Genomic DNA, 106,272 nt, shown 5'->3' on the forward strand with positions numbered 1-106,272 from the left:
TCTATCTAAAAAAAAATAAAAAACACATGACCTAACCCCTCAGGTGAACACCATAAAAAAAAAAAACTTTTAACCCTTGCTTTGTTACTGGAAAAAATGGATTAAAATAGAAAATCTGCCAAAAAGTTAAATTCTGAAACTTCATCTATGTTGAGGAAGAGTTGATACGCATGCATATATATATATATATACATATATGCATGCAAACACAAACTGTATAGTTAGTTTATGGGTGGAATTGGGAACGTGTAGTGTAGTTTAGGATTGTATATTTGTAGTGCTGTGTATTTACTGTATATTGTGTGCCCCCTTATAAGGTAGGGGCTTGTGCCCCCTTACATAATCATCTGTGCCCTCTTATAGTATAGGGGCTGTGCCCCCTTACATCCCCCTTCATAACATATATGCCCCCTGATGTATTAATGTATACATGTGTATGGATGTGCCCCAAGCATACATACATATTGTGTGCGTCAGGCGTTAATAAATACAGTAATATTTGTACCCTTTGTGTAGCGTGTACTTGTTAGCGGTGGTGAGTCAGTTAGGCGCAGGCAGCTAGCGTAGTGATTAGTGTAAAGTATAGCGAAAGTATTATGTTATTGTTATATAAAGGTATAAATAGGCGGAGTCATCACTAGACGGCTCCTCCTATTTATGAATACTAATTATCGATATTCGCATAATATTGGTGATTAATATTCTCCCTTTACAATCTACATATTCCTTTAATTCTTGTGGAACACCTAAAGGGTTACCAAAGTTTGTACAATCAGTTTTGAATAAAGAAAAAAAGGATTGGTTGGTCCAGCTTGTATTCGTGGTAATCCAAAGCTTTATTCAATATTCAGTAAAATCCAGGTACAGGAATGCAGGTCTACATGTTTCAGGCACAATAAAATCCTAGCCCTTACTCATGACATTTTCCAGTACACTGCAGAAAGTTTTTATAGAGAGGAGGGAGGGACTGACTTTCTCACCTGAGGTAATCAGGCTGAGGTTCAACCACTCCCATCCCATCCACAAATCAACACTCAATTAAAAGCATACCATAAATGTATGTGATTTATAAAAACATAAAAAGAAATAGCAATGACATATTCAGAAAAAAATATAGTAATGATGACGGAACTAGGTGAGGAAAATGAAAAAGGAGGAATACTATATGATCAATAGTTTGAAGATCAATATTGTAGGATGAGGTCAAGTTTTTTATTCAGACCATGGGGTTGGCGACTTTCTAACTGGAAAATCCAGTAGGATTCTCTATTCAGAAGTTTGCGTTTTCTGTCACCACCTCTTAAAGGTTTTTTGACTTTTTCGATACCTTGTGCTGACATATATGAGACATCCCCACCATGCACTGTGGCAAAGTGGAGACTTGCCGCAGATACATTGCGGTTTGCATGGTGCGGTATGTCTGATATATGTTTTCTAATGCGCGTTTTTATGGCATTTGTTGTACATCCTATATATTGCAGCTTGCATTTGGTGCATGTTATGCAGTAAATGGCAAAAGTGGTGTTACAATTGAGAAAGGAGTGAATCTTAAAAGTCTGGCCATTAACAGTAGATTCAAAATTCTGGCTGATTTTCATGTATTTGCAACAAATACAAATGGAATGACCACATTTGTAGTTCCCCTTTGTGGATAACCAAGTGCTCTGAGTAGAGCGAAATTTATCATTTCTAAAAAGGGAGGGACTTACTGAGCTAGCTATGGTAGGTGCTTTTTTAGCTGCACATTTTACGCCTTTTTGTGCCATTGCTGCCCATGCCTTGTCGCAGGCCAGAACCGGAAAGTGTTTTTTTTACAATATTACAAATTTGGGTGTATTCTTTGCTATATTGTGTTACAAAGATATATTTTTTCTTTCATGGTTCAATGTCTCTCTGATATCGTGACTGTGTTTTTTCACATTAGTAGTTAATAATGAATTTCTGTCAATGTTTGATACCTCTCTATTGCATTTGTCCAACATTTTTTGTGAATAAGCCCTATGTGTCAATCTTTTAGTAATGTTTTCTGCCTCTGTTTTGTAGGTTGACTCGTCACTGCAATTCCTTCTGGCTCTGATTAATTCTCCCTTAGGTATATTCCTGATGGTATGTGTGGGATGGCATGATTGTGCATGCAGTAATGTATTGCCAGCTGTTTGCTTTCTGTGTGTGCTGGTGTATATGGAGGCTGTGGCGGAGTCCCCCCTGAGTCTGAGATCTAAAAATTCGATGTTATTCGTACTGTGTTGAACGGTAAATTGGATACCATTTACACAGGAATTCAGATAATCCGTGAACAGTTTTGAATACATTGAGGGGTGTAGTTTCTAAAATGGGGGCATTTATGAAGTGACTTCAGACCTGAACTAATCCTTAAAAAGTGGGTTTTGGAAATTTTCTGAAAAATTTCAAGATTTGCTTCTAAACTTCTAAGCCTTCTAACGTCTCAAAAAAAGAAAATGTAATTTACAAAAAGATCCAAACATGAAGTAGACATATGGGAAGAGACATTTAAATTTAGAAAATTGTGAATTTTTCTAACTTTTTGGTAAATTTGGTATTTTTGGGATAAACAAAAATGAAATATTTTAACTCAAATTTACCACTGTCATGAAGTACAATATGTGACGAGAAAACAATCTCAGAATGGCTTGGATAAGTAAAAGTGTTTTATGGTACTTTCACACTTGCGTTAAACTTTTCCGGTATTGAGTTCCGTCCTAGGGGCTCAATACCGGACAAAAACTGATCAGTTTTATCCTAATGTGTTCTGAATAGAGAGCAATCCGTTCAGTATGCATCGGGATGTCTTCAGTTCAGTCACTGTACGTTTTTTGGACTGAGAAAATACTGCAGCATACGGATCCGTCTACAAATGGTATATGTTTGCATACAGATGGCTGGATCCGCCAGGCACTTCCGGCGATGGAACTGCCTGTCGGAATCCAATAAGGCAAGATTTTCAAAAAATGGCCTGGTCCTTAAGGTGAAAAATGGCAGGGTCATTAAGGGGTTAAAGGACATGTACACCTTTTGTGGACAATTTTTTTTTCAATTGGTCTTTATTACAAATATTGAGCCGTTCTGTCACAAAGGGTTAACAGTTTTCTAGCTGTGTGACTGGTACTTTTTACTTTTGCTTTTTGCTTGTCATCTAATAAACCTTATTTCTAAATAAGCCTCTATTGTTATGTCTGTATGTTATGCCATTCTTTTATTATTTCTACACTAGAAGTTATGAATGAATTGCCAGCAGTCTGCAGTAAGGGTACAGAGGGGTGGTAACCAGTTGGTGGTGTGTACCTGCACAGACTGTCACGAGGGTGTCAAGACCCACGCCTGACTCCGTTATACCCGGGTTCAGGAAGTCGCAGCGGCTGGCTGCGCGCTCTATGTAAGATAGGGCTGTTTCCTTATGGTAGCTTTCTGGGTTTGCTTTGCAACCCTTTTTGGCTCACTCAGGGATCCGTAGCTCCTTCTCCTCAGCTGTTCCTTGTCCAGCACTCCCAACCTCCTTATATTCCCCTCTCACACTTCTCTGGTTGCCACATATAGAGCTTCCTGCCTGGACTTCTATACTGACCCACTGGAGCTGTGTTGCTCTGGTTGTTGGTCCAGAACGTTTCCCTCCGGATCCCTGTTGGACCTTTGTGGTCTGCTGTGGTTGCCCACCTGGGTTTATGTGTTTGTCTGTATTGTCTGTCCTCTCCCTGGTGTTTCCCTCTTAGTGTCAGTGGTGCGGACTAGCGATTCACTATCTAGGGCTCATTTTAGGGAAAGCCAGGGTTTAGGCACGTGATCGCCGCACGGGTGAGGAACCCGTCTAGGGACGTCAGGGCAGTCAGGTGCCAGCCGCAAGGTGAGTCAGGGGTCACCACCTTTCCCTCTCCCTTGGGCAGGGCTTTCCCTTTTCCCTCCCTGTGTGTGACGCCGGTCATTACATTATATCTGGTCCTTATTTTGTGTAGGTAAAAGAAAAATAATTTTTTACCTACTTAGAATCCAGTATGGATCCAATTGCTGCTCTGTCCAAACAATTTCATGGCCTGTCTTTGGAGGTGGCAGGATTGAAGGCGTTGGTCCTCCAGAAACAGCAGCAATTATAACTGACCGCAAGCCCAGCGGTTGCTACTGGTAACCAGGTTGTTGCAGAACCCAAGGTCCCTCTCCCTGACAGATTTTCTGGGGGAAGGGACAAGTTTTTGACATTCCGTGAGGCCTGTAAATTATATTTTAAACTGCGCCCTTACTCCTCTAGTAATGAAAAACAGCGGGTGGGGGTTGTTATTTCCCTGCTGCAGGGGGACCCGCAGTCCTGGGCATTCACTTTACCCACTGATTCCCAGGCTCTTCGGTCAGTGGATGAGTTTTTCGGGGCCTTGGGTCTCATATATGACGACCCTGACCGAGTCGCACTGGCTGAATCAAGATTACGGAGACTCCTACAAGGAGAGCGGCCGGTAGAGGAGTATTGCTCTGACTTCCGTAGGTGGGCTACGGATACCCAATGGAACGACCCAGCTCTCAGGAGTCAGTTCTGCTGTGGGTTATCCGAAAGGGTTAAGGATGCGCTTGCATTATATGAGACCCCCTTTTCCCTTGATGCGGTTATGTCCCTTTCTATCCAAATAGATAGATGCCTTAGGGACAGGTTGAAAAAACCGGAGCAATTGGTAACCCCTCCCAAGCAGCAGTTAGTCTGTACGGACTTAGACGAGCCTATGCAGCTAGGAGGAACCACTCGTCAGGTCCGTCCTCCTGAGGTTCGCCGTAGGCGTGGGGTTTGTTTTTTTTTGTGAGGAGAGGGGTCATTTCATTAATGTCTGTACTTCTTTCCTCAGAAACAAAAGACCGTCGGAAAACTACTAACCCCAGGCTGTGTGGAGGATGTCAGCCGGGGGGTATATGTTTCCTCCATACGTACATCGCAATTTGTGTTGCCAGCGGTTATTGTTTTTGGTGGTAAGACGGAGACTATTTCTTTCTTTCTAGACAGTGGAGCAGGGGTAAATTTGATAGATGCCCATTTTGCCCGCACTATGGGTTTGTCTCTCTGTACCCTATTCCCATATTCGCTATTGATTCTGCTCCTCTGTCTCAGAGAAACCTCCCCACATTGTTCATAATTTACACCTTCGTAGGGGACCACCATAACGAGATGCTTTAATAACGAGAATGCTCGTCCTAAATCACCAGCACTTAGCGCTAGAGGACGAGCATTCTCGTCCTGCGATCCTTCTCTTCCCCCACGTGCGGTGCCGTGATCAGCGGCAGAGATCCGGCTTTTACTGACAGCCGGATCCTTGCTGCATCCACCAGCATCGGTGATGATGCCGATGGATTAACCCCTCATATGCCGCGGTCAGCGCTGATCGCGGCATATGGGAGGCTTGGGGCCTGGCATGTACAGAGGCCCAGCCCCCAGGCTGGGTCTCCTAGGCAACTGTTAGCGTCTTACAGTGTAAGACGCTAACAGTTCAATACAGCACAATACAGATGTATCGTGCTGCATTTAAACAGGGATCAGACCCTGTAATGTTGAAGTCCCAGAGTGGGACAAATAATAAAGTTAAAAAAAAAGTTTATGAAATTTACGTTTTGCAAAAATAAATGTAAGTTTCAAGTAAAAAAAAAAAAGCGTCCTTTTCCAAAAATAAAGTACAAAAATTGTAAAAGATAGGGAAAAGACATATAGACATATTGGGTATTGTCTTGTCCGTATCGACCAGCTCTATAAAAATATCACATGACCTAACCCCTCAGATGAACACAGTAAAAAATAAATAAAGACTGTGCTAAATAAGCAATTTTTTGTCACCTTACATCACAAAAAGTACAACAGCAAGCGATCAAAAAGGTGTACGGCCATGAAAATAGTACCAATCTAACCGTCACCTCATCCCGCAAAAAATGAGCACCTACCTAAGACAATCGCCCAAAAAATAACAAAACTATGGCTCAGAATATGGAGACACTAAAACATCATTTTTTTAAGCTGTTATTGTGTAGAACTTTTTACATAAATAAATAAAAAAGTATACATATTGGGTATCGCCGCGTCCGTATCGACCGTCTCTATAAAAATATTACATGACCTAACCCCTTAGGTGAACACCTTAAAAAATAAAAAACTGTGCTAAATAAATGTCACCTTGCATCACAAAAAGTGTAATAGCAAGCAATCAAAAAGTCATATGCACCCCAAAATAGTGCCAATCAAACAGTCATCTCATCCCGCAAAAATCATACCCTACCCAAGATAATCACCCAAAAACTTTTAAAAAAACTATTGCTCTTAGACTATGGAAACACTAAAACATGAGTTTTTTTTGTTTCAAAAATGAAATAAGTGTGTAAAACTTGCATAAATAAAAAAAATTGTATACATATTAGGTATCGCCACGTACGTGACAACCTGCTCTATAAAAATGCCACATGATCTAACCTGTCAGATGAATGTTGTAAATAACAAAACAAAATAAAATAAAAAAAAAAAAAAAAACGGTGCCCCCCCCACGCCACTGTTGCAGGATGGCCGTAAACATGGAAATGGGAAAAATTTGGGGTTAAATCAACATCTTATTGGAAAACATATGTATTTTTTCACTTTCACATCACTGTGTAATAAATTCAATGAAACACTTGGGTCCAAATGCACACTACACCACTACATAAAATTCCTTCCACTGTATTGTTACCTCATATTTTCTGCAAGTGGAACATAGTACCGAAAAAAACATTCCAGCTAAACTGCCCTCCAAAAGCCAACCAGTGCTCCTTCTTTTCTGAGCCCAGCCATATGCCCATATAGCAGGTTACAACCAAATATGGGGTAGTGCTGTATTGAGGAGGAAATATGTAACAAACTGTGGGGTGCGTTTTTTCTCCTATTACCCCTTGTGAATTTTGTCTGGCAGAATTAGGAATGCCAGTCTGTGTATATTCAGAACATTACTGTTCAGTGTGTTTTTGACATGCCCTTTAGATGGGGTCAAAATTGGTGACAGGGTCGTCTTAAAGGAAAAGTCTTAAAATTTCGTCTTAAAATTTCCCTTGTCGGTTAAAACCAGATAGTGACACATCTCCCTTGTTTCTAATTTGCTTTTGTTTAATTGCAATATTTTTTTTGTCTATTATCTGAACAGCAGCCATCTTGCCTGAGCTATTCTTAACAGCATTTAGAAAGCATTAAGAAAATAGCTTTACAGCAGCCCCATGATCCAAAGACAGAATGGACAGGAGCGGACTCCATTGACTTCTATGGGAGAGTATGCTCTTTGAACTGTGCACAGGTGATCCCGTTATCTATACACAGAGGTGGTATCATTACAGCAAAAATTTGAATGACAGACAGAGGCGGCTCTAGACTTTGTGAGGCCTTAGGCGAAACTCGAACATGAGGCCCTCACGAAGATTGTTGGGATGCCCCGGCTAAGTCCTTAAGAAATAAGCTGTCTCAACCACTGCACGGAGCGGTGGTGTGGTCAACACTCCCCCTCCATGTACCTCTATGGAAGATTCAGAGATACAGAAGTGATATATCTTAGGCTCTCCCATAGATACATGGAGGAGGAGTGTTGACCACCGCTCCGGGCACAAGGAGAGCCGGAGTACCATACAGAAGATCATGGGGGATCCCATTGGCCGGACCCCCCGATCCGACACTTATTTCCTATGCTTTGGCTAGGGGATTTATTTTCCTAATCCGGGAGTACACCTTTAATATGCAGTGACATCACAGTAAAGGATTAATATGCAAAGGGACAACACAGTACACGGCTTATATTCACAGTGCATATTAACACTTTGCATTAACCCTGGCCCCGCACACCGCATTTTGCTGTACTTGCTATACAGCAGCATATACCTGTCAGATCCAGTGTCCCCAGGTGACGTCTCCTCCGATGTAGATCTTTTCTGTCCTCATCTTCTCCATTTGGTCCGTACAACTTCTCTCAGCCGCTCCTCGTCTCTGCAGAGTGTGACACACAGACATCTTAGCTTCCTCACATTTCTATCATCATCCCCCAACCTAGAGCCCCCAGGGTTATCCTGCTGCTAACTGTGCCCCCCAATACCCCCAAATACTATCCTGAAGAAATAATTGTGCCCCTGTAGTAATAGTACTCCTCATAGTCCCACCAATAGTATTTCCCTGCTAGAATGCCCTCATTAGTAATACTGCCCCCATTATGTATTTTGCCCCCCACACTGCCCCATTAAGTAATATGCCCTCCACTAAGTAATGCCTCCCCACACACTGCCTCACATTATGTAATTTGCCCCCACACTGCCCCACATTAAGTAATTTGCCCCCCCCACACTGCCTCACATTATGAAATTTGCCCCCCACATTAAGTAATTTGCCCCCACACTGCCTCCATTAAGTAATTTTCCCCCACACTGCCTCACATTATGTAATTTGCCCCCACACAGCCACATTAAGTAATTTGCCCCCCACACTGCCCCACATTATGTAATTGCACCCACACTGCCTCCATTAAGTAATTTGCCCCACACCCTGCCTCACATTATGTAATTTGCCCCTCACACTGCCTCCATTAAGTAATTTGCCCCCACACTGCCTCACATTATGTAATTTGCCCCTCACACTGCCTCCATTAAGTAATTTGCCCCACACACTGCCTCACATTATGTAATTTGCCCCTCACACTGCCTCCATTATGTAATTTGCCCCTCACACTGCCTCCATTAAGTAATTTGCCCCCCACACTGCCTCACATTATGTAATTTGCCCCCACACTGCCTCCATTAAGTAATTTGCCCCACATTATGTAATTTGCCCCTCACACTGCCTCCATTAAGTAATTTGCCCCACACACTGCCTCACATTATGTAATTTGCCCCCCACACTGCCCCATTAAAGGGGTTCTTCACTTTCATTTAACTGATGATCTATCCTCTGGATAGATCATCAGCTTCTGATCGGCCGGGGTCCGACACCCGGGACCCCCGCCGATCAGCTGTTTGAGAGGGCAGCGGCGCTCCAGCAGCACCGCAGCCTTCTCACTGTTTACCGCCGGGCCGCCCGCCCACTGACGTCACGACTTGTATCAACTAGAGTGGGCTCGGCTAAGCTCCATTTAAGTGAACAGAGCTTAGCCGCGCCCACTCTAGTTGATACAAGTCGTGACGTCAGTGGGCGGGCGGCCCGGCGATAAACAGTGAGAAGGCCGCGGCGCTGCTGGAGCGCCGCTGCCTTCTCAAACAGCTGATCGGCGGGGGTCCCGGGTGTTGGACCCCGGCCGATCAGAAGCTGATGATCTATCTAGAGGATAGATCATCAGTTAGATGAAAGTGAAGAACCCCTTTAAGTAATTTGTCTGCCACACTGCCTCCCATTAGGTAATTTCCCCCCCACCTTGTACTTGTTCCACTGATCTGCTAGGCTGCTGCGCGGGCATGAGTTTAGTCACTTCAGAGCGCAACTCTGTCCTGCGGCGCGTAATCCAGCAAGACCTGTGACCTCCTGCGGCAGGTCTCGCGAGATTGCGTTCTGAAGTGACTAAATTCATGACCGTGCAGCAGCCTAGCAGATCAGCGGAACAAGTACAGGGAGGGAATAGTATTCAGGGCACTGGACAAAACATTCGGGGCTTTGACCTAAGGACGTCCTGTACTTGCCGCGGCCTAATGGAAGAGCCGCCTCTGATGACAGATAAGCAGGTAACTGCAAAGTGATCTGTACAGACCAAGAAGTGGCGCAATTAGACTTATTGGTCAGTGCGAAAACAGCAGTAATTTATGGTTTGGGAAAACATATACTAAACATAAAAATGTTCAACTACACGTTGCTCCTACAGGCAGTGGGTAAACTGTGAAAGCTCAAGAGTCAGCGTCACATCCTAGCCATGATATTGGAACTGGTCAGAAAACCAGAGAAGGCAGTTCTGGACTCCATGTTAGTAGTCTCGTAGATGTTGTGCATGAGCCCTGACAGGAAGGGGTAATCTCAGGGAGGGGTCTAGATATGCAGCAGGCAATGGCCGACCACGCAGCCAGCAGGATAAGATAACAGGTTTCTGGAGCGCACCGATAGCCAGGCTGGTGAGTGCCTTCTGCCTGCACTATTGGGACAGAGCTGGTAACCCCGGAGAACCCGCGCTTCACCCCCGTCACGCCTGTCTGCCGTGACTGCTCGCACGCTCGCAGGATGTGGGGGAAGGGCCAGTGAGGTGAGGCGGGACCGTTAGATGGGAAAAGTTATGGACTGCAGGTATTGCCGGAGCGGTATCGGATGTGGTGTGACTGACTCGCCTGGTTGTGAGTACTGTGTTGCAGTATGTAGTCAGCTGCATGAGACATGTCTACAGCCACCATAAGAAAGTTCGAGCTTCCAGCAGTGGACGGAAATGTCTGCCCGGGGAGCATGAACCCCCAGAAAGCTGAGGGCCGTCCGCGGGCCATAGGACTAACAGGCGAGATGCAGGGTCCCACTTCACAAGCGGAAGCCTCCATGCATTTGTAGCATTTTGTATTTCCTACCTGTGGCTCTTTTTCAAACTTATTTTGAAGTCTTGCCCATAGCAACCAATCAGATTTCACAGCTGTGGAAAATGAAAGGTGGAATCTGATTGGTTTTATTGGCACCTAGGCCAGTTTTAATGCGTTCTTGAGACCTTTGGTGAAATTTTGCGACGTTTGATGGGCTTCGCCACTTTCAAAAGTGGAGTGTAAAGTAGGTCAGCATTACAGATAAGGCTACTTTCACACTGCCGTTTCTGGGTCCGCCTGTGAGATCCGTTTCAGGGCTCACACAAGCGGCCCAAAACGGATCAGTTCAGCCCCAATGCATTCTGAATGGATAAGGATCCGTTCAGAATGCATCACTTTGGCTGTGTTTAGTCTCCCTTACACTTTTGAGCGTTTTGGTGTCCGCCCGACGATGCGGAGCCAAACGGATCCGTCCTGACTTAGAATGTAAGTCAATGGGGACGGATCCGTTTTCACTGACACAATATGGTGCAATTGAAATCAAATCCGTCCCCAATTTCAATGTAAGTCAGGACGGATCAGTTTTGAACGGATACAAGCGTTTGCATTATTGGTGCAGATCCCTCTGTGGAGATACAAGACTGATCTGCACCGAACGCAGGTTTGAAAGCCCAAGAACACTTTTATGTGTCATATATGATGTGACTTTTTAAAAAGTTGCATCTCCACTGCAGGCTCCCTCTGGTGTATCTTCCCTGACAGAGGCTAAACCAGTGGGCGCAGCAGTTGCAGAGAAAACGTAGCCTTTAGGTGTAATGGCAACACCCCTGTTGCACCTAGTCCTAGTGGCTCATTTGCATATAATAAAGCAGAATTGTTCTCAGTAATGCGGACACGTATTAACATGGGGCCAACACAGATAACTTCAGCTGCCAAGAGCACATGTAACAGGTCAGACAGTTATATAGGTACAAGTCTGTCATCGGATGCCCTGTAAATGTGGTTGTGTCTCTTCTTTGCTCCTTCTGTTGCTCATATACAGTTTTATGTTTTTCTACAGCTCCAGTCTGGGGATGCCATAAGAAGAAATGAATGGCACATTTCTTCACTGACCTCTGTACTGTAAGGAAGGAATTAACTGCCCGTATCTCTTTATTACCTTCCTTATCTGCACTTCATCCCTCAATCGTTCCCTGGATGAAACCGTGCCCTTTCTGGTACCAGGAGAGCTAACAATCAGACAATCAACACAAGGTAGATTGAAAAATAGCTCTGTTTATTTTTGGCATTGCACTCGTGTGTGTGTGTATGTGTGTGTGTGTATGTGTATGTGTATGTATGTATGTATGTATGTATATATATATATATATATATATATATATATATATATATATATATATATATATATATATGGTATGAAAGTAAGAGGAAGTTGTCTTTCGCTCCAATGAGAAGTAGACACGAGCAGAAATGTACAAATTTGGCAGTTACATACAGGTCTGAGCTAGGGTTGGACGATATCAAAAATATTCCCACGATAACGATATTAAGAAATTTATCGCGATAACGATATATATCGCGATAAATGCCCATTTAGAAGAAAAAAAACACTTGGGGCAACAAGGAGGCGTCACACTGTATGGGGGCAGCCACAAGGAGGCGTCACACTGTATGGGGGCAGCCACAAGGAGGCGTCACACTGTATGGGGGCAGCCACAAGGAGGCGTCACACTGTATGGGGGCAGCCACAAGGAGGCGTTAATTGTTATACTTTTATATGTAATTTTTCACCATTTGGGGTATCTATAACTAGTTGATTGACTGTAACAACAAAAACATTACAGGGTTAATTCTGTACCAGAACAAGTGGCTTATAGTAGGGATGTCCCAATACCATTTTTTTTATTTTATTTTTATTTTTTATTAGAACGAATACCAATACTTTTATTCAAGTACTCACCGATACCAATTATAACAATTCTATAAATAACACATTTATTTTGTGACCACTGACCAACCAAAAGTCCAAAAAACAGCCCCCAGCCTCTGATCAGCCCACCATGTGCCTCCCAGCCTCTCCCTCTGGTAACTCCCCCCCCCCCCCCCAGTATTAATCACTGGTGGCAGTGGCCACAGGGTCCCCCTCCCATCATTGGTGGCAGTGGGCAGTTCCGATTGGAGTCCCAGCAGTGTAATGCTGGGGCTCCGATCGGTTACCATGGCAGCCAGGATGCTACTGAAGTCTTGGCTGCCATGGTATGTTAGTGAGCAGCATTATACTCACGTGCGCCATGGCAGCTGGGCGCTCCTTCTTTTGTCTGTGCGGCGAATTGCTAATGCTTATAGCAAGTGAGTATAATGATGCTCACTAACATACCATGGCAGCCAAGACTTCAGTAGCGTCCTGGCTGCCATGGTAACCGATCGGAGCCCCGGCATTACACTGCTGGGACTCCGATCGGAACTGCCCACTGCCACCAATGATGGGCGGGGGGGTGAGTTACCAGAGGGAGAGGCTGGGAGGCACATGGTGGGCTGATCAGAGGGGGACGATCCTGTGGCCTCAAATGATTAATACTGGGGGGGCGGGGGAGCGCACTGCCCACTGCGATGAAACCTTTCCTGTATTCTGACGTGTCATCGAGGTTGTAGTTGACACCAGTAGATGGTGTACATCTGAAGCAAATCTTATCTAAAAGTGCTGCAGGTTACAGTCCCAAGGCCCATATTTTTTTCCGCCAGGTCTCAGACATGACCATAGATGGGGGAAATGGACATTTTAGGAGGAACTCTGGCTCCTTTTAAGCCCTTCAGCATTGCTATACCTATGGTTGAAAGGAAGTTGATTGATTAATTACTTTCCCATGCTGTGTAGCTTTTTACACAACTGCCCTCCTTTAGGCTAAGTGCACACAATCAGGATTGCGTGCAGATTTTCCGCGCGGATGTAGGTCATGTACAGTCATGGCCAAAAGTTTTGAGAATTACATAAATGGTGGAAATTAGAAAAGTTGCTGCTTAAGTTTTTATAATTTCAATTTGCATATACTCCAGAATGTTATGAATAGTGATCAGATGAATTGCATAGTCCTTCTTTGCCATGAAAATTAACTTAATCCCAAAAAAACTTTCCCCTGCATTTCATTGCTGTCATTAAAGGACCTGCTGAGATCATTTAAGTAATCGTCTTGTTAACTCAGGTGAGAATGTTGACGAGCACAAGGCTGGAGATCATTATGTCAGGCTGATTGGGTTAAAATGGCAGACTTGACCTGTTAAAAGGAGGGTGATGCTTGAAATCATTGTTCTTCTATTGTTAACCACGGTGACCTGCAAAGAAACGCGTGCAGCCATCATTGCGTTGCTTAAAAATGGCTTCACAGGCAAGGATCTTGTGGGTACTAAGATTGGACCTCAATCAACAATTTATAGGATCATCAAGAACTAAAAGGAAAGAGGTTCAATTCTTGTTAAGAAGGCTTCATGGCGTCCAAGAAAGTCCAGCAAGCGCCAGGATCGTCTCCTAAAGAGGATTCAGCTGCGGGATCGGAGTGCCACAGAGCTTGCTCAGGAATGGCAGCAGGCAGGTGTGAGCGCATCTGCACGCACAGTGAGGCGAAGACTTTTGGAAGACGGCCTGGTGTCAAGAAGGGCAGCAAAGAAGCCACTTCTCTCCAAAAAAAACATCAGGGACACATTGATCTTCTGCAGAAAATATGGTGACTGGACTGCTGAGGACTGGTGCAAAGTCATATTCTCTGATGAAGCCTCTTTCCGATTGTTTGGGGCATCAGGAAAAAGGCTTGTCCGGAGAAGAAAAGGTGAGCGCTACCATCAGTCCTGTGTCATGCCAACAGTAAAGCATCCTGAGACCATTCATGTGTGGGGTTGCTTCTCATCCAAGGGAGTGGGCTCACTCACAATTTTGCCCAAAAACACAGCCATGAATAAAGAATGGTACCAAAACACCCTCCAACAGCAACTTCTTCCAACAACAGTTTGGTGAAGAACAATGCATTTTCCAGCACGATGGAGCACCGTGCCATAAGGCAAAAGTGATAAGTGGCTCGGGGACCAAAACGTTGACATTATGGGCCCACGGCCTGGAAACTCCCCAGATCTTAATCCCATTGAAAACTTGTGGACAAACAAAAACCCACTAACTCTGACAAACTCCAAGAAGTGATTATGAAAGAATGGGTTGCTATCAGTCAGGAATTGGCCCAGAAGTTGATTGAGAGCATGCCCAGTCGAATTGCAGAGGTCCTGAAAAAGAAGGGCCAACACTGCAAATACTGAACTCTTTGCATAAATGCCATGTAATTGTCGATAAAAGCCTTTGAAACGTATGAAGTGCGTGTAATTATATTTCACGACATCACTGAAACAAAGATCTAAAAGCAGTTTAGCAGCAAACTTTGTGAAAACTAATATTTGTCATTCTCAAAACTTTTGGCCACGACTGTACATTGTATTCTATGAGAACTTCAAGTTCTCATGCAGACAATGCAGATTTTTTTTTTTTTCCGTGTGGATTTGGACCTGCAGTGTGGATTTTAAGATCCGCAACATGTCGGTTTATTTTATTTTTCCTGACCAGATTTTCTCCATTCATTTGAATGGGGAGAGTAAAATCCGCACCAGTTGATGCGGATTGTCCGCATGGATTTCCCTGCGAACACCTGCGGATTTCAGTACGGATTCTCCACACATAAATCCTGTGTATTTACCCTTAAGGTGGCCATACACATTAGATCAGGTATCCTCAAACTGCGGCCCTCCAGCTATTGCAAAACTATAACTCCCAAGATACCTGAACAGCCTACATGTATCAGCCTACAGCAGGGCATTGTGGGAGTTGTAGTTCTACAACAGCTGGAGGGCCACAGTTTGAGATTGCCTGCATTAGATTAACGTTGGCGGTTAGATTAAATTCAATTTCCATTACGCCCCATGACAGCACCTGTGAGAGATCTTCCGGACAGGAAACAGATCTTTAAATAGGGTTTTTCCATACTCCATCCTCAGTTTCTTCCTGTTTCCTCTCCTTAGGACAGGGGGATGGATCTTTCCCGGATAGGTCTAGGGTCTATCTCAGATACCTATTGGAGGTCCCTGACTGTGTAAGTCTCCACTAGGAGCCACTGTAAAGTCTGGTATTTCTCTGTCTTATTTTTCTGCCATGGGGGGATGACTGCCACCTCGTTCCCTTCATGCCTGCGGCCGGGCGAAGTTCTGGAGGGAGGAGAAAGGCGTCGTCTCCCTGGCTCACTGATTCGGCGTGCTCCCACAGGTCCTGTTTCCGGCGCGCATTCAGCAGACGTGTGCGTTCCACACAAGACAGGAGGGGCTGAATACATGGAGAGTGGTGCGCGGCCCGTTAAAAGGGGAACGCCGTCCAGCCGACTTGGAAGGCAAAGTTGATACAGCCTGGTCCAGTACAGCCAGACTTTCCTTCCAGATTCCCATCTATTGTGTCCGTTGACATGCAGGAGGAAGGGGAGGCACAGCAGCGCATGGAGAAACACGCAGAAGCTGTCATGGTACACCTGGGTGGGGTAAGAGGGATTGTACCGCACAGTCTCCCTTTTGGGAGATTATTTTTAAGTATTCTCTAGTAACCTGTTTTTGGGGCTATGTGTTGATACAGGTTAAAGAGGCCCCCAGGAAGGCTACCCACAAGTCAAAAGGGAGAGAATGTGGGGTATGCAAAAAGTTGAGCCGGTATTACCCAAAAGCTTTTTGCCAACCCTGCCTGGACAAATTGGTAGCGGAACAATCCCCATCTTTGCTCCAGAATCTGGTCAGGATGGCAGTCCGGTCCTCTGTGGAACAATCTATAAAAAAATCGCTTTCTGGTTCTTCTAGGCAGAGGAAGGCTCAAGAAACAGATTTAGACTTCTCAGAATCGGAGGAAGAGGGAGTAGTAGAACGCCCAGATTCTTCCTCTGAGGACCTTACGCGAATGCCCCTGTTTAAAGTGGAAGGCACGGACCTTCTTTTAAAAGCTGTAAGGGCCCTCATGGAGATAGAGGATGAAAAGGAGTCAAAAATCGAGACAAATTAATGTTTGACAGTCTGAAGCCAAGGAAGGCTAGAGTATTCCTGTCCAAGATTGTATTAAAGAGGGAATGGAACAAGCCGGATAAAAACTTTTTTTTGTTCCCAGATCAGTTAAAAGAAAGTACCCCTTAAAAGGATCAGGATGTCGCAGAGTGGCAGGAGGTTCCGAGAGTAGATGCTCCAGTGGTGAAAGTTAAAGGGGTTCTGCACTTTCAATTAACTGATGATCTATCCTCTGGATAGATCATCAGCTTCTGATCGGCGGGGGTCCGACAGCCGGGACCCCCGCCGATCAGCTGTTTGAGAAGGCAGCGGCGCTCCAGCAGCACCGCAGCCTTCTCACTGTTTACCGCCAGGCCGCCTGCCCACTGACGTCACGACTTGTATTAACTAGAGTGGGCGCGGCTAAGCTCTGTTCACTTGACCAGAGAAGAGTCATATTTTCAAGCTCTGACTCATCTCAGGTTAATCTGCATATGTATCAAATCGTTTTTTTTTTTTACACAATAAAAGCACACAGAGCTATGGGGACTGGGTATTGCGGATGTGCTAGTGGCCATCTAGCAACCCATGTCCTCAGGTCTATACCCAAAATCCCGGTGACAGGTTCCCTTTAAGTACATTGGTAAAGGATATTTATAAAAGAAGGCTATCATCTAGAATTCAAAAGACCCCCAACCAGAAAGGTTAAGAATTGCAGCCTTAAATCAACACTCTTCAAAACAGACGGCATTATTAGGAGAAATAAGAAGCCTAATGGAAACATCAGTTCTAGACCCAGTTCCAACAGCAGAAATTGAAGAGGGGTCTTATTCGACACTTTCTAGTCCCCAAACCAAATGGGTCCTATCGGACTATAATAAATCTAAAAGACCTGAATCTATATCGAACATAGCAAAAATTTCATATGGAATCGATATCATCAACAATTCTTCTTTTGTTTCCCAATTGTTTCATGGCGTCAATAGATATCAAGGACGCCTATTACCATGTACCCATACACCCCTTATCTCAGGGTGGCAGTACAGGTGAGTCAGTTGTCCACCTTCAGTTCAGAGCCCTCCCTTTTTAGAATATCGCAGACACCAATAATTTTTACAAAATTCATGAGGGAGGTGATAGCACATATAAGGTGGTCAGATATTATAATTATTCCTTATCTAGACGAGCTGCTAGTGGTGGTGCAGTCTCCAGGTTCCCTTTTTATTTTATTTATTTATTTATTTATTCTTTTTATTGAGCATAAAAATACACAAGTCATATAAAGTACACACAACGGTATGCACTATACAGACATCACAAACATAGTCCGTACATGTCAAGTTGGTCAGTTATATCACCATAGACACAGTTCAATATGCATAATTATGATTTCAGACAGAGCTTTCAGATAAAGACAGAAGTTTACAGTCGTCTTGATGCATCAGCTAGTGCATTAGAAAGATCCTGTCTAGAATACATCGATTGCGGCGAGGAACACCATCTTTCCCATACTTTAGTAAATTTTGAGGTGCATCCCCTTTTTTTTTTTTTTTTTATATACAATATTTTCATACGGAATAACGGCATTAACTAAATCTTTCCACTGATTCAATGTAGGGCCTCTCTCCCCCATCCACCGAATCGCTACAGCTTTTCGTGCTAAGAATAAAGTTTCCCTCAAAAATATTCTCTCATAATGTCCCCACACCTCCTTATCCAAAATCCCAAAGAGACATATTTTGGGACCCAAAGGTACAGGACGTCCCAAAATAATAGTTAAAAAGTCAGTAACCTTCGTCCAAAACCTCTGAATGTGTGAGCACGACCATATCAGATGCCAAAAATCAGCACCGTCTATGGCCCACCTATGACGGCGCGAGTGTGTAAGTACTCCCATTTTACATAGACGCAGAGGAGATAAGTACCCTTGGTGTATTATACATAGCTGTATGAACTTATTATTAATGGCCGGAGATACCAACACAGGGGATTCTAATAAATCTTCAATGTCCTCAACAGCGAGGTCAGGTATCAAAGTTTGCCATTTTGGTATGATCTGCAGTGGGGCTAGTTTACACTTGGCATTCAGCAGGTGAGTGTATAACCCTGAAATAAATCCTTTGGGGCCCTGAGATCGGATCACCCCGATCATAGGAAATTTAGCTATCTGGATCTGAGACGCACCAAAATGTGTCTTTAAAGCATGGCGTATCTGCAGGAACTTATGGAATGAACTCCTGGGTAAATCATGTTTACTACATAATGTGTCATAGGTACAAAAATTACCACCCTCATACACATCCCCCAACAGATGCACATTATGCGATTTCCAGAACTGAATTCCGGGGAGTAATGTTAAAGACGGGAACATGGGGTTATCCCCATATAGCAAGTTCTACCAGGAGTACAGATATTCTAAATTCCCTACTGGGGTTATCCCTACAACAAATGGTTGAGGAGCCAACCCGGAGGGAGGCTGTGCCGGCATACATACATAATTCCTCTGGGTAGCCATCTTATATGCTTCTGGCCTATGTAAAAAACTGTGAACTCTCATCTTCATGAAGCCTGGGTCGCCTATGATATAGATGGACACTTTTATTACCACTACTCTTTGAGGCCAGCAATAAAAGGTCATAAAGGCTATACCAGGCCCAGCTCATCCTATAAGATAAGATCAGCTCGCTGTCAAGCCTGGCTGGAGCGTGACGTCATTAATTTCCAGGTCTGGTTTGAGGAGAGCTAATAGACCTTAATTAGCTCTGGGCATAAAACCAGTCCACTTTCATATTTCATTTATGAATCAACTTATGCCCTTTCTGACACCAGATCCAGGCTCTACAGAGTATTGTGGTTAATTGGGTATCAAATATGACTAGAGGATGTGATTCCTTAGCTGACCTATGGGTGGTAGAAGAACTACAGGTCCCAGCATTACCGTGTGTGGTCTCATTCTGTAGGTAAATAAATAAGGATCGCAAATATGTATTCTGTATAACAATATGCCGATGTATCAAGGAGATACGGGCTTAAGTATAATCCTCATTGTAGGAACTGAACTTTGATGGGGTCATAAAACACTTGGGGGCAATCCCTAGGATTGACAGTCACTCTGCTGCCATTGGCTGACAGGAGTAAGTCTCCTGCCCATGGCAGAGTTCATAAAAATCCATGCACAAGGACAGAGGAGAGAGACCCATGGAACATCACCAGACACTTAATTGGACATTGACAGCATATCCCTGTATCAGAAGAACTTTGAGGGTCTCCCCTGATACATACTGAAAGGGGTTTGCAAGGATTCAAAAAGGACATATGAACGACCATCTGAAACCCTCCAGAGAAACTAAGTATTCTTTCATCTTTTTCCCTTTCATTTGAACTGTCGTGATTATTTATATTGTTATTATTATTCTGTAGATTTATAGTCATTGTCATTAGACTTGTCTGCACTGCTTTTTACCGCTTATTAAAGATTATAAAATCTAAGTGGCCAAGTCTTCCATATTCTAAGCTGCTGAACAACGTACCTTGCCTTTGAAGAGACGTTACCAGGTAGTTAGTTACATTGCATTTAGGAATTGTAGCTGGGGGTGATTGACTGCGGTTGGTCAGTAAGTGATATCCGGTTCATCCACTGATCTGTGTGATAGTGAATGACCCAGATAGTCGGCTCGTGGACCGGGAACCCACGTGGTGGCAGTTACCGAAGTGTAGTGGGGGGGTGTTAGCCGAGTGGTAATACCCCGGTCACGTGAGGTCTCTGTGTGTGCGCAGACTCCGTCACAGACCACTACGTCACAGCTGTGGGATCCGGAGCGGTCGGATCCATAGTTCGTGACAGAGGCCATTTTGGATTTGATATTCACAAATGGGGATTCGGTATATGATGTCATTGTAGGCGAAACCTTGGGATCTAGTGATCACCAGTCAGTGTGGTTTAATATAAGAACTGTGAAAGAGTCCCACCACACAAAAACAAAAGTTTTAGATTTTAGAAAAACAGACTTTTCAAAAATGAAATTAGTCATAAATGAGTCCTTATCAGACTGGAACGGATTACATGGAGTCCAGGAGAAATGGGACTACTTAAAAGGTGCATTATTGAAGGCAACAGAAAATTGCATTAGACTTGTCAGTAAAAGCAAAAAAAGGAAGAGACCACTGTGGTACTCAGCAGAAGTGGCCCAAATCATTAAAAATAAAAAGCTAGCATTTTGTAATTATAAAAAAAACCCAGAGCAATGAAGATAAGGAAATCTACAAGATTTAGGCAGAAAGAGGCCAAGCAAGTTATAAGAACTTCTAAAGCTCAGGCAGAAGAAAAACTAGCTCAGTCTATGAAAAAAGGGGATAAGACATTCTTCAGATATATAAATGAAAAAAGGAAATTAAAACAAGGAATAACTAAATTAAAAACAAAGGACGGAAGGTATGTAGAAGAGAATAAAGGGCTAGCCGACTGCCTTAATGAATACTTCTGTTCAGTTTTTACAAAAGAAAAAGTAGAAGGACCTCCACTAGAAAGGATGACTATTAAATCGTTTGATGCATGGGTCTTTACAGAGGAAGATGTTCTAAGTTTGCTGTCTAAAGTGAAGACAAATAAGTCACAGGGGCCTGATTATTAAAAGAGCTTAGTGGTGAGCTGGCAAAACCGTTAACAGATTTATTTAACCAATCATTAGTAACAGGAGTCGTCCCGGAAGATTGGAAATTGGCAAATGTCGTGCCCATTCACAAGAAAGGTAGTAGGGAGGAATCGAGCAACTATAGACCAGTGAGTCTGACATCAATAGTAGGCAAATTAATGGAAACCCTACTAAAGGATAGGATTGTGGAACATCTAAAATCCCATGGATTGCAAGATGAAAAACAACATGGGTTTACTTCAAGGAGATCATGTCAAACAAATCTTATAGATTTTTTTGACTGGGTGACTAAAATAATAGACGGTGGAGGTGCAGTAGACATCGCATATCTAGTTTTTAGTAAGGCTTTTGACACTGTCCCACATAGAAGACTTATCAATAAACTGCAGTCATTGAGCATGGACTCCCATATTGTTGAGTGGATTAGGCAGTGGCTGAGTGACAGACAACAGAGGGTTGTAGTCAATGGAGAACATTCAAAACAAGGTCATGTTACCAGTGGGATTCCACAGGGATCTGTACTGGGACCAATTTTGTTTAATATCTTCATAAGTGATATTGCAAAAGGCCTCGATGGTAAGGTTTGTCTTTTTGCTGATGACACAAAGATATGTAACAGGGTTGATGTTCCTGGAGGGAAACGCCAAATGGAAAAGGATTTAGGAAAACTAGAAGAATGGTCAGAACTCTGGCAACTGAAATTTAATGTGGATAAGTGCAAGATAATGCAATTTAAAAACCCAAGGGCAGAATATAGAATATTTGACACAGTCCTGACCTCAGTATCTGAGGAAAGGGATTTAGGAGTAATTATTTCAGAAGACTTAAAGGTGGGAAGTCAATGTAATAAAGCAGCACGAAATGCCAGCAGAATGCTTGGATGTATAGGGAGAGGTATAAGCAGTAGAAAGAGTGAAGTGCTTATGCCGCTGTACAGAACACTGGTGAGACCTCACTTGGAGTATTGTGCGCAGTACTGGAGGCCATATCTCCAGAAGGATATAGATACTCTAGAGAGAGTTCAGAGAAGAGCTACTAAAATAGTACATGGATTGCAGGATAAAACTTACCAGGAAAGGTTAAAAGACCTTAATATGTATAGCTTGGAAGAAAGAAGAGACAGAGGGGATATGATAGAAACTTTTAAATACATAAAGGGAATCAACTCGGTAAAGGAGGAGAGCATATTTAAAAGAAGAAAAACTACTACAAGAGGACACAGTTTTAAATTAGAGGGGCAAAGGTTTAAAAGTAATATAAGGAAGTATTACTTTACTGAGAGAGTAGTGGATGCATGGAATAGCCTTCCTGCAGAAGTGGTAGCTGCAAATACAGTGAAGGAGTTTAAGCATGCATGGGATAGGCATAAGGCTATCCTTCATATAAGATAGGGCCAGGGACTATTCATGGGATTCAGATATATTGGGCAGACTAGATGGGCCAAATGGTTCTCATCTGCCGACACATTCTATGTTTCTATCCTTCTATCCCAAAGAGGGACTTCTGGTATATTATCCGAATAGTTATGGAGGGATTTACATGCTTTCCACACCTGAACACCTAGTCTATGGATTGGCAGCAGTTGTCTAGGAAACAGGCTCTGCTTCTCCAGAACAGGCCACAGTGACTTAATATTCAGAAACTCAGCTAAAAGGTACTCCGACCTGGGCGATTGGACATCTATATGTAACCAGGCTCTCAGATATCGTAGCTGACCTGCCAAATAATATATATATATATATATATAGATCCGGCAAGGACATACCCCCACATCCCCTCTGTTGGCACAACGTATCTACTGATAGCTTGTGTCTATTAGACCCCCACAAAAAAGGTGCCATCATAGATTTGTACTGGAGAAAAACCTTTTTTGGGATAATAAACTGTGCATGCTCCATAACATACAAGAATTCCAGCAGAGGTTCAATGTTGGAGACATGGAAGGACCTCGCATCCTTTGAGATAGTGATCCCCAAATACTTGAAGCTGGTCACTATAGGTAGGCCACCATTAAGAATCTGCTCACACTCCATGTCATACAATGGGAAAAGAATAGACTTAGACCAGTTAATTAGGAGGCCTGAAAAGCGGCTGAACCCGTCAATCAGCGCTACTGCTCTAGGGAGGGTGGTATCTACATCATACTGTTGTGGAATCATATATCTAGTATCAAATGTATACTTGCTTGTATTATATCTAACAGTTTGCTTAACAAAATGGCCCCTGAAGTAGCAGCCAGCTCCCTTAATAATCCCTTACTAATCACTTTATGATATTGAAATTGCTGACATAATGCTGACTTTTGCTAAAGTATGGAGTGATAATGTGACACGTTATCATGGGACTTAGTAATGTGACAATTAGATCAAATTAGCCGAGTGAGTCATAAAGTTCCCCTTTTTCTGCTATAAAAAAAATCATGTAATCTGAATAATAAACGGAACATCTAGCATTGACTTCTCTGTGACAGTCTGTGTGTGATCTCTCGTGGCGTACGTATGAAGAGTACCATGTCGTCTGCGTACAAGCCTACCCTATCTTCCCCCTGACCCAAACTCACTCCCTTAAATACTGCATCCTCTCTAATGCGTATAGCCAGAGGCTCTATGGCCAATGCGAATAGCAGAGGGGAGAGTGGGCAGCCCTGCCGTGTGCCTCTACCTAGCTGAAAGCTACTGGAGGATAATCCATTCACTAAGATATTGGACTTCGGCTCTTTATATAATATGGAAATCCATTTAATGAAATTAGGGCCAAACCCAAATTGCTCTAGAGTGGTAAGGAGATATGGCCACTCAATAGAGTCGAAGGCCTTGGCCGCATCAAGTGAGGCCATCGCCCTCCTCTGGTGTTTAGCTAAACGTACCTGCGCGATCACCTGCACACTTAGAATATTATCCAATATGGATCTCCCAGGTAGGGATCGACCGATATTGATTTTTTAGGGCCGATACCGATACCGATAATTTGTGAACTTTCAGGCCGATAGCCGATAATTTATACCGATATTCTGGGAATTTTCATTTTTGAAAAAAAATTTAAAATTCCCACAAATCTGCTGAAAATTTATGTTTATTGTTAATGTGTATTTTTATTTTTTTTGTAAATCTTTCTTTTTTATTAATATTTAATATTTTGGTGTTTTTATTTTTATTACTTTTTTTTTTTTTTTTTTTTTTTTTTTTTTTTTTTTTTTTTTTTTTTAAACTAACTTTTAGCCCCCTTAGGGACTAGAACCCTTGTCCTATTCACCCTGATAGATCTCTATCAGGGTGAATAGGAGCTCACACTGTCCCTGCTGCTGTGTGCTTTGTGCACACAGCAGCATGGAGCTTATCATAGCAGCCAGGGCTTCAATAGCGTCCTGGCTGCCATGGTAACCGATCGGAGCCCCAGCATTACACTGCTGGGGCTCCGATCGGAGGAGCAGGGGAGAGGGAATCCTGTGGGGGGCGCACTGCGACTGGGGTGGGGGGGAGGGGGGGCGCACCACTGCTTAATACTGGGGGGGAGGGGGGGCGCACTGCGCCACCAATGCTTAATACTGGGGGGGCTTGGGGGGAGGCGCACTGCGCCACCAATGTCTGATACTGGGGGGCTTGGGGGGGCGCACTGCGCCACCAATGTCTGATACTGGGGAGCTTGGGGGGGCGCACTGCGCCACCAATGTCTGATACTGGGGAGCTTGGGGGGGCGCACTGCGCCACCAATGTCTGATACTGGGGGGCGCACTGCGCCACCAATGAAGCTTAATCTCTAATTTATTCATATACAGGAGGCGGGAGCTGGCTGCAGGATCACATAGCCGGCTCCCGACCTCTATGAGCAGTAGCTGCGATCCGCGGCACCTGAGGAGTTAACTACCGCAGATCGCAGCTACAGCTCATAGAGGCCGGGAGCCGGCTATGTGATTTTGCAGCTCCCGCCTCCTGTATATGAATTAATGTGAGATTAAGCTTCATTGGTGGCGCAGTGGCCATAGCTCCTCCCCGCCTCTTGTCCCCTGTCCTCCCATTGGCTGGAGCGGCAGCAACAGCACAGGGGGAGGAGACACTGCTCCTTCTCAACTGTGCTGCTGCTGAGGGAACACGGAGAGCGCTGTCAGCAGCGCGATCTGTGTTCCCAGGACGTTATCGGAATATCGGCAAAATAAATGCCGATACCGATAACGTTCAAAATCCTGAATATCGGCCGATAATATCGGTAAATCCGATAATCGGTCGATCCCTACTCCCAGGCATAAATCCTGACTGATCTGGATGAATCAATGGAGTAACCACTCCACTCAACCTCAATGCCAAAATCTTCGCTAAAATTTTATAATCCAGATTCAGCAGGGAGATCGGTCTTTAAGAGCCACATTCCACCGGATCCTTCCCGGGTTTCAACAAGATAACTATAGATGCCTCCTAAAGGGAAGATGGCAACCGCCCTTGGCGAAAGGATTCAATGAACATGTGTAGCAGAGGTTGAGACATAGAAGCAGCATACTTGAAGTATACTTCCACAGGCAGCCCATCCGGGCCAGGGGACTTCCTTCTTGCAAGTGCTGATATAGCATCTGAGACCTCCTGAGCTGTTATCTGGGCTTCCAGTACATTCCTTGACTCCTGTGATAGTTTGGGGATTTCAATGTCTGCTAAGTAATCTGTCACCTCGTCTATTGTATATTCTGCCCTCCTGGCATATAGCAGCTGGTAGTACTCTCTGAATCTGTTGACAATGGCATCAGGTTCAGTTAGTAGATCACCACCTGCACTCTTTATCCTAAGAATCGCTGGGGAGGCCTGATTCTGACGAATAATATGAGCTGACAACTTACTATACTGGTTCCCCATTTCAAAGTAGAATTGTTTGGTAAAAAATAATCTACGCTGAGCCTTCTCCTTCAGAAGAGTCAAATATTGACTCCCTTTCATAAGCCAGTTTTGTTTGTTCTGATCTGTGGGATCATCAATATATACCCTCTCCATAGCAGAACAATCTAAGGCCATCTCTTCTAACCTAGCTGAGGCTTTTTTCACAAAAGATATTGAGGACTTCAAACACCCTCTCAAATATGCTTTTAGTGTATCCCATTTCAGCAGGGGATCCACATTGTCATCATGTACCTCTGTAAATACTGCCAGCTGATCCGGTATACGGTCATTGGATGAAAAGAGGGTGAGCCAAAAGGGTTGTATCTTCATTGATCGACCGACCTTTCTACGTCCGGACAAAAAGGTTAAGAGTATTGGTGAATGGTCAGATACCCCTCTCACCCCAAACACAATCTGGTAGTCAATTGAACACACTTCAGAATTCCCCATAATATAATCTATTCTTGACAGACTATTATGACTGGCAGAGGGGCAAGAGTAAACGTTATCATTAGGATGCTTAAGTCGCCACATGTCTATCCACCCAACCTCTGCCATCAATTTAGCTAAAGGGGATCCATATCCATCATCACTGCTCAGGGTCCCCCCTGGGTGAAACCTATTCAAAATATTAGACATAGTCATATTATAATCACCCATACATATCACCCTTGCCGAAGGATAAGAAACAGCAAAGCTAATAGCCTGATGGAGTATTTGCAGAGATAATGGAGGAGGTATATACACTCCTATCAATACATATAGAATACCTTGTATATGTGCCGCCACAAATATATACCGACCAGCTGGGTCGACCTGCAGCTGCTCAAGTTCCCACCTCAATGACTTATGAATCATTAAGGACACCCCTCTGGACATATTTGTATAACAGGAATGCTGTGCCCATTGCTGCCACGGTTTTCTCAGCCGCCTGACCGTGTCCAGTGTCAGATGGGTCTCCTGCAAACATAATATGTGTGGGTTAAATTTGCTTATCTCAGAAAACACCATAGCTCTTTTCCTAGTGCTCCCTAGACCCCGGGTGTTCCACGACATTATTCTCATGTCCGCCATTTAAGCACGTATAACATAATGATTCGGATACAACACATATCCCCACAAATCCCATCCTCCTTGTTAGGTATCTTAGCAATGGTGTGTCTTGGTGGACTTGTTGACGCATTATTAACATAGTACGGACCAATGAACATGTAAAAAACTACACAAAACAGTACCCAAAAACAGGGCTTGGAATACGTTGCATTCCGAACAGGCATTTTTCAGCCCTGTGATGATTGAGTGAGTAAGGTCAAACACCCCCGTGGCAACTCTTAAACGGGGAGTACTAATGGTATAACTTTACCAATCGCAGTAATGTTTGTAGCTGTAACATGTACAGAAAACACATACCCCAACTTTCCCTCAGGTATATACGATATGCATATACGCGCAACTTAAATTCTTCATACTAGTAATAAGAGCACGTCATCATTATCAACGTCTAGATCCCGTCGAGGCATCCCCCCTCCACCTATCCACACGTGCACCCTTCATCAGGCACGTCGTGGACCTACAACAGAGGATCATAAAACTCTGACATCTAGAGAAGGGAGGCCTCCCGGTACACCCAACAGGACCCTTCACTTACATCATCCCAAGCTTTCCCATGAACTGGTAAACGAACACACTGAGCGAACCATAAACATCACCCCCAGACAGGTCACTACCCATGGCAACAAAGCATGTGTGAAGAGATATTGCAACCCAGCATTAAGGATATACAACCCATTAGTATCACGTCCTCCTCCCGTCACTGCAGCATATCACACATGTCCCATGGACAGAGTCATCTTTGTTTTCTGGCAGGACGGGGTCTGCTTTCCAACCAAGTGACTACCTCTGCCGGTGAACCAAAGAAACGGCTCCTTTCCCCATCGGTGATTCTCAGGCGGGCTGGGTACGCCATAGAGTATGGTATGTCCAGCTCCCGGAGGCGTTTCTTCACTGCCACAAATGTGGCCCTGCGTTTCTGTAGCTCGGCGGAAAAATCTGGGAAGATCATGACCGTGGCATTTTCAAAGCAGATATTCTGTTTCCGCCTTGCCAGTTGAAGAACGTGATCTCGGTCATTAGAGTTCAGTAGTTGCGCCAGTAACGGGCATGGAGGGGCCCCCGGTGGTGGTGCTTTGGCGGGAACTCTATGGGCTCTCTCTACAATAAACGCGCTGGAAAAAGTGGCGTCAGGAAAGGTGGACTTCAGCCATGATGTAACAAAAGCACCGGGGTCAGTACCTTCTGCTCTTTCTGGAAGTCCGACTATGCGCAGATTATTCTGGCGAGTGCGGTTCTCATGGTCATCACATTTCTGCTGCCAAAATTCAACCTTCCTTTCCAGGTCTGAAATTTGCGCCGATATCTGATCCACTGTATCCTCCACCGCGGAGATTCTCTGCTCCGACTCCTTAATGTGCTCGCGCATGTTCTGCATATCTGCCCTCAGCAGGCCTATGTCCACTTTCACCTCTTCCATCTTTCCGGACAGAGAGGACTGGCAGGAGGTGATGGCCAGCAATAGCTGTTCTGTCACTTGTTTAAGTGAGGGCTCACTCTGAGTCGCTTCCACTAGCGATTCCTCAGAGGCCGATGATGCGCGTGACTGCGCTCCCGCTCCGCCGCCATCTTGATTATCCAGGCGGGTAAACTCTGAGTTTTTCTGCGGCGGTCAGAGCCTTGTTTCTGGACATTTTCGGTGCACGGGATCTACCCGATCCCCTACTTCTCGGTGTTGGAAATGTTGGCGTTCGGTAAGTTCAGGATAAACGGAAAGTTAGGGTATAAGGTCCGGAGCTACCGCTAACTACGTCTGCCCATGCCAGATTCCGGCCACGCCCCCCTCCCTTTTAACTCAAGTTCAGGAAGTATTGAAGACATTAAAGGGAACCTGTCACCGGGATTTTGTGTATAGAGCTGAGGACATGGGTTGCTAGATGGCCGCTAGCACACATCCGCAATACCCAGTCCCCATAGTTCTGTGTGCTTTTATTGTGTAAAAAAAAAAAAACGATTTGATACATATGCAAATTAACCTGAGATGAGTCCTGTCACTGACTCATCTCACGTACAGGACTCATCTCAGGTTAATTTGCATATGTATCAAATCTTTTTTTTTTTTTTACACACTAAAAACACACAGAGCTATGGGGTCTGGGTATTGTGGATGTGCTAGCGGCCATCTACCAACCCATATCCTCAGCTCTATACACAGGACAATCCTCTAATCGCAGTCGATGCCAGCCCTCAGGGGTGGGGGGCTCACTCAGTTTTGGGGTTTTCCCAGGCACATTGGTCAGTATTTCAAAGCCAACAATCTCAAAACTGCAGAGAACTAAGTGCGATATAAAGGAATGCGTTCCCTCCCTAAAAAAAAAAACAGGCATGTAAGGATTCTCTCAGACAGTGCGACAGCGGTGGCCTACATACACAGGCAGGGGGGACAAGGTCTCCTCAATTACTACATTTGTCATTCAAGATCTTCCAGTCGCTAGAAGGGGAAGTCTGTTTTCTTTTAGCAGTACATCTAAGGGTATTTTCACACTTGCTTTGCTGGATTCCGGCAGGCAGTTCCGTCACCGGAACTGCCTGCCGAATTCGGCAATCTGTATGCAATACCGGATCTGCCTCTCTGGTTGTGATCTGGAAAAACTGATCCGGTATTTCTTTTTCACATTTTAAAGGTCTGCTCATACACAGACCGCAAAACCGGATCCGTTTTGCCAGAACACTTGGATCCGGCATTAATGCATTTCAATGGAAAATAATGCCGGATCCGGCATTTCGGCAAGTGTTTTGGAATTTTGGATGGAGAAAATACCGCAGCATGCGGCGATATTTTCTCCATCCAAAAACTGTACAGTGACTGAACTGAAGATATCCTGATGCATACTGAATGGATTCCTCTCCATTCAGAATGCATTAGGATAAAACTGATTAGATTTTTTCCAGTGTTGAGCCCCTAGGACAGAACTCAATACCGGAAAAGTTTAGCGCAAGTGTAAAAGTACCCTAAAAAGGTCAGAGAACTCTCAGGCAGACTTCCTGAGCAGGCACAAGGTCAATTAGGGCCAGTGGTGCCAGTACATCTCTGGGGATAACCGATAGGCCTGTTTGCTTCCCAAAAAAACAAGAAATGCTAAACGTTTTTTTTTTCCATCAACCCAACAGATCAGACCCAGGGAATCGATGCACTGTCACAACCTTGGGGCAAGGATCTAGTTTACGCATTTCCGCCTCACGCTTTTGCCCAGAGTGATCCAGGAAAATAAGAAGTCAGGAGGCAGCTGTAATTTTAATAGCCCTTTTTGGCTGAAAAAAGTATGGTTTACTTGGTAAAGGAAGCTGTCTCATTCCGACCCCTGGATACTTCCAGAGGGGGAGGATTTGTTGTTTCAGGGGCCCCTTCATCATCCCGACATAGGGAACCTACACTTAACAGCATGGATATTGAAAGGAAATTCCTTAAAGCCAGGGTTTTTTCATACCATGTAGTAGAAACGCTACTGGCCAGTAGGAAAAAAGTTACCACTGACATTTATTTAAGAGTCTGGAAAACCTTTTTATTAGGTTTGCGGGCTTTGATCTGGATCTGTCAGCTCCACCACAGAGCCCCCTGATCTTAAGCTTTTTACAGGAAGGCCTCACTAAGAAATTGCGACCTAGTACACATAAAGTTCTGATTTCTGCCCGTAGTGTATTGTTCGACTGTACTTTGGGACCTCATCCATGGATCAAACAATTCATAAAGGCGTCAATTAGATTAAATCCCTCCTCTAAACCCAGATAGTCTCCCTGGGATTTAAATATTGTCCTTTCCATGCTCACACAAAGTCCCTTTGAACCATCTCCTTGAAAATGCTGTCTTACAAGACATCCTTTCTTGTAGTCATTACTTCAGCCAGGCAGGTAGGGGAGATTTCAGCCTTATCTGCTTCCCCTCCTTATACCTTGATCTTGGAGGACAGAATTGTGTTGAGACCGGACCCTGCCTTTCTACCTAAGATGGTTTCCAATTTCTACAGGTCACAAGAAATCCTTTTGATAGAATCCCAAAGGAAAAATTCCATACACCTAGATGTAAGGAGATGTGTGTGGAAATACTTAGACTTAAAGGGGTTGTCCCATTTCATTAATTGCTGTTAATCAGTTTCCCCAAGTGTCCTTGAATAATCTTCTAAATAACTTCTATTTCCTAAATAACTTCTATTTCCTAACTTGCACGGTTCTCCTGAAAAATGCCTTCATCTGCGCCTCTGTTGTCTACCTGTATCCCATGGATACGGCCAGATACTTGCGGGGCTTGTATGTGCCGCGCCTGCGCACAATGTCCGACCTTCTCCCCAGCCGGCCGCTCGAGAACGCGCACGCATGCCTCCCCAGCTTGTAAAACAGCCGTGTCCTGCATGCGGGAGATAGTGTCAGGGAGAGCGACGGTCTGCCTGCCACGCTGATGTCCTGCAGATTCTAGAGGAGGAAGGAGGGCCCTGGAAGATCACAGGGCAGAGGTTAGTGATTCATATGGTCTCCTATTAGTCACGGGCCGACTCCTTCTGGGTGCCGGAGCACACGGCGTCCTCGGTTGCTATGACGCCGTGCGCTCCCTCCTGCCGCCGGAATACAGTGATACATCTTATAGATCATAGCAGTGTATTACTGTTTTCCGGCAGCAGGAGGGAGCGCATGGCGTCATAGCAACCGAGGACGCCGTGTGCTCCGGCGCCCAGAAGGAGTCCAGGCAGCCCTCCACAGATGCCCCCACCCCCTAAGTGCCCTCCACAGATGCCCCCACCCCCCCATGTAAGCTGGGTAATAGGTCAGTGATAATATCAGACACTGGGAAAGCTGGGTAATAAGTCAGTGATAATATCTGATACCGGGAAAGCTGGGTAATAAGTCAGTGATAATATCTGATACCGGGAAAGCTGGGTAATAAGTCAGTGATAATATCTGATACCGGGAAAGCTGGGTAATAAGTCAGTGATAATATCTGATACCGGGAAAGCTGGGTAATAAGTCAGTGATAATATCAGACATCGGGAAAGCTGGGTAATAAGTCAGTGAATATATCTATCTATCTATCTAGCACAGATCATATGGCTACTAGCTAACATGCATTTGGGCTGTAGTGATTTATTGTTTTTGCTGCACAGAACGGGTTTGTAACACAGGTTTTATGTGTAAGTGTATTAGAATGCAGTACAGCCACAAGTTACTACATTAGTTCACTAGCATTGGTCAGTGGTCACTGAGTGATTCCCCAGCAGGGGGATGGGCTTTACATACTCTGTCGGCTGCCATGTGGATGACTCATCCACATTAACAGCAGCAAGGACTGAGCTCTCAGGGTGAGTCATGAGGAGGCGTGGCCGCCCTTCACTCAACTGCCTGAGCCAAACCAGGAAGTTATCAGGACATTTACTGCTGGTAAGATTGAAACAGCAAAGTGGGACAACCCCTTTAACGAAAGAGTGGTGCAGTTCCAGGGACCAAACAAGGGTCTAAAAGTTACTAACCATACGATTGATCGATGGATAATGAGAACTATAAGTCTAGCCTACTTTTCAGCAGACCTTCAGGGTACTCGGCCCACTCCACATGGGCTATAGCGGCTTCCTGGGCAGTAAAAGGCTGTGCCACAATTGACCAAATTTGTAGAGCAGCTACCTGGAGCTCTCCAAGCACGTTTTATAAACATAGTGTCAGAGTCGTTCTTTTTAGGCAGAAATTGATTAATCAATCGGCCGATAAATCACAGACAGATGCAAATGATGTGTCTGAGGAGATCTGGTTAGACCACCCCTAAGGTCTTTATTCTATACACTTTTCATTATAGGAGTTACAAGAGAATTCAGGGTGGTTACAGTGCTATAATTGGGCAATACAAATTACATAATTTCACGTGATATATATTGGCAATAAGAACACTTATATAACTGGGTAATAAAGCAAACTGATAAGACTCTGATTCAGATTCCCACAATTCACTTGGACACATCCCAGCCATCTGGTCCATCAATAGCCACACTTCTTGGAATGTCAAGAACACAGGATCACAAGACACATTTCACAATTGTCATGAAATAGTTTTAAACAATGATGTAAAAACTCCCTTTTTCCTGTAGCCAATTTGGATACTATACTCCCCCCTCCTCCTAACAGACTGATGTCTTCACTTAATTCCAGATGACCTTAATCCTAGTCTTTTGTTACAGTGGAATATATGATAAAGCTAACCTTTTTCTAAATACTGAAGCTAGCATACTAAAGTGCATGATTCTAACAAGGATATAAATGTATCTGCTTAACATCAATTGATTACCCTAACAATTCCCCTCTTTTTATCACTATTCCACTGTCTATACAGAGTCCCCTAACTTGCTAAGACAAATAAGAGAATCATCTTTCCTACACAAAGTGCAAGAATACCGATTTTTGCAGATTGTGGGATGTCCTGCATCCATCCAGATGATTTTCTTACATAACAACCTGTTCTCACTGTATCATCGAACTCTACTGTACAAACAGTAAAATACTGAACCCTGAACACTTCTTATTGCTGCTCAACTACAGGAGTGCTGGAATATATACAGTTGGTTTTATTTTTTATTTTATTTTAAATCTTTTGATTACAATAAGTACAATAGTCCTTGGGCAAAACAGAACTTGGAACTCGAGTCACAATGGTAGGTTCTGTATTGGAGTTAGCAGATGCTGATAATGGAGACATCGTGACCATAACTTGAGTATCCTTTGTTTTTATTGCGGTAGTAGTTGCTGTAGTTTTTTCTGAAAAACATTTAGATTGTCTTGTTAATTTGTAAAAGGAAACTACAATCTTTATAATGATAAAGACAACAAGCATAAGGAAGCATCCTTGCAATAGCATGTGAAAAATTCCTTACAACCATCCTCCTATTCCTCGGAACCAATTATGTGGGTTCAGCCATGATGGCTATTCAGGCCACCCCATATCTGGAGGTGCCTGATGAGCTTCTCGGTACCCTTCCTTCAACCTTTTAGCTCATTGAAAATCATGTGATATTTGAAACATTCCTTGTGGGTCTATATAATGGCAACAGGAAGGACCTACTATTTGACATAATCCTCCTTGTGCAGCAGTAAAATAATCCAGAACAATTGCATGTTGATTTTCAACAATGATCACCTGTTTTAAGATATATTGAATTCACTTCTACTGCATCAAAAAGATAATCCGTTATATTATCAAATAGTTCACCAATATCCTCAATTTGCTTAGCATCTTTTAGGACTCCAGGAGCTGCATAATATGTGCTGAAATAGGGGAGATACATCCCTACCTTCTCCCAAGTTGAATTTTGTAGGGTGTTTGAATGGAGGCCTCTCGGGCATAGTTGGCATTACTGGTGTTTCAACATCCCGTTTTACCAACATATGACCAGGGAGATGTTAATAAGGGATGTCATTTGCCTCCCGTGGCTCTAGTCTAGCCAGAGTACATGTATCCCTAGCCCCTCGAGGGAGCCACTTAAATGCTCTAGTTCCACACATCAGTGTGTGTGTGTGTGTATGTATATGTATATGTATGTATATGTATGTATGTATATATATATATATATATATATATATATATATATATATATATATATATATTCTCAGCTAATTGAAATTGATTCTTCCGAATCAAAGCATCAACAATAGAAATCCGCATTGTAGTGCCATCATACATACACCAAGAGTCTGAGCTATCATCATTGCTGACTGTAAAATAATATATAAAAGGGCTACAATATTTACTTGTGATACTTGATCTTTTAGGATCTATGCTCATTCCTAAACTTCCATCGCCTTTTAAGTCTCTCTCCGTCTCACCATACCCTGGTTCATAAGCACCTAGTGTTGTGCTTTGGCCCCTTTGCCCCGATGGAAAATGCCCTGTGTAATTCCATCCAGAATCGTGGATCTCCCTATCAAGGTGATGTCTAAATTTCTTAGTCTTTTCATTTACTACAGTAGTTTCCCTGGAGAAACTCATCTTAACCTCATCAGGAACTTCTCCTACCTCCAATATGCTGGCGGGCGTAGACCCATCATTTTTAGAATCCTACTCATACCAGGTCCCTATCTTCTCTGAAATATTCACCTGCCACCATGGATATTTTATCCAACCTGCAACAGGGAGTGATACTGCAGTGTCCCAATGAGGAGGTTCTAAACTGAGGGGAGGCAAGTCCCAACATGGTATATCTAGTATTTACCCTTCGGTGAGAGGATTAGCTATGTATGGCATAGATGTGGACGATATGGGTGAATGACTGCAAATCCAACAATCAGATAGATCTCTCATTTGTGCAACAATTTTATGATACTTAATAAACTTATTGTCCCATCCCAAGATTTAGATTTGATCAACTTTTTGCAGTGTGAAGCGTGGATCCAAGCAGTTTTTTTTTTTTTTTTCCAGTTTCACAGAAGTAGGTGTAGTTAACTGGACTTGGAATGGCCCATCAACCCGAGGATCTAATGCCTTTCTCACATGCCTTTTGACTGTAACCCAGTCTCCAGGATTTAATGCAGGCATTCTCAAACTGCGGCCCTCCAGCTGTTGTAAAACTACAACTCCCACAATGCCCTGCTGTAGGCTGATACCTGTAGGCTGTTCGGGCATTCTGGGAGTTGTAGTTTTGCAACAGATGGAGGGCCGCAGTTTGAGGAGGCCTGATTTAATGCATGAGTCCCTTCCAAAGAAGATGTATCTGGAATGGAACTAAAAACACGATTATGAGTTTGTTGTAACCTCCTGCATAATGCTCCCACATACTGTGTCATATCAGAATGAAGAGCCTGAAGCTGTTGGGGGGGGGGGGGGGGGGTATAGGCCTGTTTTTGGAGCTGTGCCAAACAATATTCCATATGGACTCAACTTGGTTTTCCTATTCGGGGTCACTATAACTGAATATAATTCTATGGGCAAACATTCAGTCCATGGCTTTTTGGATCTTTGACTTTAGGGTTCCGTTCAGGCTTTCCACTTTGCCGCTACTTTGTGGTTTGTGTGGCGTATGGAACACTTGCTCTATACCTAGTGCATGAAGTATCTCTTGTAATACCTCTGAAGTGAAATGAGTACCTCTATCGCTTTCAATTACTTCTGCACACCACTTCAGATAACCGTTTCTTAGCAACAATTTTTGCTTTTGCGTGGGCCAGGCTTCTGGCCACCCTGAAAAGAGGTCTAAACATACCAGAACATACTCATATGTGCCTACCCTGGGAAGTTGAATGAAGTCAATCTGCAGTCTCTGGAACGGGTATAATGGCTTTGGGGTGCACCTTGGGGGCACCTTAACAGTCCTCCCTATGTTATGGCAAGCACAGACCATGCACCCCTGGACAAATTTAGCAGCATTGTTGAACCTCTGTGCCACCCATCCTTGTTTTTTTTTTTTTAAACTCGCTTTATTGGAAAATGATAAGCAAGTTATGTAACAGTACATTCAAGGATTCTTACATTGAACAGTCGTACAGTGTTGCATAGAGAATATTGCCATAGCATGCAGTTCTTGTCATTACAAAGAGCAATAAACAGTATTCAGTATCCACAATACATCATTTGTCTGACGTCATTAGGCCATGCATTACAGGTCATATTATGATTTACGGCATGCAAGTGAAACGCTTCAACAGAACCTGATAACTTTCATTCAGGCGGGAACACCCCTCAATCCATCGAATGCAGATGGGCCGTCGTAGCAGTCAGATGGGAAGCACAACATGGACCCCATATTTTCTCTAATTTTTGAGGGCAACCCCTGCGAGAGTACATAATCCTCTCGAAGGGAATAATGTTATTGACCAAAGTCTTCCATTGTCCAACCGTAGGAGGTCTGTCCGCCATCCATCTAATTGCAATGGCTTTCCTGGCCAAAAATAGGGTTTCCCTAATGAGGGTGAGAGTGTAACGTGATCGTGACTCATCTTCCACTATACCCAGAAGGCAAGATTTAGGACAAACAATTAGTGAGTCCGGAATCAGGGACGAGACCACATCCACCACTCCTTTCCAAAACAATTGTATGTGACTACAATCCCATATTAGATGCCAGAAGTCCGCATTCGCCAGTGAGCACCTATGGCACTCCGTGTTCTGCCTCCTACCCATTTTAAAAAGCCTGGTTGGGGTCAAATAACATCTATTTAAAATGAAGAGCTGTGTCAATCTGTTATTGAGAGATGGGGATACAGCCACCGGAGCCTCCAGAGCTTCTCCCCATTCCTCATCCGTCAAAGTAGGTATATTCCCTCTCCATTTACATTCCGCACCTAATGGAGAAGCTGAAATTTTGAGACCAAGTAAGTGTGTATAAATGGCGGATATCAATCCCTTCGGGCCTTGGGTCCTGAAGACCCCTATCAGGGGATAAACTGACACCCATCCTTGGTTTACCAGACTTACTATTGCTTCTTTGGACTGGTGGGTGGGGCCATGAGAGTGCACAAATCATAGGATACAATACTCTGGGGTGGCATAATTTTGCATTTACAGTATACAAACCCTCCTGATTCTTTTTGGCCCCTCTTCTTTCCCACTCTTTTTTTTTTTTTTTTTTTTTTTTTTTTCTGTTTCAGATGCTTGCTCCTGAAGTTTCTGGAGCATTTCCAGGTCCATCTCCCCTGCCTGTGGTACTATGTCCACCAGGTGGCCAGTTATAGGGAGAGGTAGCAGGTATATTAGACGCTGTTATCAAAACAGCGTCTAATATACCTGTTAGGGGTTAAAAAAAATCACATCTCCAGCCTGCCAGCGAACGATCGCCGCTGGCAGGCTGGAGATCCACTCGCTTACCTTCCGTTCCTGTGAGCGCGCGCGTTCACAGGAAATCTCGGCTATCGCGAGATGATGCACGGATGCGTCCAGGAGGAGTAAATCAACCACTTTCCGGACGCATCCGCGCGTTAGGCGGTCCGGAGGTGGTTAAGATGGTTTCTTTATGTATAGTATGTTTTGTAAGGAAATTATGTCTGTATCCACACACGTTCACATGTATTAATTCAGCCTTATATGCTTGTATTAAAGTATACAGAGTTCTTCTTTAAAGGAAATATTTTATACTCTTATAACAACAAGGTCTAGTAACACAAGCTATCAGGAAATGGCTGTCTGAAGCTCAAAACCGCATGGCTAAAAAGAGATATGCATGCTTTAGCAAAAGAATGCCACATTTGTGATGAAGGTACCTGAAGAGAGAATTGCTGAATGCATGGCATCATAGCTGCAGAAACATATATATGCATATATACCTTTTACACATATATCTAACATGTGCATTAGACATATATTTTACGTTTACTGCAATACGGGTTATATATATAAGCATCTTGTATATTGACGTTCACCTTTGGTTTAGATAAGTGAAAGACGTTTTATCAGGTAAATGTTGGTACAAAATAAACAAAGATAATTCCGCGAAATATTTGAACAAAGCTAAAATCGACAAAGATTGTGGTTAGATATCTGAATTCTAAGAATTATAAATGCGTCACATATGTACCTTGTTTCTAGGAAATTATCATGACTTTTTAACTTTGGTTGTATAAAGGTGAAATTGATCAATTCGTTACCTGATTGGATTAAAGGGGTTGTCCGGGATTAGGGACCATTGTTTAATAGCATTGCACATACACACACTTTACATACATCCATGTCCTACCTTTTCAGCATGTTTCTAAGTACCCTTTTTACCAAAAACCTTTATGGCAGGAAGTAACTGATTTCTTTCAGTCAGTGACGTACCGGGTCCCTTGCAGAGGAGGAAAGCTTCCTCTTCCGCTGCTCCGGGAGCCCGGTGACGTCACTGACAGCCTAATTAATTATTCAAAAGTCTAGGAGGGGCAGTAACTCTCCTGGCCAAGATTGCGCTAAGCTCCGCCCCTCCAGTCCGGTGACGTCAAAGTGAAATAAAGTGCCTCCCCTAAAATGCTCCACTCCTTTCTGCCCCCATTGTCCCATATATAACAAATGCCGCCGCCCCCCCATGCGTCCGCTCCTTGTGGTGCAGATATTGATGGCAGCGGCTCAGGAACGGAGCCGCTGCCATCAGCAGAGAGCGTTCGCTGTAACTGTAACAGCTAACACTCTGTAACAGGTGCGCGGCATCCAGATCCATGTGGTTGAGAAGGAGGGAGCTCCCTCTCTCTACCATCGCGCCCCTGCTGCTGCGATTGCAGCGGCATATCGTTGCCATGGCAACCGGACGCCTAACAAAGGCGTCCTGGTTGCTATGGACCTAAGGCTAATCAGACCCTGATTAGCCTTAGTCAGGGCTCCAGATGGCGACCGAAATGCGCCACCAATGAAGAAAACTGACCTGTAATACAAATACAGGAGGCGGGTGCTGGAATCAAATAGCCTGCACCCGACCTCTGTGACAGGGAGCTGCGATCAGCTGCAGTTGAGTTAACCTTTCAGGTGCGGTACCTGAGTGGTTAACTGTCGCTGATCAGCTCCCTGTCACAAAGGTCGGGTGTCGGCTATTTGATTCCGGCACCCGCCTCCTGTATTTGTATAAGAAACGTTGGTGGTACAGTGCGCCCCCCCCCCCCCCCACCAGTATAAATAACATTAGTGGCACAGTGCGCCCCCCTCCCCCAGTATAATAAACATTGGTGGCTCAGTGAGAAGTGCCAATGAGGGTTAAAAATAATAAAAAAAATTAACTCACCTCCTCCAGTTGATCGCGTAGCTGCCGGTCTCCTGTTCATTCTTCAGGACCTGTGGTGACGTCACTGAGCTCATCACATGGTCCATTACCATGGTGATGGATCATGTGATGTATCATGTGGTGAGCACAGTGATGTCACCACAGGTCCTTTGCCAGGTCCCGAAGAAAGTACAGGAGACGATCAATTGGAGGAGGTGAGTTAATTTTTATTTTTATTTTTTTTAACCCTCATTGGCACTGCTCACTGTGCCACCAATGTTCATTATATTGAGGGGGGGGGGGGCGCACTGCGCCACCAATGTTTATTATATTGAGGGGGGGCGCACTGCGCCACCAATGCTTATTATTTTGAGGGGGGGGCACACTGCGCCACCAATGTTTATTATATTGAGGGGGGGGCACACTGCGCCACCAATGTTTATTATATTGAGGGGGGGGGGCGCACTGCGCCACCAATGTTTATTATATTGAGGGGCGGCGCACTGCGCCACCAATGCTTATTATATTGAGGGGCGGCGCACTGCGCCAACAATGTTTATTATATTGAGGTGGGGGCGCACTGCGCCAACAATGTTTATTATATTGAAGGGGGGTGCACTGCGCCACCAATGCTTATTATATTGAAGGGGGGTGCACTGCGCCACCAATGCTTATTATATTGAAGGGGGGCGCACTGCGCCACCAATGCTTATTATATTGAAGGGGGGCGCACTGCGCCACCAATGCTTATTATATTGAGGGGGGGGCGCACTGCGCCACCAATGCTTATTATATTGAGGGGGGGCGCACTGCGCCACCAATGCTTATTATATTGAGGGGGGGGCGCACTGCGCCACCAATGCTTATTATATTGAGGGGGGCACACTGTGCCACCAATGCTTATTATATTGAGGGGGGCGCACTGCGCCACCAATGCTTATTATATTGAGGGGGGGCGCACCCCTTTACAAAATTTGAATTAGAAATAAAATAAAAATTGTCTTTTATCCGTTCATTTATTACATTAAAAAAATTAAATGAATAAAAAAACCTACACATATTTGGTATTGCCTTGTCCGTAACAACCGGCTCCATAAATATATCACATTACACACCATGTCCGAAAAGCACCTTAAAAAAATATCATAAAAACTGTTTAAAAAAAAAAAGCCTTTTTTTTACCTAACATCACATAAAGTGCAACAACAAGCGTTTATAAAGGCGCATGTCCCCCAAAATAGTACTAATCAAACCGTCACCTCAACCCGCAAAAAATGAATCCCTAAGGCTACTTTCACACTAGCGTTCGGAGCGGGTCCGTCTGATGTTTCATCAGACGGATCTGCTCCTATAATGCAGACGTTTGCATCCGTCTGCATTATAACTTAGAAAATTTTCTAAGTGTGAAAGTAGCCTGAGCGGATCCGTTCAGACTTTACATTGAAAGTCAATGGGGGACGGATCCGCTTGAAGATTGAGCCATATGGTGTCATCTTCAAGCGGATCCGTCCCCATTGACTTCCATTATAAGTCTGGACGGATCCGCTCGCCTCCGCACGGCCAGGCTGCAAGCAGCATTCAGGTGTCCGCTCACTGAGCGCTGGCAGGCGGATGCATTCTGAGCGGATCCGCCTTCACTGAGAATGCATTAGGGCCAGACGGCTGCGTTCAGGGCTGCTTGTGAGCCCCTTCAAACGGAGCTCACGAGCGGACACCTGAACGCAGGTGTGAAAGGAGCCTAACTAAGACAATCGGTCAAAAAAAAAAAAGGTGGCTCTCAGACTATGGACACACTAAAACAATATTTTTTTGTTTCAAAGCTGCTATAATTGTGTAAAGCTCTGTCATGTTTTTAGGGATCTATATGTGAGCGTGGCCCTTATAGTGTGACGCTGTCAGCGATGTTTATGGATAGATGTGGGAGCGTGGCCCTTATAGTGTGACGCTGTCAGCGATGTTTACTGATAGATGTGTGAGCGTGGCCCTTATAGTGTGACGCTGTCAGCGATGTTTATGGATAGATGTGTGAGCGTGGCCCTTATAGTGTGACGCTGTCAGCGATGTTTATGGATAGATGTGTGAGCGTGGCCCTTATAGTGTGACGCTGTCAGCGATGTTTGTGGATAGATGTGAGAGCGTGGCCCTTATAGTTTGTTGCAGTCTGCTATCCCTAAGGTTGTATACCATGAGTAACTAGCACAAGCATAAAAATGATCTACCATTGTGGAAAGATGTGTGTTAGTTCACTGTCTGCAAACACTGAGCACATGACGTGCAAGAGACAGAGCAAGGAGCAGTTTATGGGGGAGGAATATGAAAGAGGGGGGCAGATCTATGGAGGAGGCGGAATATGTATGAGGGGGGCGGGTGCAGGGAGGTGATCTTACACTGTAGAAACCAGGAGCTGCTGATCTGCACTGGGAGCCACAATGCACTGCAGCAGGAAATGATGGCATACATAAACATGTATGTACACAGTCTGCTGGGGACTGTAGGAGCCATGCAGCAGTGCAAAAGCTACCTAAAAACATCTTGGGAAGATAGATTTGGCTACTAACAGTGAGTAAGCAGTTTAAAAAAAAAAAAAATTTGATCCCGGACAACCCCTTTAAGCTTAGGGGAGGTATATGGTAATCTTGTGGTTTGTATCTATAAATTGGCTACGATGTCAAAATAAAGGCGCAACCATTTTAAACCTATCAACGTGTATTGGTCTTCAGTGGTTGTCCGGCCGGAGGTTCACCCATAGACAAACCAGGGGCCCTTTCATGTTTAAGTTTCACTGTATTTAGAAAATGGACGGTCCTAGGAATATTGTCACAAACTGAGGAATTATAGAGAACCCTATTTAAAGATCTGGGAAGTTCCTGTTTCCTGTCTGGAAGTGGGAGGATCTCTTACAGGTGCTGTCATGGGTTCATCAACAAATCCACCGTAGTTTGATGTGACTTTAGGACTTCACTAAGGTAGCATTGACTGATTTGATATGTGTTGTTCTGAAATTTGTTCAGTGTGAATGCTACGCTGAAAACTCACAGAGAAGTACAGTACTAAAAATCAGCAGTGCATTGTAGACGCCTTTCACACAAGCGTGACGGATTAGGTCCAGGTACATTCAGTGAAATTCGCACCATTTTGCAAGCAACTTCAGTCAGTTTTGTCTGCAATTGCATTCAGTTGTTCAGTTTATTCTGCGCAGGTGCGATGCGTTTTTGTTTTTCACACGCGTGATAAAAAATAAAAAATGAAGGCTTACAAACAACATCTCTTAACAACCATCAGTGAAAAACACATTGCATCCTCACTTGCTTGCAGATGCAATGCATTTTTCACTGAAGCTCCATTCACTTCTGGGGGGCCAGGACTGCATGAAAACGCATAATATAGAACATGCTGCATTTTTCACGCAACGCATAACTGATGCGTGAAAAAAACCTTGCAAATTTGCGCTGTTGCTTTCCTGACTGTTAGGGATGAGCGAACTCGAACTGTATAGTTCGGGTTCGTACCGAATTTTGGGGTGTCCGTGACACGGACCCGAACCCGGACATTTTCGTAAAAGTTCGGGTTCGGTGTTCGTGGCTTTCTTGGCGCTTTTGTGACGCTTTCTTGGCGCTTTTTGAAAGGCTGCAAAGCAGCCAATCAACAAGCGTCATACTACTTGCCCCAAGAGGCCATCACAGCCATGCCTACTATTGGCATGGCTGTGATTGGCCAGAGCACCATGTGACCCAGCCTCTATTTAAGCTGGAGTCACATAGCGCCGCCCGTCACTCTGCTCTGATTAGCGTAGGGAGAGGTTGCGGCTGCGACAGTAGGGCGAGATTAGGCAGATTAACTCCTCCAAAGGACTTGATTATTGATCGATCTGCAGCTGTGGGTCATTGAGCTGCTGTTACTCAATTGCTCACTGTTTTTAGGCTGCCCAGACCGTTTGTCAGTCACTTTTTTCTGGGGTGATCGGCGGCCATTTTGTGTCTTGTGGTGCGCCAGCACAAGCTGCGACCAAGTGCATTTAACCCTCAATGGTGTGGTTGTTTTTTGGCTAAAGCCTACATCAGGGTGAAGCTGTCACACCAAGTGCATTTAACCAGCAATAGTCTGTTCATTTTTTGGCCATATCCCAGTCTAATTCTGTCAGTAAATCTATACCGGTCACCCAGCGCCTAAATACTAGGCCTCAAATTTATATCCCGCTAAATCTGTCGTTACTGCTGTACTGTTCTGGCTGGTCAAGTTATTTAGTGTCCGTCAAAGCACATTTTTTGTTCTGGGTTGAAATACAATTCCCAATTTAGCAATTTCCTAATTTAGTGGTTTCTGCTGTATCAGGCCTACTTTAAATACATCCCTAAAAGGGTATATCAGAATCAAGGTGCTGATAGGGTCATTCTGAATAACTTCACACACACGCTACTGTGCATTTCCAAGTCTAATTCTGTCAGTAAATCTATACCTGTCACCCAGCGCCTAAATACCAGGCCTCAAATTTATATTCAGCTGAATTTGAATACAATACATTGGGCCAAATAATATTTTTGTTGTTGTGGTGAACGATAACAATGAGGAAAACATCTAGTAAGGGACGCGGACGTGGACATGGTCGTGGTGGTGTTAGTGGACCCTCTGGTGCTGGGAGAGGACGTGGCCGTTCTGCCACATCCACATGTCCTAGTGTACCAACTACCTCAGGTCCCAGTAGCCGCCAGAATTTACAGAGATATATGGTGGGGCCCAATGCCGTTCTAAGGATGGTAAGGCCTGAGCAGGTACAGGCATTAGTCAATTGGGTGGCCGACAGTGGATCCAGCACGTTCACATTATCTCCCACCCAGTCTTCTGCAGAAAGCGCACAGATGGCGCCTGAAAACCAACCCCATCATTCTGTGACATCACCCCCATGCATATCAGGGAAACTGTCTGAGCCTCAAGTTATGCAGCAGTCTCTTATGCTGTTTGAAGACTCTGCTGGCAGGGTTTCCCAAGGGCATCCACCTAGCCCTTCCCCAGCGGTGGAAGACATAGACTGCACTGACGCACAACCACTTATGTTTCCTGATGATGAGGACATGGGAATACCACCTCAGCATGTCTCTGATGATGACGAAACACAGGTGCCAACTGCTGCGTCTTTTTGCAGTGTGCAGACTGAACAGGAGGTCAGGGATCAAGACTGGGTGGAAGACGATGCAGGGGACGATGAGGTCCTAGACCCCACATGGAATGAAGGTCGTGCCACTGACTTTCACAGTTCGGAGGAAGAGGCAGTGGTGAGACCGAGCTAACAGCGTAGCAAAAGAGGGAGCAGTGGGCAAAAGCAGAGCACCCGCCACCAAGAGACTCCGCCTGCTACTGACCGCCACCATCTTGGACCCAGCACCCCAAAGGCAGCTTCAAGGAGTTCCCTGGCATGGCATTTCTTCAAACAATGTGCTGACGACAAGACCCGAGTGGTTTGCACGCTGTGCCATCAGAGCCTGAAGCGAGGCATTAACGTTCTGAACCTTAGCACAACCTGCATGACCAGGCACCTGCATGCAAAGCATGAACTGCAGTGGAGTAAACACCTTAAAAACAAGGAAGTCGCTCAGGCTCCCCCTGCTACCTCTTCTGCTGCTGCTGCCGCCTCGGCCTCTTCCTCCGCCTCTAGAGGAACGTTGGCGCCTGCCGCCCAGCAAACGGGATGTACCACCAACACCACCACCACCTCCGTCACCAAGCGTCTCAACCATGTCGCACGGCAGCGTTCAGCTCTCCATCTCACAAACATTTGAGAGAAAGCGTAAATTCCCACCTAGCCACCCTCGATCCCTGGCCCTGAATGCCAGCATTTCTAAACTACTGGCCTATGAAATGCTGTCATTTAGGCTGGTGGACACAGACAGCTTCAAACAGCTCATGTCGCTTGCTGTCCCACAGTATGTTGTTCCCAGCCGCCACTACTTCTCCAAGAGAGCCGTGCCTTCCCTGCACAAGTATCCAATAAAATCAAGTGTGCACTGCGCAACGCCATCTGTGGCAAGGTCCACCTAACCACAGATACGTGGACCAGTAAGCACGGCCAGGGACGCTATATCTCCCTAACTGCACACTGGGTAAATGTAGTGGCAGCTGGGCCCCAGGCGGAGAGCTGTTTGGCGCACGTCCTTCCGCCGCCAAGGATCGCAGGGCAACATTCTTTGCCTCCTGTTGCCACCTCCTCCTTCTCGGCTTCCTCCTCCTCTTCTTCCACCTGCTCATCCAGTCAGCCACACACCTTCACCACCAACTTCAGCACAGCCCGGGGTAAACGTCAGCAGGCCATTCTGAAACTCATATGTTTGGGGGACAGGCCCCACACCGCACAGGAGTTGTGGCGGGGTATAGAACAACAGACCGACGAGTGGTTGCTGCCGGTGAGCCTCAAGCCCGGCCTGGTGGTGTGCGATAATGGGCGAAATCTCGTTGCAGCTCTGGGACTAGCCGGTTTGACGCACATCCCTTGCCTGGCGCATGTGCTGAATTTGGTGGTGCAGAAGTTCATTCACAACTACCCCGACATGTCAGAGCTGCTGCATAAAGTGCGGGCCGTCTGTTCGCGCTTCCGGCGTTCGCATCCTGCCGCTGCTCGCCTGTCTGCGATACAGCGTAACTTCGGCCTTCCCGCTCACCGCCTCATATGCGACGTGCCCACCAGGTGGAACTCCACCTTACACATGCTGGACAGACTGTGCGAGCAGCAGCAGGCCATAGTGGAGTTTCAGCTGCAGCACGCACGGGTCAGTCGCACTGCGGAACAGCACCACTTCACCACCAATGACTGGGCCTCCATGCGAGACCTGTGTGTCCTGTTGCGCTGTTTCGAGTACTCCACCAACATGGCCAGTGGTGATGACGCCGTTATCAGCGTTACAATACCACTTCTATGTCTCCTTGAGAAAACACTTAGGGCGATGATGGAAGAGGAGGTGGCCCAGGAGGAGGAGGAGGAAGAGGGGTCATTTTTAGCACTTTCAGGCCAGTCTCTTCGAAGTGACTCAGAGGGAGGTTTTTTGCAACAGCAGAGGCCAGGTACAAATGTGGCCAGCCAGGGCCCACTACTGGAGGACGAGGAGGACGAGGATGATGATGAGGAGGAGGATGAGGATGAAGCATGGTCACAGCGGGGTGGCACCCAACGCAGCTCGGGCCCATCACTGGTGCGTGGCTGGGGGGAAAGGCAGGACGATGACGATACGCCTCCCACAGTGGACAGCTTGTCCTTACCCCTGGGCAGCCTGGCACACATGAGCGACTACATGCTGCAGTGCCTGCGCAACGACAGCAGAGTTGCCCACATTTTAACGTGTGCGGACTACTGGGTTGCCACCCTGCTGGATCCACGCTACAAAGACAATGTGCCCACCTTACTTCCTGCACTGGAGCGTGATAGGAAGATGCGCGAGTACAAGCGCACGTTGGTAGACACGCTACTTAGAGCATTCCCAAATGTCACAGGGGAACAAGTGGAAGCCCAAGGCCAAGGCAGAGGAGGAGCAAGAGGTCGCCAAGGCAGCTGTGTCACGGCCAGCTCCTCTGAGGGCAGGGTTAGCATGGCAGAGATGTGGAAAAGTTTTGTCAACACGCCACAGCTAACTGCACCACCACCTGATACGCAACGTGTTAGCAGGAGGCAACATTTCACTAACATGGTGGAACAGTACGTGTGCACACCCCTCCACGTAGTGACTGATGGTTCGGCCCCATTCAACTTCTGGGTCTCTAAATTGTCCACGTGGCCAGAGCTAGCCTTTTATGCCTTGGAGGTGCTGGCCTGCCCGGCGGCCAGCGTTTTGTCTGAACGTGTATTCAGCACGGCAGGGGGGGTCATTACAGACAAACGCAGCCGCCTGTCTACAGCCAATGTGGACAAGCTGACGTTCATAAAAATGAACCAGGCATGGATCCCACAGGATCTGTCCGTCCCTTGTCCAGATTAGACATTAACTACCTCCCCTTAACCATATATTATTGTACTCCAGGGCACTTCCTCATTCAATCCTATTTTTATTTTCATTTTACCATTATATTGCGAGGCTATCCAAAGTTGAATGAACCTCTCCTCTGGGTGCCGGGGCCTAAATATATGCCAATGGACTGTTCCAATGTTGGGTGACGTGAAGCCTGATTCTCTGCTATGACATGCAGACTGATTCTCTGCTGACATGAAGCCAGATTCTCTGTTACGGGACCTCTCTCCTCTGCCTGGGTGCCGGGGCCTAAATATCTGAGAATGGACTGTTCCAGTGGTGGGTGACGTGAAGCCAGATTCTCTGCTATGGGACCTTTCTCCAATTGATTTTGGTTAATTTTTATTTATTAGATTTTTATTTTAATTCATTTCCCTATCCACATTTGTTTGCAGGGGATTTACCTACATGTTGCTGCCTTTTGCAGCCCTCTAGCCCTTTCCTGGGCTGTTTTACAGCCTTTTTAGTGCCGAAAAGTTCGGGTCCCCATTGACTTCAATGGGGTTCGGGTTCGGGACGAAGTTCGGATCGGGTTCGGATCCCGAACCCGAACATTTTCGGGAAGTTCGGCCGAACTTCTCGAACCCGAACATCCAGGTGTCCGCTCAACTCTACTTATTGGGGGTCTGCACCTTTTCTTCATGGAGAGGCGGAAGTCCATGCACCCTGCTAAACCATTCATTCTCTATAGGACTAAAGCCTGTACTCGACTGTGTCTGGCAGTAACATTGAGAATGAATGGCGCAGCACGGCAAATCATTTTATTTGGACTGTTTTTGCTTTTTTGTTTTTTACTCCCTGCCTTCCCGGAACCATAACTTTATTTTTCCATTTAGGTAAATGGGGAAAAAAATAAAATTGGAAGGGGGGGGGGGGGGATGGGTGGAAACAAAATTGTGCCATAGTTCAAGGCCCCTTGCAGATGAGCGTGTGCGGAATAGGTCTGAATGCGTTCAGTGAAAAATGTATGATTTCGCAAACAAGTTCATTCAGTTTTATCTGCGATCGTGTTCAGTTTTTATCACACGGGTGTAAGAGGTGATCCACACAAGAATGAATGCATGGACAGTGAGCTGTGTGAACCAAAATAATTTTACTGACTTTAGTAGAGAAAACTATATACAATATAATGTACACCGTGATCCAGCCGGACCACACGGAGTGCGGTATGTTCTGGTGTACTGAAATGGTGATACACGCTCTCTGGGTTATTAGCAACCCAAGATTGTCCACAGTGGGACCCCAGCCGGGAATTCCCTAATTTAGGTACTGTACCTTTTAAATATTCATACTTTGCCTAAATGCCACTAAATATGGCAGGATCTCCTAACCAAACACAGCGAACTGAAGCCACTAAGAATCAACACTAAATTTGGGGTCTGTGTACCTGGGATCTCGTCTGAGGGTCACTGTGGCTCACAGAGGCCAAATACAGAAAAATCCCACACTATCCCTTCCCTAAATGCCGATAATGCCCACTCCCCCACCTCAGCTAGACTCCCTTAAACTTCCACGTGGCTATTTGGAACTCCAGAACCGGGATATGGATCCATTTGCTGTCGCAATAAAGCTTTACTTGCTGCAGCGGTGTCAAAACTTGTCCTCCCCTGATTGCAGGTAGGGACCTGAGCTCAGGATTTAAGTCCCATTAAAAGTACACACTAAGGCCCCATGCACACGGCCGTGTTTCACAGCCGTGTGCGGGCCGTGGAACCGCGGCCTGGATCCCTCCTGTGAGCTGGAGCGCACGGCGTCACTGGTTGCTATGACGCCGTGCGCTCCCTGCTGCCGGCACAGTACAGTAATACACTGGTATAGATCATACCAGTGTATTGCTGTATAGCGGCCGGCAGCAGGGAGCGCACGGCGTCATAGCAACCAGTGACGCCGTGCGCTCCTGCTCTCAGGAGGGATCCAGGCCGCGGTTCCACGGCCCGCACACGGCTGTGAAACACGGCCGTGTGCATGGGGCCTAACAGAGTGTAAAATGCTTCAGGCTGAGATCTCCAGTGCAGTGAATGGCCGTTTTATTTTCTTGATGATGATTCACCGCTGGCCTCAGGGCAGGCAGGCCTCTGGTCTCCTCAGCTCCTGAATATAAATGAAAACTACAGATCCTCTTTAACAAGCAGCAGATATTCGCCACAGGTCCTCTTTAGCAGGCAGCAGATATTCACCAATCGTGAAATAAATAGTGGCTTCGGCATGGCGAGGTGAAGACGCATGTTAGGAGAGCTCCGTGACCTGCTTCAGGAAAACTGTCAGAGACCACCTTCCTACTCACTTCTTTCTGGCCATGACGAAAGGGAGACTATCGAGAAGCCAATCCGTGGTCCCTCCTGAACACTCCATCGGCCGTTTTCTCTGATCCACCCCGCAAGGAAGATTGGAGTTGCCTACAATGGCCGCCGCTTCCTCCTCACTGCGGCCCGCGGCCCGGCCATTTCTTCCAGCGCCGGCATCGGGGATACCTCTTTCACAAGAGCAGGACCTAAGTGATCCACATCCTTACCACTCAGCTCCGGCCTCCTTAAATGAGATGGACACCCGACCGGGTCCCCCGCTATGCCGCACAGCTCCATGCCAGCCGGAGCTCACATGTACCGCCACTCAGGCGAGATCGGGGCCTACTAAAGATATCGGCCTACAAATCCGCGCCTCCTCGCCTCACCCAGCAGGTCGCCATACAAGTGGGTCACAGCAAACTCCCGGGAGGGATAATGCACATAGCCTCACTTTTACTGCTAGCCCCTCTAGGGGTTCGTTTGGGGAGATGCCTCAGGCCCTGCTGAACCCTGCTCCTACTCAGGGTCACATAATCTCCACCCCTGACACCCAATCTCCCAGTCAAGGCATGCCTGCCATCTTCTCTTCGCTGGCACAGCAACCTGAGGAATCTCAGGGGCTCCCCCACCCCCATCTACCATCGATCGCACATTGGCAGAACTTTGGGAAATGGTAAGGGCCTTACCTACAAAATCTGATTTTTAGAGGCACAAGTGGCCCGCATTGAGACCAAACAGGCCCTTGGGCTTCAGACAGTTCGTGATGAGGTTCAATAGCTAGGCGACCGTCTGTCATCGCTAGAACACCACTACGCAGCCACAGCCTCTGCGGTCCATTTTCATTCTGCGTCCCTTTCTGCACATGCCTCTCAAATGCAGAACTTCTCTTTACACCTTGACGACGTGGAAAATAGAGGCCGTCGGAATAATCTTAAGCTCCGTAACATTCCGGAGTCTGTCCCTAGTGATCAGTTCCACTCCACCGTGGTCGACATATTCAATTCGGTCCTCGATAATCAACCTCTGACCAAGATGGAGCTAGACAGAGTTCGCAGGACCCAGAAATCGCGACATGGAAAGTCTGCGTGATGTCATCTGCCGAGTCCATTTTTATACAGTGAAAGAGCGTATTTTACGCAAAGCCTGTGAAAAGAAGGAACTTTTCTTTGAAGACACTCCGATTACTATCCTGCCGCATGTGTCCCGCCTAACCCTATCTATGCGGAGAATGGTTAGACCTCTGCTGGAAGCAATTTAAGAAGCAGGGAAGGGGTCTTCTGGATGCAAAATTGTTCAGCTTCACCTTTTAGGTCACTGGGCATTCTCCCTGTGTTAGGTTTCATCTTCTCTTCTAGACGCCATCTGTTCTACCTCCCCTACTAGGGCACTGTGAGTCCTTTCCTTTGGACCGTTCTGAACAGGCTACTCACAGTTACTTTTAGTTTTGCAGGTTTTTTTCCTGCTTATAGCTAGAATCTCTCCCCCCCCCCCCCCTTTTTCTCTCCTTCCCGCCCTCTTCCTACTCTTGTCCCTTTCCCCCTCTCCCCTATTGACGTCACACTTCTCTCTCACAAAGGTACTCTCTACGCACTTATTTTTTTTACTCTTACTGTTACAGTATGTCTGACGTTTTGTTGGTCTCCCTTAATGTTCAGGGTTTGAACTTGCCTGATAAGAGATCATCCCTCCTGCGCCTCCTCTGGAAAAAAAACGAGCTCAAGTGGTGTTTATCCAGGAAACACACTTCCGCTGCTCTTCCACTCCGAAGCTCTCTGACAGGCGTTTTCCTCATGCCTACCACAGTACTAACCCTGCTACCAAGACGAAAGGAGTCTCTATTCTTCTCTCCAACGCAATCTCTTGGGACCTGATTGATTCTCGCAATGATGGGACAGGCAGGTACCTGTTTGTAAAAGGGAAGCTAGCAGGTACTCTTGTTACCTTGGCGTCTGTTTATGCCCCTAACACAGGACAGGTTGGTTTCCTGACCAAGACCCTTAGGGCCTTGGAGGACTTCACAGAGGGCCTCCTGATTCTTGGAGGTGACTTTAACATTGTCCTAGACACTTGCTTGGATTCATCCAAGGGCCAGGTTTCTTTTCCCTACTCAATCACATCCAAGCTCAAGGAACTCCTCTTCTCCCAACAACTCGCAGACACCTGGCGCATCTTATACCCAACATCCCGGGACTATATGTTCTTTTCCCACCCACACAACTCCTACTCCAGGTTAGATTACTTCCTCCTGAACCATGCTAGACTAGACCTCCTTACCAGGGCAGAGATTGATCCAATAGCTTTCTCTGACCATGCCCTAATCTCTATATCTCTTTCTTTCCCGACCCACCAAACCAGGGCCCGGCACTGGCAGTTAATGACTCACTCCTACAAGACCTGCAGGTCACTTCTGAAATCCGGAAAGACCTGACTGAGTACTTTGTGAATAATGTAGCTCCAGAGAGTGATCCCCTTACTATCTGGGAAGCTCATAAATGCTTTATTCGAGGCACCTTTTATAAAGTTAGGGTCCCAGTTGGAAAAAAAAGAGCGAGCAGCAAAGATAACTACCCTTCTAATGCGCATTCACGTGTTAGAACAACAACACAAACAGACCCTGGACTTGCAGCTGGGAGCAGAACTCGCCCAGCTTCGAGATCAGGTTCGCTCACTTTGCCTCTCAAAAGCGAATGGCGACCTTAACCAAATGCCGTAGACACTACTATGAACATGGGAATAAACCAGGCAGAACTCTCGCTCGTGCTTTATGGAAAACTAGGCTACGCTCTTATGTTCCACACGTGTCAACCCTCTCTCCGGTTCAAAGGCCTCTCTTCCGCAGGAAATAACAGAAGCGTTTAGATCCTACTACCACACACTATATAACTTGGAGGACTCCCAACAGTCCACTGTCTGTGAATCTATGCCCTCAATGAGGACTTACCTCGAATCCGCGGGCCTACCGTCTCTCCCCCCAAAGGCGGTTTCAGTATTGGAGACGCCCATATTATCGGAGTTACAGGCTGCTATTAAAGACTCCCAAACAGGGAAGGCTCCTGGTTCAGATGGACTTGCGCTACCCTACTATAAGCAATTCGGGGACATTTTATCTACTCTAAAAAAAAAATTTTTTTTTTTAGCTGCCTTTAACTCATTTGATATGACCCGTACTCTCCCCAATGATACCCTTAGAGCACACATCACGGTCGTCCCCAAGAAAGGAAAAGACCCTTCGCAATGCCAAAGCTACCGTCCCATCTCGCTGATTAACGTGGACTTAAAATTGTTCTCTAAAATACTTGCCACGCGCTTCCTACCACATCTCCAAAAACTAATCCACTTAGACCAAACTGGGTTCTTACCCCTGAGAGAAGCCCGTGATAACACAACAAGAGCAATTAACATGATTTACCAAGCCGTTACCTCTAAGATCCTGGCATTATTCCTATCAACTGACGCCGAAAAGGCATTTGATAGGGTCAATTGGAAGTTCATGTTTGAGACCCTACGACACACAGGATTGGGTGAGAAGATGATGTCACGAATTACTAATCTTTACCCCAACCCAGCGGCAGTAGTCAAAGTGAATGGCCAATTTTCCTCGCCTCTATCCATCCGCAATGGAACGAGACAGGGCTGTCCCCTATCCCCTCTAATATTTGTGGTCTGTCTGGAACCGCTTTTATGCCGCATAAGGGGGAATATTTCAGGGTTACAGATCCACGGGTCCTCGCACAAAGTCGCAGCCTACGCTGATGATTTACTATTCTTTCTCACCAACCTGAGGGTTACCCTCCCAAACCTGTTGCAGGAGATTAAAGTGTATGCCCACCTTTCAAATTTTAAAATTAACTATCAGAAATCCGATCAGAAGCCTTAAATATCACTCTCCCGCCTTCCGCGGTCACGTCAATATCAGAGAGCTTCCCCTTTAAATGGGCGCGCTCGTCTTATAAGTATCTTGGGATATTTGACTCCTACACTCTCTGACCTATACCAGGTTAACTACCCGCCTCTTCTCCGAACCATAAAATCAGACTTAGACAGGTGGCATAAAAACACGTTCTCATGGTTTGGTAGGATCTCTATTTTCAAAATGAACATATTGCCAAAAATCCTCTTCTTCTTTCAAGCCCTTCCGGTACATATTCCTAGACTTCTTTTTTTTTTTTCCCACGATCTCCTGAAAATGTTGACTCCTTTTATTTGGGCCGGCAAATTGTCCAGGATAGCCAGGTCGATACTTTTCCACCCTAAACTGGAGGGAGGACTAGGGCTGCCGGACTTCTCTTCCTTCCACAGAGCATCGCATCTCCTTAGAATTGTAGATTGGTGTCGTCACAAGGCCTATAAACAATGGGTCTCGGTGGAACAGTCCTTTCTATCTACTCCATTGCCTGCTACTCCATGGTTGGCCGCCCACATCCCATTGGAGGCTCGTTTACACCTGACCATAGGCCCTTCCCTGAAAGTCTTTTCTACCATTCAAAATCGCCCCAACATCTCCCCGTCCCCCTCTATGTTCCCTCTCCTGGGTAACCCCCAATTTCCCCCTGGGATGGAACGTGGACCCTTTCGTGATCTGTTGAATTGCAACAAATTCAGGGCCCATCATCTGATCGCCTCGAATTTGTGGCTCACCCCCTAACAGATCTCGGATATGATTGATATCCCTACCAGCAACCCCTGGCAGTTTCGACAACTTAAGTATTTCATGGCCACACGTCCTCCGGCAGCGACATATGTACGTGACAAGACAGAATTTGAGTCTCTTTGTGACCAATCTGATGTGACAAGACGTACAACTTGCTACTCACTCCTCCTGACCAACCTCCTCCCAACTATATCACTTAGTGGGAAGCTGATCTTGGTATCACGCTTTCCCCGGAACAAAGATTTAGATTGTATACATGTATTCACAAAACGTCTATTGCCAGCATCGTTCAAGAAGCTGGATTCAAACTCATGTCCCATTGGTATAGGGTCCCTACTAGACTTAACTCAATTTATGCTGGCGGTGTGGCTCCGCGAGAGGCACTATCCTACACACATTCTGGGACTCTGTATGGTTGATTACATCTAAATTCACCTCATATACCCTCCCTAAGGCGCCTGCTTTCTTCCTGCTCCATCAGTGCGAGATTCCTCTCTCTACCTATAAAAGATCTGTGGTAAGGCACCTGGTAAATGCAGCAAGAGCTTGCATCCCATGTTTATGGAGGCAACCATCTGTCCCCCTGTAACTATGTGGATCAACAAAATCCAGGAGACCATAAGAATGGAAGATCTTACCTCGTCATTGAGACACACTGAGAAGGGGTTCACTAAAACTTGGAGTCATTGGATGGCATTTCACGACTCCGCAGAATGTAGAGCACTCTTATCCCGTGCGTGAGAGCGAAGTTTGCTGTTAACTACCCTTTCCTCCTCTCCCTTCCCTCTCTTTTTATTATTTTCCTCCCTTTCCTTTCTTTCTTTTTCTTAAGACGTCTGTCGGTGATCCAGTTTCTCCTAATTGATCCACATATGACTTTGAAATTGCGTGAGACTTCAGTTAATCCCTACTGTATTCATTTAAAAATAAATATTTTAAAATAGGAGTCAAGTGGGCTCTGGTACAGAGGTACCAGCCAGTACCAAAGCCCACTTCGGATTACTATTTTAAATTGTTCATAAACATGCAGATATGAATAAAGCATGTCCGAGTTCGGGTGAACTGAACCATGGAGCCAATATACTTTAATGCTGTACGGATGCAGCATTAAAATGTAAGTATTTGAACGAATCGATGTGCTCAAACTTACACCACAGTCACAACCCTTCTCTATGGATGTCTCCTTCTCAGCACCCAGGTCCTGTCCAACACACAATCATAATCATATTTCTCACCCTTCCTGACTATTTTATCTGACTGACTGTGATTTGCCCTGGTGGGCTTTTTGGTCCCCTTCTCAATTCCTTGCTCTATATTTGCCACATACTAGTAGTCCTACAGCCTCCACCGTGGCTACAAGTACCACTTCTACCACCACCAACACAGCTATGCATGGAGTCCCCTGCCTCTGCTTGAACCTTATCCATATGGCAGTGCAAATGCTGGCTCTTTTCACACACGTCAACAGGAAGACTCTCTTGAGCATCTTCCATAGCATGTGAGGTTTTCTTACCTCTTCTTATAGAAAAATAATAATAAAAACGCAGAGAGGATGCAACTGAAAGGCTTCTTTGGGATTGAAAGAAGGAATGCTGTGACCCCTCTAGCTCCAAGGCACTTTGTCAGACTCAGATGACATCCTCATCATCCTGTTGTGCAATAAAATTTTCCTCCCATTCTCCAAACATTTTTCGGACTGTAAGACTCACCCCCCCCCCCTTCCAAAAAAAATATAATGGAGGGGGTAAAGTGGCAGTGTGTCTTATAGTCCGAATGCTAATGACTTCTTCCATTATGAAAGCAGTTATTAGTATGCGGGAGGCACGGGGGGTTGAGGGCAGTGCTGCGCTGGCTGTACTCTCCTTTCCTGGTCTTCTTCCAGGTCTTGCTGTGGTGTCCTGACCAGGCATAGCGGCAGGATGTAGTGCACGTAGGCGCGTCAGGTCACAATACACAGTGGGACACGGAAGACGCAATGGAGTGGTGTGTTCTGGATCTGTGTCGCTGTCCAGAGCAAGTAAGGTAAGTTTGTTTTATTTATTTTTTGCAACGTCTGGTCTGAGTGGGACTGGGGGTTGCAATCTGAGACTGATGGGGTCTGATCGGAGGCTGATTGTTTGGGTCTGATCTGAGGCTAATGGAGGCTGGGGGGTCTGATCTGAGGCTAATGGAGGCTGGGGGGTCTGATCTGAGGCTAATGGAGGCTGGGGGGTCTGATCTGAGGCTAATGGAGGCTGGGGGGTCTGATCTGAGGCTAATGGAGGCTGGGGGGTCTGATCTGAGGCTAATGGAGGCTGGGGGGTCTGATCTGAGGCTAATGGAGGCTGGGGGGTCTGATCTGAGGCTAATGGAGGCTGGGGGGTCTGATCTGAGGCTAATGGAGGCTGGGGGGTCTGATCTGAGGCTAATGGAGGCTGGGGGGTCTGATCTGAGGCTAATGGAGGCTGGGGGGTCTGATCTGAGGCTGATTGAGGCTGGGGGGTCTGATCTGAGGCTGATTGAGGCTGGGGTCTGATCTGAGGCTGATGGAGGCTGGGGGGGGTCTGATCTGAGGCTGATGGAGGCTGGGGGGGGTCTGATCTGAGGCTGATGGAGGCTGGGGGGGGTCTGATCTGAGGCTGATGGAGGCTGGGGGGTCTGATCTGAGGCTGGTAGAGGTTGGGGGGGTCTGATCTGAGGTTGGTGGAGCTTAGGTGTCTGAGGATTAGGGGTCTGATTTGTTGGTCTGAAAAATTTGGTATTTACGTTGGTAACAATGCAATGTTTGTGGTAAAATGAACTGCGTGGTCTTTTGCATTAATGCATGCGCTAACAGCGATATAAGAATTCTGTGTTTGCGGTAAAATGTCTTTAGACTATGCGTTCTGTAACATGGGTATAAAAATGTATTTAGTTTATATACAGAAGGGGATTTGTAATGGATTCTATAATGCAGAAGTAGTTGTCAGCAGCAGTATTAAACAGTGTAACCAGCTCCTCACTCTCCGAAAGCTTTTCCTGATCAAATTCCCTAAAATCTGATTACATTCTAACCCTATAGCGTGCCCATCACACTACATTAGTGGCTTTTTGTCAGACCCTGCCATAAAACTCCCTTTCATTTCAGAAGCTTAAGACAGAATGACAATTCTTTTCTCAGCATAAGAAGCTGCCTGCCCACTGCCACAGATTGCCTGATCCAAGCTGTCAGCCTATAAGACAATCACACCTTGCCCCCTTCCCCCACACACACTTTTTTTCCAATGTCATGTGATCATCCATCTTATTCCTTCCTCTTAGTTTTCCCTGCCAATATTCACAGTAAAGTGGCGCTGAGCTTCAGTTTTGCACAATTCTTCAAAAATCTTCGGATTCATTTGGCGAGTGAATTTTTGTGAAATTCTTAACAAATCCAATTAGTTTAAAATCAATTTACTTATTTGTGCCATATATGTAATTTGTTGGGAAACCCTTTTAAAGCTGCTGTTTTTTCATTTTGTTTTGTTTTTTATTGTTTAGTCTGAATGATGTGCAAGCCTTATTTTTTGTGATGGGCACATTGGCTTGATTCAGAAGAAATGTATCACCGTGGAGGAGACAGGGGATGGCATCGTGGACACCCCCAGCGAGATGTAAGTGTTTCGGCTCCACCAATAATTTACTGATTGTTTTCTCTTACCGGAAGAAATATATTACTCAATGTCTATTAAAGGGAATCTCTCTTCGATCTAAATGTCCCTTTACATGGGACGATATTACAGTAAGTGTTCCTTCCCGACGATCTGTTTATCGCTAGCGGAGGAGACTGCCACATTTACATGCAGTGATCTCCTCCAGAGTATGGGGAGGAGCAATCGCTAATATAATCGCTCGTCCCTGTACTGACTCGTTGTTTGCCAGCAGGAGATCACTTTTGCACAGCACGATCTGCTGCCGGTAAGCGATCACTTTTGCGTGTGCCCAAACGATTGGTGGTACGTTTACACCACCTGATTATTGCTAATAAGCGTTACTTTGAACGCTCGTTAGCGTCAATCTGTGCAATTCGCAACCCGTGTAAAGGGCCATTTAAAATTTTAACTGTGTAGTACTACTTCATTAGTACCTAAGGTAAGAAGTGCAGGTAACCCCCCCCCCCCCCACACACTGCCCTCCCATAATATCAGTATATACTGTATCCAGTTATTACAGTAGGTATATTTGTGTGGCCCTAGGACTGAGGGTCTGGCTGAGAACCATATTCTCCTGGGATAGACGTCCTTTACGCAATAGGTCATTTTCTGATGCAACGTTCACTTTAAACTTGCATGTGAACAGTGAAAAAACACTCAATTCACTTTTAAATATTCTCTTAAAAAGTAAATAAAGTAGAAATGATCTTTTGCTGGGAGACTTTCAGATGAGTGAAATATGATTTTAGATTTAAATGGCAATTGAAAGTTTTTGGCATTTCTTAGGTTTGTCACGACCCTCTAAACACATTACCGCTGATTTTGTATAAATGTATAATATTTTCAGGCGTAACAATGGGGAAGGGGTCTATGCTCTACGGTTCTGCTCTGTTAAACAGTTTGGGACTTTCCATTCGTAATCTTATCATGTGCGTCACGTTTTATGCCCTACGTTTAACCTATAAGAAAAGGATACAAAAGTGTAATACACTCAGGGCTGTGGAGTCGGAGGCAATTTTGGGTACCTAGAGTCGGCAAAAAATACTCCGACTCCTACTAGATTTAAATTGGAATTAAAAAAAGCAAGTTTAAATGTCCCAATTCACAAAAAGTTATAATTGATTACTGTATTTTTCGCCCTATAAGACGCACCTGCCCATAAGACGCATGTGTGGATGGCACTGTTATGGGGGCATCTGTGGATGACACATATATAGCATTTTATCTTAGTAGAATACAGTGACTGCACCGGGCCCCGCTGCCATTACAGAAACGGATGTCAGCCCCTGGCCCCTGCTCCCTCTCAGCCTATTAAACGGACGGTCGCAGCATTCGCCCCATAAGAAGCACTGCTATTTTTCCCCCACTTTTGTGAAAAATACGGTACTTCTCTACTGTAAGAATAAAGGCCAATGCATGCAGTGTGTCACGTTACCGCAAAACAAACACGTTAAGTGACCACGAAGAAGCATGCTTTTCATATGCTTCACTATATGGCACGCAACGCACAGTTAAGGAGCGGCAATACTTTCCATTGTGTTGTGTTCCGCTGTTACAGGGAACGCAAAGCCCATGGTTAACCTAGCCTCTCACTGATAACTGATTAAGTAAATATGTGTTTTGCAGGACTAGAGACACTTGTATAAGTGAAGGGAATGGAGGGTCAATAGTTCAAGACTGAAGCTGTTAACCATTTGAAAAACTGCTGTCATTCAGCTAAGGCTATACAAACTTGTAAACTCAGATTGTTAGCTTAAACTTTAAACATGACTATGGGATTCTACTAGGGAAATCATGTTTTACAATAAATTCCCCTTCCCCTGCCCCTTCCTGGATTCTCCCACTACCCTATCTTCAGCAGAAGATCAGCACACAAAGGAGAAGGCAGCAGCTTCCTAGCCAGTAGTTCTGTGGTAATGACATGAATGTTGCCTTTCTTTCCTTCAAGGAATAAAAAAAAAAGATATTAGCATATTAAATACAGATGAGTTGGAAGTACCAAAAACTGAGGAGTCAGAGCATTTATCTACCGACTCCACAGCCCTGAATACACTAAGCTTTTCCATCCTGCAGTCCAGCACAAAAAAAAAAATTATAATATATATATATATATATATATATATATATATATAATGTGTGTGTGTGTATATGTGTGTGTGTATGTATATATATATATATATTATATATATATATATATATATATATATATATTTACAATAGAAAATCGTGATTTAATCGACCCAAGTGGGACAGTGAGGCAACATTTCTGTGTCCGAGCCGAAACGTTGCCTCACTGTCCCACTTAGGTCGATTTTAAAGGGTTTCTACCACATCGTTTTGGCAAATTTAGCTGTCATACACTAGCGATCCGCTAGTGTCTGCTCTACCAAACAATGCTATTATAATAGCTTTTTGTGCAGCCGTTTCCATAAAAAACAAACTTTTATTGATATGCTAATGAGCCTCTAGGTGCTATGGGGGCGTCTTTTCAGCATCTAGAGGCTCGGTCTACCTTCACAAAATGCCACCCAGCGCGTCCCTCCAGCCCGCCCATCTCCTCTGGAATGTGATCCTACATCTGAGTCAGCGGACGAATTCTCGCGCCTGCGCCATGCGCGTCTGTCTTCGGCGCAGGCGCAGTGAATGTCTGACCGCTGCCTGCACAGACATCTCGGTCATCGGCGCAGGCGCAGTGGATGTCTGACCGCTCCCTGCACAGACATCTCCACTGTGCCAATGACCGAGATGTCTGTGCAGGCAGCGGTCAGACATTCACTGCGCCTGAGCAGAAGACAGACGCGCTCAGCGCAGGCGTGAGGATTTGTCCACTGACTCAGAGGTAGGATCGCATTCCAGAGGAGATGGGCGGGCTGGAGGGACGCGCTGGGCGGCATTTTGTGAAGGTAGACTGAGCCTCTAGGTGCTGAAAAGACGCCCCCCATAGCACCTGGAGGCTCATTAGCATATCACTAAAAGTTCATTTTTTTAATGGAAACACAAAAAGCTATTATAATAGCATTGTTTGGTAGAGCAGACACTAGCGATCGCTTGTGTCTGACAGCTAAATTTGTCAAAACAATGTGGTAGAAACCCTTCAAATCGCGATTTTCTATTGGAAGTGCTGTCTGTTTCCTTCTACATTTTTTGGGTAAGAAGTTATACCCTGGGACATGGCACCCGTGGCCTTTATTGTGAATTGGTGCTGCGAAATCTCATATATATATATATATATATATATATATATATATATATATATATATATATATATATATATATTTCAAAGAAAGTAGTAGGACTGCACTCCAAGTAAAAGTGAAAATTCAGTGGAGCTTTATTCACCCATAACTTCGGCAACTTTGCGACGTTTCGGCTCACAAGAAGAAGGCTCTTGTGAGCCGAAACGTCGCAAAGTTGCCGAAGTTATGGGTGAATAAAGCTCCACTGAATTTTCACTTTTACTTGGAGTGCAGTCCTACTTTCTTTGAACCGTATTGTTGGGGCATTGCCTCTGTGGATATTGCACCCGATTCCTGGTGGTGCTCCCGCTGGATTTTCATATATATATACCGTATATATTTTTATTGGATTGCTACTGTATGGTACCTGTCAGTCGTCTATTTAACATAATGTGAACCCAGCCTTACCTGGATGTCAGTTCATTCAGATACAGATAATTCTTGTGTCATAGTGATAGAACATGGCTCTCAGTTTGCTGATAAGAAACAGTAAACAGCCGCTTTAATGTTAAGTTTGTGGAAAATAACAAATGATCTTCAGATTTTCTTGTAAACCCTTCCCACTCAGTGACGTGCTGGTAGCTCATGCATTATGCCATAATAGTATGTCCTGTTCAGTGCGCATGCCATTGCTTGTTACTGCCAACTTTATTATACAGCTGGCACCTTGCTCCCACTGCCAGAAACGGAGATCCCAGAAGTTTAACCCCTCAGATCCTGCGATCAATAATGACCCCATCATCTGAGCAGTTAGACACAGTGAGCAAGCTTCTTATGTCCTCCAATTGGCACCCCGAAAAGGCAGTCGCAGGTTACTGAGTAGTTGACATGGCAGCCGAGGGCTATCTGAAATGCTCCAGGTCTGCCATGTCCAGCTGCTATGGCATCCTACCTGTCAAAATGATTATGAACTGTAAAACAGCATATTACAGTGTATCATACAAGGTATTTAAAAGATTGCTGGTTTAGTTCTCTTAAGGGGACTAAAAGGTAAAAAATAAAATAAAAATCTTACAAATATTTTAAAAAGTATTAAAAATAAATACCGTATAGATCTATAAACATAATTGATATCATTGCGTCACCTGGTGAACGCTGTAAATAAAAAGGATTGTAATTTTTAGGTCCCCTAAATTCCCCAAAATTCCAGAATTAATAGGAAACAATCAAAAGTTCCCTTTTATCCCAAATTGGTATCAATAAAAACTGTAGCTTTTTCAGCAAACACCCAGCCCCCAGTGATCACTGTGACTGGAGCAGGACGCAGCAGTACTGCCTCCTGATCTGTAAATACAGTGCTGGAGAACCCTGCCTTCTTTATGGGGAGATTAGTGTCACGGATGGCAGGCTTCCCGCTCCCACAACTGCATGATTAGCGTTCAGATGCTAACACTTCAAGACATTCAGGAACATCCTTGCAGAGTTGTCTGCTAACCACCCAAACGTTTAAAGTCTGTTAGCAGTCAGCAAGCAGTTAAAGTATAACTGTTGTATTTTTTATTTTTATTTTTTGAGTATTGGATTGTGGTGATTTAATATCTCCTTGGTGGCCCTATTTTAACTTTTCACTGTGTACTCAATTACCCCTTAATTCCACAGTTTTGTTCCCTGTTCTGCCTACTTTTACTTGTGCTTAACCACCTCAGCTCCCCTAGCTTAAACCCCCTTAATGACCAGACCACTTTTTACACTTCTGCACTACACTACTTTCACGGTTTATTGCTTGGTCATGCAACTTACCACCCAAATGAATTTTACCTCCTTTTCTTTTCACGAATAGAGCTTTCATTTGGTGGTATTTCATTGCTGCTGACTTTTTTTGTTATTAATCAAAATTTAACGAAATTTTTGCACAAAAATGAAAATGTTCACTTTCAGTTGTAAAATAAAAAAAAAAAAAAAAAAAAAAAACGACATCCATATATCAATTTTTCACTGAATTTATTGTTCTACATGTCTTTGATAAAAAAATAAAATGTTTGGGTAAAAAAAAAATGGTTTGGGTAAAAGTTATAGTGTTTACAAACTATGGTACGAAAATGTGAATTTCTGCTTTTTATAGCAGCTCTAACTTTCTGAGCACCTGTCATGTTTCCTGAGGTTCTACAATGCCCAGACAGTAGAAAAAAAACACAAATGACCCCATTTTGGAAAGTAGACACCCTAAGGTATTCGCTGATGGGCATAGTGAGATCATAGAACTTTTTATTTTTTGTCACAAGTTAGCGGAAAATGATGAATTTATTTATTTTTTTTCCTTACAAAGTCTCATATTCCACTAACTTGTGACAAAAAATAAAAACTTCCATTAACTCACTATGCCCATCATGAAATACCTTGGGGTGTCTTCCTTCCAAAATGGGGTCACTTGTGGGGTAGTTATACTGCCCTGGCATTTTAGGGGCCCAAATGCGTGCAAAGTAGTTTGAAATCAAAATCTGTAAAAAATGGCCTGTGAAATCCAAAAGGTGCTCTTTGGAATGTGGGCCCCTTTGCCCACCTAGGCTGCAAAAAAGTGTCACACATGTGGTATCGCCATACTCAGGAGAAGTTGGGGAATGTGTTTTAGGGTGTCATTTTACATATACCCATGCTGCGTGAGATAAATATCTTGGCAAAAGACAACTTTTCCCTTTTTTTTTTTTTTTTTTTTTTTTTAATACAAAGTTGGCATTTGACCACGATATTTATCTCACCCAGCATGGGTATATGTAAAATGACACCCAAAAACACATTCCCCAACTTCTCCTGAGTACGTCGATACCACATGTGTGACACTTTTTTGCAGCCTAGATGGGCAAAGGGGCCCACATTCCAAAGAGCACCTTTTGGATTTCACAGGCCATTTTTTACAGATTTTGATTTCAAACTACTTTGCACGCATTTGGGCCCCTAAAATGCCAGGGCAGTATAACTACCCCACAAGTGACCCCATTTTGGAAAGAAGATACCCCAAGGTATTTCGTGATGGGCATAGTGAGTTCATGGAAGTTTTTAGGTGCCCAAATTCCTTTTAGGAGGGCATTTTTTGACATTTGGATCCCAGACTTCTTCTCACGCTTTAGGGCCCCTAAAAAGCCAGGGCAGTATAAATACCCCACATGTGACCCCATTTTGGAAAGAAGACACCCCAAGGTATTCAATGAGGGGCTTGGCGAGTTCATAGAATATTTTATTTTTTTTGTTGCATAAGTTAGCGGCAATTGTTTTATTTTTTATTTTTTCTCACAAAGTCTCACTTTCCGCTAACTTGGGACAAAATTTCAATCTTTCATGGACTCAATATGCCCCTCAGCGAATACCTTGGGGTGTCTTCTTTCCAAAATGGTGTCACTTGTGGGGTGTTTGTACTGCCCTGGCATTTGAGGGTCTCCACAATCATTACATGTATGGACAGCATTAGGAGTTTCTGCTATTCTCCTTATATTGAGCATACAGGTAATGAGAGATTTTTTTTCCGTTCAGCATCTGGGCTGAAAGAAAAAATGAACGGCACAGATTTCTTCATTCACATCGATCAGTGTGGATGAAAAAATCTCTGCCCCCCAAAAAAGGAGGGGAAAGGCGTCTGCCAAGACATAGGAGCTCTGCCCAACATCCATACCCACTTACCTCGTATGCCCTGGCAAACCCAATTTCTCCATTCACATCAATCGATGTGGATGAATAAATCATTGCCGGGATTTTTTTGCCAAAGCATATGAACTTCGCCGCCGACTCAGCTCATATACCTCGGCAAACTTATCTTTTACTGCACAGGAGAAATCTCGTCTTTCAGCGCCGCATACACAGACTTTTGTGTGATCTGACAGCAGCGCAATGCTTCTGTCAGAATGCATCAGTGTTGCAGCTAGTTGATCGGTTGGTCCACCTGGAAGGTAAAAAAAAAAAGAAAAATACCAGGCCGCAACGCAATAAATTTTATTAACTTTATAATAACCTTTGAACAGAACATATAAACTTTATTTAACTTTTTGAACTGAACGTTAACTTTTTTGTTTACTGGTGATTTTATTTTTATTTTATTTTTTACCTTTTATAGGACAAACCTCTCCTTCCCCATGGGACAAATGTGCAAAGCACAAATCGCCCAAAGATGTGGCGAAGTGCATTATGCACTTTGTCCCAGGTGAAAGGAGAGGTTTGCAGCAGCTGTGTGTCAATGGGCCCTAATAGCCCTGTGTGCCTGTCCTGTGAGATGCAATCCCTATGCTAAGTGTACCTGTGTGTGGTACTTCCGGAAACACTCCCCTAAGCATAGGGCAGGGTGGTCAGGGCAGTCAGGACAGAAATAGCGGGTGTCATGCCTTATTCCACTCCTGCTACAGACAGAACATTTTTTTCGGGGTGGCGGTCAGTTTGAGGTACCAGCAATGACACTGGGGAAATGTCGCTCGTGTAGACGGCTCACTACACTGGTGGATGGGGCCACGGAACCTCCTGGATACAGGAGGTTCTCAATGATCTCTTCCTGAAATTTGAGGAAGGATCCTGTTCTCCCAGCCTTACTGTAGAGAACAAAATTATTATATGCAGCCAATTGAATTACATATACAGACACCTTCTTATACCAGCGTCTGGTCCTGCGGGAAAGGAGATGAGGAGCCAACATCTGGTCATTAAAGTCCACCCCTCCCATGAGCGAATTATAGTCGTGGACACAGAGGGGCTTTTCAATGACAGTGGTTGCTCGTTCAATTTGGATTGTCGTGTCTGCGTGAATGGAGGAGAGCATGTAAACGTCACGCTTGTCTCTCCTTTTCAGCAGTTCTTGGTTACACAAGGCAGCCCTCTCCCCCCTTGCAAGACTGGTGGTAACGAGCCGTTGGGCGAAGCCCCGGCGACTAGGTCACGCGGTGCCACAGCAGCCAATCTGTTCTAGGAACAAATGCCTGAAGAGGGGCACACTTGTGTAAAAATTGTCCACATAAAGATGGTACCCCTTGCCAAATAAGGGTGACGCCAAGTCCCAGACTGTCTTCCCACTGCTCCCCAGGTAGTCAGGGCAACCGACTGGCTCCAGGGTCTGATCTTTACCCTCATAGATCCGAAATTTGTGGGTATAGCCGGTGGCCCTTTCACAGAGCTTATACAATTTGACCCCATACCGGGCGCGCTTGCTTGGGATGTATTGTTTGAAGCCAAGGCGCCCGGTAAAATGTATAAGGGACTCGTCTACGCAGATGTTTTGCTCAGGGGTATACAAATCTGCAAATTTCTGGTTGAAGTGGTCTATGAGGGGCCAAATTTTGTGGAGCCGGTCAAAAGCTGGGTGGCCTGTGGGACGAGAGGTGCTATTGTCCCTAAAGTGCAGGAAACGCAGGATGGTCTCAAATCGTGTTCTGGATATGGCAGCAGAGAACATGGGCATGTGATAAATTGGGTTTGTGGACCAATATGACCGCAATTCATGCTTTTTGCCCCGGAAAGACTGGGCATAATAGCTTCCCGGGTTGGCGGATATAAATTGAGTGGCATACCGATTTGTTTCAGCCACAACTAAGTCCAAGAGCTCCGCAGTCAAGAACAGCTCAAAAAATCCCAGGGCCGAACCGATCTGAGCTGTCTCAACCCGAACTCCAGACTGGGAGGTGAAAGGGGGAACTAATGGTGCGGCTGAAGTTGGGGACTGCCAATCAGGGTTTGCCAGCACCTCAGGGACTCTAGGGGGTCTACGGGCCTGTCTGTGCGGTGGCTGCGACGGGGTAACTATTGCACGTGCCACCGTACCAGCTTCAACTGCCCTTCTGGTGCTCACCACTTCACCATGTTGTACGGCAGTGCTGGTACTAGGTCCAGGATGGGCCGCGCTGCTGGTGTATGCCTCACCACGTAATCCGACAGCGGCAGCCCCACTCTGCTGCCTTTGAAGCGAATCCTGCGCAAACTGTGGTCTAGCAACATGGGGCCGGGTACGCCTGGTGCTATCAGGGACCTCAACCTCCTCGTCCGAACTTTGTGTCAGACTGCCACTGCTTTCTACAGGTTCATATTCTGACCCGCCAGATTCGTCAGATGAGGGTTCCCATTCCTCATCCGACTGGGTCAGAAGCCTGTAGGCCTCTTCAGAAGAATACCCCTTGTTTGCCATTTGGTCAATTAAATTTAGGGGGTATTCCCTGAGACTACCCAAGAAAAAAAAAAGCAAGCCTGTCTTACAAATGGGAGGCTAGCGAAGTACCGGAGGCCGCTGCGATTGATAAAAAAATATCAAAACAGATTTTATCGCCGCAGCGCTTGTAAAGTGATTGTGCAGTGATAAAAAAAAAATATATATTTTTTTTTTTCACTGCGGCGGTGTGGGTGAACGGGCGTGGTTGAACTGTAAAAAGTGAACTATAAAAGTACAAATGCTGATTAGCGATATGCTAATCAGTGAGTGCGGTGGGCTGGGCGCTAAACGATCACTAAACTACCTAACCAAGGGGCCTAAACTATCCTAGAACTATCGGTCAATACCAGTGTAAAAAAAAGTGACAGTTTACACTGAACACTTTTTTCCCTTTCACTAGGTGATTGACAGGGGCAAGAAGGGGTGATCAAGGGGTTAATTGGGGTGCTGGGGGGTGATCTGGGGCTAAGGTGTAGTGTTTGGTGCTACTCACTGTGATGCCTGCTCCTCTGCTGAGACCAACCGACCAAAAGGACCAGCAGAGAAGCCATTTAACACCTTATATTTACAAATATAAAGTGGTAACTGGCTTCTGATTTGATTTTTTAAAAATCGCCAGCCTGCCAGCCACGATCATTGGCTGGCAGGCTGGTGACGAAATACAACTCTAACTTTGACTGAAATCTCGCGTCTCGCGAGAGGACGCGCCCAGGAGGAATTACAGGGCTGCCGGTCCTGTAGCGCTTAAAATAAGGTTGCTAGGCAGGGTCCGTCTATCTGTTGAAGGACGGAGGACGCAGAAGCATGCAGCGTGCAAGGTCAGATTATAGACAGCCAGGGACTGTAAGTAAATGATTAAAGCCAGGTCCTCCCCAGCAGCTGATAACAGAGCCTGGGCCGTGTGCACTTCTCCCTGTCCCTGCACTTGGCAGACGCTCCCTCACTCAGCAGACTTGGAGAATGCAGAGTTGAAGCAGTGCAGACCAGGGAAGGGAGATCTGCCATCTGCTCAGTGTATAAATAAAAGCAACATGCGGTAAGAGGACCCATTTGTGCTGCAGGAGATTAACCCTTTAGGGGAAGGGGTATGGTTACTGACACTTTTGGGGGGCTATTGTTACTGGCTAGTGAGGGCAGGGGGATTAACCTCAGGGTGAGGGCAGTGGCGGCCATGATTTATTGAAGTCTGCATTACAGTACTGACATGTCTGATCATTAAAGGATAACTCTCACATTTAGACCCTAATTTTAATTTTCATATATGTAGTTACTAATAACTGATTCTGGAATATCATGTTACTATTAGACTGACTTACCCCATATTTAATAAGATTCAGCCCTTAGCAACCAGTCTGCATAAAACTGCAATTTCCCTATTCAGTTAAGATGGCCGCCACTGCCCTCACCCTGAGGCTAATCCCGCTGCCCTCACTAGCCAGTAACAATAGCCCCCCAAAAGTGTCAGTAACCATAGCCCGCTCCCTAAAGGGTTAATCTCCTGCAGCACAAAGGGGGCCTCTTACCACATGTTGCTTTCATTTATACACTGAGCAGATGGCAGATCGCCCTTCCCTGTTGTGCGCTGCTTGGGGAGTACAGCCCTCCCCAAGAGATCAGAGAATGACAAGGGAGCTGAATACAAAGCCTTATCTGTTTGTATAGTTGTAATGTCCAGCCATAGCAGCAGTAAGGTAGAATTGCCCTTAATTCCCTCCTCTTCCAATCAATGTTCTCTCTAAGCCTGTGAATGTTGGTCATTCTGTTAATAAGGGTGCATTCCCATGTAGCAACAACAGAGTAATCCTGCAAGACTGACTATCATTTAAAAGGGTATTTAATCTCTGTCTTTTCTATGGATATGTGATAAAATTCCGATAGATGCTCTCCATTTGTCTACTGCTGTGTATGGAGAGGTTGTTTCTATTTACTTATTTGGGAAAATGGGACCCATGGAGTGACCTGCCTTTGGACTAAGCCCAAAAGCTTTCTGTTAACCTAGATGTGCCAAACTGCGCACTTTTTGGAGCAATTTATGCCAAAATCTAGGTGCACTGACATTAGTAATTGTGTTCCAGGGATCCTTGGTGAGAAATTAGCGATGAATGGTGGATTTTTTTTTTTTTTTTTTGCTAGCTTACCATGAGAAAAAATAGCCATATACCATAAATAATGTCACTTTAGGGAATAAGTTGATATTGCTGCTATAACAAAGAAATAAAGGCATAAACATTGTACGATATACACAACATATTGCCTTCTCAATACATATTGCCTTGCCAATACTTTTACACCTGCTGGATCCGGAAATCCGCGTGCAAACGGATAGCATTTGTAGACTGATCCGGATCCGTCTAACAAATGCATTGAAACACCAGATCCGTCTTCTCTGGTGTCATCCGGAAAAACGTGTGTGTGTGTATGTATGTATGTATGTATATATGTGTGTGTGTGTGTATGTATATCTATATATAATTATTATTTTTTTCATTTTTAACCACTTACCGCTACTCTAACGCCGAAAGGCATCATCTCTGCGGCACTCCCAGGCTACGCTAACGCCGATCGGCGTCATCTCGCGTGAGCCAAGATTTCCTGTGAACGCGCGCTCACAGGAGCGCGCGTTCACAGGATCGCGCAGTTCACAAGTTCATCTGCAGCCTGCCGGCCGCGATCATTGGCTGGCAGGCTGTAGATTTTTTAATCGTCCAATGAAATGGTTATGTCAGACGCTATTTTGAAAATAGCGTCTGATATAACTGCTGCCTGGTCCTCTGGTGGTCCCTTTCACTTGGATCGACCACCAGAGGACACAGGCAGCTCAGTAAGTAGCACCAAACACCACACTACACATTAGATATTACCCTGTCATTTATTAACCCCTTATTTAGCACCTGATCACCCATATTAGACTCCCTGATCACCTTTATCACCCCCTTGTCCACCCCCCTGTCATTGATCACCCCGCCTGTAAGGGTCCCTCATCCCTGCCAGGTAGTTAGCTACTTGCTAGGTAGTTTAGCGCCCACCGCACAGCAGTCACCGATTAGTCGCTGATTAGCTCCATCGCTGTCGCTAATCAGCACTAGTACTATATAGTATCTGTAAGTGATCAATACTGATCGCAATCAGGTCTATATAAGTACATTGGGGTCACCTTAGGTTCTACAAAAAACGCAGTGTTCGCCCGATCAGGCCTGATCTTGTGCGCACACTTGTGTTCAGTCCGCCCCGCCACGCAGTGGCAGAATTTTTTTTTTCTGATCACTGCAAAAACACCGTAAAATCGCTGCGCCGCTATAAAGATCACTTTTGAGCTTTTTGGATCTTTATTAGCGATCGCAGCTTTACTTCGCAAGCACTCCTTTTTACTAGGTAGGTTTGCTCTTTTTTCCGGGTAGTCTCAGAGGAATACCCCCTAAATTTAGTGAACCCAAAATGTCAAACAAGGGGTATTCCGCTGAAGAGGCCTACAGGATTCTGGCCGTGATGGATGAAAGCGATGGGGACGCCTCATCCGCTGAATCCAATGGTTCAGAATATGAACCTGTAGACAGCAGTGGCACTCTAACGGCTAGTGAGGATGACGAGGTAGAGGTCCCTGCTACGGCCAGACGTACCCGATCCCATGTAAGAGTTCTGCCTACCCTGCATGATGATCCTCATTTGCAGCAGAGTGGTGCTAGCGCTGATCTTGTTTATGGTGCGGCATACACCAGCAGCGCAGCACAGCCTGGACCTTCTAACAGCACTGCCGTATTCCCTGGTGAAGTGGCGAGCACCAGAAGGGCAGTTCCAGCTGGTACGGTGGCACGTGCAATAACTCCTCCGTCGCAGCCATCGCGTTCACAGGCCCGTAGAACCCTTAGTCTCCCAGAGGTGCTGGCAAATCCTAATTGGCAATCCCCTGATTCCGCCGCACCCGTATTGCCCCCTTTCACCGCCCAGTCTGGAGTTTGCGTGGAGACGGCTCATTTAGGATCGGCCCTTCAGTTTTTTTAGCTGTTCTTCACCGCGGATCTCTATGACCTAGTTGTGGCAGAAACCAACCGCTACGCCACACAGTTTATTACCGCCAATCCGGAAAGCTACTATGCCCAGCCTTTCCGGTGGAAACCAGTCACCGTTTCCGAGTTTAATTTTTTTTTGGGCCTTCTCCTCAGCATGGGTCTAACTAAAAAAAAAAGTATTGCAGTCATATTGGTCTAAAGACCCAATACATTTCATGCCCATGTTCTCTGCTGCAATGTCTAGGGCACGTTTTGAGGCCATCATGTGCTTTATGCATTTTACGGACAATAGCACCTGTCATCCAAGAGGCCACCCTGCTTATGACCGGCTCCATAAAATTCGACCCCTCATAGACTATTTGTCATCCAGATTTGCAGATGCGTATACCCCTAATCAAAACATCTGCATAGACGAGTCCCTAGTACATTTTACCGGGCGCCTTGGCATAAAACAGTACATCCCCAGCAAGCGCGCCTGGTATGGGGTCGCTCTGTGAAAGGGCCACAGGCTATACATATCGTTTTAGGGTCTTTGAGGGAAAAGACTCAAAACTGGAGCCGGTCGGATGTCCTGACTACCTGGGGAGCAGTGGCAAGATTGTTTGGGACTTGGTGTCACCCTTACTCCACAAGGGGTACCACTTATACGTGGACAATTTTTACTCAAGCGTGGCCCTCTTTCGGCACTTACATCTAGTCGGAATTCAATGCTGTGGCACCGCGCGACCTAGTCGCCGGGGCTTCCCCCAACGGCTCGTTAGTACCCGACTTGCACGGGGGGAGAGGGCTGCCTTGTGTGACCAAGAACTGCTCGCGGTGAAGTGGAGGGACAAGAGGGACGTTTACCTTCTGTCCACCATTCACGCAGACACGACTGTCCAAATTGAACGGGCAACTGGAGTCATTGTGAAACCCCTCTCTGTCCACGACTATAACCTTCACATGGGAGGGGTGGATTTCAATGACCAGATGTTGGCTCCCTATTTAGTTTCCCGCAGAACCAGACGCTGGTATAAGAAGGTGTCTGTTTATTTGATCCAATTGGCGATGTACAATAGTTTTGTTATCTACAGTAAGGCTGGGAGAACAGGATCCTTCCTAAAATTCCAGGAAGAGATCATTTTGGAAATCCTGTATCCAGGAGGGTCCATGCCCCAAGGCCCTGATGTAGTGAGCCGGCTACATGGCAGACACTTCCCGTCTGTCTATCCTGGTACCCCAACTCAACGTTCCCCAAGAAAAAGATGTCGTGTCTGTAGCAGGGGTGGAATAAGGCGTGACACCACCTTTTTTTGTCCTGACTGTCCTGACCAGCCTGCCCTATGCATAGTGGAGTGTTTCCGCAAGTTCCACACTCAGGTACACTATTAGCATAGGGATTGCGTACACAGGACAGGCACACAGGGGTCTTAGGGCCCTTTCACACAGAGCTGCCACAAACCTCTCCTTTCACCTGGGACAAAGTGCATAATGTACTTCGCCGCATCTCTGGGTGATTTGCGCTTTGCACATTGTCCCATGGGGAAGGAGAGGTTTGTTCAATAAAGGTTAAAAAAAACTAAAAAAAAAAAAAAATCACCGGTAAGCAAAAAAGTTATTGTTCTGTTTCAAAAGTTTATAAAAGTTAATGTTAATAAATGTATTGCGTTGCGGCCTGTTTTTTTTTTTTTTTTTTTTTTTTTTTTTTTTTTACACCTTCTAGGTGGACCAAGCGATCAAGCAGCTGCAGCACAGATGTGCATTCTGACAGAAGCATTGCGCTGCTGTCAGATTACACAAAAGTCAGTGTATGCGGCGCTGCAAGACGAGATTTCTCCTCTGCAGTAACAGATACGTTTGCCAAGGCATACGAGCTGAGGAGGAGGCGGCGTTCCTATGCTTTGGCAAACACTTTGTATATATAAAAAAATATATAAAAAATCCCGGCAATGATTTATTCATCCACATTGATTGATGTGAATGGAGAAATCGGGTTTGCCAGGGCATACGAGCTAAGTGGGTATGGATGTTGGGCGGAGCTCCTATGTCCTGGCAGACGCCTTTCCCCTTCTTTTTTTTTTTTTTTGGGCAGAGATTTTTTCATCCACATTGATCGATGCGAATGAAGAAATCTGTGCCGTTCATTTTTTTCTTTCAGCCCAGAGGCTGAACGGAAAAAAAAATCTCTACCTGTATGCTCAATATAAGAATAGCAGAAACTCCTAATGCTGGCCATACATGTAATGACTGCGGAGACCCTCAAATGCCAGGGCAGTACAAACACCCCACAAATGACCCCATTTTGGAAAGAAGACACCCCAAGGTATTCGCTGAGGGACATATTGAGTCCATGAAAGTTTTAAATTTTTGACCCAACTTAGCAGAAATTGAGACTTTGTGAGAAAAAACTAAAAAAAAATCAATTTCCGCTAACTTATGCCAAAAATGTTTTTTTCTATGAACTCGCCATGCCCCTCATTGAATACCTTGGGGTGTCTTCTTTCCAAAATGGGGTCACATGTGGGGTATTTATACTGCTCTGGCTTTTTAGGGGCCCTAAAGCGTGAGAAGAAGTCTGGGATCCAAATGTCTAAAAATGCCCTCCTAAAAGGAATTTGTGCACCTTTGCGCATCTAGGCTGCAAAAAAGTGTCACACATGTGGTATCGCCGTACTCAGCAGAAGTTGGGGAATGTGTTTTGGGGTGTCATTTTACATATACCCATGCTGGGTGAGATAAATATCTTGGTCAAATGCCAACTTTGTATAAAAAAATGGGAAATGTTGTCTTTTGCCAAGATATTTCTCTCACCCAGCATGGGTATATGTAAAATGACACCCCAAAACACATTCCCCAACTTCTCTTGAGTACGGCGATACCACATATGTGACACTTTTTTGCAGCCGAGGTGGGCAAAGGGGCACACATTCCAAAGAGCACCTTTAGGATTTCACCAGCCATTTTTTACAGATTTTGATTTCAAACTACTTCTCACGCATTTGGGCCCCTAAATTGCCAGGGCAGTATAACTACGCCACAAGTGACCCCATTTTGGAAAGAAGACACCCCAAGGTATTCCGTGAGGGGCATGGCGAGTGAGGTGCTCAGAAAGTCAGAGCTGTTTCAAAAAGCGGAAATTCAAATTTTTGTACCATAGTTTATAAACGCTATAACTTTTACCCAAACATTTTTTTTTTACCCAAACCATTTTTTTTTTTTAATCAGAGACATGTAGAACAATAAATTTAGCGAAAAGTTTATATATGGATGTCGTTTTTTTTTTTTTGCAAAATTTTACAACTGAAAGTGAAAAATGTCTTTTTTTTTTTTGCAAAAAAATCTTAAAATTTCAATTAATAACAAAAAAAGTAAAAATGTCAGCAGCAATGAAATACCACCAAATGAAAGCTCTATTAGTGAGAAGAAAAGGAGGTAAAATTCATTTGGGTGGTAAGTTGCATGACCGAGCAATATACCACTAAAGTTGTGGAGTGCCAATTTGTAAAAAAGGGCCTGGTCACTAGGGGGGTATAAACCTGTGGTCCTTAAGTGGTTGAAGCTCTGTGCAGACCAGAAAATCTGATCTGTTTTGCCAGATTATTTGTGCATTAATGCATTTCAATGGGAAGTGTTCCGGAATTTTGGACGCATGCTGCGGTATTTTCTCTGACCAAATACTGTAATAGTGACTGAACTGAAGACATCCTGACGCATACTGAACGGATTGCTCTCCATTCAGAATGCGTTAGGATTGAGCCCCTACTAACGAACTCAATACCGGAAAACTTTAATGCAAGTGTGAAAGTACCCTGTATTCAACCATAGTTCTGCTATGTATTGTGCAAACCAATAATGTTGTTTTATATTATAAACACCAGTAATACCTACATACACTGTACCTATCAATTATTTTTTTTTATATTTTTTTGATGCTTTAATTTTTCAATGAAACATTAGAAAAGATAGTGGTATCTTGAATGGCCAAAAATTTATCCATTGACCCGAAATATGCTTATCAAATGTACATCAAAACCCATATCCTGGGCGAAACCATCAAGAATACAAGAAACACTAGTAATGCTGCCTAATGAATAGGATGGCCTTAAAGGGGTTATAGGTGCGGGTCCCACCGCTGGAACCTGTACCTATATTGGGAACAGAGCCCTGCAAGGTGATGGCTGGAGGACTCTGAATGGCGCTTGGCTATTTTCGGCGGCCCCATAGAGAATTAATAGAGGGCAGCTGCACATGCGCAGTACCCCATCCAACCCTTTTGGGGCTCCAATCTCGAAATAGGTGCGGATCTCGGTGGTGGGACATGCACCTATAAGACAATGGGGCCATATACTAGTGATTGTCTGTGATGAGAGAACTCTTTTATAATAGAAGAATGGCAGAAGGGCAGAGTTAGAAAAACAGGAGGGAAGGGGGGGGGGGGTGCAATAACCCTGTCCCAGTAATGTTGCCAACAGCGTTTTGTACTCCTGGGAACCCTGGAACAATAACCAATGTCGCCATACTTTATGAAATTTGGCATGCGTACCCCTCATAGATGCAGTTAGGTCCCCCATTCTCATGACCTCCTGAATTTTACTGAACTAGACTGCCAGTCTGGGAGTCAACGTTTGTTTCCACATGCAAGGGATACAAGCCCTCGCACTACTGACTAGATGGCACACCACTGACTTCCTATATGTGGGTAGAGGAATATCACGGTGATGGAGCAGAAAGAAAGCAGGCGTCTTTAGGGAGAGCGTGAGAAGTAAATTTGGATGTAATACGCCATACTTCAGTCCAATATCCTGCTAACACGGAGCACTCACAGAAGATACCGTATTTTTCGCTTTATAAGACGCACCTGATTATAAGACACACCTAGGTTTTTGAGGAGGAAAATAAGGGAAAAAAATATTTTAAACAAAAAGGTGTGCTTTTGGTGGGTTTTGAACTAATGGTGGGTGATCTGTGGATGACTCATTGTTATGGGGGCATCTCTGGATGATGCATTGTCATGGGGGATATGTGGATGACACGGTTATGAGGGATCTGTGGATGACTCTGATATGGGGGTTGCTGTGGTTGTAATTTGTAGCTGTAAGTACTTGTGGCAATAACATAGCAGAAGTGTCTTTCCTGAGGAATGACAAAGTGTTTCATCAGCTCCCCTCTTCTCCTGATACCGCATGTAGCGCCAGCTTCTTCAGAGACCAGGACAAGATGTTTAGAGTCACAACAGCAAAATAAGCCAAAATGGATCAAGCTTAACACTTTGTCTCTTTGTGGTACTCTAAAAGGGGTTAGTACATTGGTTAACCCTATTGTTGCCATTAGAGTAGTACAGGTGGGGCTCCTGCACAGGGTCTTAGCTAAGGGGCACTAACAGGGCATGTACCTTCGGTGCTGGTGGATGCAGTCTGGGGGCAGTATCAGAAAGACTAAATTATTTTATAATATATAGCAGGGTCACATACTATATTCACTGCAGACATTGGCCGTAGTAGTCTGTAGTAGTACTATCAAAGCAGCAGGCAGGCTGGTAGCGTAACCTCACTCATTCACGCTCCTGCTCCGCCAGCTTCAATAACCGCCTCCGGACCGCCTAACGCAGGATCGCGGTCCGGAGGCGGCAATCTGAGGCACAGTCTAGCATATATGCGTCATCTCGTGAGACGTGAGATGACGCGCTCAGCCAGCCCGCGCGTGCGCATCGCGGGCCGGCAAAAGTTAGAGGGGGGTCACGTCATCAGCTTGCCAGCCAATGATCGTCGCGGGCAAGCTGATGATTTAAAAAAAAAATAATCCGAAGCCAGTTAACACATTATATTTATAAATAAAATGTGTTAAATGGCTGCTGTGCTCCTCTGCTGGTCCTTTTCGTCGTTTGGTCTCAGCAGAGGAGCACAGTTCACAGTGAGTACACAAGACACAACACTTAGCCCCCAGATCACCCCCCCCCCATCACCCCAATTAACCCCTTGATCGCCCCTGTCAATCATCTAGTGAAGGGGAAAAAAGTGTAAACTGTCACTTTTTTTTTCACTGGTATTGACTGTTAGGTTTTAGGATAGTTTAGGCCCCTTGGTTAGGTAGTTGCCCATCAGCGGATTTTTTGAGCTGTTCTTGACTGCAGAGCTCTTGGACATAGTCGTGGCAGAAACAAAACGGTATGCCACTCAATTTATATCCGCCAACCCGGGAAGCTTTTATGCCCAGCCTTTCCGGTGGAAACCCGTCCAAGTTTCCGAATTAAATTTTTTTCTGGGCCTTCTCCTGAACATGGGTCTAACCAAAAAGCATGAATATTGGTCCACGAACCCAATTCATCACATGCCCATGTTCTCTGCTGCCATGTCCAGTGCACGATTTGAGGCCATCCTGCGTTTCCTGCACTTTAGTGACAATAGCACCTCTCGTCCCAGAGGCCACCCAGCTTTTGACCGGCTCCACAAAATTCGGCCCCTCATAGACCACTTCAACCAGAAATTTGCAGATTTGTATACCCCTGAGCAAAACATTTACGTAGACGAGTCCCTTATACATTTTACCGGGCGCCTTGGCTTCAAACAATACATCCCAAGCAAGCGCGCCCGCGCCAAGTTGTATAAGCTCTGTGAAAGGGCCACAGGCTATACCCACAAATTTCGGATCTATGAGGGTAAAGATCAGACCCTGGAGCCGGTCGGTTGCCCTGACTACCTGGGGAGCAGTGGGAAGACAGTCTGGGACTTGGTGTCACCCTTATTTGGCAAGGGGTACCATCTTTATGTGGACAATTTCTACACAAGTGTGCCCCTCTTCAGGCATTTGTTCCTAGAACAGATTGGCTGCTGTGGCACTGCGCGAACTAGTCGCACGGGCTTCCCCCAACGGCTTGCAAGGGGGGGAGAGGGCTGCCTTGTGTAATGAAGAACTGCTCGTGGTGAAATGGAGAGACAAGCGTGACGTTTACATGCTCTCCTCCATTTACGCAGACACGACAATACAAATTGAACGAGCAACCAGTGTCATTGAAAAGCCCCTCTGTGTCCACGACTATAATTTGCTCATGGGAGAGGTGGACTTCAATCACCAGATGTTGGCTTCGTATTTAGTTTCCCGATGCACCAGGCGCTGGTATAAGGAGGTGTCTGTATATTCACCTTTCACCTGGGACAAAGTGCATAATGTACTTCGCCACATCTTTGGGCGATTTGTGCTTTGCACATTGTCCCATGGGGAAGGAGAGGTTTGTCCTATAAAGGTAAAAGGTAAAAAAAAAAAAAGTTAACGTTATGTTCAAAAAGTTTAATAAAGTTTATATGTTCTGTTCAAAAGTTATTATAAAGTTAATAAATTTATTGCGTTGCGGCCTGGTTTTTTCTTGTTTTGTTCTTTTTTACCTTCCAGGTGGACCAACCGATCGACTAGCTGCAGCACTGATGTGCATTCTGACAGAAGCATTGCGCTGCTGTCAGGTTGCACAAAAGTCTGTGTATGCGGCGCTGCAAGACGAGATTTCTCCTTTGCAGTAAAAGATACGTTTGCCGAGGCATATGAGCTGAGGAGGCGGCGGTGTTCATATGCTTTGGCAAACACTTTGTATATATAAAAAATAAATAAAATCCTGGCATACGAGCTAAGTGGTTATGGATGTTGGGCGGAGCTCCTATGTCCTGGCAGACTCCTTTCCCCTCTTTTTTTTTTTTTTTTTTTTTTTTTTTTTTTTGGGCAGAGATTTTTTTCATCCACGTTGATCGCTGCGAATGAAGAAATCTGTGCCGTTCAATTTTTAGAATTTGAATTTTCAATATTTTGTTCAAAAAAATATCTCATTACCCGTATGCTCAATATAAGGAGAATAGCAGAAACTCCTAATGCTGGCCATACATGTAATGATTGCGGAGACCCTCAAATGCCAGGGCAGTACAAACACCCCACAAATGACCCCACTTTGGAAAGAAGACACCCCAAGGTATTCGCTGAGGGGCATATTGAGTCCATGAAAGATTGAAATTTTTGTCTCAAGTTAGCGGAAAGGGAGACTTTGTGAGGAAAAAAATAATAATCAATTTCCACTAACTTGTCCTAACTTGAATTCGGCATGCCCCTCATTGAATACCTTGGGGTGTCTTCTTTCCAAAATGGGGTCACGCGGGGTATTTATACTGCCCTGGCTTTTTAGGGGCCCTAAAGCGTGAGAAGAAGTCTGGGATCCAAATGTCTAAAAATGCCCTCCTAAAAGGAATTTGTGCACCTTTGCGCATCTAGGATACAAAAAAGTGTCACATATGTGGTATCGCCGTACTCAGGAGAAGTTGGGGAATGTGTTTTGGGGTGTCATTTTGCATATACCCATGCTGGGTGAGATAAATATCTTGGTCAAATGCCAACTTTGTATAAAAAAAATGGGAAAAGTTGTCTTTTGCCAAGATATTTCTCTCACCCAGCATGGGTATATGTAAAAAAAAACACCCCAAAACACATTGCCCTACTTCTTCTGAGTACGGCGATACCAGAGGTGACACTTTTTTGCAGCTTAGGTGGGCAAAGGGGCCCACATTCCAAAGAGCACCTTTTGGATTTCACAGGCCATTTTTTACACATTTTGATTTCAAACTACTTTGCACGCATTTGGGCCCCTAAAATGCCAGGGCAGTATAACTACCCCACAAGTGACCCCATTTTGGAAAGAAGACACCCCAAGGTATTTCATGTTGGGCATAGTGAGTTCATGGAAGTTTTTATTTTTTGTCACAAGTTAGTGGAATATGAGACTTTGTAAGGAAAAAAAAACCCATCATTTTCCGCTAACTTGTGACAAAAAATAAAAAGTTCTATGAACTCACTATGTCCATCAGCGAATACCTTAGGGTGTCTACTTTCCGAAATGGGGACATTTGTAGGGTTTTTCTACTGTCTGGGCATTGTAGATCTTCAGGAAACATGACAGGTGCTCAGAAAGTCAGAGCTGCTTCAAAAAGCGGAAATTCAAATTTTTGTGCCGTAGTTTGTAAACGCTATAACTTTTACCCAAATCATTTTTATATTTTTTTTACCCAAACATTTTATTTTTATTTTTTTTTATCAAAGACGTGTAGAACCATAAATTTAGCGAAAAATTTATATATGGATGTCGTTTTTGTTTTGTTTTTTGCAAAAATTTCGTTAAATTTCAATTTTAATAACAAAAAAAGTAAAAATGTCAGCAGCAATGAAATACCACCAAATGAAAGCTCTATTAGTGAGAAGAAAAGGAGGTAAAATTCATTTGGGTGGTAAGTTGCATGACTGAGCAATAAACGGGGAAAGTAGTGTAGTGCAGAATTGTAGAAAGTGGTCTGGTCATTAAGGGTGTTTAAGCTAGGGGGGCTGAGGTGGTTAAGGAAGTGGGAGGAATGTGAATGAATGAGTGATGTTACACTGCCGGTCTGCCCGCCGCTTTTTTAGTGAGTACTACTACACACAATTACGCTAGTTAAACAAACCAGAGCCACTGATTAATGATTAGACTTTACATATTGAGACTGCTGTGAGCGTGCACGGTGTAATGGGTACAGTCACTGCATCAGGCCCCACTGCGTGTGCAACAGCAGTTGCGGCCTCTAGCCCCTTCTCCCACCCGCTTACTGTAACTGATACATCACAGGCTGTGCAGCATAGTGGCCGGCGATGTATCAGTGTCAGCAATGTAAAAATTGCACTATTCACTTTATAAGACGCACTAACACCCCCCACACACACACTCTCACACTTTTTGGGGGGGGGAGAAAAATGCGTCTTATAAAGCGGAAAACCTGGTATGTAAAATTGTTCCACGAGCATCTCTGCATCGCGAATGCAGCAGGGAGACTGCAGGGAAAAGAGAATGTAGTTTGTACGGTACCCTATACTACCTGGAGAGGACCTTAAACCCCACCTCCTGAATTTTACTGGCAATGGAAGTCTTGTGAGGTACTGTAAAGAAGTTCCTTCTGTTCAGTTGTAAAGGTAATTCCCAAGTCTTTTTCCCAGTTGAGTAAGTGGGGAGATGAGTAGACCATAAATTTGAGAGAAGGGCCTTTCTTATCACCCTGTTATATTACAGATACGTTCAAAGGCAGTCCTATCCTTTGTGCATGTTGAGGCTTGGGGAGGCGATGTAAGGAAATGTCACAATTGCTGAGATTGCCAATTCGACATGGTCAGTAGTTACGAAGTGTTGTTGAGAGACTGTAGAGAGAGCTAACCTATCGGCCGCCCTAGTTTGAATGGTCTTTGGTCCACTCCCTGGGGAAACATAGGGTTGCCCAGAATAGGAATCATTGGAGAAGGGGATGGGGAGACATCCGGTAACGCAAAAACAGAAGATGCCAGACAAAATGTTGAGCTTATGGTGGGGTGGGTACATACTGCTAGTTGTATAGGAGTCCCCAGCCAGGGGGTCACAGCCAACGGAGTAGGCATAAAGGATTGTTCTACCGTGATCCACTGTTTGTGTGAATGATGTCGGCACCAATCCACCACCCTCCAGTAAATGTGTGGAACGAATACATAAAATAAAGTCTGGTAAGTCAAGTCCTCCACTGTGTTTGGCTATTCTTGGGATCCCCCCTCCGCCCCACATAAATCGTGTGAGGGTGGACAGTAAAGTATGGAAGAATAGCTGGGGGATATGAATGGATATAGCTTGTAAAAAGACTGCAGCACTTCCAATTGGTGAAAAAATGTCAACCCTTTATTCACCCATGCAACGTTTCTGTCCGTTTGCTGGGACCGTTCTCAAGCAACATTATATATCATTAAATAAAACAATCAGAATAGCATATCATCACATATAAAAAACTAATCATGTACATACATTTCAAGTTCCACAAAGTATATAATGTCATAATCTGTGTCCATCTGGCTGAGGTGTATGGTTTCTAATATGGGGATGTTTCTCTCTTTCACCTATGAGCATCTGCAATTGTCAGCCAATGCTTTTATAAATCGCCAGAATATACTTCATATGCACATGTGCTGCAGTTTACGTCCACATAGGGGTATTGTTTTGTATTTTCTTCTGTTTGCAGCTATGTACTTTTTCAATATATTCGTTTTTTGTTTTTTTTTTCACTTCCCAGTCTTAAAACGAATGTAAAACAAGTATGGGGTTAAAACAGCCACTAAAACCCCTAAGTAAATTTTTGAATGGTTGTTTCCAAAATATGGTCAGTTGGTTTTCCACTGTACACAAACGAGGCATGCAATGAAAACCATACTATCCATATCTTCCCTCCAAAAGCCAAATGGTGCTCTCTCACATCTGAACCCTAATCAGAAATTACTTTTTATTTTTTTTCTCGTTTACTCCTAGACATTGGGGCTAAAGCATTGTATTATTGGAAAACAATTCTAGATGATTTCAGTGAGGTAGTGTAATATCCAAAATGGGGTCATTTGTAGGCTGTTAAGTTTTGTCACCTGAAAATCATGCTAATTCATGTTTCACTCAGAGGCCACATACAGGATATTTCTAATAACGGCAGAATCTGATTCATAAATATTTTAAAAAAATCAATTTTATCTCCTGCTGTGTCCTAAAAAAAAAATATAAAGCACTGAAATTGAAAATTTTCAAACAACATTTCAAAATTTCAGCTCTTTGATTTGGTTCCCGTGAAACACCTAAAGGGTTATCAAATTTACCAAATTAGTCCCCCCCAAAAAATAGGTTTTGGAAATGTTCTGCCTTACAAAGTTTTGCTACACTGAGTCCATACATTTTAATGCTGTATGGAAACAGCATTGCAAACTTTTTTTTTTTTTTTTTTTTTAAAGGATCGTCTTTGGATCTATGATATACAGATGAAAAATACTGTGAAAGTGGTCTTAGGGTCAATTCTCAGATCGTATAATTTTTCCGAAAGTAATTCCACATGAAAATTCTCAAAAACTGAAATAAAAGAAATTTGGGTTACATGCAGATGTTGAAGATTGAGCACAGATATCTGCAACATTTTAGTAACAGAAGGGGCATTCTATGAATTTGAAAATCATTTGTACACTGAGTGAATGTGGTCTGTACTATATTTTGTTGTGGAATATACACTTGGTGTCTCATTTCACCCTAGCGTTCCCTGTTATATGCTGGTGTTTTCTATGTGCAGGAGGTTACTCATCCAGTAGAGATTGGAGTAGTTCTAATTCTTATTTATTTTTCTTGTAAAGATTCCTCCACCTAGAAGCCATCGCTCCAGGCCATACAGAGGAGGCTACCATGATCACAGGTAGGGAGAGGGTCATCTTCAACTGATGTGTAGTTCCAGACAAAAATGAACCCCCAAACCATGTAGTAGGAGCACCATTTATGGCAGTCACTATATGAAGGCTTGTAAAAAATAAAAAAAAAAGTATTTTATAGTTAGTCAACTGTTAATATTCCTTTATTTTTAGGGAACACGACAACTATGGGTCATATCATGACAATTCTTCATTTAATGAATATCGAGAGCATAGAGAACCTGTATACAACAGAGGGGGCCGTCATGATGGTAGCTATCGAAAAGACACATATTATCGTGGTGGCTACCAACGAGGACGTGGAGAACCTTCTTCTCGATATCGGGGCAATGTCCCAGAGACTCCACATAAGAAATATTCCCATAAGCCCGTAAAAGCCCATAAGAATGAAAATGAAATTCGAGGGAATACCAGTACACCACAACCTGCACAAAAAGGTGAGCTGAAATATTAAAATTGCTATGCCAAATTTGGAAACCTATCAGATATCAATAGGATAATGGTGTAAGTTTCTGATCGAAGGCTGGGACTCTCTCCAATCATGAGAATGCAGTCCTATTTCCCCCATATGAATGGAGCAGCAAGGCATGCATGTTTGCTTCCACTCCATTCATTTTCTAGAACTGACAAACGCTGTTTGAAAAATGCTTTTTTAGATTAAACAGATTAGGACATCAAGAATAGGAAAAAAGAATGGAATGCACTAGTTTAGTTTAAAAAAAAAAAAATATATATATATATATATATACACACACACAAACACACACACACACAGTATATATATATGTGTGTGTGTGTATATATATATATATATATATATATATATATATATATATATATATATATATAGAAACACTCCCAAAATAGAGAAGTAACTGTGTCAGTTGAAGAGACTGAACACTGCTCATCTGACAGGATCACACAGCACTATAATGATTTATAAGGCTGTGTGTCCCTGTTAGACCTGTATCTACTGAATTACACTGACAGCATTATGTTTTGTGTAATTCTGTAGTTACTAAGACACACAGCATTATAAATCCGTTATAATGCTGTGCGATCCTGTCAGAGGAGCAGATGTCAGAATGAGAACTCGCACTGCCAACACAGTAAGTTTCTGGTGCTGAACTCGCTTGTGTGTGCCTGGCCAGTTTTAGCTATGGGCCTATCTAATATTTAATCTCTGAGCTAACCTATATGTGGTTAATGATATTTTTCACAGGACACATTAGTTACATAAAAAAAAATAAAAAAATGATTGAAGAAAAAAACTCTGAAAATGTTGAAAAAAATGTATATTAAACAAAGTGAATTAACACATTCTGCTACCATCAGGGCAGAAGGAGGTTAAATCAGACAGCAGGATCACAGTTCACTTTACAGCCAGCAGGGATCCCTTTCACACTAAGGATCTTAGCCACGTGTTCCCCTTACTGGATTTTTTTCAGAGGATCTTTGTCCGGTGACCACTTTGGTTGGTCTCCGGGATCTTCATTGTGACCGCAGCTGTCTAATGATAAGCGTTCATAGTGATCTGCAGCGCCACAGAACGCTGACAGATTGTAATGTAACCTGCTGCCTTTATACAGTGGGTTAGAGCCTACTGCCTCGACATATAAAATTGTGCAGCAGTAGACAAGTGGTAAAATTAAAGTGCTCAAAAATCAATACATATTTGTTGCAGTTGCTTTAATTAAAGCATTTAAGATACACTCTGGTGCTCCAAATCAAGGTACCCTCAAGGGGATAATAGCCACACGTGGCAGAGAGACTAGACGCTGACACAAGCTGATCAAAGACTATCTTTTTTTTTTTTTTTTTTTTTTTTCTTACAAACTTTGGTATGTGAATTTAATGTAAACATCTGTGCATCGGCGCCATCTTGTACTGGAGTCGTATGAACATTAATGCTGCTTATGTCATATGACACTTCAAGGATAGGGAGAAGTCAGGATGAGCTCAGCACACAGCTGCGTGCTGCCCCCCCCCGCCCTCTTCTTACTGCTGAGATACAGACAGCTCGGAGCAAAGGGGGAAGGGGAAGGCACTGCTTAGATAAGGAAGAAGCAGCTTAAAGTAACTACATAAGAAAAGCAATCTAGTTACATAAAAAAATAGACAGATATTCATATCTCTATCAAATTGTTCAATTTTATTTTTATTTTTTGGGCTTTAATTGCTAAACCTTTCCCGCAATTTTATTCTGCAGTAATTTTTTAATAACAGATTTTAACTACCTGATCTTCTATGCTAGTTTATAAGTATATTTATATAGTCTTGTGGGCTTTTTTTTAATTACGCCATAAACTTGTGATTTTAGAATTACTCCTGTAATCTAAGCAATCTAAAGAGCTTTGTAAAACCAGCCATTCATCTGTTTTCTGTTGTAGTGATCCATAATCCCGGTCGTACTGTTGTAACATTAACACCAGGCATAAGTGAGGTAAGGCATCTTACAAGCCAACTCTTCATCGTGTATGACATTGCAACAACTTTCCCACATGCACACGACCATATCCAATTTGTGGATCCACAAAATATGAATTAGCGGCCATGTGCATGCCTCATTTTTCTACTAGAACCCGCTATTCTTTTCCGCACAACAAACAAGAATAGGACGTGTTCTATAATTTTTCATACGTTTATAGTTGGTGTCTAAGTTAGGTAGACCCACTCATAAATTTCTCAGTATTCTCAAAATGTATATAGTCTGTACCGAGTATGCCTTGTTATATAGCACTAGAAGATTGCCACTGCCGCTTGATCGAAACAGGCGCACAGCCACTGCTCCTGGCACCTGAACATCCTTTTTTTTCCCCTGAAGAGCCAAGTTCCTACCTGGCGAAACGCGTCAGATGATGACACAGAATATCTCTAACTGGGAGGTAAGTGTATAGGGACACACAGTATAGGCCCGAGGTTCCTGAGGCTGGGGGTCATCCTTCTAAGGATGAGTGCCCCGACTACAGCCATTGAGGCACTTCCACTGACTAGACTAGGTCGAGTAGGGTTAGTAAATAGGGAGAGTTACTGGTCTGATCAGGCCCATCCCTAATATACACAATACGCCCCCCTACAGGAACGTTAGCAGGCCTCTTCCTATCTATCTAGACCCTATCCTCCTTCCCTAAATAGCGCAGGAGTTCACTTTACTCCACAGTCTCATCTCTTATTTTATTTATATAAATAAAAGTTAAATCTTAACCTAAATTAAACAAGGCATACTCGGTACAGACTATATACATGTTCTATAATTTGCGGAAAGGCCACACAGATGCGGGCAGCACATGGATGACATCCCCAATTTTTGCAGACTCAGAATTGAATGGGCCAAACTACCAAAACTATAGTTGTGCGCACGAGGCCATAAAAAACCTGGAGAAGAAACCTATGGTTGTGTCCATGAGGCCTTCTTTATATATACCTGTATATATTCTAATCACAGGATGAAAGTGAAGCAACGCCCTCCAAAGAGAAAAGCCCTGAAGAAGAAAAATACCGTCAGGTGCATGAATGCACATATGTGTATTCAAATGTATCACAGAATGAAAGTGAGACAAGCTCCTCCAAAAAGAAAAACCCTGAAGATGATCCCAGTCCCCCACAAGACTGTGAGAAGCTTTCACGGGAGACTGCAAAGCTAGCTAACAAAGATGTAAAGGTAGACACTGTGATAAAAGAAGAAATCACAAGCCCGCTTTCTGATCAGAGAAATGAAATGCTACCTGCATGTAACATAAAGACAGAGATCACAGAATCCAAGATAGAGGTATGTTAGGGTGTCTGCCTATTTAATCTGGCATTCTTTAAAGGGAACCTGTCGCCATGTTTTTACATATTAAACTAAAGGTACCTTAAATCTTGCCTACCATGAGAGTTTCCAGCGATCCATCCATAACCTTCTCTGGACCTCCCTATACTAATATATTGCCCCCTAAAGATTTCCCACTGTTATGCTCATTAGCATAATTCATTCCTTACCCTCACACCATCAGCGCCTATTTCCCTCCCCCTAGACTTTGATTGACAGCCAATATTCGCTTGAATATCTTGCATCTTGGCTTGAAATAGCATCTGAAATCGCGCGCATGCGCAATTGCCCTTTCTTTCTTGGAGCAATCGGATAGCTCAGTGTATGTCCTCTCCCCCTCACGCCACAATGTGCTGAAATGTTCCCAACTATCCGTCCCCCCCAGCGATCGATAGCGACGCAACCTCGTTTTCAATTATAAGAATAATGCGTGAGATTACATTGATATGGGGCGTTTCTGAGGCAGGGCTGAGGAGCTTGACTCCGGGAAGATATGACTCTTCTCGGCTGAGAGATGTCAGATATGACTTTTATGCACATTTGCATAGATGGTGGGAAGTAAAGAAACGATTGTTAGTTAAATCGGCAGCAGATTTAATTCTAATTGTGATTTTATATGACTGGGGAAACACAATAAAGATTTGGAAAGGATAAGTTTAATGGCTAAATTGAACATGACAGGTTCCCTTTAAGCATTTTAGTAACCAATGATTGTATGTGTTTGTCATTGGTCATTACGGAATGTATGGAGCAGGCTCACAAGTACACAAGCCTGCTCCATACATGGCAGGTGCTGGCTGTGACTGGGGTCAGAGTTATCTCCAGTCCTGGCTTTTTAACCCCTTAGATGCCATGGTCAATAGAGACTATAGCATCTCAGCATTCAGACACTGGGGGTATGCTCCCTCTGCCTTTCAGTCAACACTCCCTTCACATAATTGCAGAGTGCTGATTGGTTCCTATGGTAGTCAGGGTAGTTCTGAAGGCTCCCAGACGTGCCATGTTACACAGCATCTGTAGCAGGGTGCAATACAAGTCTTGCTGTTAATAGTACAAGCAAACTAAGTAAAAATCAGTGGAATAAAGTTTTAAAAAATAAAAAAACCTTTTCCCATTTCTCATGTAAAAAATAAAATAAAAAAATATGGGTATTAATGATACAACATATTAAAATATTGCATTTAATATGCATGATGAATGCTATAAGGAAAAAAAACTGCCAGAATTGCATAACTTTATAAAGTACTTCACCAATCAGCTCCTAGAAGAGACCTTGAGTGCTGCAGCCTCTTCCTTGGCCAGTGACATCATTGTGTATGGGTCATGTGGCCTAGTTGCACTAAGCCCCATCCAAGTAAATCGGGCTAAGCTGCAATACCAAGCACTGCCACTATACGATGTACGGCGCTGTCATTGGGAAGCTGCTGGGAGTCTGCATCGCTCATCAGAGCTCTGGGGAACACAGCAGCTCCTTGAAAAGGCAGATCAGCAGGGATGCCAGGACTGGGACTTTTCTAGGATAACTCCTTGAATCCACGCCAGTTACTATGTAGCCACCTTCATACAGCATTGCTAGTGACAGTGCATTTATTTTCCATAGTTTACCTATAGAATTTTGAGTTAACTATGAATGGAATTAAAAACTCATTGGAAGAAGGTAAGCATTGATCCAGCTCAGTAGTGAAATCCCACTTTTATTGTAAATCTATTAAATATGTACAGAACAGAAGTGTAGAGGTCACTCCATTGCACTTCAGGTTCAGCATGTCCCTTTAGTATGACGTGCCATGACTAAGGGGTTGTGTTATCAGTAAACGTTCTGTACACTTTAGACCTCTTTCACACAGGGGAGATTTCCGTGCGGGTGCAATTTTTTCTTATAACCTAGTGATAAGGGAAAAAATAATAGCATTCTTAAAACAGAATGCTTACTAAAATAGGGGTTAAAAATAGGCTCTGGAGGGGTTAAAAATAATTTAACTCACCTTAATCTACTTGTTCGCGCAGCTCTGCTTCTCTTCTGTTGTCTTTCTTCAGGACCTGTGGTGACGTCACTGCGCTCTTCACATGGTCCAGTCACCACAGGTCCTTTACCTAGGTCCTGAAGAAAGAAGACAGAAGAGATGCCGTCTGCGCGCACAAGTGAATTAAGGTGAGTTACGTTTTTTTAAAATATTTTTTTTAACCCCTCCAGCCCTAATTTACTATGCATTCTGTTTTAACAATGCTATTATTTTCCCTTTTATAACCATGTTATAAGGGAAAATAATTACATCTACACAACCTTGAACCCAAACCTGAACTTCTGTGAAGAAGTTCGGGTCTGGGTACCACATTCATTTTTTTTTAATCCTGCGCGTGCAAAACACATTGCAGATGCCGCAATGCACCCGGGACGCATTCGGTGCCAAAACGTCATGCCCACCTGAAAGAGGCCTTACATTTTTTATGGCTTTGCCATAAAAGTTGGATTTTATTTGCAAGTTGGTAGCTGGATAGATGCTTGCTGCCTTCCTGTATACTACATTGAAATGTAGGTAAATTATGGTCACGGTGTCCTGGACTTCTTTTAATAATGAAGTCAGAAAATGGCGATTCAGTCATTTTATGTTTGGTTGCATGGTTATGTTTCTGGGTTGTTGCAGATGCAGAAGTACCTTATTATGATCCCTCATTCTCTTAGCCAGAATGGGAGCAGCTAAGGCTACTTTCACACTTGCGCTTGATCGGATCCGTTCTGAACGGATCCGATCATATTAATGCAGACGGAGGCTCCGTTCAGTACGGATCCGTCTGCATTAATAACTTAGAAAAATTTCTAAGTGCGAAAGTAGCCTGAGCGGATCCGTTCAGACTTTCAATGTAAAGTCAATGGGGGACGGATCCGCTTGAAGATTGAGCCATATGGTGTCATCTTCAAGCGGATCCGTTCCCATTGACTTACATTGTAAGTCTGGACGGATCCGCACGGCCATGCGGACACCCGAACGCTGCAAGCAGCGTTCAGCTGTCCGCCTGGCCGTGCGGAGGCTGAACGCCGCCAGACTGATGCAGTCTGAGTGGATCCGCATCCATTCAGACTGCATCAGGGCTGGACGGAAGCGTTCGGGTCCGCTCGTGAGCCCCTTCAAACGGAGCTCACGAGCGGACAGCAGAACGCTAGTGTGAAAGTAGCCTAAAAGAGTGTCTCTGGAGAACCCGTCTCATCCCTGCATTTCACATTAGCCTATTGAATGGTAATGTGCAATGAAAAACTTGCTGTAACAGATTACCGTGGATAGCTGGGGGTTCCAGCAGTGGAAGGAGTTTATGGGCAGGGATTTTCCATAGCATTTTTTAAGATCAGTTTTTCCACCAGTTTACTATAGTCTTTATCAACCAATCATATATTTGTTTTTGTTAGATTTTATGATTTGAATTGCAATTCTAGTGATGTTTGATTCTTGTAGGAGACGCCTCAAACTGAGCAAATTGTACAGGCAATAGAACTGCCAACAAGTGTGAATCCTGGAAAAAGGTCTCATTCAGAGGTGGAAGATTTTGGCGTCTGTCTAGAACAAAGGGAAGGAGAATCATTTGTGGTAAAGAGACTATGCGGGAACCAGGATAGAGATGAAGAGAAGACTGATCAGATCCCTCTGCTGGTAATATATCCCTGAATTCACCTTAGTCCATTTAACCCCTTCCTGACGCAGCTATTTTGCATTTTAGTTTTTTCCTCCCTGCCTTCCCAGAGCCATAATTTTTTTTTTTTTTTTTTCCTTTCACTTAACCATGAGGACTTGCTTTTTGCGGGACAAGTTGTCCTTTCTAATGCCAATTGGGGTGGAATTGGAAAAAAAAAACAATTATGTCACAGTGTTATCTGTTTTGTTTTTACTGCGTATCTGGTAAAACTGACTTGTGCTCTTCATGTTCCGGGTCAGTACCTTTACGTCAATGCCACACTTTGTAATTGTAATTTGTTTAGAACAATGGCATGTGCTCCATTATTATACACAGAAATCACCATATTACAGTACATTGCTGCCACCTGCTGGCCTGGGCACCAGTCACCCTTTTAATTTTGGTTAACCATCCCTGTTTTGCAAGCAGCTACAAATGGTTACCTTTATGTTCCAAGTAAGGACTGTGTGTTCTCATTTACATCACTTTATAATGGTCCCAGCTGGTGCTAAATTAAGATGTAATACCTGTAACTTTTTTTTTTTTTTTCTTCATAAAAAAACACTGTGTGAACATATGAACTCCATGCAGGTGTATTTGGTCAGATTCAAACCCAGGACCCCAGCACTGCAAGGCAATAGTGATAACCACTAAGCCACCATATATCAATCTGTAGTATTAAAGGGGTTGACTCCTCATATTTGCCATAAATGTCAGATGAGTTAGGTGCGGGTACCAGAGGTGGTAACCAATCTCCAGATTGCTGCCTTCAAAGTAAATGGAGAGCACTTTCCATGCACGACCACCACCTGTTCATCACCATGGGAGTTCTGAAAATAGCTGAGTGCTATTTCCAGCAGTTCCATCGCAGTGAATGGAGCCGTGGCTGTTATTTCTGGAACTCAGAGTGATGAATGCCAATATGCCATCAATGTCTGAGATGATGCAACCCTTTAATGTTCAATTTTAATTTCTGTGCTAACCTCAGAGGTATTTACTGGCCTCATTATGTAATCTAGAGCTATTAAGGAAAACTTTAATGTGTCCTTTATTATTTTACAGGGCTGCTGGGTGGATATTCCATCCGAGTCTGTGGTGTCTGCTAGCACCACTGAACAAGAGCACACAGGATCTGTGAATTTTAAGCTGCCAGACACTGCACAAGAACTGCGTACAGCTTTTATCTTGGCAAGAAAAGAACAGATTGAAGTGGTAAGATTCTATCCTACAGAATTCGAATAAAACTGTATTCACGGCATCTTGCATTGCTAATCGGGCTGTAGAGGCCCAACAGACTGAAGCCTATCCGTCTACATGTCTTATAAGGGTCCTTATCTCCGGTACATCAGACATCTCAAACTCTGCCAAATACATGTGCCTCGCATAGAAAAACATTTCAGTTGATGGGCCATGTTCATTTCAAATACGATTAAATTATTAATAGAATACAGCACCACATACCTCTTACATCCAGTGATGTCTTCTCTAATGTCAAGGTTCTCTTTCCTCATCTTCTCAGTTCAGACCAGACCACATTCACATTTCAGCCGCGTCTTGTCTCTGCAGAGATTGGCGCACAGACATCCTAGATTTCTCACTTTTCCATCATCCTCCCCTAATACTTTGCCAGCTGTGCTGCCAATGCCCCCAAACATGATACTATAAATATAACGGTGCCATAAAGACTGTCCCCACATAGTAATAGTGCTCCAAGACTGCCCTCAGTAGTAATAGTGCCCTCTACAGTACCTCCAATAGTGATAATGCTCCCCTAGAGTGCCCCCACAGAACCCCCAGTAGTAATTATGCCACCATGGTGCCTCCAGTTCACTAAGGCCCCCCATACAATGCCCCCAGAACTAACAAGGTCCCTCTATAAGGCACTGCTTTAGAGCCTCTATTAGTAATGTGCTCCAAAGTACAGTGCTCCAACCTATATTTCACCCCGGCAGCCCCCCTGACTTGAGCATTGGAGCAGTTTATGCTCCGATGCTCTCCTTTGCCCTGCACTAAATTACGCAGGGCAAAGGCATTTTCAAGAGTTCCGGTGACGTACCGGGCTCTCCATGAGGCTGCCAGGAAGCCCGGTGACGTCAATGGCACTGATGGGCAGGCTTTAGCGCTGCCCTAGCCAGTAAAACTGCTAGGGCAGCGCTAAAGCACACCCATCTGAGCCGGTGACGTCACCGAACACACTGCTGGGCGAAAGCTTACGCCCAGCAGTGTTCTTTTGTAAACAAAAGAGCCCGTGCCCTGCGCAAGCCCTACCCAGATTATAAGCCCTAACCATTTTTTTCAGCAAAAAAAAAAAAAAAAAAAAGACTGTCTTATTTTTGGAGAAACACTGTAGATGCACGCGGTCATAATGGGAGTTGTAGTTTTGCAACAGCTGGGGAGACACTTTTTATCCTGTGTATAAAAAGCTCATTGGAGAGATCTCTGTACAGTTTGTTATACATGTTTGGTGCAGTAGTACAAGTGCATAGTGTATATGGGCACTGACTTGGTCAGCCATGTGGGCGTAAGCTTTTTGCTGTCTCCTCAATCCTATTTCACTTTCCTTCCAGGCCTTTGCTCAAGACTGCAAAACATTTTCCTTTGTTGCCAGCACTTTACTGAAAAAAGACCCCTCTATGGAGACTGCTGTGATAAGTGCTCTGCGCTCCAGCCTGCAGGAGATGGCTGGACTCTGTGTGCAAGAACTGAATAACTTTATAGACCAATATGACTCGTCTGTCGGCTGATGTCTTAGGGTTAATAATCTTGTCCATTTCTTCTCAATATTTCCCAGTCAACAAGAAAGCTTGCAGACTGGGAACTGACTTGTGTGTTTTCTTCTTGTGAAATAAACAGTGTTTTGTTAGATTTTCCAAAGAATTCTGCCCCACAGAATAAGTAGGGTGAAAAATGTAAGAAATAATGGTATGTTGTAAAAGACTGTCTAATCTATCCCATATATAATAATGTTATGCAAGGAAAGAGCTAGAGTCATTCGTATTAAAGGTTTGATGCACATCATTGTGTGTTGTCTGGTGCACGTTCCAGTGACTACTAGATTTATCAATTCTTTTCTAATCTTGCTCATTTGGAAATCTTTTCTTCTTTTGTGTTTTACACTGGTTTTTACATAAGGATGCCCTTAATTCATGGCAGTGTCATACAGTCGTGCATGTGTTGCAGGCTCCAATTTTCTCCTCAATCGGATGTGTGAAGTGGACCACTGACTGTCGTTGCTAAAGGGGTTTTCCGAGATTTTAATACTGATAGGTGGGAGTCCGATGCCCAGGACCCTCGCTGATCAGCTGACAAGGCACCACTGCCTTTTCTTAGCCCCTGGGACATGTTCATCGGTCACATGGCTTAGGCACAGCTCAGGTCCGAGTGTGATACCAAGCACAGCTGCTACACAGTGCAGTGCCGCAGCACTCACAAGAACACTTCTGCCTTCTCAAGCAGCTGATCGGCGGGGATCCTGGGTGTCGGACCCCCACTGATCAGATACTGATGCCTTATCTTGAGGATAGGTCCTTAGTATTAAAACTTCGGAAAACTCTTAAGTCTGCCAATTAATGGAATCCATATTGAGACTCTACTCTGCTGCAGTAGAAAGGTCATGCAGTGGATTTGACATTCAGCAGGTTTTTTATGGCAGGGATTGTAAAACTCCATTCACTTACATTGTTGCAGGCGTTTAGTGCATATCCCGCACTGCTGCTTGTAGAAGTGACGCACATGACTTCAAAGTTGCAACTTTTTTTTTCTTTGCTCTTTTGCATCTCTGGTCTACATAGTCCCGAGCATAGAAAAGGGTCATGTCATTTAGGCAGTGTTAAAGGGGTTGTGCAGTGCTACGATATTGATGACCTATCCCCAGGGAAGGTCATCAATATCAGATTGGCTTTTTTGAAGGGGTCACGTTAGAATGTAACAAGCAGTTACAATGCACCACAGCTACAAGGTAGACCACATGCAGTTAAAGATTGAGGAGAATGCAGGGGTACCTGGAGTCAGACCCCCGCCTATGATATATCCTGTGGATGGTCATTATCATAACACTGCACAACCTTTTTAATGGCCGTAATGTACAGTATGTTAAAGAAGCTACATGTGGTCATCAACTGGTGACAAAATGATGATGATAAATTATTCAAGCTTCTCTGGCTAAAATGACACAGCTTTTCAGAAAAGTGGGCCAATGTCTTCTTTCTTCGGTGCATTTATGACCTTTTTTTTAGGCCTATTTCACTTAAGTGATAAGGAATGTGTCAAAGTCTGTTAATTATGATGTGGATAATTTTACATGCACGTTGAATTCGTGTTTGTCTGAATCATTTTTTAATGTGAATAAAAAAACAAACAAACTTAAACCGTCAGAAAAGTGGACCGCACATGGCTGATGTCCATATGTTGTCAGTCTTTATTTTCACTGACAACTTACTGGAATGGACCAGTCCTGAGTGAAAAGGCATGAAGGTAGCACACACTGCTATTCTTTGTGAAAGCACAGATAGTCAGGAAAAACTAATGCTCATGTGCATGTTTTACCCATTGAAATGAATGGGTAACTGTTATTCTGGATGCTATTGTCATAATGGATGGTCACTGGATGGAAACATTAACCATGTGAAATTCACCATTGGCCATTTTTAGACACTACGATGCTGTCGAGGTAGAGGCGCTCAGGAGTGTAACACATTTAAGACCAGGTCTAAGGTCTTGAACTAACTGCATAATCCTAGGCATCTATGATGCTCTTAGTTTGACCTGTCCTCAGCCTGGGATTTGTGGAACTGGCCAAAAACATGAGTTTGCATACCTTTTTTTGTTTTTGTAGGTTTTTAGGCTAGGGCTACACAGCAACATTTGTTGTAATGATAGTTAATGCTGCGACAGGGTAGTCGCAAAAAATCCATCCAAGTTGAATTTTTGAGCAACTGTCGCATCAGTACAACACTATTGCTTGTCATCATAAATGTCGCAGTGTAGTTGTACCCTTTTTGTTGTGCGACTCGCATCACAGTGTCACCTTAGCCTTAGTCAAAATGCAGTGTGCCACAGGTTTGGCTTTTTTTTTTTTTTTTTTTTTTTTTCCATAAAGCTTCAAAATTGACTGTACAAAATATAATTATAAACCTAAAAATACACTTGAAATTCATGGTATTTTAAAAGGCAGAAAAGGTGTGAAGGAGACATATGAAAAGATTTTTTATTTATAGTGGTGCTACAGTTTTTTTTACATTTATAATCTGTTGTTTTTTCCATCCATCTGCTGGAAAGATATGACTTTAAAAAATGAGTAATTGTGTTTGCGACATTTTTTGCATCTCTTCTGACGCTTTGTTTTGTCTACGTTGCCTAATAAACTAACATGTTTTTCAAAAATACATCTGTTCTTTGAGAAGGATTGATTGTTTATGCAAATGTCACTAGTTAAATAATCCTTTTTCTAGTTCAAGCATGTGAATGCGTGAGCATGTGTAACGGAAAAAGCTCCTTTACCTGCCATAAGAATAACAGCCATTTGACTGTGCAATTCAAACCTTTTCACGTGTGTTAGTGTGGAAAGAGCTCGTCTGAGCCGTGACTGTTATGGCTGCATCGAGTTGCTGGGTGAGGGATTAACAAAAAAAAAAAAACTTCACCAGTCTCAGTTTTTTGGTTTTAGTGTCAGAGGGACGTGTAGTTTAAAGGGGTTTTCTGAGATTTTAATACTGATGACCTATTCTCCTCCTGTTTGAGAATGCAGCGTCACACCTGTGAGTATTGCAGCTTTTCCTAAGCCAGTGACGACACATTCATCAGTCACTGTGTGCCATAGAAGTGAATGGGGCTCAGCACGATACTAAGCACAGCCGCTGTGCTCTGTAAGGCTACTTTCACACTTGCGGCAGGACGTATCCGACAGGCTGTTCACCCTGTCGGATCCGTCCTTCCTCTATTTCGCCGGACTGCTGCTCCATCCCCATTGACAATAATGGGGACAGGGGCAGAGCTACGGCAGTGCACGGCGAAAGGCAGCCAGACTGAAAGTCCTACATGTCCGACTTTTTAGTCCGGCGGCCTCTCACCGCGAACTGCCGTAGTGCGCCGGAGCTCTGCCCCATCCCCATTATAGTCAATGGGGACGGAGCAGCGGTCCGGCGGCACAGTGAAATAGCGGAAGGACGGATCCGTCCTGTCGCGAGTGTAAAAGAACCCTAAGCTGTAAGAAGGCTGTGGCACTCACATGAGCGCCGATGCTTTTATAAAATAGGTCATCAATATTAACATCTGAGAAAACCCTTTTAAGACTGTTATAATTTTTACAAGTAAAATGGAAATTATAACAATAGGGTAGGGGGAAAATTAGGATTAGCTTTAACTATGAGCCTTAGGCCTCATGCACACGGCCGTGTGCTCCCCACATCACGGATGCTTACCCATTCACATAAATGGGTCCGCAATCCGGAGCTGCGGAGTGCTTCCGTGGTGTTTCTGTCCGTGCAAGATAACTCTTTGAATGAGAAGGTGTGTCCATTTGGTCTGTACTGTGTGTGTGTATATGTGTGTGTGTGTGTATATATATATATATATATATATATATATATATATATATATATATATATTAATTATTTAAAGGGAGTCTGTCACCACATTTCAGCATATTAGATTGATCAAATAGGGTTATATGATCCACCCAGAACTTAAAAACAGTACCTTTGTTGTAGAAAACTGACTTTTCTTTTTGCCGAAAATGAACTTATAAGATTATGTTATGAGCCCTCTCAAGTGCCCAGGGCGGTCTCTCAATCCTCTGAGCCCCAGGCAGCACCTCCTCAACGGCTCATAACCCCGCCCTCCATGCGCCTCTGCCCGCCCATTTACTCCCCTCCCCTGTCCTTTTCCACTGCAGCTGTGCGGTCCAAATCATAGCGGGCGCATGCACAGTAGGTATTGCGATGCCCTGCCAGGAGCGGGCATTGCATTGCCCTGCCAGGAGCGGGCATGCAATGCTATTTGATCGGTCTAATATGCTGAAATGTGGTGACAGACTCCCTTTAAAAAAAAATATTTTTTTTTATATATTTCTGATTCCTTTTAAATCCATTTTTGAGTGTGCCAAAAAAAAAAAAATCCTGGCAGACAGACCGGCCTCAAACTCTCATCCAAAAAACCTCTGTGTGGCTGTGACCTTAAAGAGCACTTGTCAGCAAGATCAGCCCCATTAAAAAGGGTATATTGGTGGGGATGATACCTATCTTGTGAAACTCAGAAAATACTTTAGTTCTTTATGCAAATGAGCTTCGGTGCACAGAGTGCATGGATAGTACTGAAAAGCTGAGATGCAGGAAACTAGGCCCTGCCCTGCTGTGCACTAAAGCCCAGACAGGAGTTTTTGGACATTTTGCAATTGTGGTAGCCAAGCCAATTATCATAGTTTTGACCTATACAAATAAAACCTACCGTAAATTATGAAGAAGAAAAAAAAAAGATTGAATAAAAAAATCTGAAAATAAAAACAGATTAGGAAAAATACTGTATGTGTTACTATCTGGTTTAAACTGGCAGAAAACCTTTTTTGCTGACACGTTTCCTTTTAAGAGCAACAAGTTCTTTCAACCAAGGTCTGAAATTTGTCCACAACAAAGCAGAGAGGAAAGGTAACAAAGTTACGGCACTCACGGGAGTACTAATATCTTCTTTAGGCCCCATGCACACGGCCGTTGTTCACGGCCGTGTGCGGGCCGTGTAACAGCGGCCTGGATCCCTCCTGAGAGCAGGAGCGCACGGCGTCACTGGTTGCTATGACGCCGTGCGCTCCCTGCTGCCGCCGCAATACGGTAATACACTGGTATGATCTATACCAGTGTATTACTGTACTGTGCCGGCAGCAGGGAGCGCACGGCGTCATAGCAACCAGTGACGCCGTGCGCTCCTGCTCTCAGGAGGGATCCAGGCCGCGGTTCCACGGCCCGCACACGGCCGTGTGCATGGGGCCTTATTGAAACTTCCTTGGAAGGCCTGAGGAAGCGCGATCCCACGCGCGAAACGACCGCCGCCGCTTGCAACATTGTGTCCGCCCCTGGATCCTCCATGCTGCCTTCCAAGGAAGTTTCAATAAAGAAGATATTAGTACTCCGGTGAGTGCCGCAACTTTGTCACCTTTCCTCTCTGCTTTGTGATCCACAATCTGCATTTTTGCCTTGCTGAGTACCACACAGCGAAACGTAGTACACCGCACCTACGGCTATCCTATCACTGACGGCAATCTCAGTGGAAGCAGTGCAGCCGTGTTCTTCTCTGTCTCCCTCTGCATGAAATTTGTCCATAGCATTAGCTCTGAGACTTCGAGAATAACTAACTGATTTTGCCTCGTTGAAGACCGTACATTTTAAGGGCTCAAGCACACGACCATATGTATTTTCCGGTCCGCAAAAAATATGGATGACATCCGTGTGCATTCCGTATTTTGCGGAACGGAACAGCTGGCCCTTCATAGAACTGTACTATCCTTGTCCGTAATGCGGACAATAATACGACATGTTCTATTTTTGCAGAATGGAAACGGAAATCACACAAAGTAACTTAGTTTTTTTATTTTTGCAGACCCATTGAAGTGAATAGTTCCGCATACGGTACGCAAAAAAAAGGAACGGACACGGAAAGAAAACACGTTATTGTGTATGAGCCCTAATTCTATACTGAGACGGATCTCCGTACAGCATTAATCCGATGTTTTGAACAAAGCAACTTTGGATCTAGGATCCGAAACTCACTTAGCTCATCCCTAATGACCACACTAGGTCACTGCATGGTCTAGGATTTACCTCATTACCAGCCCTTATGTGCATACAAGTGTTTTTTTTTTATCTTTTTAACGACACATAATAAGGTCCCTTTCAGAAGCGTGAGTTGCACGCATTGGACTCGTAGCGTGAGTGTGCAGCAGCACCCGTCCGGATCTCCCAGCACTGGCGGGATCGCATAGCATTATATTGATTTATAATGCTATGTAACCCTTACAGGGGGTTCAGACCTGAGCGTTCTGAAACGAGCGCTCTGTATGCGCGATTGTACGGGCGTTTACAATCGCGCATACAGAGACAGGCGTGCACACATTGTCGCGCGTTCCCGAATATCTATGTGCGGGAACGCACGACAAACGCCCCCAAAAAAGCTCAAGAACTTGTTTGAGCGTTGGGCGTTTTACAGCGCGATCGTACGCGCTGTAAAACGCCCAGGTGAGAACCATTCCCATAGGGAAGCATTGGTTTCTCCGTGTTGAGCGTTTTACAGCGCGTAGGAACGCGCTGTAAAACGCTCAGGTCTGAACTTAGGGTTAGGGCTGTTTCACACGAGCGGATGCCGTGCGTGACATCCGCTCCGTGAATGACAGCCAAGACCCGATGCGGACAGAAGAAGCACGGGGCATTAACATGATTGATAATGCTCCGTGCCTCTCTGTGATCTTTTTACTACAAAACCACAGTGACAACTTTCTCTCACTGTGATTTTGTAGTAAAAAGGTCACGGAGCATTATCAATCATGTTAATGATCTGTGCTTCTTCTGTCCGCAGCGGGTCTTGGCTGTCATTCACGCAGCGGATGTCACGCACGGCATTCACTTGTGTGAAACGGCCCTTACAGTTCTGAAATGTATTGGATAACACTGACATCATTATGTTAAGGCCTCTTTCGCACGGGCGTCTTATTTTTGGCCCGGATAAGAGACGGGTGCGTTGCGGGAAAATGCACGATTTTTCCGCGCGAGTGCAAAACATTGTCATGCGTTTTGCACTCGCGTGAGAAAAATCGGTTTGGGATCAGTGTTCTGTAGATTGTATTATTTTCCCTTATAACATGGTTATAAGGGAAAATAATAGCATTCTGAATACAGAATGCATAGTAAAAGAGCACTAGAAGGGTTAAAAAAATAAAATAAAAAATGTAACTCGCCTTAGTCCACTTAATGGCGAAGCCCGGCATCTCCTTGTGTCTCCTTTGTTGAATAGGACCTGTGGTGAGCATTAAATATGGGTAACGGACCTTTGATGACATTACTCCAGTCATCACATGGTATGTCACATGATCTTTTACCATGGTGATTCACCATGGTAAAAGACCATGTGATGACCGGAGTGACGTCATCAAAGGTCCTTTACCTGTATTTAATGCTATTATTTTCAGAATGCTATTATTTTTCCTTATAACCATGAAGAAGGGTCTTCCCTGAAAGAGATGACGTCTGGATGGGAGCATATGTTGTTCTAGAACCTGAATATATTTTTCTGCATTGATGGTGCCTTTCCAGACATGCAAGCTGCCCATGCCACACACACTCATGCAACCCCATACCATCAGAGATGCAGGCTTCTGAACTGAGCGTTGATAACAACTTGGGTTGTCCTTGTCCTCTTTGGTCCGGATGACATGGTGTCCCAGATTTCCAAAAAGAACTTCGAATCATGACTCATCTGACCACAGAACAGTCCTCCATTTTGCCACACTCCATTTTAAATGATCCCTGGCCCAGTGAAAGCGCCTGAGCTTGTGGATCTTGCTTAGAAATGGCTTCTTCTTTGCACTGTAGAGTTTCAGCTGGCAACGGTGGATTTTGTTCACTGACAATGGTTTCTGGAAGTATTCCTGAGCCCATTCTGTGATTTCCTTTACAGTAGCATTCCTGTTTGTGGTGCAGTGTCGTTTAAGGGCCCGGAGATCACGGGCATCCAGTATGGTTTTAAGGCCTTGACCCTTACGCACAGAGATTGTTCCAGATTCTCTGAATCTTCGGATGATGTTATGCACAGTTGATGATGATAGATGCAAAGTCTTTGCAATTTTTCGCTGGGTAACACCTTTCTGATATTGCTCCACTATCTTTCTGTGCAACATTGTGGGAATTGGTGATCCTCTACCCATCTTGGCTTCTGAGAGACACTGCCACTCTGAGAAGCTCTTTTTATACCCAATCATGTTTCCAATTGATCTAATTAGTGTTAATTGGTCTTCCAGCTCTTCGTTATGCTCAAATTTACTTTTTCCAGCCTCTTATTGCTACTTGTCCCAACTTTTATGGGATTTGTTGACACCGTGAAAATTTTAATCAACGTATTTTTGCTTTAAAATGATTTTTGAAACATTTACTCGGATTAAACGTTTGATCTGTCATCTACGTTCTATTACAAATAAAATATTGACATTTGCCATCTCCACATCATTGCATTCAGTTTTTAGTTACAATTTGTTTAGTGTCCCAACTTTTTGGGAATCCGGTTTGTATATATTGTGACACAGTGAGAGGGTTTGGTCTGGGAAAACAGGTATTTTCCTCCCAGCATGTGCTGCTGGGCTCATTTACAGCCAGATGAGGTCAAATACCGGATCGGATTTTAAGTGCTTGTCTGGGTTTTGGCAGCACCTGGCTGTCCTTAAATAGGCAGCTGGGCTCAGAAGCCATGTATGTGTGTTGGGATTTGAGGCCTGTGCTGGACTGGAGAGCTGAGACCCGTGTGTCAGGGGAACAGGCGCCTAAAGCCTGCATTTGGACTTTCTGAGGCAGAACTGCCACCAAGTTGACTTTTTATGTTAACTTGCCATTGGGTGTGAAGTAACACTAACACTGCAAAAGTGACGTTTTGTTTTTGGTACCATGTGTGAATAAACACTCAAGTTTGAATTACGAACTTGTATTTTGCCTCTGTACTGCACCTGCTTATCCTAACTACCAGAGCGAATCCCCACAATTGGTGGAGGATGCGGGCAAGTGCACAGATGCAGGCGTAAGCGCCGAAATATTGTTCTTGATTTTTTTGTCGGGCACTGTTGTATGTCTAGCATTAAACCCGCGACCCTTGACAAAATGGAGGCGGCGATGAAGGCCCTCGTGGAGGCTAACAAACAGCAGCAAGAAACAAATCTGCAACAATGGGAGGCTAACAGGCATCAGCAAGAAACAAACCAGCTGCTGCTACAACAAGTGATGGCTTTGCAGGCGGCAGGAGCAACCCCGAGCATCCACGATACCTGGAAAGTGGTCCGTGTGGTGATCCCCAAGACGACACCCGAAGATGACGTTGAAACCTACCTGTCGCCACAAATCTACATTATGAACTCATAATAGGGAGAGACTTCCCGGCACTGTGGCCTGCTACGAGAATTACCGATATCCATGAGACAAGGGTAACCCCAGCAGAGTGGCCTTGCTCAGGGGGAGACCACAACCCTGGGAACCTGAGGCCACAGGGCCAGCAGTAGGGGTGACCACCACTTTGGTGGAAGAGGTGGAGACAACCCCAATGAGTGTGATGGTGGGAGACGTGGAGGACTTTCCGCCGGGTCCTGAATTGGCTTCGGGAATAATTTTGGTACCGCACACCGGGACTCAACCCTATCCTGAGCCTGGGAGAATGTGTTAATAGTAGATGATGAACCACAACAACCTGTGGCCAAGTCGATGTTTACCCATTTTGTGGTTCATCAGGGTATGCTGTATCGGGTAAACCAACTACGGGGTGAGCATATTGAACAGTTGGTGGCCGCCAAGGGTTATCGCAAACTCATCTTAGATCTAGCCCACAAGTACGTTCTCATCGGTCACCCGGGGTTGCAGAAAACACAGGATTGTATACTACAGCGGTTTTACTGGCCCAGCATATTCAGAGAGGTAGAAGAGTTTTGTAAGTCTTGCCTGACCTGCCAGATAACTAGCCCCCAGCCACATTTCCATAGTCCCCTAGTTCCTCTCCTAATTATCGAGGTACTGTTTGACAGACTAGCTATGGATCTTATAGGGGCTGTACCAAAGTCCACCAGAGGGCACCAACACATCTTACTTATCCTAGACTACGCCACTCAGTACTCAGGGGCGGTGCCACATAGGCCAAACTCATAGCTAAGGAGTTAAGGGAGATGTTTTCCTGAGGTTTTGACAGATCAGCGGACCCCTTTTATGTCCAAGGTGATGAGGGAACTCTGTAAGTTGCAGCACATAAGCAAGACCTGTAGCTGTTTTAACAGGGTTAATCACTGGCTACACCTCTCCCCCCTTCCACCAACGGTAAAAGAAGATAGGTCCTTTTCATCTTGGTACTTCTGGTGGGGCTTGACGCCTGCTGGAGCGCATTAAATTGATGATCCCATACATCTTGACACTGAATCATATTCCAACGCAGGTATTTCTGTAATCAACCAGACCCACCTCTTGGCTTCAAAAGGGAGGGAGGGGGGGGGGGGGGTGTAGCTAGTTATTACATCTGACCACTTAGGGTTATTTTAAGGATATCTATTAAAGCTTATGTTTTGGGGTTCCACTACTTCTTTTTCAATTATTTTCTTTAATTTACTGGGAGTCACTATATCCATTTGATTATCAGATAACTTTTTGTTTGCCAATTTGGTAAAAAGTGCCATTTCCACTCCTTAAAATGTTCGTACGGAGGTGCACTTTCCAAAATGGGGGTCACTTTTTTTACTGTCTGGGGACCTCGGGCATATTTTACATTCCAGATGGTACATAAAATCCATGTCTGCAAATTCAGACCATCAAAATCCATATTTTGCCGTTTGCCTTCTAAACCCTGCTGTGTACCAATACAGCAGGGCATGAACACAAATCAGGTGTTACCAAATTCAGCAGATGGGTAACAAATAGTGGGGTGCATTTTCTCCTTTTACCCCTAGTAAAAGTGAAAAATGGGAGCCTTAAGCGACATTTTTTTGTAACAAAAAATATTTTTAATTTTCACACCCAAACTTCTAATTCTAAGTGCTCACTACACGCCTTGGAAGATTCCTCGAAGGATGTAGTTTTCAAAATGCGGTCACTTCTTTGAGGGGGTTTCCACTATAGGGGTACCTTAGGTTGTCTCCATATGTATGCAACATAGCTCCCAAAAAACATTCCAGCAAAATCTGCCCTCCAAAAGCCATATGGCGCCCATACATCAGTTTTTGACCACATATGGGGTGTTGCTGTATTCAGGGGAAAATGGGTAACAAAATGTGGTGTGTATTTTCTCCTGTTATCCCTTGTGAAAATGAAAAAGTTTGGCCTAAAGCAACATTAAAAAACCAAACAAAAAACACGTAATTGTTCAACTTCACAGCCAAGTGTGAAGTGTATATTCCATGAAACTCTTGTAGCGTCAAAGCACTCACTGCACCTCTCAAAAAAATTACTCTAGGGGTTTAGTTTCCAAACTAGGGCCACTTTTTTTTTGGGGGGGGGGGGGGGGTTGCTATAGGGGTATCTCAGGGTCTTGTCAAATGCAACATGGCACCTGAAAACCATTTATACAAGAAAAAATTATTAGCACAAAAACATTTTTACATTTCAGCTCCATTTTGCATTAACTCCTGTGAAAAACCTAAAGGGGTAATAAAGTTTGAAAGAAAAGATTCAAATAACTTGGTGTGTAATTTCTAAAACGGGGTCACTTTTGGGTGGTTTCTGTCGTGTAAGTGACTTCATAACTGAATTGGTCTTAAAGTCCGTTTTGGAAATTTTGTTGAAATTTTAAAAAATGGTTTCTAAAATAGTTAGCCTTCTAACATCCAAAAAAAAGAAGACATTTTCAAAATGATCCCAACATAAAATAGACATATGATGAATGTTATTTTATAAAAGGTATCACTATTTGTCTTAAAACCAGTTCTGAGAAGAAAAATCTGCTATCTGACCTTAGTTAAACAGAGTTCTGAGAAGAGCCAAGTGAGTGTGCAGGTTTGGAGTAGTAGTTTCACCACAGCTGGAGGTTGCCTGATTCCTGTAATAGATGATACTTTGTGTTGGTCTATGTGTGAAGTGAAAATAAAATTATACCCGGGTTTCAAAATGTTTAATAAAATATCTGAAAAGTGTGGTGTGAATTTGTATTCAGACCTCTGTACTCTGATACCCCTAAATAAAATCCATTTTAAC

At 44.4% G+C, this 106,272-nt stretch overlaps 1 protein-coding gene across 4 annotated transcripts; it reads left to right on the forward strand.

Moving 5' to 3' along the window:
* Window positions 1-9,966: 9,966 nt before the first annotated feature.
* LOC122933350 (periphilin-1-like) lies at window positions 9,967-96,484 on the forward strand. 4 transcript variants are annotated; one of them, XM_044288299.1, is made up of 10 exons: window positions 9,967-10,068; window positions 11,516-11,709; window positions 58,167-58,279; window positions 83,821-83,879; window positions 84,046-84,329; window positions 86,283-86,335; window positions 87,338-87,661; window positions 91,153-91,347; window positions 92,432-92,581; window positions 93,937-96,484. In XM_044288299.1, the coding sequence occupies exons 3-10, from the start codon at window positions 58,226-58,228 to the stop codon at window positions 94,111-94,113; spliced, it is 1,296 nt and encodes a 431-aa protein (XP_044144234.1). In that variant the 5' UTR covers window positions 9,967-10,068; window positions 11,516-11,709; window positions 58,167-58,225; the 3' UTR covers window positions 94,114-96,484. The 4 variants fall into 4 exon arrangements, with proteins under 4 accessions (XP_044144234.1, XP_044144236.1, XP_044144235.1 ...); XM_044288301.1 differs by having other exon boundaries at window positions 10,060-10,196; XM_044288300.1 differs by lacking the exon at window positions 9,967-10,068 and adding an exon at window positions 10,100-10,237.
* Window positions 96,485-106,272: the final 9,788 nt, after the last annotated feature.

This window comes from Bufo gargarizans, chromosome 3 (assembly GCF_014858855.1).
Source record: "Bufo gargarizans isolate SCDJY-AF-19 chromosome 3, ASM1485885v1, whole genome shotgun sequence".
In the NCBI taxonomy this organism is placed as follows: Eukaryota; Metazoa; Chordata; class Amphibia; order Anura; family Bufonidae; genus Bufo; species Bufo gargarizans.

What these genes read in the sequence shown, in the direction of transcription:
- LOC122933350 (XM_044288299.1), top strand. Translation starts at nt 58,226, where the DNA reads ATGTATCACCGTGGAGGAGACAGGGGATGGCATCGTGGACACCCCCAG. An exon ending in GGAGGCTACCATGATCACAG is followed by an intron (nt 83,880 to 84,045) that starts GTAGGGAGAGGG and finishes CTTTATTTTTAG; the next exon opens with GGAACACGACAACTATGGGT. An exon ending in GAAAAGAACAGATTGAAGTG is followed by an intron (nt 92,582 to 93,936) that starts GTAAGATTCTAT and finishes CTTTCCTTCCAG; the next exon opens with GCCTTTGCTCAAGACTGCAA.